This window comes from Teleopsis dalmanni, chromosome 1, assembly GCF_002237135.1.
Source record: "Teleopsis dalmanni isolate 2A chromosome 1, ASM223713v2, whole genome shotgun sequence".
In the NCBI taxonomy this organism is placed as follows: domain Eukaryota; kingdom Metazoa; phylum Arthropoda; class Insecta; order Diptera; family Diopsidae; genus Teleopsis; species Teleopsis dalmanni.
The window spans coordinates 48,615,338-48,725,182 of NC_051846.1; the positions used below are offsets into that span (position 1 = coordinate 48,615,338).

At 28.0% G+C, this 109,845-nt stretch overlaps 1 protein-coding gene across 1 annotated transcript; it reads right to left on the minus strand.

The window, feature by feature from the left end:
- Window positions 1-12,668: 12,668 nt before the first annotated feature.
- On the minus strand, window positions 12,669-89,208 carry LOC119672261 (fringe glycosyltransferase). The gene is made up of 7 exons (XM_038083271.1): window positions 88,550-89,208; window positions 70,228-70,719; window positions 46,936-46,984; window positions 35,341-35,443; window positions 16,683-16,821; window positions 13,252-13,426; window positions 12,669-13,166 (listed from the first exon to the last, which is right to left on the minus strand). Exons 1-7 carry the CDS (start codon window positions 88,703-88,705, stop codon window positions 12,931-12,933), a joined length of 1,350 nt encoding a protein of 449 aa, XP_037939199.1. The 5' UTR covers window positions 88,706-89,208; the 3' UTR covers window positions 12,669-12,930.
- Between the last annotated feature and the right edge of the window lie 20,637 nt (window positions 89,209-109,845).

Genomic DNA, 109,845 nt, shown 5'->3' on the forward strand with positions numbered 1-109,845 from the left:
GCTAGAGCTTATGAGGTCAGAAAACCAGACGAAAATATTATTGATGTTAATTTTTTCTTGCCGAAAGTGACGCGTCTTTATGACAAAAAGAAACTATTTCAAAGTTGGATGGAGTCGAATAACAAAGAAAATACAAGAACAAAAATTTAGTTAATTTATTGCAATTCGTCTGACTATAGAACGCTGTTTCGAATAATGCCACGTACTTATCATCAGTGGTTTTAGGAAATATTCGAATTTCTTTGTAATTATTTTGTACTCGTAGTCCGTATATAATTTGTTTGGACTGCAAGTGTCAGGCTTAGAACTCGTGCCTGTCAGCTTATAAACTACTATTGATTGAGTTGTAATCAAATTGAAGATTGTGTATTTCCTTATGGATTAGTTTGTTAGTTGTCAATTAAACTATTGCCTAATTGTGCTCAAGCTCATTATAATTACGACTTATTGCTGAATACATGGCTGGCTTGCAAAATATTTTCGTCTTCATTCAGGAATGTAAAAATTACTATATTATGGCTCTGCCCATAACATAGTATATAATTTACGAAGCCTGAATTAACAACTTTTGATTTGTTCCAGTAAAATGCTTTTGCTTTCAATCGTTACAATTGCAATAATAGGTTTATTATTTAATTGTAAAATAACTAAAATGTCATATTATTAATGAAAATCCCTCCGTATTTCATTGATAGCTTTATCTTAAAGTCAAAAAATGCAACGACAAAAAATATTATTATTAATGTAAAGGATGTAATATTTCATGGCAAACAACAAGTGCCAGCCTTCATATTTCTTTTTCTCAACAGTCTTCATCCTCCCAGTTGAGAACAGCCGAGATAAGAATTCCAGTTTTCAGCTATTGATCACGTTTCCGACTGACTGCGAAATGCACTTCTGCTGCTGCTGCTGTTTTTATTTATTGATGACAATCACGTAAACGCAATGGCACTGGCAACGAATTGTCGCTTTTGTTGCCGCTGCTTCATTGCCAAAATAAAAGTAACTTTAATCGTAAAATATGCGGAAATTTTTGCAAATTTTATTTATATTTTATTCTTTAATTTTTAAGTTAACTCACAATTAAAAAATAAACACGAAGCCCTGTGACGATATTCTGAACTCAACTGTGAGTTTCTTGAATGCGAAGTTGTAAATTTGGATTTCGTTGCGTTTCTGAATTAATTGCTCCTGAGTTCGTGACATGCAACATTGATTTGGCTTGTGTGGGCAGTTAAAAAACTATTTTACCTAATGGCAATTTGAGGCATTAAAGGCACAATACACATAAAAAATATTGCAATCTGAAATATGCATCGACAGTGGGCGGAGTTGCATTAATTCAGATTGCTGCATATAACTGTTGAGAATAATGTTTTATGCATTTAGTAATATGTTAGTATAAAATAAAATATTTAAAACTAAATTATATACTTATTTTAACGCTTCCAATATTTAAATATTCGGTCTAAAAATTTCTAGAATTACAAATATAATGAAAACATTTTTTTGAAATTGGTACAAATATGCTTCTTTATTCGACCGTATCAATATTATTTCGAAGAAGATCCCTTGACAAGTAGCGAAGGTAATGTTTACCCACTAAAATGATATGTAGTATTCAGTTTAACGAAAACTCTATTATTTAATCATGATTCTAACATATGAGTACATCTAATTGTTTTATACTAACAAAATTATTTTCGATGGCTATATTTAATAAACATTACCAGGAGATGTAAAGCAATTTATTCCATTGGGCTGACTAAATTCGTAAATATTCTCTGGTGAAAGATTTTATTTATTTAACTCAATTATAATAACTCAATTCTATTAGGCAGTTAGTCATATATTTCTGAAAAATTTTGTTAATTCGACCTAATTTATTATATAAATATTTTTTAAAACACGCATTTTGACTAAATTAATGTACAGTAAATTAGATTGATCTATGGTAGACAAACGAGAAAGAGGAGCTTTCTGAAAATCCTGAAATGTCTGTAACATGAAATTGTATTAATTATATTTGTAAAATCGTTCTATAAATGTAGAATATTTTTAATATGATTTTTAGGAATTAGGAATTACTTTCATAATTGAAGCTAATTTTTTTCAGAAAGTTTTTTTAACCAAAAATTACTTACAACAACAGTTTTATTTTTTATTTGTAAAATATTTATTTTTATTATTCTTAATTAGTTGAATTTTTGGCTGACACTACAGCTGTTTCGAATATTACCAAGTACCCATCATCAGTGGTCTTGAACATATTTCTTACATTAAATTATTCGTGAATAATTTTTGGAGACTGCAAGTACCAAGAATTGAACTCGTACCCTGCCAAATTTGAAGTTCAGAGCTAGTATTTATTAGTCAACTGACCCAAATCCATAATTTAACATACTTGTATTTTTGAACTTGGAATTTTGTTAATTTGCCAAGAAATTTATTAACAAAATCAATTGCTGTGTTATTTTGGAACGAAATCATAAACCAGCTGTAGAATAATTGAATTAATAATCATATTTGTTTTTTTAATTGTTTAATTTCAGTACTATTCTTTTATAGAGGCATTATTTATTGTACGATTTTTTTTTCTTTCTTGTGCATAGAACCTAATCTAGGAACCTAATATGCAGAAAGTCATGTTAATGTTACTTTACGAATTTTTCATATTTTATATTTTTAATTCTTTATTAAATTGATTTTAACGTTTAATATTCTTCTTAATGAATAATTCAAGACCTCCTCTATGGTCGCTTTTTTTATTTCCTTGAATTGTTTACTATACAACTTTCTTTCGGTTACTTCTACAAAAGTATTCATAACAATAAACGTTTAACTACTATAGCTTTCATTATAATATTTATCTATTTTATATATTTAAGTGAATCAGTAAATATTTAAGTAAATATATTAAAAATTAAACGAACAAGTCAATTCATTTAGTTATCAATTTTATTTAAACATAATATTTAACTTCTACTTCATTATAAAATAATTGAAAAGGTCACTAATGTATTTTAGACCAAAATGGAATATATAAAAGCATTTAATTGATTAATTTATTTATTTATTTATTTAATATATATATATCATATACATACATATATAGAACAATTTTGACACTTTTCGAAAAAGCCAGTAATCAAGTAATTGAAAAGCCATAAATGGTAAAAATGCCAGTCAAGACAAATATAATATCTTTATTATAAAATTTGAAACGAAAGACAACATCAAGAGAAGAATTTAACAGAATACGCGCGAAAAACGTTTTCATTCCAATTGGAATTATGAGTCAATGTTAACTACTACTAGAGAGAAACTACAACAGACATACGCACAGGTGGAGAGTATTTGTTTTTTCCAGTCTTTTAATGTTCTCGCCGATTATCTAGATACTTTTGAGTTTTAAATTTAAAATTTCTCTCCAATAATTTATTGCTCTTAAATAACTCAATTTTTTATGTTATTTACCCAAATATTTTCTATTATGATAAATAACAATACCGAATTGTAAAGAAACATTGACGATTGTTTACGATTTTTAAAAATTAACATTGCGCTGTCTCAAAAATTTTTAAGATTAACTATTGATAGTTATTAAACTGGTAATACTTATTAATCAAATTTTGAATTTAATTTTAAATTAATTAATTTTTTAAGTTTAACTACTGTTCACATAAAGTTATCATAACTTTACCATACCCAAACATAGGTTAATATAACTTTAATTTTTTTTTGTCGAATGTGACGCGTCTTATGATAAAAAGAAACTAGAACGATTCGAACACTAATGAAGAAACAATAACAAATATTTGATTAATTTATTGGAATTTGCTGACTATACAACGCTGTTTCAAGTATTACCAAATAATCATCATCAGTGATTATAGTTTATAGTCCGTATATAATTTGTTGGACTGAAAGTGCCAAGCTTAGAACTCATGCCTGTCAAATAAGTAACGATGACTCATCGTATTTTTTCACAGCTAAACAATCGAACTGCTACTATATAACCAAATTTAAATTAAGTAATACCTTAATTTGCAGAAATTATATTAATAAAGAAAAATGTTATTTTAAGAACTTTTAATGAACCACTTCACTTACTTTACAATTATAAGTTTACCCATAAAGACATTGCTTATATTTTATCTAACAATTGGAGTATTTATAATAAAAACATATATCTAAATCAATAGTTTATTTACTAACTAAACATATAGAATATATATCTAAGATGTGTGAATTAATTTCCGATTCTTAATCAATTTCCATTTAAAAAAGTAATTACAACAATTCTATATATCTATCAAAATTGTTACAGGACATCTTGTTGTGTGAGGTTTGAAGACCAGCAAAAAATTTGTATACTTTGCGACGCTCAATAAATTTCTTCACCGTTTCCAATTGAAACCTAATGCCATCCAGTTGGGTGTCTTTAGTCTGCTTCTGTGGTCTTTTTTGTTCTTGCAAGGTAGTTGTCTCATTCACCGGACTCTACATAATATTTTTTTATCACTATTTCTGTTTCGATATAGATCACATACAGTTCACGATTACAAGGTTTAGAATTTTCTTTTAGGCTTAATTTTTATATTTAATTTCTACAAATAAATTTATTAATTTGTTCTCACGTATGTGATCAACAATTCTCAGTATAATCCTCTCGAATGTAGTTATTAGGTCAAAGAGCATATTTTTAAACCTTTGATTCTCAAAATCCATACTTGAAAATTGCACTAACTCAAACACTTATACTATGTACAACCCTGAATTATAGTAGGACATGCTTTTTTACAATTTAAGGTAGTTCTGTCACAAACGATGTCACATGTAGTTACTCCTAATGTATTTGTAATATATTAATGTAATATATTAATGTATTTCACCAATTTTTATTTTATTTTTTTTTGAATAGGGGGAAAGATTATTGTAAAACTGATTTAAATCTTCCGTCAATGTTCTTACTTCTGCTTCTCTGATATGTCGTGTAAAATTTATCAATTTTTTTCCTAAGGAATAGGATTCCAAGAAGTTTTGCACTAACTTTTAAATAGTTGCATCTCAAACTCTATAAAGGACAGACAGTTTAATTTGCTTCCGTTTTAAAAATAATTGATTAGATCGATTACATTTCAGTAATAGTTTCAACAAATAAAAATATTTTTTATTTTTTTTTTTGCAATAAAAGGTACTAAAAAAACCTTTTATTGAAAAAAAAGTTTTTAAAATATATGCCAATAGTTCATATATTTAATTTTTGATTTAGCTTTATAATTAAATTTTACCTAAAAACATGAATTTTCTCGATAAAAAAATTTTTAAATTTTAAACATTTAATTTGTGGTACACCTCACATAATGCATATACGTACAAAATTCCCTCTAAATAAAATTTTTAAATATTTTCAAAATGATTTGATAAGTAAAATATTTAAATTTTTCATTTCTAATTCGGATTTATCACATAAAAGTTTAAAATTTCACTATGGTATTATTTAAAAGTGTTTTTAAACAACTAATTATTCGCGCTATTTATATAAAATGTGCATGCATAAAATTACCATAAAATGAAATTCTATAAAATATATTCCAAAAATATTTATTTTTTATTTCTGACTAGGATTTATCATTAAATTTTAGTAAAAAGCAAAATTTTTAGTATGCTTAATTTTAGAAATATTTTAAACTAAATAATTATGTACCTGCAATATGTACAATATGTGCAATATGGACTTATCATTCCTCTATCAATTTTCGTCAATTTAATCAAAGAAAAGGCAAACTATTTTATATATCATATTAGTTATTTCTCATTATTGTATATAAAATGTATAAAATAATATATATACAAATATGTGTCTTATATATGAAAAGATTTAAACTAAGTGCTTTAATTTATGAATAAACTTGAGTGTACAAATTTAGCTTCCAGAGCATCTGTATAAAGAGCTATAGCTTTCACAAGTGGTTTCATTTTTTTTTAAATATTTTTATAAAGTGGTTTTCGAAAAGTAATGAATCACAACAACAAAAATTCATTTCTATATTATTTTAATTAATTAAATTTTCAGCTGACCATACAGCTGTTTCGAGTATTGCCAAATACACATCATCAGTGGTCTTCGAAATAATTCTTGAATTTAGTTATTCGTAAATAATTTTTTTTGAGACTACATCGAAGTCGTGTCCTGCCAAATTTGAAGCTCAGAGTCAGCACAACTTATTCAATTGACCCAAACCATAAAATAAGCAGCTAACATTTGTTACGAAGATATTCTAAATAGAAATTTAATTTAGAAACCCTGAAAAACTACAATCTTATGTACTTTAAGTCTTGTATTTATTAATTATTTCGTTATTTATAAATAAATGATGAAACCTTTAAATACTTACAATACATATTTTTTGATATCTATTTCTCTTTAGAATTGTCTCTATATTTTTTTTTTTTTTGATAGGCATAAATCTTCATATTACTAATAATACTGTAATATGTTTGTCGTAAAAATGTTTAACCTAACAAAAATAATTCAATACATATATATACTATATACAATTCAGATTTTTTTTTTTTTAATGTAAGTTTTCTGTAATTTCAGCATTATTTAAAATGATGAAATTTGAAATAATTTTTAATATTATTGTAAAATTTCATTATCATCACACCGTTCATAATACTTCCGCTCTACGCTTATATATTTTTAGACAATTATTAGTTTATGTTGTCACAATATCATACCAATGTCATGAAATACTATATGATAACAAAAAAAAGTATTTTAAAGATCATAAAAAATTACAACAAATCAATCAAGTGACATTAGCTAACGAATTTGTATTGACAAATTTCCATTGTTCTCACGTGAACAGATGCAGCATTTACGGTCAGTAAAACGCAAACACAAAATTCAGTAGAAAAATGTGGAAACGTATTTAACGCATTTGTTTTCATTCATCATTAAACCAATACAAAAGAGTGATGAAAGAGCGTTTGTGCGTGGATTATCGAAAGATATCTAGATGCGTACTATGAAGCCGAAAACGTGCCTCAACGCTGGCCAACATTGAGGCACAGCAACAAACGAACATGAAAAACGAAAAGAGTTTAAAAATGTATTTAATTTTATTCATTTCAGCTTTAACCACAAAAGTGTTACTCCCTCGAACGCCGAGGCTAAAATGAAAATAACACAAAAAATAATAACAAAAATGAAAATAATGAATACACACGGCATAAAGGCACAAATTCCAGTGGCATTTGCGGTGTAGCTTTGAGGGAGTTACTGGCCCAAAGGCCAAGTAGTGTACGCCAATCGGTACGCCTGAAGCCAAATATGTTTTGGTGAAGCAATTAAACCGATTTAATTTGTGGTTGCGTGAATGTGTGAAATAAGTTATTAAAAAATAAAATTCTCTTTTATTCCATACACTTTTTATTCTACGATAAACACACAATGTTCCTAATGATATCGTTAAGTGAAAACCTCAGCACTATGAACATTTTATTATTACTTTGAAGCAATTAAGTGTTTTTTTCCTTATGATTGATAAGTACAATACATAATTACTATAATTGATTTTACAACAGTTGTTGGTGTTGTTTTTATTGTTCTGAATAACTTCATAAACAAACCGTAAAATTCGACTTACTAAGATTTCAATATAAACCATACTTTTAATGTTAATATTACAATGTACATTTGTATAAAATTCCAAGTGATCCACTTTCTCAACATACTAGTGGTCAGTTTTATCATGCAAACTAACGGATCGATTTCACACTAAATTGTCATTAATGATAAGGAACATCTAAGAGTTACTTATCAAAGAGCTGATATAAGATACAAACAACAAAATTTGCAAGCAAAATCAAATCGAAATCTTGAGAATTTGGTGGTCTAAAAGTTTAACAAAAATGATATAACATTTATCAACGACTATGAGTAAACGGCTATATACATCTAACAATTTGACTGTACCCAACAATGGTTGACAATAGAGAAATATTTAATTTTATACTAAAACAGCTCGTAGATCAGAATTTTAACCATTCATTATAATCACGGTTGCCACTTATGGTACTTAAGTACCAAAATTGGTACTTAAGTACCAAAATTGGTACTTTTTTTTTCGTTTGGTACTCATATTCAAAAAATGGTACATTTTTGACGACCCAACTTTATTGTGGATATTTCCAATTCATTTTTTTTATAAATGCAACTTTGCACTATTTTATATTTTATTCATTTATAACACTATGAAAAACACAGAACGAAAATACAAAAAAGTCCAAAAAAACTAGGGACTTTTTTTACAGAAATGGTGCCTTTTCAAACCAATTTTGGTACAGGAAAAAATTTTCAAGTGGCAACCGTGATTATAATAAAATAAACATATTTTAACATAATTCAAACAAAAAGCATTTGATCTAGTATCTACCCCTAAATTAGTGATGGTATGTGGCCAGAAAACATGTAAAATCAGCCTCTTTAAAACTGATCGCTTTTACTTAAATCCGTCCTTGTGTGAGCCTTCATTCTAGCGGCTACATTTTCTTCTAAACATTTTATTCGATATATATTTAAAGTTATATCAAATAGTTCGCTTAATAAAAACTACATAAAACAATTTTAAACACTCTGCTTTTATACCATCTATAAAGATCTATACCGTTGAACTATGGGTTGAAATTTGACTTTAGTGCATATTAAAAGTAATATATTAAACCCAGGCAATCTTCAAAAATAAAGACACCATTTTTATATACGACTAAGGATATATTTATATATCCTTGTTACAAACAAGCGTAGTAAGAATTATAAATTTTGTTAATTACTTATTTTTACTTCTTAATAATACGAATCATCATTTTACTTTGCTTTTATTATTTCAATCGTCTTACAAATGTTAATTAAGTCAATAAAGTTTTTAGTGCAGTTAGATTAGATGCATACAAGAAGCGATGTCTTTATCTGCACATAATCTTTGTGTTTGATGTATTAATCTCAAGACCAGCGTTACACGAATAAGTGCTGATTCTATTAATGTTATTTTGAAGATCGGTGTATCTGTGGCTTTATAAACTTTGGTTATCAGCATATTCAACATCTTCGAGTTGAATGAACGTGTAACTTAGCTCAGAGTTACTCAATATCTATGGATATTGATATTGCCTAGGTCAGAATATAGTAGAAGAAGGAAATATTAAAAAATAAGGACTTATTTAAAATATTTGCTGTTTGCGTAGCCAGTACCATTTACATGGACATGATAGGTGCATTTCTGACAAACTTGCAAATTAGTGAACGGAGAGATAAGTGAAACCAAATCGGAATAAATTTTCATCACCTTTATGAAAATTTTCACATATCGGCATAAAGAAGCGACTTTTTCAAACTTTTTTGAATTAACGAATCAATCCCAGTAGATGTCTGATCTAAAAATGATATTTTGGGGGTGTCATTTACAGAACAAAAAAACAACTTCAATTTCAAGCTACTTTCAAGGTTTTTAAGAATATTTTCAAACTATTTTCAATAACATATTACTGTTTTTTTTATTATTATTTATTAATATACATAATATATATAATATACATAATATGACATATATGCATGTATATATATATGTATATACATGTATAATCACTAATATTATATATATTACATCTGTTTTTTCTCTCCCCTGATTACTGGGATAAAGTTTTCACAATGCTGTGAAAATCTTCTCCATTCATTTCTAAGAGGTGGTTTAGTGGGTTCAAGTCTCACTCACTGATATTATTATGAAAATGTCGATGTATTTTACTCTATCCTGAAAGTGTAATATAATTTCGTATTAAATATTTTCTTTTTTTTCGTAAATGCTTCACCTTTAGTACAACCAATGTATTTATGTATTTAATAAAATGATTCAAAATTAATATGACACTCAACTGACAAACTCTTTAAATTTCATTTTTTTTTTCGCATTTGAAATTTCAATTTTAATTCAAGTCTCATTCAAAATCTGAACTTCCATTGTCATTTCAAATATTTTTTTTCGACTTCAGACCCTTAAGTTTTATTTGCTGATTACCTCCTTCTGTCAACTGTCAACTTGCACACTGCTACCTTTCATACGCATTTTAACACGAATGAGTTTAATTCAAGATTTCAAAAAAAAATCTGAAGTTTTGAAAGTGTTAAAAATGAAAGTAAGACAAATTTTTTGACAGTTTTATGGAATCGAGTTTGACTTATATTTAAGAAGAACATGACACCTCACTGTTACTACAAACTTAAATTTTGGATAAAATCTAAAATAATCGAAATGCTTATAAATGGCAAAACTTTCAAATTAATTTGTTTGAATTTAATTTATTTTTTTAAACTAAAATATCTTTCTTAACGCATTTAGTATAACATTTGATTTCGTACAATTTTCGCTAATTAATGATATTAAATCCAATTACAATACCTATTTTTAGAAAGCTTTTTGTCCGCATATGGATGAAATAATAATATAATAAATGATTAAAAATTAAAATAATTTGCAAAGGTGGTCTATCGTCTCTTAATTGTAAGTTAAATATTATAAATATCGTTTATCGTACACTATAAAATGAATCGAACACTTCAAATGTTTGGAAATAGTAGAACTATTTAAACAGTAAATCCTTTTTTAAGTTTCACTTTATTTTTGTTATGTTTGATAAAAATCCGGTTCAGGTCCAGTGTCCCAGTACCATATCATGTTCGAACATATTTGAGTAGCTCGCTCTGCTCATGCCAAACGCTTAAACACAGGCACACTCGAATATTAAAATGCTTGAAGATCCGAACCTGAATAAGTTTAAGATCTATCTAAACATTCCAAAATTTTTAAATCATGTGACAATTATCAGAGAATAAAACACTGACTATAACGTATTTCTTTAATATTATAATATTATTAACATTCAATATTTTAAGTTAAGTTTTGGTCAATAAGTCTATCGGAAAGGAATAAATGGGTAATCTTCAAACCTATTCTGGCTAATTAATTTGGCCACCCTAGCATCGGCATAACGGCTTGCAAAAAAGACGATCAGCGTTGAATAAATTACTTAATATCTGTCCAGCAAATACAATATTACCATATGTATTAGTACGAACACGAAACAATGCAAGTTAAAAGTTAGTCAAAGTATGTAGACTAGAAACTAAAGAGAAATAACAAAATATTTTTATATGTTGTCTGAGAATCACTTTGAGAATATAATAGGATTTAAAGTAACAAAGAAATGTGGTCACATGTAAACTAATAAATTTTTATGGTTCAATTATTTACTATGTAAATTGTATGACAACATCCCTTATGCTACTTTGACATAGATCTCTCAGGGTACTAGATGACCCTTTGCGCCACTGGCTTCCAAGGAATCAAAGTAATGCTGATTTTTTGTGCTTCTAACCGACCCTAATCCTGTCCTCTCTCAATATGACGTTAAAATGTTTTCCTGACCAGTTATAATGAAAAAAGACGATTTGAAATGAAACTGAAAAATTTATTATCAAGTTAAGATCAGTATAACCAAGTAGAAATAGTTGGAAATAGTTGGCAAATACTATAAGATTATGATAGAAGTGTCGTGTAACGAAGGTTGACAAACAATGCTTTAGCATTTATTTTTCCATTTCTTGGATATTCACATAATTATATTATATGTGTTAATTTTTCTTAATTATCTCTCTCTTTCTCTGTCTCTCTTTTTATATTTCGCCTTCTTTCTCCTCTTTATCGATCATTTAATTTTTTTTTTTCTATTATTACTTTCTCTTACCTTTCAGTAAATTAGTTAATTTAGTTTAATAGTAAATATTACAATAGCCGTAATTTTTTCTTTCAGGGTTGTAGAAAAACAACATTAAGTGTGGTTGAAGCAGATTGGCATCACTTTTAAAATATGTCAAAAATTTTTTTGTTATGTTGTGTAAAATATGAAATATAAATATTGCAAACAAAAAATTAATTAATATAAATAAAAGACAATATAATTAATAATAAACGAGCAAGAGTAAGCAGTTTTTATCTTATTCTTTTGAAATTTTGCAACATATTTCCAGTCACAATAGATTGATTTTTGTATTTGACTGCACTAAAACTTAAGACGCAACATTTTTTGTTACTAAAACCTAACTCTGACTCACATGTTTTCCTTTGTAAGTTGCAAGTATTCTTTTGCTACTCTGAAAGAAAAAATTTTGGCTAATATACATAAAATAAATTACAACCCTGTTTAAACATTAATCGAAAAAAATAAATAAAAACATCGAAAAATAATTATTTTTTAACAATTTTATTCAATTTAATTTATGCAAATTTTAAGACTACAACAATTTTTTATACAATCACACTACAACTTAATGATATCAATAAATGGTTTAAGTGTATTAATTATTTTATTAGGAATATTTTAAATATTTTACAATTAAATTCTCCTTAAGAGACTAGAAATACATATATAAAAGATTTTTTATATAAAATATACTTAAAGGAAGCACATTTTAAATACAATAAACGGAAGTGGTTAATATGGAAGCTCATTATATGTATAAAAATTGCAAAAAATGTATTGTATATAATTTAAACAATTTATTAAAACACAGGACAGAAGTATTTTTTTTAATTTAAAGGCAAGCATAAAATTTAAGATACAATAATAAGGGACATTTATTTACTTTTAGGATTTATGTTTCGCTAATATTTACAATAGTATAATTTTTAACTAAAATTACATCACAGTTTTGAGATTTTATTAGTTTTCAACTAAATCAACAACATTTTGAGTTTTTTTGCTGCTACAACAATAATTTACTTAATTCTTGCAACCATTTGCATATTAAACTACGATCAATTTTTGACTAACAACAAATTGATTTTAAGCATTTAGTTTAAGGGATCATCTTGGTGGACAGAAACTAAAATATGGAAACAATTGACAGTGCAATGAATAAAATCGTTTTGGATCTGTTTTTAAATCAAATCCATCAACTTTAATGACATTCCATTGATTTTTCATATGTGCATAACTGAAAGAAACTTGATCTTGAAATGTTTCTGGACGTATAAACTCCATAGGTTCCAAATGTGAATGGAAATTATCGACGACAGTTAATGGCACCTTCAATAAATGTTCTGCAAGAAAAGAATTGAATAAGAAATGTAATTATTTTTAATTATCACTATCTCTAATGAATTGTAGCTGTGTAAAGTAACGTACCAATTATGAAACCCATTGTCACGTCATCTGGAAACCGTATTTTGTCCCCAATACTAATAAATTTACCACCACCAGCAATTGGTAGCATCTTAAGAGTTAGAGCACGACTTAGGCAAAAGCCAGCACCGCCTGTTGCAAACCAAAAGGTTATCTTCTTGTTGGTCGATTGGTTCTTCTGGAAAAATAAAAAATAAATAAAACAGGAATAAAAAATAAAATAAAAATAAAATAAAGTTATAAAATTTTAAATAACTAAAGTTTAAAAAGATTAATTGAGCATTAAAATTAACAAAATATAAAGAAACTCATTAAACCGTAAGGTAATTTTATATCCTTTCTTTTTTTTCACTACGTGTAACCTAAAACCTATAAAAATAAATATTGCAATTTTAAGTAATTAGCAATCATTTTATTTTTATTTTTTGTATTTTAAGCTTAAAAAGAAATGAAAATAAATTTTTTTTAATATTAAGTTAAAGGCTCTTAATGATTATAACTGGGAAATGCAGCTGGTCTCATGTTACGGATGCACATAAGAAATACGTTTAAATATATTTTAAAATTTACAAACTTCTTTGACTTGATTGCCGACTTTTTTATGCAAAAAACGTATTTTTACTATATTTTACACCAAATCTCATAATATATAAAATCCGTTACAAGCATTATTTCTGCTGTCTCTAAATGCAAAATTCCAATACATTTATTAAATCTATCGTGTTCATTCATTTATTTATTCATCTATTATAGTTAACTATCTAATTTTCACGAAACAGATATCTATGAAATACCGCTTTTCGGAAACTATAGTCGGTCTTTAAGCTCTTTAAATAGATCATATCAATAATTAATGTGTCAGGCTCAGCGTTAAGTCTTTGGTGTAAATTTGTAAGATTAATGTTTGCGCAGAAATCAGTCGGTATTTTGAAAGAATAAATATTTTATTTGAAATTTAATATATTTTTTATTCAATGAAGTTTTTATGTTTGTACACGTGTTAGAAGAGTAGCAACTACTAAATTATTAACACAGCTCAGCTGTGATCAGATACCATTTACTATCGAGTTAAAAAGAAGTGTTTATAAATGCAATAAATTCAAAAGTGAATGCAGTAGTTTTATTAACTTCAAAAAATCTTACTATAGATACAAATCTTTTTAACTGTATTGCAGAGTCTTGACTGTATATCGATTTCATTTTTCACTTCAATAAATCACATAAATTTGATGATGGCTATAGTTTTTTGTGGTTATTGTCATAATTAATATTTTAATAGTTACATAAAAATAATAATATTTTAATTGGTAATAACTGTTTAATAACATAAGGAAATTGTAAGTCAAGACATCAAAAATTTACACTGAAATGTAACTTTTTGAAATGCATAAAATTTAATGCATTTTAGTTTTGAATTTATTGCAGAAAATAAACTAATATGATGTGCAACAAATTTACTAATAATAGACTAGAATTATGGAATTTACCTATTGTGCTCGTTACAATCTATTCATATATTTATAAAAGAAGTACTATATTATAGGTTTATTTGATCGTTAAATAATATTTGAATCTATATTTTTCTAATAAAATAAATTTTAATTTTTTTCTAACAAAGAAAAAAAGACTTTTAAACTTTATTGAATAATTTGAGTTTAAAATATTTACCCAATGCTCAACTTAAGTTAAATATAAATAAAATTACAACTTCCAGTGTATGAACGAAGTACTATTAAATAATAAATATTTTTAGTATTGTAGTCGAAATATTTTAAAATTTTTTGTGAATAGTATCTACAATCTTACTATGAAAAATTAACACATCAGCATTTGAATGCGAAGTTGAAGAAATAAAGATAGTATACTTTACCAGAACTTTACAAGATCAAAACTTCAACTCCGGAGATAAAAAAAAAAATTAAAATAAACAAAAAAACAATATGTATTACAATTATACTAGAAAAGAAGCTCATTACGTTCTGCATCAAATTATGCTATAGATTGGCTGCTACATGTTCCCATAACAAAGGTTATAGCAAAGCAATTACTCACAAAAGCCACAAAAAGGCTTGTGGCTACAGGACAATGGAGTGATTGTCGCCCATCCATTTACTACAAAGCAAAATTTACAGTTCCAAACTAACCGCTAAATTTGACACTTATAATAAGCAAATTCTAAAACTATAACACATAGCATGGAAGAATAATTTCATCTCCTATCAATATGAGAATATGAGAATACTCTATATGATACTCTATATTTACTCTATATGAGAATAGAGTAAAAGCATACATAAAATTAATTTGATCCAGTTGGAATAAAAGACGGGTAAATCAAATACAAAAAATAAGTACAGCATTTGTATCTGTACTCACAGGAGTAATATCGAAACTCTATATAGTATAATATGATATTATACGAAAAAATTAAGTTTGATACCATTATATTTAAGTCATAGTTGAGATTGTGTACAAATAGATTGAAATGTTAACAAAAATTTATATTTAAAAATAATATATATTCTAATGTAGGAATGCTTTCGGCAGATGATAAATAAATAAGTTGGCGAAAAAACACATAAATCAATAAAAATCCTGAGTACATCGATCAATACCTACATCCATATAACTGAAACTAAGCTATTTAAAACGTCGCATATGTCGCTTTTGAACATTTATCAAAAGTTACTGTTATGAATATATTAATATATCATGCGCGATATCAATAATCGCAGGATAACATTATAACATAATAATGTCGGTAGATACTTTTTCCTTAACAAAATTAATAAATTGTCAAAATTAAACAAAAAAATCGTTGCTCCCAGCTATATATAAAAGGGAAGGAAGTCCACGATAGGTCAACAACAGACCTAACTGTATCAACGATAGTCTGCAGACATATGTTATAACCTAAGATATTAATAACTTCTAACATATCCGTAATATAATTAAAAAGTTGTCAAAATTTATTAAAAAATAATTGTTTCTTTCCTTATACAAGAGGAAGGGAAGTCCACAATAGGTCAGCAACAGGGCTGCAGACATATTACCTAAGCTATTACACACTTCTAATATACCCCGCTATAAAAATGCTAATATTCTCAACGGTTTACTGTATACTAAAGTGCTAAATGTTAATAATTTAAATTTTAATTATAATTATCTTTAGTGTGTAAAAATTGATTCTTTGATTTGCATTTGACAAAGTACAAGTCAACTTCATAGTACTTGGAGTTTAAAAAATTGTTGAACAACAATCAAATTCAAGCATAAATCAAAGATCAATAACATTATTGATGGGTATTTGGTAATACACGAAACATTTCTTTGGTCCCTCAAAACTTCAATTAATTAAAGAACTAACATTTAAAATAAAAACTGCTTTATTATTTATATAAATTATTTTCTTTATAAACTTTATTAAGACTTACGCTATCAAAGTGAATTTCCAGTGGCGACGAAATACTAGGTTTGCCCAAATACCAGTCCACTGATGGACTGTATTCGTCCAATAGCTTAACAAGGCGTGGTACGTTAACATAATTGTCATCATCGAAGTGACAAAACCATCTGTAAAAAATAAATAAAAAAAAAATTAATTATTTTGTTAATGAAGAAAAAAATGTTTAACGAATAAATCTTATAAGACTTAGTTTAGAGAAGTTTGTCTGTGGCGGGCTAATAAATCAATTTTAAAGAAAAAATGAACAAATATTTTTATTATTTTTATTTAAAGCATAAATATGAAAAACGTACAAAGTTATTTTTAAAAATTTTGAAGAGAATTAAATTTAAGCTTATGAGCATCTTTTTCGAAACTAAATCTCAAGCGCAAAGTTAATCATTAATAACTTTTGCGGTTTTAAATAATTTTTGTTTCTCCTTTTTTGTCTTAAATTTATTTTCGCTTATGCTGCACGCTTCATTTAACCGACAAATCCGATTAGGGACAAAATTTTTGCAACATTTACTTAAAAGGAATTAAGGACTCGAAATTAGCAAAAAAACAAAAAAACTGGGAAGAAATTGAAGAAACACAGAATTCATCTTTTACGAGCTTAGCTCATAACATGAGCATAGTCAAGAAGTTAAACTTTTCATGTCAACTTAAAAATTTTAAATTTATTAAAAAACAACAACAAACGACAACAAATATAAACGAAACATCTGAACAACAAAGGGAAGCCGTAAGCCTTAATGTACCAATTTTGATAAAGGTGCGCTTAATCGCTGAAAAATATGTTTTCCAGTACTAACGCAATTTTGTAGTTCATGTGGCATTTATGTACCAAAATTTGTTAAAAAAAAGATTTCTTAATTTTTTCAAAGTAATTTGAGAGTTCTACTTCTCAGAAACTTTATTCTTTTCACATTTTTTATTATGATATTTTCTGTTTTATATTTTTTTAACCAGTTCAGAAATTTATGTTGCCACACACTAGTATCGCACTGGTAATTTGCATAACTATTACCATAAGTGACACTTCCGCTGTAGCTCCACATTTTTCAGTGGATCATTTTTATGCGGTTTTGCCATATCACATTTAAAACTTAATGAACTTATCAGTCAGTGAAAGAGCATTACGAGTACTCCACCGTCGACTTCACTGCGCATGCATATGTATATATTGTACTATAAATTAAAATCATAGAAATTTTGATTTGTTCGACAGTGGCGGTGAATGTCTGCAGAAAATTATAGTCAACAATAATGATGGATGGTTATGTTTGCATACCCATATTATAGTAACCGGAAAACGTCAACATATAATAGTTTAAGACGACAAGCACAAAAAAGTAAGAATGCTATAAAAACAGAGCAATTCCACAAAAAGTGCTACTAATTACGCTTAAGTACAGTAGCAAAAACAGTTAATCGCGAAAAAGCAAGCACATTAATCTGGAAGGCATGTGGGCATTACAGCACAGTGTTGCCACATGTCCATCATTTGCCTCAGGCATATTCGTATGCATAGCCATTCACTAAAAGTACGGATAAGATACATAGCTTTTTTTTCGAGCTTATCCAAAGCGGATGCTGTAATTTAAATTTGCACTTGCTTTGATTTAAATTAATGCAAAAATACTGCAGTAGCAGTAATAGTGGCAGCTTAAAATGTTGCACGAAAAAATGTTGTCCATGGTGGTTACTTACACTGTAATTGTCAGCTTAATGCTGCAGTAATTACTTCAGACTGATCTGGTCTGAAGTGGCATGCAGGAAGCGTTTTTTTTTTTTTTTGTATGAAGTGGACGGTGAACGACAACCAAATCAGTGACGGCTAGCTGCATTAGCTTAAATTGGAAAAGACAGTAGAAAGTGGCAATTAATAACTAACAGTACTTACTTGATTTCTTCATAATTGCCAATTAAATAATAGAGTTGAAAGGAAGTTTGTTGCTACATTTTTATTGCCCAAATGCTTGGTTTATACTAATACTTTGAGTTAAAATGTGTATTAAAGTAATCAATTTTAAAAATTTATACTAAACTTTCGAATTTATTACAAATAGGTGATAAAAAAATATCTAATTTTAAAATTTACATTCTATAAAAGCTTTCTCTTCTGTAGATGCTTAGGGCCTGGGAGACTATTAACAAATGATTTCTTAATAGTGATCAATAATTTATCTGAAATGAATTATATTAATGAATTATCTGAATAATCTTATTCTAAAAGAAGTTCCGATATACAATAACCATTAATATACTAATAACTGCTATTAATGCTTGCTGCTATTAAAACTAAATATTTATATGTTTAAGCTAGACTGAACGCAGGGACCCACTTATAGAAACATTTCTAATACATTATAATTTTTAATACTAACTGAAAAAAAAACTTTTTGAAATTAATAACTAAAATTCAAGACGGTAAACTAAAATTTTAAAACTAAAAAATTTTTCATTAAAACCTGTTATTTGTGAGTAAATATTTTTCAAACTATAATAGTGTTTCACTTCGTTATTCGCTCTCAAATTTATTTACATAGGTTTTATATCACTCACACTTTCAGATCTTAAAAATTTTATTTTATTTTATGTTTTATTTAAAAACAAATAAAAATTAAATAATAAGATTAGAAAAAGCATCCTTTTTTCTTTAATATTCAGAGCGCATTATACCGACTCACAACTTCCACAAACATATGATTATCGTAATTATTTAACATCAAGGATGTGTCCGAGTTTGACTGATTTGATATAAAATTAAGGCAAATTATAAATTGTGTCGATAACGACCTCCTCATATCACACCTTTTTTTAAAGGTTTTAAAGTTTTAAATATTTAAATTTTTTGAAAGAGATGTCAATTTATACATTTATTAATCGCGAAACTCAAATAATATGACAATGCATTCCATAGTGGTGTAAAATATAAAATCAAAAATCAAAACTAAAGAAATTGAAGTCTTAAGATTTCTTAATTTATTAAAATTTAAGACTAGGATACAGTTAAGATATTTTGAACAACTATTCAACGCTTTTCAATGATACAGGTTAAAATTTAAAACCAAGTTTTTTATAGTAGGTCCCCGGACATGCAGAACACAAAGGCAATGAAAGAGAGAACTGTCACCTCGACAAACAAGGGCCTGAACATTAATTAATTAAACCTAAACTATTTTGTATTCGCAGAGAACTCAGATACCGGAAAGAATGTCAGTTCAAAAACCACCGGATAAATTTCAAAGATAAAAGAAAGAATTTATCACCTCATCTGACAGTCTTTAACAGACTCTTTGCACAGAGTCTAGCAGAGAGGATATCCTTAACAAATAGAATAACATTAACAGAGAGTATACTAAAATTGTCTTTAGTTTTTTGATACGTCACTAGAGACCAGAAACGATCTTAATAAATAGGCTTTTCAAAAACCTGTATTTGACGCTATTCTGAAATGATGAAACATCTGTATATATTCTCTGTGAATATCATAAACTATGCAGAAGCAGACTTATCCAACTGTGAAATAAATTTGTACTGCTCATAACATATGGAATAATACAACACCATCAAAGGTGTGCGCACGTTTATTAAAAGTCTAACGGACGGCTAAAAGTACTAGTTTAAGTATTATTGAACTTACTAACTGATTTCTGTGTAAACTAAATCACTTAAGTAATTATAATAATGTTATTATATTAAAAATAAAAAACCTCTATATCGTGTATTGAAAACTTTTTCTACATATTATGTCAAAGAGACCTATCGATGCTTTGGCTTTTGATCATGTGCAGAAATCGTTAATCTATCATTGTTAAAAGCCAAACCAATAACACACTAAGGAGTTAAAAGCCCATTTGGTAGGACTATGGGTTATGTTAGAGAGCCTCATCTTTATAGAATTTTAATCCTTAAGAAAATTGGTTTTAAATTGCAGCCACATTCATTCTTATGTAATGTATCATACACACTCATACGATCATATTTATGCAAGTTTTTATTCCTTTTTTATTTGTTTACTATCTGCAAAATATATAACAAAGTCATCTGTTTTTTTATTTTAATCAGTTATCGCATTTACCGAAAAAAATTTCATTTTTTTTAAAATATTCATCAATTTATATGAATTAATTTTCAGTCATTTTTAACATACAAATGTAAATAAATAACTAGTTAATTAGTAATACATAATTAATTAAATAATAAAATACACTATTGCACTTATCATAAAACCGCCACAAAAGCAGCTTTAACGCCACTTATGATATAAAATATGCAAAATCGGCAATAAAAACGTTGTTATTACTGTCGACCTAATATCACCAATCGAAGCGTCATCATCATTTAAGATGTAAAATAAATACTTAAGCTGTGTTAACCAATATGGCACCACAAACTGTACGTTTGGATTATGCAAAGCCATTGGTAGTTACCAGCAAACTTCACCACTTGGGGTTTTCATATGCCGCACCAAGGCATGCAGCAAATGCATTAGCGCGCAATTTGCTCTATCGACGACTATTAGCAACCGCCGAAGTGGTTAACTGTTTGTTGTTTTAAATGAGTTAAGCAAACAAATTTCCGAATTCGATACTTGTGCGATTCTAGCTTGAGACTATTCTCAGCCAATGCGAACCATAAGTCCCAGGAATTAAAAAATACATTTTTTAATTGAATGTAAAAAATTAATTTTACTTTTTATTAAAGGATCTCATGCTTGAACGATATATTCGTACGAATATGCATATTTATTTTTATAGAAATATGATGTCAGAAATTAGTTAGAATAAATATATTTAATTTCATTAAATATTCATAAACTTATGGGTTTTTTTATTATACATAATATTTATTACGAAATGTAGACTGTGCGTATTGCTCCGTCAAAAATCAAATATAACTTCAAATGATATACCTATATCGAAATATTTTTATAATGTATTGGTTAATGTGCTTCTTACAAAAGTCTTTCGAACTTTTTCCTATCGAACTTTTTCCTTTTTCCAATAGTATCCAATACCACCCAACTAATCATTTCAAGTCTAATCAACGTTACTTCGAAAAAATAATACATTTTAATCAGTTGTTTGTACGGTTAGAGCCTTACATATTGACGCTAAATAAAAGTATTTAAGTTTATGTTCCCATCTTTTATATAGAGATTAATTAGCACAAATAACATATCATGAAAACTTATTCAGCAGCTATTCAAATATTGACCTTAAATGAAAATTATTGGGTGTATTATTTTCAGCAATTCTTTCTTATAAAAAGTACTTGGCTTAAATAATTTAACTATATTCGACTTTTTTTATAAAGATCGCATTTTATAAATACTATGTGATTCAATTCAGCAGTTTAAGGAAAAATTAGATTTGAACAATATTTTTTTATATGGTGCACACCATAAATATTGGCTCTAAGTAAGAATGTTATAGTCTATATTGGGGCTCTTCAAGTAAAGAATTGAGAAAAAGAATATCATTTCAATTGATTCAGCGGTTGAAGAGCTAACAAACAACTAAATTATTTATTTATAATATTTTAAATCTTTTATTATATGAATTTTTGAGTCCACAGAACAAAGAAAAATATTATAGTTCTAGCTTTTAAAAGCCATTTATTCAAACCTAACCTGGGTCAAATCAATCTCAGTAGGTATTCACATACATAAGAAATGAATATTTAAGTTTTTACTTTGCTTCAACTAAATACAATCTACATAGAAGAAAAACTAATCTAAAAAATTTTCAAAAGTTTTCCATTTATTATCTTTTCAATTTAAATAACATCAGCAGAGCGTAGAAAAAAGTTTTTTATACATTTTAAGTGTTTTATTTTTCAGAATTGTAGATTGTGCGTCATTTCTTTTCACTGCAATTGTAATTCATCATAGCTTAAAATCTAACAAATGTATATACTGTACATTTACTTAAAAGAAAAATGCAAATATTGCCAATTATTTTAAAGCATTTCCTTGCACTTTATCTTCTGCATTAAAGCGAAATTTGAATACAAGCCACCAACGTTGCTTTTTTATCTCAGATTAATAGATCAAATTTAAAACGAATAAAAGGAAGAGCGGTGAAGTATCTACAACGTTGGTGGCTCTGTTTTAGGTTGCAAAACTTAACTAAATAAACAGCAAAGTTTTAAATTAAACTTCAGTTTTAGCTGTAAGCAAAAAGTTTATTTATATCACAAATGTTGCTTATGCTGCAGTGTTCAGCAAAAAATGCTGATGCAGTTTCTTGCACGCTGGCCATTTTTTACCCGAGTTCAATAGCAAAGTCATAAACAAATTAAACGGAAATTACTAACGAAACCAAAAAATAATTCAAAAAAAAAAACATAATAAACGCAATAAAAAATGTTTACTTTGTGCTTTAATATTTTCATTCATATACTTAAATGATTTTTAAGCTTAAACTAAATTCTTTATAGAGTTTTTAAATGCTAAGTAGCGTTCCGTCAGCGCCCAACAGCAAAACTATATCACATTTGTAATTATGATGTGATTTCGTTTTGTTTATTCTTTTTTCACTAATAAAATAATACCTACGTATTACAACCAAGTGCTAACTTAGAGGCTATCTTGAAGTATCTGAATAACAATGAGTGACTGCTCTTAATAAAACATGTTTTACAATTATGACTTGGGAAGGAACTGCTTTTCAAAACATGTTGCAAATTAAAATACAAAGAAAAAAATTAAATAAAATAACTTCAAATAAATATATTAAAGCGTAAGCACATAAAAATCTTGTTGCAACATTTTTAGTTAATGTGCTACAACTACTACGATCCATAAGAACGGCTTTTAACTCGAAATGGGTACAGTGGCGGACCAGCCCACTTTCAGTAGCTTAATAAAAATTATTTTTTTTTTTTTGTAGAAATCTTTTGTATAACATAATAAAATGTGTGATTGACGTAAATGTATCTGTTGTGCCACTTAATGTGATGTTACATGTACACATATATATATTTATTTTTTGTGTGGTTTATATAGTATTTAAGAATGACCACAATGAAATTGTAAGTTAAATATGACTTTGAGTTAGTAAAAATATCAAAAAAAATCACTTTAACAGCACACAATAGTATAAAATAACAAAACACTTTAATATGAGTAACAGCATTTCAAACATTTTGACAGCTACAGATAAAATCTGCACACAATTAGTAACTGCAACGTCAGTTACTCTTCGTAACTCTTAAAAGGTTTTTGTATAAAAATCAATATCACCAGCAATAAAAATATACAAAAAATCAATTGGAAATAAAAAATATTGCATTTATGCAATAACGAACTTATGTTGGCTATCTAAAATCTCTATCAAGTGCATTAAATAAATTTTTATGTATTATATATATATATATATAAGTTTAAAGTAAAAATATTAATAAAGTTATTGCTTCTTAAAAAGGCAGTGCTAATAATTACTGCAGTTTTAAAGCAAATACAAATGTACAAAATTTATAGTAAATTTAATTAGTAAATTAACGAGATTTAAAAATGAACTAAAAACTTCGTTCAACCTCGTTTACTAAAGTAATTAAGATAGACATAAAAATCACAACATTATTAAGTGATCGTACTTATGGATATCTTTATGTTTAAAATAAATGGATTTGACTAAGTAACACTAATAACAATAAGTTAATTTATATTGTGTTGAAATTGAATCCAACTTACTTCACCTCACAGTCAATTGTAAGATCTTTAAAAAAAAAATAAATGGTGATCAATTTTCATTGCAATTTTTCTTTAGAAATGAGCTACTTTTTTCGCTTAGTAAATTTGTCAATAAACAAAAGTGTTTAATTTGGGGCAGTGAAAATTTACAAGTAATTGTCGAAAAATCAATGCATCATGCTAAAGTCACTATATATTACGGCATTAGATCTAGAGTTGAAAAAGGCACTTCGTTTTTTGAAAGTTATATTAGGTTTATACAAACTAACAATTTAGATAGTAGTCATAGTCCGACTTTTTTTTTCATTATCAACTTTTTTTGCGCGAAGGTTTTAAAGATTTTAATGTGGTATCGTATATACATATGTATGTGGTTTCAACAGGACGGTGCTTTAAACCAACCAATACGTAAGTAGTGGGTTCAAAAACTTTCTCAGCAAATAATTTAATTTTTCTATATATATAAAATATAAATATGTGAATATAGGCTGATACTTATACTGATATATATTTGACACCTAGATAATGGATTTGTAAACACTGAGTTACGCAATAGTTCATGTGGTCAATCTTCAAAGTGTTGATGTTTCAAAAACATATATCCACAAAATTATAGCCGACTATTAGCAACTGTTTGCCGACAAGTCATGAAATATAACCTCAAAATTACGTGATATTTCAAGACAGGACTGTCCACACCAAATGCAATCGTGGACCAATACAAATTTCTATATAGATTGGTGGGTAGCAGAAACAAATACATACTTATAATTGTTATTATAAATACATTATAACTTTATAAATACGGTTATAATGTTAAATTTAGTTTAATTAATTTATCAATTTAAATTAATTTATTTGGTATATCATAAAAATAAAATAATGTGGTTTCACCATACACCAGTAGAAATTTTCTGTAATTGTAGTAGATTAAAAACATGTCGCGGGTTGCACAAACATTAGCCGCGGAGAGCCCGCCTCTAAGATGTTCAGTAAAAGAAATTTGATAGATTTTGTATGGTATTTTACAACTAAATGTAATGTTTAAACAATATATTGAAATAAAGTAAAAATACATGTGACACATGTGAGTTTTATTTAGATTTACTTTTGGTACAACAAAATAGATGACTCTGTATAAAAAAGTTTTTTATAAAAAAATCTCTGTATAAACATTTTCAATGTTAAAATATTTGTCAAATTTGATTTGAAAAAAATTCTATTAAAGTTTATATTCTTTACAATTGCATACATAAATACAAATAACTTTACTGTTCTTAAAAATAATACTTAGACAATATCTCTAATATTCTAAGCTTGTATTCGGAATTAAATTTTTTTCATATTTTATTATTTATTTGTCTTTAAAATTCATCGAACCAAAATTCGAGCTTTTGACGTCTGACATATGCATTTATCATGACCAGTAAATCTTACATACTTTGTTGATCTTTAGTGTTGAACATTTGTTAAAAATTACTGTACATTTATTATCCGAAAAATTTAATATTGTACACGTTTCATTGATAACTGACAAACTACGTCATCAATTTTTGAGTTAAGAAATTTTGAAATCCACGTTAATTTGTTACAGAACCATAAGAATTTGTTTAACTCGAGCACGTTTCTCTTTAAAAAATTATCTGCACAATTTGTGACAACCAAAAAAGTTTAAATGAGCAGAAAAAAAAAACCAAATAAAACAAAATGAAAAAAAAAATAAAAAGAGAATCAAAGAGAATTAACAAAAAATAAAAAAAAATAAGTTAAAATAAAATAAAATAAAATGTTGTCAAAAATAAATAATATAAAATAAGGATAAAAAGAACAAAATAATATATAATATAACAAATTAATTAAAATATAAAACTAAATAAAACGTATAAGATACAAAAAACAATAACAAATAAAACCAAATAATTTAACAAAAAATAAGCGAAAATAAAACAATATAAAATAAAATAGAATATAGAAAATAAAAAGAAAATAAAAAAAAATTATAATAAAATGAACTAAAATAAAAAAAAAAAATTAAATAAGATTATTGTAAGATAAAAAATTAAATTAATATTAAACAAAATTATTTTAAAAATATTATAAAATTCATATTATATAGGTCGTAATGACAATTCATTATTATTTAAAATTAATATAAAAATTAAATAAAATTAATACAAAAATATATTAAATGCAATACAATAAAATACATTCTTATAAAATGATATTACATAATTTGAAAAAAACAGAAATAAATTGAAATTAATATAAAATAAAACCAAAATTTTTTAATAAAATAAATTTAATATGTAAATAAAATAAAAATAATAAGAAAATAAAATAAAATAATTATAAAAATAATATTATTCCAAAGTAAAATAATATTATATACAATAAAAAAATGAAATTGAAATTAAAATAACAAAATTAGAATAAAAACAAAATTAGAATGAAGCAGACGCTTCAATATAAACACCGGTTTCTAGGATTAGTGCGGATATATATAGAAAGCCATACCAACATCTATATTATTGAATACAGTAGTCAGATTTATGAATCCACTAAATGAAAAATATGTGATTATAGGTACTAGACAACTTCCTAATAGAGCTTAAACCCTTAACAAATTTTATCCGGGATGTGTAAATTCGTATCAATTAACAGGAACATTTTTAAAATTTTTTTTTTATACTTTTCAATACGTTTTCTTATTTAAGACACTATTACTCTTTTTGAAGAGTCTTGATGTTGTTCAAAATTTTATTTTTGCTTTCATTTATTTTATTTATACATAACATTTCATTACCATGAGAAAATATTATATTTGTATAGTTTTCTTATATATTTATCAACTGAACTAATATAAAATATTCACATATTCACATCACTTGCTCTGTGACTCTGTCACCACATCTTCATTTTATAACAATCCCATGAGAGATAAAAATAACTAAAATTTTCATTCATAAAACTTAGCAAAAAATTTTCCCATTGTCACCCAAGTATTAGCAACAATTCATTTACAACACAAGACTTTATATAAAACTCGCACATGTAGACACTCTGAGGCGTAACCCCTTTCCAAAAATGAAACACTCAGCTATGAAAACAATTTCCTAAGACTTTAGCAACTTAAGAGGCTGCGACACAATTTTTCTCATCAATTGAATAATTGGAGTCTTTTTCCACACTTACTACGCAAATCTGATTTTGTTGAAATTGTGGTGCAACAAGTGAGAAATACATGATATTGATGCCATGCAACAGTTGGGATAATCCAGAATGCAACGGATGTTATATATTAATATGTAATAAGAATTTCCCTTAATTTAAATGCGGCATTCTAGGCGACAAAAAAAGTACGAGTATATAAAATTTTAATTTCCCATCTAAGCATTGACATCACCACTGCAGAGTTATTGTGAAGATACAATTTCATTAGTCACCCTTACTCAAATGATACATACAATATTAGCTATTTGTTTTGAAAAACGATACTCCCATAATGCAGTATATTTATCTATGCTATAAATGCTGTATATGTTGTATATATTTATTTTAAACAAAAAAAAAAAACCAAAATTGATTTTAATTATTGTTGTTACAACGTGATAAATGTGTAACAATTGAGATTGTGTTCAGTTTTGATAAAACTGTGAGACAAAATCAACAATTTTAATTGCATTTGCTAGCAATTAAACAAGACACATGTGGCAACCTTAACTGGTTAATTTATATATCTATATAGATGGCTGAGAATATTTGCTTATGTAAGACACATAATTTTGTTTTTAATTACTTTATGGCAAATAGTACATATTAATTAAGAAATGTGATACCTATAATAATTTTCGATTTTTTGATTTTTAATATTCATATTATCATTTAGTATCTTAAAGTATTCGTTAAAAAGATCCATTGTCATCCACGTTTAGTGTTTATTAAATTTCAAATAAAATACGAATTGACGAGGGGACCAAAATGTATGGAAATTGAGGTTTATCAACCTCAACCTCCGATTTTCCACAAATGTTCTAAATCTGATTTAAATAATATTTTCGTTAGCTTATTTTTTGTGTTAAAATAATTAATGAAATTAACACTTAAAAATAAAAATAAAAAAAACGATTAATTAATTCAATTATTCTACAGCTGATTTATGATTTCGTTCTAATATAAACTCAGTAAGTGAATTTTCTAATAATGCTTTCACAGCATTAACAAAATTAACAAAAAACTTTAGAAAAATGTGCGAACGGCTTTGGGTTAATTGGTTAAGAAGCCCTGACTCTGAGCTTCAAATTTGGCAGGACACAAGTTCAATTCCTGGTACTTTCAGTTTCAAAAACTTAGTTATGAATAATTAAATATATAAAAATTTTTTATTTATTCACTGATGAAGGGTATTTAACAATACTCGAAACAGCTGTATGGTCAGTCAAAAATTCAATTAGTTGTAGTTCATTGCTGTTTGAAAAACCTCTTTTTAAAATAATTAATAAATTTATCTTTCTAACTATGCTTTTGTTTTGTATGTCAATCTATGAATGCTGGCATTAATTTTTTGGTACTAATAAGTATATCCATCAATAGGAATCTAATTTTACTACATAAAAATTTTAAATGAAATTCTAAAACTCATAAAAATAAATTTTTACTGCATTATTCACAATAAATTTATTTAATTTATAAAATTATACGAAATAATAGTGAAAATGATTATTACAAAACTTTTCATATCGCAATATGAATAAAAATTTTAAATTTATCTTTATTCGGACCATTAGTTACTGTGATTGTTATTGTTGTGGCAGCTGCTAGAAAAGCATCTTTATAAACTGCATTTAGCACAAATTTTTATCTCAGTAAATGCATCTGTAACAATTAATTTAATGCAATGCAAAGCAAAAATTTTTGTTGTCAGTGTAATGAACAGTGTAATTTTAACTCATTCCAATTAATTTTTCAAACAAACTACAGTAATAAAATATGAGCTCGGAATAAATTAAAATTTGTGCTGAAGCGCATCAGTTTTAAATAAAACGCAAAAATACAGTGGGGCAAATTGATGAGGAAAAAATCTTAATATTATATTTTTCTAACATTTACATATATTTGATATAATAAATATTAAGTATATATGTATATATTTATATTGTATATATTTATATGTAGTGTTAATACACACGAAAACCTCACGATCAATTTTAATGAAATTTTTTTAATTTATATATATATATTTTTTTTGGACTTTATATTTTTATTTAAAACGAGGCACGACGATAGCAAAGTTGCCGACTCTACTATCCAGAAGCTAAAAGTTGCTCAAAATCAGGCTCTCCGAAGACTCTTCAAAGCTATATGCGAAAACCGATACGCTGCCCTACTTAGCACTATCCAAACTCAGAATAATCACTACCCGCACGGGATGGTACGCAGAGCTTAGATCAGTCATTGAATAACCATGAAGCTTATGAGGAATACACAAAGTAGTCAGCGAGATGGGTGGGACTCTGCAAAAACCCCCCAGCTATCAAAGAGTAAAAGTGCACAGATGCACTAACTCGGAAAAAGCTTAATATAAAAATTAACAAGTTCAATATTTGCACCATCTTCGATGGTCACCTTTAGGAACTGCTAAAACTTTTGGGATACATTTCGATGTGAGAAATATTGGAATATATTAAAACGAGATGGGAGTGGAAGTGTTGTCTAAAAACAGTAAACATGCTTTTAAGGGTCAGAAAAAAATGTGTTTCTAAAATATTTAAATCAAAATCAGAATGAGAATAATTAAAGAGATTAATAGGATTGATTGTTACTAACATTTTGAATATTTCAAAAAAAAAAAAATGATACCAAGTCTATGAACAGACTAAATATAACAGCGGAACAACAAATGAGCTGTACTTGATTTTACTGTTAGTTTTGATAAATTGAGTTAATTTAAGTAGTAAAGTTGTAGCAGATATGAAACCAGTGCTGCCATTAGATCAAGAAAAAACCATAATGCGTTGCTTAAATTTAGCAACAGTAAAACGTATGAATAACAAAAATTAAACTGCGAGAAAATATCAAAAAAGTCTTCTCTGTAGTTAGAAACTCTGTACATACTTCAAAGCTTTTAAAAAAAATATTCCTCCCACAATTAAATATTTATCTGTAAGTCTGTTAAATAGATTTATATTGTGTCATGTACATGTACACTTTGAAGATATTTGAGGCTCAACCCGATCGCTTCATATTGAGTACTGTATGTTATAGTAAATTTATTAAAGGGTGTATTTAATGGAGTATTTACCATACCATATTGTCATGAATTTTATTTAAGTAATGAAATGTTATAATATTATAAAACCGATGTCAAAAAATATTAGGCACAACAAAATGGATAATCAACAGATGTTTCGAATACTGACAAACATCTATCATCAGAGTTATGTGTTTTAGAATTTATTGTCAGGTTCAAAATTTATTAAGCAATTTCGAAAAAGTCATTTTTAACATTTCTTTTCTCAATAAATATTGTTACATGCAATTTATTGTTACATGCAATTTATTGTAAATTCATAATTTAAACAGCCGCAATAATTGCTCATTCATTATTTTAGAAATAAATTAAATTTATGTTAATTTATCTTCTTGTATAAAGAACGCCTTTTCGTTACATATATAAATACATATTTTTTGTTCGTATATACGAGTATTGTAGCTTGAACTTGTTCTTCGAAAAGTACTACAGCATTACAAGCAGCCACAACTCACCAATAATTACAAGTTTCGAGCACGTTAATTAACCTTCTTTAATAAAAATTTTTATAACTCATTTTTCAGTATTTTCTGTAATATTTTTGCTATATTTTTGTAGTTCTCTTACACACCAGCTTCTTCCACTCCAACCAGTTCCCTTGTTGGGGTCGAGCAAGGCCTGGCGCACGTCGCTGCATTTTTCCAATCTGACAATTTTTACGAGTTCTACGGGTGCATAAGAGTACATGCATCTACCTTCTGGCGGTAGTCAAACAACTGATTCGATTCCATAACTTTGATTTTTATTACCACACAGTCAACCGAGTGGCTAACAATCCGACTATGGTGGTTTGACGTGCAAATACTCCACACATCAGCTTACTGCAACCAATTCCGTCCAGCAGTTCCGCACTTCTACACTTCTTTGGTGATATTAGAGCACAGTCAAGACGATTGTCAATGCATTGTGCAGTGTTCGCTTTAACGCTCAATTGCATGTTCACTGCATATAATGACAGTTCGAGTCTGAGGCTCTGAAATTGAAACTGAACTCACTTAATAAGCAAAAACTTGTTCCAATGCTCTGAATCATCACAAGTTGGATTTTAGCCGTACGAACACATTTGTTAGCTAAGATATGGCAGATTGGTCATAATTTTCGCTGCTCGTCTAGCTGCTGCCAGCATTAAAAGTAAAAATATCTATGCGTGTCAGTGCAGTAATAATTATAATTTTATGTTATTTTGCAATGTTAGCAGTACGTACATTTTTCCTCACATTTTTTTTCATTTGCCTTACAATTTATTAGCCTTTATCGATAAAGTTATTTGCTGTAAGTTTTATATTTGCTTGGAAGTTTTTATGATCTTAAAGAAATTGTGAAGTTGCTGGGTGTTGAAATTGTAACGCATGCAGCTGCATTAACAGTGATAGGATTTAGTATTTTATTTCATTTTAGTGTTATTTCTATTCCAACGTGATGGTCATTAATTTCATAATTTGTAGTTTTGAAAGTAAATTTAGATATTTGCAATTTAAATGCTATTTAATGTCTTTTTTGCTAGTGCTTTTAAGTAAATTACTCTCAAGTAGAGCAGTGATTATTATTGCTAACATAAAGTTCATTTTAAATACACATGAGTACATAAAATCTAAACAATTTTTTCATCAAGTTTCAATTAATGGAAACACAGACTGCTTTTAGGACTGAATTATATAAATCCTATCAACTATTTTTGTAACTATCGAAATATTTTATAGATTTGTTAAAACCTATAATTATCTATATATATATAGATATATATATATCTATATGTTATAAGAAAATCTAGTTTCTCTCATAAGAGTTTTTTTTTAGGTTTTAAGTTTAGGTTTAAGTTGTATATATTAAGTTTTAATACAGTAACCTTAATATGTTAAAATAATAAAAAAAAAACTAAATATCAAAAGCAACTTTAATTTTAATGAGTTTAGTTCGTTATTATTAAATAAATTACTCAAAATAAGACTCATAAATAAAGTTTTTATTTACAGTGATAAAATTGGAAGTAAAACTGATATTTTTTTAAATGAAGAGAAATGACACACACGTATCTCTTCAGAAAATCAATATTATACAATAAAAACAAGATGCGTTTAAATATCTAACTAACAAAGTCATATTTAGCATAATATAACCCATAACTGTTTTACTTTATTCTAGAACTGAATATATTATAAAATCAACAATCAATATGCATCAATCGTGACATGACAAAAATTAAAACATTTACTTTAACATAAAAAAATTTTCTTATTATGACTAATAAATAATAAGCTATAAATACACCCAGACCTAAGAGATCTATTGTGCGCCTAAAAGCCCAACTAAAACAATTTTAGATTTTTATAACTCTCGTAATAGCTGCAGGCTTGATTTTACCTATTTAATTTGGGACTAAGATCCCTTCAAAGGTAGTCAAGTAGACGCCTTGCCGCCACTGAGCACTGGGCAAAATATATAACAAATATGTCAGAGGTTAACTGTAAATATACAGAACTCTATATCTAAATTGGTGTTTAAATGGAGTATATTTATGTTAGTATCTTTTTTGTTTTTTGCAAGAACTCATGCACTCACACAAATTTGCGGAACATTGACTCATTCTATAATAATTATGTTCACAACTTAGTTTCTGATGGAAAAATATTCAACAAAATCTCTAATGTCATGACCACAAAAATAATAACAAAGACAAAGAACTGATGCCTGCTATTATATATAAAGAAAAACCGCTACACAGTAAGATAAAACTGAGGCTGTTGGCAAATTAACTCTTCAACTTTGACAACTTTCACTTTTAGAAAGTTCCAAGAAATTATTTCTGTCGGAGTTGGAAAAGAGTTGTCTGTATTTAGAGAAAGACGAAAAAGCGACGACTTCCTTTAAATGATATGAAGTCCAGAGTCCCCGTCTGATATTAAGAATTATACAGTACATCTTATTACGAAAACCTACATAACTTCCTATTTGGTAAAGTTTAGTACTGAGCACAAAAGAGCTTTGTGGTCAACTGTGCTACTAGACCCCTAAAACCCTATTGTATTATATATTCTGTTATCGCTGACGTTTAATAAAAGCGTTAATGTTATGTTAATGTCTTGTTTTTGTTTTAAATTTTCAAAAGATTACTAATATTTTTAAAATTTATTTACACTAATATAATTCAGCAAAAAAAAATTAATTTATCACAATACAACAATTAAACACTAATTTAACTTTTACTTTTTATTTAAGTTACTTAATTGTTTCGTATTCAATTAACGGACTTTCAAGTTGCAACTGCTAACAATTTATATAAAATTAGGTGATTCATGCGTCTTAGCTTTATTAGGTACATCGTGTGGGTGCGAATAATGTTATAATGTCACCTACAGTAATTGAAGCTTTTATTATTTTCAGAATTCAATTAGAAGGGGGAACCACATAAGTGTGTGTAACAAGTCAAATGACGTAAATGGCAAGTAAAACTCCGTTCACTTTACACACACTTGAAATAATAAACTTACAATTTTCATTACAACTTTTCAATTAAATAAACACGTGTTTCTTAGATAAAATTGCCACTACTCAGCAATTAAATTCAATTGAACAAAAGAACTTTTCAACTACTCCACCCAAGACGAAACAAATATAGTAAGTTGCTCTTTAAATGCTTCTAGATTTTCGTAAAATTGTCGAATAATTCCACAGAATTGTTTTCAAAGTGGACGAATGGTTTGTCCTACTTCGGTTGATTGCTTCTATTTCTAAGATTGTATTTACGTTCACCAGGAAAAAGTTTGAAACCTTTCATTTGTAGCGGTTTAAAATTTTTATTTTAGTTCCAAGGTAGTTGAATATGAGAAATTTTTCACAATAGTTGAATATGAGAAATTTTTCACAATAGTTGAATTAAACTACAGCAAATACATAAAATGAAAAAAGAAAGGGATAAGGTTTTATAGTTGATATTAATGAGAAACAATTTAATAAGAATTTAAGTGATTGAAGTTTCATTAAAATCGCAAACAGAATCTATTGCTTTACATATGATTACGTTAAATACTTAATTAAAAATTTTCTAAAATTTAATTTTTAATTGCAATGAAATTCCTTCCGACAACTGTATGTGTTCTAAATTACAAATAAATCCTACATGCATTCGAAACTGGTGTCTTATGTTGGTACATTGTTAGCCACAAAGGCATTTGTATACTTAAATATCAAGTTACCATTGGCCTAAGTCCTAAAGTCAGTATGACAGATTTTGCTAGCAAAGATTAAAATATGAAAAAATATCTCATTTGTGTCCTTTTGTGGTCTACTTAAGTTTTTTCTTGCAATTATTATCTTTTTCATTTGCTTCGTCTAGTACAGAATAACTTGAAATGAAAAAATGAAACCTGCAAATGCTTCAGTTTAAGTAAGGAGAACAATAAGTTGACTTTAAGTCCAATAAAAACCACAGTAGTTATGAATGCTGCACTCTATGTGGTCTGTTAGTTAATAAAAGTGCACTTCAACAAAATCTAGTACCAGCAAAGGCACTGATATCGCAAAAATATGCACTGTACTTTATTTAAGAAAAATTATTTGAAAAATTATGAAACAAATTACTCACTACTAAATCTAGATTAAGTAATACAAATAAATATATAAAAAATTTTAACTTACTTTTTCCCGCTCTCTAAAAACACATCCAATTCAGCTGACATTTTGCAACACAAAGCCTTGCGAAAATGTCCCTGAGAGCAATTTGTGTTTATAAGATGACCCTCTGCAAGTAAAGAAAAGAAAGCAAATAAATTATAATAAATTCAAATTATAAATTTGATAAATTTTACTCAAAAATTACAAACAACCTTATAAGTAATCTATAAATATCTATTCCAAGTATTAAATGACTTTACTCATAATTTTATATTTCTTACAATATATAATTTATTTTTTATACAATCGCTAACTTGTAACAATGTTTATACTATTTTGAAATATTATTACATTCTATTTATATGATAAATAATCACATATAATAAAATCCTTTTTTTTACGAATTTTACTCATATGCAACCATAATCTATTTCTTCACTTAAGAAGCCACCAAAATACGCATTAAATGCTATCTGTGCTGAGTAAACATAATCGAGGTACAAAAGTAGCACCTTAATTGGATAAACATTTTTAGAATATTTAAAATTACTTTTTGGCATATTTAACAAGAGAAGCAAATCAAAGAAACCTAAACGGACAAAGATGCAAGGGCAAGTAAAGAAGTCAGGCTTTAATGGTTTAAGGTTTTAAGTCACTGACCACAACAACGAGCCAAAGGAATAACACATTTTTCAAAATCCAACGCGCGTTTAACTAAAATTCACTTGCAATGTTGTGGTCCTAATCAAAATTCCTTTAGTCATACCAATTTGATTATTTTTTTTCTCAATTTACTTTAGTTTTCTGAAACGTTCGGTGTGGTTTCACATAAAAAAAATACGAATATGTCCAGTTATTGGCCACTGTACATATTTCAAAGTTCGGTAAACGTTGCATAAGCCGTTGAAATTTCTGCTCTTATCCTTTTCTTGGACCTTATGTTTTGTCTTCAATTCAATTTTAAAAAAATGTTTCCTCATTAGTTTTAGTTTACAAGCTCATTAATCAAAATTGCCAATTTGTGAAGAGAAAAAGAAGTTTCTATGAACAAGCAATTTGCGGCACTTTTTACTAATGAAGGAAAGAACCAAACGGATGGTAGAAAGAAGATATGTTTTCTACGTAATTATGTTAATTACAACAAAAATATTTTATAATATTTCGTTTTTGTCATTAGTTACTTAAATTATTCAATTTTGATCCTTTAACTTTAAAATATTAGTATTAGAATTAATATATTATCGTTGCTGTCTATAGTAGCCGTATTTTTTTCGTACAGAGTAGCAAAAAAAGACTCGCAACTTACGAAAGAAAACGTGTAAAGCAACAACAATGCTTTTAAAATCTTCAGAGTTAGGTTTTACTCGCAAAAATTCTTACATCTTAAGTTTTAGTGCAAACATATTTCAAAATCAATTTATTGTGAATGTTCACATTTAATAATAAATTTAAATACATAAATAATAAATTAATTTAAATATATAATACAAAAATTATTTAATAATTAATATTAATTATTAATTATTTAAATTAATTAATTTTTAGTAACTACAATTTTTATATTTCATATGTTAAAAAAAACATTTAACATATTTTAAAAGTGATGTCAATTTATTTCAACAAGACTTGATGCTGCTTTTAAACGAATCTGAAAGAAAATTAATAATCACGAGTAACATAAAAACGGTTTCTGATAATATAAATAATTTTACATATAAGTAGTCGAATTATCTAATATCTATTTTATTATTACAACAACAAAAATAGGAAATATGGGTTCTGTGGTATTTTTGACACCGAAATGACAGACAAACATGATGAAAAAAGAACAGTTTTGTTGTTTGCAAGCCCAGAGATTCATTCTGTAATTTAGAAAAAGGTAATTATTTCGAAGAAAATTAAGAGATATAGATTACCGTACTGAGCCAATTTATCAGGGTGATCACAATCAATACCGCGGACCATTAAGCTAATCCAGAATTATATACAACTAAATACAAATAACTTAAGAATGGTTATAGCGGACTGTACGTTAAATAGTCACTTATAAAAAACTTTGAATGTGTGGATCTTTGTAGCTATGTTGAATTTAAAGGGAAAAAAATCGGAACGTACAACACATGCTGAGAGGTTGCCCGACACTGATGAATAAATTAGGAAAATATTTGGAGTTGTGGACCTTTTAAGTTATGGAGCATTGAGAAAAATACTCTGAATTATTGCAAGTTGAACAATAGATCTTCAACGACGTAGGGTGAAATATCCTAACTTAATAATAATAACAAAGCAATTTGTTCGAATTATATTTTTATTATAATTTGCTAAATTTATTAAATTTTAATATATTTAAAAAATTATATACATATATATTTTTTTAAATAATCAGCAGTAACTCTAGTCCGGGTAATTCTGTAATTTTAAAACCCAATAACATAATAACAGCCAAATGAAACATTAACTGTTACTTTACAATTAGAAACCAAATTATGATGACATTTGGTAGTTCTTTTTTTTCTGATATTGACAATTCAAAACAAGAACTTTTATTCTGTGTTTAAAAAACACAATATACAACCTTACGAAGACAACCTTACGATGTTGAAAAGAACTCATTTAATAGCTTTTAAATATTGGAAAGTTTGAGGCGTAGCAAATCGAACAATTTTAACCCATTCATTTTAAATTGGCATGGACATCTAAATATATGTTTAAATTATTTCAAATTTTAAAGTAATTAAAATCCATTCCATTTTTCTACAGGAAGTCATACATTACTAAAAGTACTACTTTCATAAAGTACTCGTAGATACAAATAAATCAAAATGAAAGGAAAAAGTGATTTTGTTTTCAGTCAAAACAGGTACCATATAAAACATTTTGCAGATTAAAAATACGTCCAACAGAGTTTGCTGTTTTGTGCCTGAGAAAATTATATTACTGGAAACTAAAAAAAAATATCTTAATAAAATATTTTACTTAAAACAAGAATTCTATATATTGACATAATTGAATCTACTAAGTAAATTTTTTGCATAAATTGGCAGTATTAATAATAACATAGTTAATAGTTCTACTAACTAACTTAAAGTTAATTAACATTAATTAGTAATTTTATTTAAGTTTTATTGCAAGACGTCTATAAAAATTTTAAATACTAATAAATCAATTAATATTGTATATTTCAACTCAACTTTGAACTAGTTTTGAAAATGGAAAGTAATCTGAATATAATAATTATTTTATTGAGTTGAAAACATGTTTTTCCATATCACCACATATTAAACCACATTTAATATATACATACATATAATTATACTTTGATATATAGATAACCATTTATATTTACATTATAATTTATGGTATCTCACGATTTCATTTATTGCTGCACCTAAAATATCCAGATTTGAACTATTTTTATGTTTTTGTTTTTCTTACTACCAACGCCTTCTATTTGGTTAAGCTTTACTTATTAATACCAGTTTAAACATATTGTTGGTAAATAATTTTTTTATTATAAAGACTATGTATGCATATTTCTTTAAAATTGAATTTTTATTTTAAACTTAAAATTTTTAATTGAACTTACTACGCAAATTCAATGTTAAGATATAAAAATAATCAGAGCAAGTTCTGAAGCTTACGACTTTTGAACACAGAACAAGTCAAGTGTAAGTAAATTCAACACAATTTAATAATGATATAAATTTATATTAGTTACAAACTTTTATTAAGTTTTAATTTACAACTTGCATATGCTAAAACTATTCAAACGTATTTCACTGTATATCGACGTACTCAGATTAGTAACTATGATCTGGTTACCTTGAACATTAATAAATACAGTTTTTTTTACAATTCAATTATTTAAAATTATGTACTATAAATTTTGTTTGTATTATTACAGGTACTAGAATAAGATAACTTTGTATATTATCTTGCCACAATTATTTGTCTATAATAAAATTCCACTAATTTGCATGTAAATAAATCTTACAAAAATAAATGCGTCATTCTAAAAAGCTGAATATTACACTTAATTGTGGTACATAAATTCATATATATAATACAATATATTCTAATATCGAAAATCGTAATTAACTTTAATAAGTTCTGATATAAATTTAGAGTAAAACTTTGAATTTAGAAATAAATAAATAATATAATATAAAAAAAATATTTATAAAAATTTGTCGGAATCACTTACTAAAGTAGACAAATATAGAACTTTGATATAGTAGAATTGTGCGAACATCGCACTACACACTCTTTAAACAAATAAGATAAATGTTTGTGTTAAACAGATATGCTGAGCTTAAAAATATATTTTTATAATTTCAACTGAACGACTCAATATTCTATAAGGGTGGGATACATTTCACAGTCGATTACCTAAATGAATAGAAATTTTTCAATAAAAGTGGTTTAGAGGCGTTTAGTCTTTGATAATGTCCTTACAACAAAATTGTCTAACTTATAGATATATATTTAAAAAAGACACAATTGAAAAAAAAACAACAATACTAGCAACACACTACACATCTATTGTAACAACATTGCAATAAATAGTAAATTCATTCTAAAATAACAAAGTTGCGTTATTAAGCTGGATTGATATGATAAAATAACTTCCTTTTCTACATACTTACACGCAGTCAGTGCTCAATATAATTTAGATTATATAATAAATACCGCAGTTTAACATTGAATTTTAAACGTTATATATATTTGACGATACGATATGATATAAAGAATTTCAACCGCCTCTCACTAATAAATCGGTACAGCGTTACAGCTGTAAAGGTACTACAATAGAATAATCTACTATAGCTTAAAACTGTAGTCTCAAAATATATCTCTGACTCTTAATATTTAATTTTGTTTTTTAACGAACTTTTTTTCAATTCCAATCGGCGTTGAAGCCCTAATAATTCGATATTATTACAGTAAGCGTTCAATTGAACGAACCACCTATTCCCTAAATCATAAAGGTCGTTAAATTAAGATTGGATAAAACAAATACAGGTTTTAGTAGATTAGTTCATTTTGTTTCAGTTATTTTTAAAATAATATTTTTTTTTTAACTAAATATATATAAATATATTTCTTATAATATATTATTTATATTAATTTCTTATTAATATAGTTTCTTCATATATGTAAGTCTTATAAAATCAAATTTTTGGTCCAATACGTTTTTTTTGCACTAGATTATTATTGGGCTTATTTGTAAGGTATTTCCGGTATTATTTTAGAGATGGACTTTCTTTCATATATTTTCGTAATGTTCTTCTGCATTAGTCAGCAAGTCTTTAACTATTTTATATAATAAATGATTAGTCAATGACAAAGGCTTATCAATTATTTATTTGCACATTGGATAATTCGTTATACTGATTTTTAATTCATTAATTCGTAATTTTTCAATGCTATGACAATTATTTAACATATTAAAATCCATTTTTAAAATGTTTTGTTTAAGGAAAACTCATCACTATTTCTGTGTTATTGTTTTCTATGCTGAAAACAATTCAGTTTTTTTTAAATTTTGTTTCACTTTTCAATATTTCGCGTCTGATGTACGCTACAACTATTTGTCTCCAACACTTTCCAAATACAATATAAGTTAAATTAATTTTACTTAACATTAAAATCTAAACTGTAAACTTAACAAACTGTTAAACTCAATATTGTTAACACTACATAACAGTAGCTTAACCGAGATTCTGGAACAGACCAGAGAAGTAGGCACATAATATAACTTTTCACTGCTCTTAAGTTAAAATAGGCTTTGAACGACGGATTAATTTTGTTAAGAATATTCATTCACTGTCCAAAAGTATTAAAATGCCCTAAATCGCATTAAGGAATGAAATAATTTAATGACAACTCAAACAATAAAGCAGCTACAACAACAATTTCGACCACAAAACTGAATTTTTAAAGTCACATAAAAGGGAATTAAATGTTTTCCAAAATCCGTAAATTCCACAAATGAGCAACAATGATTGATGTCAGTTCATTAAAAATGCGGTAAATAAAAACAAACAGAAACCAAAATGAAGCCAAAAACAAACTCAATGTTGAAGCCACCGGTTCCACGGATACACTCACCTATCTACCTAGCCACCAACCAAGGTGTGATGCTAATCGAACTTTTTCGTAAATATAAAAAAAATGTATTATTTATTTGTTTGTTTCCATGATTCGATTAAATGCGATTTATCTAGGTAAAATAGGTTGCCCGATGCTCGCGTCTTAGCTCTACGAATTGGTATTTAACAGGCAACATTTATTGATGAATGACGTTTTTATTAAGTAACGAAATCATTTACCCAAATTAGTTAAATTGTTTCTTTGAAAATCAAGAAAAAAGTTTCATTAAAAAGTAATAAAAGCTTTGGAAAAGGTAACAGATCAAATCATTTAGATTTGCATTTTATAGAGTTTAAGTTAATTAACAGATTTAAATATAACAGACAATTTAAATTGTTTCTACATAACAGACCCTTTCGTATGAAGTAACATAAATCTTTTTCGTAGCCCTTGATTCCAATATCTTTTGTTTTATATTGTTTAAATTTTTTAAAATTATGTGTAACATAAGTACAACACGTAAGATATACGATTTTAGTAGTGAAAACAAAAGTGTTTTAGTTAGTTGCATGTGGGGAAAAATTCAGCAAAAAGCAATTTGAAATCAAAGTTTATATTGAAACTCAATTTTCATAAAAATCCACTTAAAACTGTCAAAACTGATTGATAGTGACCAGACATTAATTTCAAACAAAGGCCAGAGAACAAGGCCTATAGACTGTGTCTCTTCTGCTTGTTCTTGTTTTTCTTTTCAGTCTGCAAAAGAACTACTTGTGAAGAAACTTTGCTATCTTGTTTCTATGCTCCAGTATAAATAAACGTGCGAATATGTTAATGCATTTTTTATTCCTTTATTTATTTTTTTTTATTTATTGCTGTTTTCAGTATTTTGCAAACAATGTGTTAACGAACGCCTTCAAGCAAGCGTACTTGAACTTGCAATACAGTGGCACAAATATAAAAACTTCCAAATAAATTTAAATAATTAAGAAACATTGTGGTGGATTTTTTAAAGGATTTAAAAATTAACTTATAGTCACGAAAACTACAAAAAAATACTTTTTTTTCCAGAATTTTTAATAATATGTAGTAAAAAGATAAATTATTATAAATTATATTAAAATTAATTGCTAAATACTACGCTCTAAAAGAGAACCCAAATAAACTTCGAAAAGTTGACCATATTTATATAAGAAGTATATATATGAAATAAATTTGAGAAAAATCAAAATATATGAGAATAATGTAATAAATGCTCAAAGCTCTCACAGTCTCGACTGTGAGAAATTTGTCATTTACTTGCTTATGTAAATCACAGATTTATATAACCAAGCCTACAGAGAGTCTTTAAATTGTCGACCACCGGACTTAGTGTTTTTACACATTTTAGTAGATACACACAACAAAACGAATAAATGAGCTCTAAACAATTTTATAGTGAACCAAAATCAGACGTAGGTATGTATTATTATTTATTATATAATATATACATAATAATAATATTTTATCCAACATGCTCTTACTAACAGTAATCATCCACCAAGAATATGGTGAAAATAAAAATAATTTTAAGCAAAAAGTAATGCTATTATAAAAATTACAGTTCATCTTAAATTGATATACTTATCTTGAATGACATTATTAGACAATCAAGCTGCTTTAGAGTTTTAAAGATCAGAATAACATAACCATGGTCTATTTTTGGCTATTTTTTGAACGTGAATGCAATAAGTTTTTTCTCTACAGACCGAATAAGCTAACCAGACAATACTTTTTAGAAACACATTCAACATATTTAAACGATCTGCGCATCATACAATATTTTTGAATTCTTCCTATAAAGAACAATTAAATGCAAATTAGAATGCTCAATAATATGTGAGTAATTGATCAGATAGTTTAGTTGTTCAGCCTTAAATAGTTAAACATCTAACGTTATGATTATAATCTTCGTTAAAATATTGGATTTCTGAATTTCCACTTTAATATCAGCTGAAACGAAAAAAGTTGTTTCACATCTGCTTTGTCACTGTTGAGCGCATGCAAAACATTCATGCCATTAAATACTTTCTCATAAAATCATTATTATATCATTAGATGTATTATATTGTTGATGTATCTTTTATATAAATTATTCTGTTTCAATTGAATATTAACTTTCCAAAACTCCTGTTTTTAGTAATTTACTTATGACACACAATTTACTATTTTGCACTATCCACTTAAATTAGTTTTGTATACAAGAAACTCCTATGGAACTCAAGAAAACTTCATTATTGTTGTTCTTTTATACCTAATTTTTGCATTTACACTCAACTGAAGTGAATACTCTTTATTTAAAAGTGGAATAAGAAAAAAAAAATATAATCAACAACGGCAGCATTGATGATACTAACAGGAGTATAGATTTATGGCATCTTATAGTATCATATAGTATATCAAAGGGTATATCTAGTGACAAAAACTGACGGATGCTTTTATATATTTTATATTACCAAACATTATAGCCCACTTATAATTGGTAAATTGATTTTCAGTTGTATTATATAAATAAATATGGAAAACCTTTCTATATAGATTTTCAGTATTATAAACAATCCTTGACGTGTATTTTTTTTTACTGCTTGAATTGCTTATTTCGACTTCTGTACTTTAATTAAAATTTTAAATGAAATGCATATAAGTTTAGTGAAAAAATCGTAAACAAAGGGATTTTCAATATATGTATTCTCTGGATATTGTTTTGTTTGTTTGGGTTTACTGAAACAACTTTGCAATTCAATTAAAAATGCGGGCAAACCAAGGAAACTTTGTTGTACTTTTTGTTTTACGAGAACCACTACTGAAGCGAGAACTACAGCAACTACAGCAACAAAAACAATATCGTCAAGAGCAAAGTATGGTTAAAGGAAAGGATTGAAAATTGTGCGCATGCGTATATGCCTCAGAGGGTAACGTTTAACAGACAAAACTGTTAAAAAAGGATTTTGAAAATTTTTATGCTTTTATGGTTATTTTTTTTAAAAGTATAATAATAATAAAACGCACTGATAAACACGCACAAACATATGAAAACTAAATTGAACTACTGACTGAAGAACAGACCGACAAATCGACATACAAGTAGTATATAAGTGGGACTGTGAGACAAAAGTTTAGACGAACACATGAGAGGAGCACAAAAACTGGCATACGAACAGCTAAAAGTGGCTGCAGCAGCACTACATACAAGACAGACAGTGGCCAGAATTAGGCGGTCAAGTGGGCGGAGTAGATTGATGTGAAACTAAATTGGGTTTTTATCGTTAGCTCAGGTTCACGTATGTTTGCCGTGTGCTGCTGGTTCCTTGATTCATTTTTTTTTCATTTCGGCATATAATGACGCTAAATTTTAGAAAGCAATCAGCGCTTTTTTTTACATATTTTGTGTTTTTAGAGAAGCCAAAAACTCTAAGTGAAGAAAAAATGTATGAAAACAGATAAAAATGCTATATTTTGGCGCTGGCAATCATTGATGTACAAGTAAACGGACAGCCCAGACAATGAAATGCAAAATACAAAAGATTTCTGACTAAAATGAACAATAAAGTATATAAAGGTTTTGAAGTTTTAGATTACTTTGATTTATGATTGAAATTTATGGATTTGCAATGGCGGCAAAATCAAATTGAAATACGAGTACGAGTACATGCGGCAAACAAACCGTATAAGTTTAGGTAGTGCAAAAGAATCTAAATATAATGAAGAATGAATTCATTTTGATATTTAAATTTGAGTAATTTGTTTTTTAAGTAAAAAAAAAGAATTCTTATGATTATAGCTCAGTCTAAAAAAATGTTTAAATTGAGATTAATCATTGACTTCTATATTAACATATATTCTATATGTTAAATATTTATATAATTTTTGTGTGATTTCTTTAAAATTGATGTTGAACTAATTATTGAATTTTCAGACATTTTTAAATGAATGTGGAACACAAGTAGTATTCTCTCCTAAGAATTCTTGAAAAATAATGTCAACTAGTAACATTGCTGTTAATGAAGTATTTCAACTTCAAAAAAAAAAACTTTGCAAACTAGTTTAGAAAATTTATCATTAACTTATTTATATAAAATTGCTAACTTAAATTATATACTTTTTTATTGTCTGCACTTTCGTCATATGACTAATTTGGTAGATGGACTATGAAAATGTGAGTATTATAGTAAATTTCCAATAGAATTTTTGACAAATAACGATTCAGTATTATGAACTTCCACAATTAATATGATTGGGATACTGAAAACCCACACATCAAAAAATAGAAATCTACTCAACATAGATTTAACATAAATTTAGCTTGATTTATTATAGCACAGTTGAGCATCTAATCATTCTAGGCTGGATGTGAAAAAATTGATAGGCAATCATTTCCCTTATCGCTGATTAGAAGGAATAGACCACCTCACTGGCCAGCGGTGTAACCGGATATCGTACCTTAGAACTTGTTTGTGTCTGGCAAAGTGAAGGATTTACTTTAGTTGACCGACATAACATCTGTTAAAGATTTGAAAGTAAGATAGAGTCAGTTGCAGTACAAGTAAGTCGAAAATTGCATACCAAATTTTCTTAGTCAATTGCATTTTACAAAGACGGCTTTATTCCAACCAGTAAATTTTGATTAATTGATTCATTAATTATTATACTTACAAAAGTTATAATAATAACTTCAGTCAACGTTGCCGGTGCGAAATAAAGAAAATAAATAAAAAATATTTTATTATTTTCTTATTCATTTATTTATAAAATTAATCAGTAGTGCACTTCACAGATCAATAACAAGGCACATGATAAATGAGAAATTCTTTAGAAGAAAAATTTATATTATAATGTTTAAAAAATGAATAAAAAAATTAACAAAAATTTTGTCAATAATATAGTTTTTCGCAGAAATGATTGAAAATTTTGAAAAAGTCAATTGTTATCTCCTGTGTTCTCTATATCGACCCTAGTTAAAAACAAGGTAAAGGATTAAAACATACTTAATAAAATAGTTATTAGAGTGGTATTTATAAGATAATTAATATTGTAAACATAATCATTTATATGGTTGCATATTTTTTAGAGGTACACTTTCCTTTAATACCCTGTACCTCTGATATACTGAATATTCACCTCTTATACAATTTTTTTCGTTTCTTGAACTACAAAATTATCTCTCGCACTTATATCATATAAGTTGAACACATCCATATATAAAAATACAAATTAATGTATGCACAAATATTACTGGTGTAAATTGGACAACTTTGACATTCTTTTACAAATAAGCTTGAGAGTAATATCAACAATTTGGGCCACACTTTTAATATTATAGCCCGAAATCAATTTATAATCCTACATATTATAATCCCTATTTATTACTCGTCACCTCTCAAAATTAAGTTTCGTATTTATTTTTGAAATAATGAAAATGATTCGAATGTAGAATTAAATAATAATAAAACAAAATATAATAAACTGTTTCACTTGTTTATAACTTACTTGTTTTTTCTTGGTAGTAATAATCATCTGTGTCAGTAAAGAACCAAGTCTAAAAATAAAAGAAAAGTAAAAACAATTATTATTATTTTCATAAACGCAAAATTGTTATTATAATATATTTAAACTTTTTATTTCAATTCCTCTACTTGTACATATTCTTAATTAATCTTAATCAAAATACTCCCCTATATTTCGTCGTCTCATTTAAGTAAACTCTTCCCAATCCAAAACTCAAACAAATCATGAGAAAGTCTTAAGTCCATGTTAATTTAAATATTTGTACCTAAGGTAAAAATCACTCACTTGTACATGAATAGACAATTAAATATTTCTTACAAGAATATTCATTCAATCAGATAAGAAAATTCCCACACAAACCAGCAGAAGAACAAGAACTCAGCCAACTTCTTACAAGAAATCTTTCGAGCATTAATGCTTCGCTGATTTTGAACCTACCATAATTGTTTCAAATATTCATATAATTTTATTACCAACTTAAATTCAAATTTAAACAAACATGCAAACATAAAACCACCGTCTTAACTTATTTACTAGATTTAATTAAAACGGAAGCGCAGAACTAGCAAACCAGCAAGCCAGCACTGTGAACTGTGAACATCTTCAATAGCCGACTGTCAACTGCCATCGTTTCCATACTTGTATCTAAAATTTTTGATTTGCATCTTGTAAGGCGAAATATACTGGCGCACAAAATGTTAACTGGCCGTCATTTAATTTATTAGAAAATGTGTCAAAAATGAAAAGAAAACGGTAACGCTTCTGGCAAATTTATTCGCTTTTTATTGACAAAATTATTTTACAACTCAATTGATTGCTTTTACAATACTCGAAAGTCAATGTACGTTGTATACATCAATAGCGAGACCTGAAAATCGCAGACAGACATGCTCATTTAGTATTCAATACTCTTAAGTATGTATATTTGAAGCTTAACCACACAGACTACGAGACTACAAGTACGACGAAATCTTCACGCCACGCTCCATGCAATCCGGAATAGCACCAAAATAACAAGAAGTAAAAAGCGGGCTATGTTGTGTCTTTAATAATTTTTCTATGTCAATGGAGTGAACTTCTTGTTGCTGCTGTTGCCGTTGGTTTTGTAAATATTATTAGTGCTCTTATTATGTGTTGTTGTTGTTGTTGTTGTTGTTGTTGTAACATTAAAGAGTTTTGGTAGCAGAACACGATTTAAGTCATCGAATGTCAAAATTTCAGTTAAAATAGTTTTTTTTTATTTTATATTTATTTGAGTATCTGCACCTTCAGAACGTTGTAGTCCGTTGTGGACTTTCCGACTTTGTTTGTTGTCTCGTTGTTGTTTGCAATCTTTTCGTATTCTCGTAAAGCCCAAGGCTAAAAAGTGGTAACACTTTAAGTGGCTAACAACAGAATACTTATGCCGTTTATTATTGTTTTCTTAACTGATCTTTTTTGACAAACAAGTGAGCTTTTAAGAAATCATTTAAAATTACTTAAAGTGTGCATAATTGGTTTTTTCATTTTAGTTAAATTTTAAACACCAAATTACAATAATCAGGAACTAATTTCTAAATAATGAGTTAACAGTGTAGAGAAGGATATTAAATAATGTATGTAACAGTTACATCTAGAGAAAAACATCCTATCCTATTCTAAGTTCTGCAATTGCATTTACAATAATTCCTTTAAATTTAATTACTGTTTAATTGTCTAGAAAAGTAACATATTAGCAATAACATCTCATTTTATTAAACACAAAAGGTTTAAATATTTCTATATAATATAAAACCTCAACTAATTTGAAGAACCGATTTAAATCGCTTATATTTCAGATAATTTACAAAAACCCTCTTTGTAGAAGTTTGGTTCTTTCGATATGGTAAATTTTTAGACAAATTTCATGATTATTCTATCATGTTTCATGGACTATGTTTTATGGTATTCTAAAGAAATGACATCTGATGGACACGGCGGATACGTTAATTCTTTCCAAACATGATCCGTTAAGTTTATATTACATCTATTTGATTGCACATTTATAAAATTTTTTTATAATACTAAAATGGACTAAAATGGAATTTAAAAGATAATTTCATCTGCAAAGCTTTTTGATATTTTTTAACATCACTTCTAGAGTGGATCATACAACTTTCCGACAATTCTAATTAAGTACACATTATACATATTCGAAAACTGTTATAAACGCACTAAAGTGAATTATTTACTAGAAAGTGCAAATTGTATTTCAAAGACAGCCCACTTAAACAAAAAAAACCGATACTGGAAACTTGTGGACATGGCGTCAACACGATAAAACATTTTTCAGTTTTTCTTTATTTTTTTCTTGGTTAACACAGCTGCAAAGCTATTAAAGTCGAGTCATAAAAGGTAAAAAATGTTTTCGTTAAAGGAGAAACATCAAATTTGGCTAAGAGGCGTACTACGTGCGCCAAAGTCAAACCGCACCCCAGGTGCAACATTAAAAGAAAAAAATATATAAAAAAATTTACGAGTTCAATGAAATTTTTTAGTCAGATTTGCATTGTGGCACTTTTAAATTAGACAAAAAGTGCATATAAAATCGGAATGTGCAGTTTGCAGTTCACTTTTCTGCATTACGGCATTTTGGGGTCTTTAAAACAGTTATTTAACATTTTAAACAACGCGCACGTTGCACAAAGTATCTGCCAAGCAAAACTAAACAAAAACTTATATTACCAAAGTTTTGCTTTGATTGGAATGAATTTAGTCGGTTAATGTATCTATTGTTTTTAGTAAGTTGCAATTGTTTTCAAACTTGTATGTAACCGTACTTTTTTTAAGTTTTGTATTTTTATTTTAGTTTGTTGTTTTGCATTTTTGTTCTTATCAATTTTTCCATTCAAAAATAAAGAAAACATAACGCCATCAAGAATCGTTTGTTGACCAAGCGTATAAATATACCTAATCTAAGGTACCAGTACTTGTACCTTTTCTTGGCAGAATTGGTCGTAACAAATTTTTAAATAAATTTCAACAACGCGACAAAATCCCCAAAAGTCACTATTTACTTTGCCTGGTCGATGGGTCGTCGGTGGTGGTGCAATTTATTTCAATTGTTTAAGCCGCAAACATAATTCACTCCTAGTTTGCTGCATTTGACTCGTAGGTTAAAAATTTGTTAACTTGTTGTCGTAAATTTTACGTATACCCAAGCCAAGGTAAAACCGAAAAATAAAAATATAAAAATAAAATTCAGCTTAAATGTTCAAATTGTTTTGGTTTGGCCAACATTGCTGGTAACTTATACGACCAAAGGCAAAGACTGCAGTTACAATAAGTGCAGCCTGAATGCAGTATTTGAATGTATCGACTTCTTTTATTTTTTTCATGTGGTCACAACAATTTCCGTTAACTATTTTCCAAATCTTCGTCGAGCTTGTTATGTTGATTTTATATATTTTTTTGCTTTTTTCTAGCATTTTATTTTTAATTTTTTTTTTTGATTTTTTTTTTTGTAATTGCAGTTTTTATAGTTACTAGTTGCTCTTATCTTTCTACCCAACTGCACTGTCAATTAATATTTATATGATTTACACTCTTACGTTACAGGCAACTAATCCACTAGGTAACATGGTATATACGTATTCACTTGGCTTTATGTGATTTATCGGTCCATTCGATGCGGTTCATGTAATAATTTTAGGTGTGCCGATCTGTCGTTTCGTACTAATTTTGAGTGAAATTTTGAAATCACGCTTTATCACTCAAAGAGTAGCAGTAGTAAAAATAATTTTAAGCAAATTAGTAATTTGCCTATGGACACATAGATACATTGAATATTGTGGCCATTTAAATAATAAGTGTAAAATTTTTTTTATGATTTACTACTATTAAATAATTTTCATATAGTTTACGAAGAAAATCAGATTCGGTTTTTAGTATTTATAAATGGTAATATTTTAAAATTTAATGCACATATAATTATAAATCTATATGAATTTTATTGCTATTGAAACCGCATAATTTGAAATGACCATAAAATAATACATTAAGTATTAATAATAATTGATGTGTATTATGGAAAACACTTAAATCAGATACATTTTTTTTATTTCATTCCAATTTCAATTTTTTATCTCATCATGTTTTTATTACTTTACTCTATGTTTTATTTCATATTTTATCTACTTTCTAATACTTTAAATATTTATACGTAGATTTTCAACAAGATTTTTTTCTTAATAATTTTCTTTTTCTTCTATTTTTACAAATTGGTTGGCACTTTTATTAGTTTACTTTCTCTTCGTTTATTTCATGCAACTAACTATCTCTTTGGCTACTGTTAATTCAAATCTACATAAATATATAAGTCAATTTAAATACTTTGTAAGTCGGCTGGTACCTGTATATGATAACTGTTCATTTGAATACTTATTGCATGCGTAAGCCAGTTGTCATCTGTATATTTCCTTGCTATTTATTAAAAATATATATATCAACTAAGTTGAACATTGACTACATGAGTAAGCGAATTAAAATGGCTTACATTGAAATTGATTTTAGTTGAATTGTATTTCCTGAAACCATAAAAATGTCTGAAATTAATTAAATTTTGAAATATGGACACATTCAATTTTTGTTTTATTAAAATCAAAATTCCAGGAGTTCAATCCCTAGTACTTGCAGTCTCAAACAATTATTTACGTATACAAAAAATAATCTCAAGACAACTGATGATGAGTACTTGGCAATACTCGAAATAGGTAAATGGTCATTAAGAATTGCAAATCTTATATACAAAAACTTTTCAATTATCGAAAATGTTTTCGAAATAGTTTTCGAACTTTAGAGTTTCAAACTCTGTTTTTTCTTACGAAATTTTTGAATAATAAATTTTGGAGTGTAACTGGATCTTTTCCCGCTTGACTGAGCTACTATAAGTTCATACTCGTAGAGCTTATCATGACATCGAGAGCGACATTCATCATTAAACATTGAAGTAAATAAAATTATTGCATTCTGTTTTAATGAGTTTGCTGTTCAATAACTCATAAAGATCATTTCTCATTAGTTGTCAATGTCTATAATTTTGGAGTATATAATAAGGCGGAACGACTTATACGATGTTTTTTTACAAGTTGTAAACTAGTATTGACATGAGATCTTTTACTTATCCAATATTATAGTAAATAAATTTATCTGGAGGCAATTAAAATAAATTTTTTTATTTTAATTTAATTTATTTAAAAAAAAATTTAAATTTTTGTATCCTTATTTCAAAAAACAATAATTTTTTTTTTGTATTTTTTTATATTTGTGTACGGGATAAAGTTACCATTTTGTACCCTAAAGATGACTATAGACTATAGTCAAAATATTATTTAATATTGATCAATTTGCCGGTACTAAAATAAAAAAGAATTGTTTCATTAATACTTCAAAGTATACTTAAATTATTATATTTAAAAATAAATACTCAGTTTATATTAAATTGATTTCTATCAAGAATATATTTCGTCGCGTACCAATTACTCTTAATATTTAAAAATTTCATTAATCATAACCACCAAAAAGGAAGTTCCAAGTATTAACAAACAGAAAGAAATACTGGCTTAAATTCACGACCCACAAATTTGCACAAAGCCCGTATATTTTATAGAAGCCCGAGCAAATGTGAATGCTTTCAGCACGAGCACAATGAAAAATAATTGACTAAATGGAACCAATTTAACCATTTTAGCTTTAAAAAAAAAGCGATTTGCGCGGCTGAAATTTAAATTCCACAGAGACTCAATTAAAAATTAAACAAAACGAACGAAACGTAGAATAAATTTTGGTTTTATATGTGCATCAATTGGGGTTTTAGGTTGACAATGAACAAAAAACACATAAATAAATAAAATGACGTAAGCACACTTCAACGCATTCAATTGCAAACTTAGATGCCAGTTCGTGAGCTTAGATACTTTTGCAAAAAATATTCGTACGAATACTCGGACCAAGACTGCTGATGCATGTGCGAGGTGACACATGTTGCATATTGCATCACTTACGCCGATGCGCACAATTAAGACTCTATTGAAAATGTGCATGCTGAGGGCATGTCAGCTCCCTTTTAATCAAAGATATGTGAAGCCACTGTGGCAAAAACGTTGACGAATCAAGCGGACCGCACAACGCTTGTGCGTTACAGATATAATGCGATATGTTGCAGATACGAGAAGATACAAACGACAACGTTGTCGCTTGATCACTTAAGTAAATTTATTAAAAATTATTTTGACGTTTTTTATTCATTTCAGTTTTTATTTCGCAATTTGTTGTGTCAGTTGCCGCTCTCCACTGTCACATGAACTTATTGTGTTTTAATTATGGCCGCGCGCAAGGCACTTTAAACTCTTCCATTGAATTCAACTCGATTCAATTGAATTTGCAACGAATTGCGAATGCAATATGCTGCATAAAGTTTTCTTTTACAATCCACTACACTTTTTAGTTGGAACATTAAGTTCATTACAAAAGCTCTATTCGTTTGCTATATACATACGAGTATATTTAATAACTCTTTGGATGCAGTTATTTTAATAATGTTTAGAACTAAACAGTGTTTATACGCAACAGTATTATTCAGACTTCATAACCGCAAATAGTACCTCTTGCATAATCGGTGTATGCCTATATTTTTTCACTGAAATATGTTTAATTCACATTGGTTTATCTATGTGTGGAAATGTATGTCGTCTTTATGGCTTTGTTGCGGTTGCTTTGTCAGTTCATTGTTAAGTTGGTTGGATTTTACTTTACTTTTAAAGTTTAGCACTGTTGACATTTCAGTGGGACAACCATGTTGTCGCCTTGTGGCTTTGCTACGTTTATGCTATTGTATATGTCCGAACCCTTTCGCACCGCTCATTCCTCTTTGATACTTAAAATGCAATTCTATATACAGACGTATGCTGCACAATATATCATCTGATACGCCATCTTTACTTTTCATCCTCCTTTGACGCAGTGTGTATTGCAGTATTTTGCAGCGTTTCCATCCGGACCAGTCCGGACACACTGCATCCATTGTTTTTATCATTTTTGCAGCGCACAGAAAACAATGCAAAACAGTAAAAAACTTGCAAAAATAAAAATTAAGTCAGTTCATTTTTAGTTTATGCGTTTTGTTGCCCTCGAACTACGAATGAAACATTAAAAAAGGGTAATAAAAAATAAAACAATCCAGAGGCACCAAAATCCCAAAAGGCATTTTCAATTTCAATTTCCTGTAATTTTAGGTGCATATAACTTCAATTTAAATAAATTTATTTTTTTAGCATGTGTAAGCCATCAAACCTAAATATTATTAAAATTTACTTGCCTAAAAGGAAATAAAGTTTGAGGACATACATAAATTTAAAGAGGAAAATCTTTGAGATCAACATCGAACAGATTAACATTGAGAATGTCAGATTACACATACTTATAGATTTATAGGCATCTATTTTAGGAAATTGATTGGATATTTTATTTGTATCAATGTATAGCATAGCAAAACCGTATGAAAGTATATACTATCCAAAATTGGTAAATTGTTATGTAATTAAAATATCTAATTGAAAGCTTCATACGAGTATAATTGACAAATTGAAAACTAAATTGGTTTCAAAATTTGAAAAGTAAAGCGTAGAAAAGTTTCTCAATAGAACTGATCAATCTTATTTCTTCCAGAAACTGCATACGAGTATTACAAATCCCTACAAACAGATCTGCCATCTTAATATATAATGTTACCTCAACAGTTTTATGAATTTGAACTAAAAAAAATTCTCAAAATTCATAAATAAACCACTTACCCACAAATTGTGGGTAACTCTTTCATCACTAGAGAGTGATTGCTTTAAGTAACAATAGGGCTATAGTATTTATATCGGCTAATTATCAGAAAAATCATTTAAAAATTCAATCTCTAGAAATTTCAAAATTTAGTACAGTAGTACTAAATGTAAGTAAAATTTAAAAAACATGTACAAAATTATTAAGTATTTAATTTAACGTGTTATGACTGTACTGCCTCTTTTACTAAATATAACCTATTGTATTTGCAACTTCGAACAAACAAGTCGAGTATGGTCTTGTGTCAGTTGGCTTACGAACGCTGACTCTAAGCTTCAAATTTGGCAGGACACTAGTTCGATTTCTGGTACTTGCAGTCTCAAAAAATTATGTGCGCATAATTATATATAAGAAATAATTCCAACAACAGTTAAGGTATTATGCAGTACAGCTATATGATTAGCCAAAAAGTTAATTAATTAAAATACTAGTTCATTACTATTCGAACCCTCTATAAATAAAAATAAAAATATTGACTGCAGTTAATTACTTCTAACATTAAATGCAAATACAATATGTTATATACAAATAAAATATAAGTACTAAATACAAGTACAAATCACAATTAATAAATTCAAATAATAGACACGATTACTAAGTATAAGTACTGCATTCTAGTACTAAATTAAAATATTAAAAATAAATACTATATACAACTAAAAAATGAAACTACTAAGTACATGTACCGTATACAAGTACTAAAAACAAGTACTAAATTAAAATACTAAACACAATTACCAAATACAAAATAAAAGTACTAAATACAAATACTGTACTTAACTACGACAAGTACACTTATCAGTTATTTAATACCACAAATACGTTTTTCTTGAGATTGGTTTATAAACTTGTATTAACCCGGTTGGTGAAATCAGACTACTTAGCTTATGACTTATTTATTTTTTATTAATTGTTGAAAACTAACTATGTACAATATTCATTAGAACATGATAGTTGGATTTGCAATCTAGATTTTTATGACGAGGTGTATGGTAGTAAAATGGTGCCTACAGCCGATATACACATGCATATATATGAATATATTATATTTATTAAATTAATTCATTAATAAGTTAATTATTGTTATAATTATATAATATAACACAAGTTTACAAAAATCAAAATACAGAACAAAATTAAAAAGATACAGAAATTAAAATAAAACAATTTTCGAGAGTATTGAACTTAGTTACTATATATCCAAATCCAACATTCTCGAAAAAATTTTGGGATCTATTTATTATCAACTGAACTACAAAGTTCTCAAGCACATTCCAGTTAGGTTTCTCTCTAAAAAATATAAAAATAAAAACATAAATCGCAAATAAATAAAAATACTTTTGGATAAATTTAAGGAAAGTGCCTCACTAAATTTATTATTCTGTCAAAAATCTTGTTTGTTTGTTCGAAATGTGAAATTGAATTCAAGGCAAGAGGCTCAAGACTCAAGACTCACGAAATCAACTGACAACACCTTTAACGACTTTTAAATTCGCATTATATTCGCATTACGTCAGATTTTTGTTTATGGCAAATTAAATTTTAATGTCAATTAAAATGTGTTTTTGCTCTGTTTCAATATTTATGAAACCTTTTAAAGGAATATAAATGTCTTGTGAGTGTGAATTATGTACACCTTCAAATTTTTGTTTTTATTACGATACAAAATATTGAAAATACTGACATATTTATATTATTATCACAATTATTTAAATTTTTTCAAATAAAAATTTTATTGGATTTTCATTTTGGATTTTTAAAGTCTGTTAAAAATGATATTGAAAAACTTGAAAAACTCAATATAGTTTTAGAATATATGGACTACAGTGTATAGTTTTTGTTTCATGTGAACAAAAAACAGTTTCTTCGCATCTAAAAGAAGTTTGAAATCTTGAAGTTAATCTAAACTACGATCTGTGTTTATATTAGATTTTGTTAATAGTACTTTCACAGCAAATTAAGAAAAATAAACTCCAGAAAAATGTGCGAACATACCTAAAAGTCAAGTACGGCTTTGGGTTAGTTGGTTAAGGAGCGCTGACTCTGACCTTAACATTTGGCAGGGCAAGAGTTCGATTCCTGGTGCTTGTAGTATGGTAGATATTTGGCAATACTCGAAACAGCTGTATGGTCAGCCAAAAATTCAATTAATTAAAATAATAAGAAAAAAGAACTTTTGTTGTTGTAGTTCACTACTTTTCAAAAACCTCTTTATATTTTTTACTGTAATTTTTTTGTTGAGAATAGAATTGTCTTATTATAAAAAAAAAGTTTATTATATTATAATTCATTTAGCAAATAAAACAATAGAATTTGAAATTGCATGTTCATATCATTGGTATATAAATTCTGTGAATACAATTAAATAACTAAATAATAACTAAAGCAAAAAAGGATTTACTTTATTATCCTTTGCACACATTTGTGGTTTTGAAAGCAAGATTATTAGCTTGCAAGTAATAACCTAGCTGAGCAAAAGTATAATTCCATACTGGTTTTTCATAGCTCAGTACATTTTGGTTGATATTGTGCTTAAGTTATAAATCTCTTTAGCTCATGGCATTTGTATCTACGAGTAAATGTTTATTGTTGTACATCGGCTACATTGCAACTTACAATTGTTTTGCTCATTATCTTGATCAAGCAATCTATGCAAGTTTTGCATAAAAATACATCATAAAATATTGTACAAATAAAATTGAGGTAAGTAAGGGAAAAGTAACTTTTAATGCTGGCCAAGTTTCACAATTGTATTGCCTGCATTTCTACTTTATGAAGTCGAAACAGTAGAAGAAATCCGATAGTTAAACAAATTTTTCGTGTTGTACAAGTTGTGGCTTGCTGCCATCTGCAGAAAGGCAAGTTTGTAAACAGCCGGGCAAGTAAACTTATAACGCATAAGCCCGTTTCCAATTCTCAGTTTCCAATTGTAAGGTAAAGGCTTTTTGCTTTGTTGAAACAATAGCTTTCATAAACAACAACAAAATAAAAAAATATAAACAACAACTAAACTGCTTCAAAGGAGCAAACTGTACAGGAACAGGTGTCGGTAGCAAATACTTCAGTTATGTTGCACAGCTTGCAGCTTCAATGTTTTGGTATCGTTTGCGGTATCTTCATATATTGCCAGCTTTCAGCTATTGTTGTTATTCTTATGGCTGAACTCATTATTGATGTTGCTAGATCTTTTATTAAGATTAAAATTTCTCATTTAAACTTTTAATTTTTCTTATTTATTCCACTTTATTTGCTACATTTTGAAAATTTTAATTAAGTTGTTTTTAGATGCTTAATTGAATCGAAGTTATTGTTTTTCTCTACTTTGTTGTTCAGAACAACACAAGGTTTAGTTGACTTTAATGCTTTTATAAAGCAATTTTACTGAAGCAATACTGGAGTGTGAGTAACTGTAGTTCAAGTTTTAGTTAAATACTTTAAAGCATAATTTTACACTGATTGTTTTAGAAACTAATAAACACTTTTTATTATTAATTTATAAGCTTAATTTGAAATTAATTGATTTTATTAACTTCATCAATTTCACCAACAGATTTGAACTTAAATAAAAATTATATGATATAAAATAATTTAAGAAATATTCATTAGTAAAACAAATCTATACATATTTAGATGTATGGTATATAATTAATAATATAATAAGTGAATTACAATATAAATTTCTTATAGAAAAAAAATAATACATTTACTCCGCTCTCATTGACTACTTTAAGAATGATTAGACTAAAGAAAACCCATATTTAAATGGGTCTCAAAAGAACAGCCCAGTGAAGACCCTTAATATATTTAATATATTTATTTGTTCGTATATAACTTGTAGAGAGCATTTTTGGTGAAACAACAATTTTGCCCGTGAAACAACAATTTTGTATATTTTATTCATTACTATGAAAATATCAGAAGATATATTTTTTTAATTCTTGTTTTCTGCTAATAGATTTGCAATTATTAATATAAATAAAATTTTAAAAAATTATTAATGGAGTGCATATATCAAATAAATTCACAACAAATTTTCAATGCTCTCTGCTGAGCTTTAATATACATAATTTAGTGATTAACACTAATTTTGTATGCATTCGATGGTATTGTAGCGTTTTTATAACAAATAAACTATTTATCTATTCATAAATTTTGAAATACTCTTTTTTAATACGTTGTTAACTGTTTAGCTACCATATATAGTAATTACTTATTATTCTGGATCTTCACATGTTCAACATATTTCTTTAACAGGATTTTTTAATCCTGGAGTTTTATAAAATTCATAGAATATAGTGGGCCCCGCAGTAAGTAACATACTAAATTTTACACATATTTGATTTTCCACTCCAATTAGGTGTTTGTAAGTTGCCCAAATTCAGCTCTAACTTTTTCAACTCTGATATTTATATCAAGGATAGTTTTTCTATACATTGTTATGTGACTACCAATATATTCAGTGAATATCTTCGATTCAATTGTCTATGATTTTTCGTGTGAAAGTTGCTAACAATATTGAAATTAATGCAATTGCTGTTTGAGTTTCTAAATTATTGTTATTCTATAATGGTTTAATTTTTGGAGTATTTTTTCTCAAAATGTAATATTTTCCCATAAAAGAACAGTAATTGATTGTTAAAATATCTTTCTAGCGTCTGCTCTGATACTTATAAAAATATTGTAGTATCACCCGAATGTACACCCGATTCATAAAAAATGATGTAAAAAAATTAATCAATTTTGTTTGAGTTATATTATATATACTCATCATGCTATATTTCTTTATATAGAAAATTGTATATTTTGCCTCATTTTATAGCTACATTTAAAGTAAAACATATTCTTCACTTGAATAATTTAATCATTTCCCAACATATGTTACCAATAAACTTGTTACCCATTAGATGAGTAATTTTTTTTATGAACTTGGAATTTATGATTTTGCTCATAAACAAATAAATTATTCATATTTTTGCTAATAATACTTGCTTTTAATACTACATTAGTCAGAAATAAAATAGTTAAATAACGCTACTGTTTATAGTCGTCATTCAAAATATGTTTTATACTATCAAATAATAAAAGATACAAAAGCTGTTGATGTTTCTACTTTGGAAATTATTTTATGACACCACACACAAACATGAAAATCTTCAAAAACAACAAACAATCTCAAATTAAATAAAAAAAGATAGATTCTTCATATTTATAAGAAGCATAAACTACCTAACTAAAGTACTGTGTATTCTGAAACCCTACAAAACACATAAAAATATTTTATGCTGATAATAATGACACCAACTTCATCATTTCTAGTCTTTTAAAATGAACATAAAAATGTTTTCGGCGAAATTGAAAGGTACCAGAAACTGGTGAACAACCCAAGGGTAAACTAGTGAACTTGCTTAAGAAATATTAAAAATCAAGATAATACTTAGAAAAATATTGTTAGCATATATAGTTTCATTTATTTTAAAACAGATGTGTTTTTAAGTACAAGATATTTTTAAATAAGATTTTATAAAAAAGTATCTGATAATAGTTCATATTAAGCAGTTGTCTTTAGAAGAATATGTTATTTTGAATTTTTGAATTATTATTAATATTAAAATTAAATTAAATATTTTGGTATATTTAATTAAAAAATCATTAAACTGATCTAAAACCTAAATGAGTTTTTAACACCTCAACGCCTTTTGCAACAATTAGTAAATTTATTTTGTAAAACATTATAATTATCGACAACAAGAAAAATAGCAATTATAAAAGAATTTAACACATTTGGGTATCGCTCAAGAACGCTTCGAGCTATTTGAACTCAAACAAAAGATACACACATTTAAGTTGTTAACTCCTACTTTAACCGCGTATAGCTCCTTTCGACCTTTATAATTACGTATGGTGAGCATCTTTCATGCCAAATACATGCGATTATTGTTTTTTTTTTTAACAGTTGAACGGATATAAAGCAGCAAGTTAATAATCGTGTAGAATTGGTTATAGAATGCAAATGGATCACACCCACTCGTGCTACAGTATTTAGTATTTGGCTTTATAATTGATTTCATCTTAGCAGCTGATAATTAAAATAGTAAAAAAGTTTATAAATTATTTTAAAAATATTATTACGTGTACACTATAACAATTAAGTTGATAAATGTACAGCAATTTGTGTGGCTACTTTAATTACCAAATGTGGTTTACTAGTTGTAAGTGTAAATACTGTACTAAACTAGCGTGGCATTAACATTAAAGTATGTAATAAGTACGTTTATATATAAATTCATATACATATATAGCCAAGTTTATAATAAATATTCACTATTAATAGTTATAAACATTTTAATCGAAAGTTTGTGCCTGTGCTATATTTTAACTTACAATTTCTTTTTACCACAATTTCCTCTCTCGCTTATCTTAGCAAATTTAAACGCAACAGTTCAACTCTTTCAACGTACTTTCAATAGAGTCACATCTTTGCAGAAATGGTGAAAATTTATCACAGATACAACACATGCATAGCTGAATGTATCTGTACCTACAACATTGGACTCTGTTACATTGTTGTCACATTAAATCCGACTTTATTTCCTTGTTTATGAAGTGACAGGCAAGCAAGAAAAACTTACTTTTCATTTAATATCCACATGCACACAAATTAAGCGTTGAAAATACTTTTTTATGATACAGAAAGACCCCGTCAACTCATACGCAATCTCTTTGCTCTCCTCTGTCACATATAATACAGACAATACCGCAACGTACTTGTTTGTGGGCTTAACTATAAACTTTTTTACGTGATGAAACAGACTCGCACAGCTCTAAATGGAGGTAGCTGGTTGGATATGCGAATATATGGATATAATATATATGCTAACGGATATGTTTATGCTTGATCCAATAAAAAATAATTATCACAGCTTTTATTTTATAAATCCCGAATGTACATGTTATACCATCTACGCAAATTTTTGACGGAGTTTATGAACAGACTTTTTGGTGCTGCTGTGACTTCTCACAGTGCAAAGAGTGTATATTTTGCTACAAAATAACTGCAATATTAAAATTAATTAAATTTTTGCCATTTAAATTTTGATGTCTGCACTAAAACAGATACATTTTATGACTTTCTTTTCAATTTGGCAACTCTCCGTTTTGGCAGCTTAAATCTTTTGCTCTAAAATGCGAGTAATATCAAATTGCGGTTTTAAAAATATTTTAGCTAAAGTCCAATAAAAAATAAAAATGATTTTGATTTTACCAGCACTGGGGGTTTCGACACGAGGTATCAATTAAGAGTGCAACATTTTAAAGGCATCAAAGTATGAGTGTTGTCAACCTACTTGTCAACTTTGACAAATAAAATGTTTGCACGAAATTGTTAAAAATTTCATGCAAATTTCTTATATACTTTAACAGGATCAGTTTTGTTTGTCAAAGAAAACAATCTATCTACCTTTGGCACGTTTAACATATGACAAAATTTTTAAATCAAAATGCACTTTGCATTTCACTTATATACTGTTGATGATAATTGTTCTTTTAGCATAAAAAATCTTACCACAGAGATTACCTACAGAAATTTAAAGGGACATAATACTTCCGTTTTTTAGTCTTGTTAACTTTAACAGTTTTTATCCATCATTTTATTTTATTTTCTTTTGACTAATTTTCGCTTTTTGGTTTTGTGAATTTGCACGTTTTTGTTTTTAATATCAGTGTGTTAATTTTTTCAGTTTCTTAATGCTGATAGCTGGCACTTTGGCTATTTTGTCTTCCTCTCTTTTATTAGTATCAGCTGGCACTATGACAATTTTAAGTTTTCAGCTTAGTTGAGTAAATTTGAGCTTAGTGGAGCACTGAGTGTGTGCATATGACAAAACAGAATATAATGCTAAAAGATAAATTAGAATTAACAAAATAGAAATATGTTTCATTAAAACATAAAATTATTTACAATTTACAGGGCAGTTTTAATTTCTTATTTAATTATTTTATTTAGTAGCATTAATTAGTATCAATAACTGCATCAGTTTTAATAAATTGAACCAGATGAATTTGTCGGTGAAGCAATAAGAACAAATTGACTGGATTCAAAATTTGAATAACACAATTTAAGTACGATGTTGACTGAAGTGTCTGAGAATGAAATCTGAGTGTCAAATGTGGCAGAGTGAAAATTTCTCTCACGGTCTAAATTCTAAATTTGAATAATAAAACTCAGTTGCGTCACTTACACAGGTGTCTGAGGCCGAAATCTGTGTTTAAAATTTGATATATGGTAGTTAAAATTCTATGTTTGGTCTTAAAATTTGTACCAACAATAAATTTTAAAAAATATCTCCAAAGACTTTTAAAAATGGATATTTCGCAAAAACAAAACAAATGCAGAGTCCACCAAAAAGTTCATTATAATTAAAAATAAAATGTTTTTCTGTTGTAATTTATAAATTGTCTACTTAAAATAAATTTCTTTAGTAATTAATTTTTAGAAATTAATATTCTTGAGAATTTTTTTAATCTTATATGTACTCTCATCTATATGTTGTTAATATTTACTTGACTATTCTCTGAAAGAATATAAAAATGAGTTATGATACTTTAAGTTTTTACTAGTAAGTATTTTCGTCCTTTACATACTATATTGCACATATTTATTTGACCAAATAAAACTACATAATTTTCTTCCTTATCTATGTTTTAGATCCATTTTACTCAAAAGTTTACCCTGATATTCCTTCACATGCAATCATATTAACAGTATTTCAAAGTAATTTCACATAAAAAGAATTGAAATAAAATTCAATTTCCTTAATTTGAAGATCTTAGTTAAAAAGCAATAAATCGAAAAAAATCGTTAAAAAATTTCAAATGAAGTTTTTATTTTATTTTGTTTTGTTTTTCTTTGCATCGTTGAAATACGTCCATAATTTATTAAAACTGCTGCCTACGCTGACATTTGACAGAAATTCACTTACTCGTTAAAGACAATCTGCAACAAATAAATTATTGTCAATGAAAGAACTTTAACGACACAAACACAGACCTCAACTACGACTGCACTGGATTGGAGAGATACTTATTTTATTTTATTTATTTCGACTTCAAGTTATATTCGTCGTTATTTGTTTTAAATTAAATTGTGTTTGCAAGAATTTTGCGCAGATGAAGCCAAGATCAGTCGACTTAGACCAGACCAAACTGAAGAGTGCCAGGGTAAGATTATTGAGCGGTAACAGTTGTGGAAATTTATATATCAATTCAATTGATCAGCAGCAACCAAACCAACCAACCAACCAAGTAAAGTGAACCAACAATAACAACAACATCAAATACAACAAAAATAATATGGGAGTATAAACAAATTTTTTTGTAATTCTTCAATTGTTTGACGTTATGACTGACAAGATAAAAAGTTGTAGGTGAATTGTTGTTACTAAAATACAGAAAAGACAAGCAAAGTAATCTGTACTTCTCAGATCTTGAATTCAATGTACGTACAAGTACTGATTGCTAAGTAAAATTTCTTAGTTGCGCTAAAACTCAACAATATCAGATACATTTTTCCAGCATATCAACTCAATTTGTTTGATATGGGAACACAAACGAGTATTTTTAAATTTTTTATTTTATTTGTGGAGAGCAATGACTAACAAGTAACGTTTAATATTTGATAGATGAGCATATGTGGCAGCAAGATACAAATGCTGTCAAATGTTGCAAAAGTTATTAATCGATTTAAAGTGATTGCTAAACGATCATTGCAAATTGAAGTCAGAATATTCCATATAGAAAAGGGAAATATAGATAAAATAAATATTTGCGCATGTGATTTGATCTTAACATAATTACCATTTTGCATGTACATATTATGCAGCATCATTTAGTATATTTAACTGTAAGTCACGTTCAAATGCAAAATAACGCATCAATTAAACTAACGATATAACTGTAAGTTAAGTTTGACTATTTTTGTTTTCTACTATATAATTTAAAGAAATATTTGACCAGTATATCCGATCAACAATATTTTGTTACATAGTAGGGGTTATATACAAGATTTTCATAACCTAATATTTATTCAACACTTATTTGTTTATATTCATTTTAAAATTAAGATAGTAAAAGTTTGTGTTTATATATAATTTTTGCTATATAGGTATACGAATATATATGCACAAGATATAATCAAAACATAACTAGAGTTTCAAATTGCCAGTTATTTTTTATGTATTGATTGCACTGCCAGTAACGTACATGTGAGTTAACAAATAATCCCTTTGTTTAGAAATTTGTGTAAAATTTAGTTTTAAATATGATCAATTGCAGCGAAACATTCAGAGTTTTTGGTGATAATATTATCTCACAACCGTGAGTGCTTACAAGATTGAAACGATTTGAAGAAAGTCTATTGAAAGATATTGAAAATAACGAAAAATTCATTTTATATTATTTTAATTAATTGAATTTCGAGCTATTTCGAGTATAACCAAATACCCACCATCAGTGGTCTTGGAAATAATTCTTGTATTTAATTAAATGTAAATTATTTTTTAAGACTGTAAGTATTAAGAATTAAGATTCTATTAAAAAAAGGTTTCGATTAAAGTAAGAATGCATTGAAGATGAAATCCTTATTTATCTTCAAATAATTTTAGTAGCAATAAAATGGAATTGCGCAGAATATCTTCAATCAGTGATATCATTGCTGAATTAACATATTTGAAAAAACAAATTCAAATTAATTTAAATTTAAAGCTACAAAATAATTACTATAGCAACAATCAATTACAACGTGCAACATAAATAACAAAGCCATAACAACAATATTTGCAACAAATTGATTTTAATTGAATTGAAATGAAACGAATTTTTTAGTTCAAATCAATTGACGATGATATTTCAAATCGATTGAATTCAATAAAACGTGAACTACAGCAATTTTCTTGTTAAGTCTTAATCATGAATTTACAACGACGAAGTCTCAACTTCAAAGACAGCATCTATTATTATTTTTGGAATGATTGTTGTTTTTGTTGTTTGTGCTGCTGTTACTGCAGTTGTATCTGTTATTGCTGACTGGTATTGTTGCAAGTAATCGAATTTTCTATTGATTTGGTGAGAGTGGACGAAAATAATTGACAGCTGCAAAACACAACAACTGTTTTATTGTGTGATTTTTACGATAACAAGTGTAATAGTACCAATGTTTTCCACAAGCGTCTCAACCGACTCGTCAACCATCTACCAAACCAAGTAATTTCGTTTCTATCTGCAGCTCATAATTCAAACTAGAAGTAGTTAGTCTTACTAGCACAATACATCATTAGACTAAAATAACAAGTTACAGAAATTATAGCACTACAAGGTGTAGCAATAATTTACAAACTCAATAATCATGCTATACCATGGACTGCTCTAGTGTATTTCATAGTAAAAATAAGTCAGCCAGCCAGTGCAGGAAATTATTTGCACCAAACATTGATCTGGCATAATTTGCTGTGAAGCACATTATTTGCTATGGAAAAGTGCTGCATATGCTGGCATTAGAGCAGCTACCAAGTTATGGACAGCGATTGCTCTACACATCAAAAGCTATTCAACAACTTTTCCACGTTGTCATTGATGGAGCAATTTAACTCGTGGCCTTTTAAGGTAAAAATAATGCTGATGCCACGTATCTGCCAGTCAGAAATGTATAAGCTCTGATATATTTTTATGTATTTTTACATTTTCATTTCTATCTTTTTTTTTGTTCAAGTTTGCTAGCAATACAGAGAAAATAATTGCATTTAATCCACAGATTTCTATTCTAATAAATAAGATACTTTGGTAATTTTAGTAGTAATTTTTCATAGATTTTAAATCAGCTAAAATATATGTATATAAAAAAAAATATAATTTAATTTTTATTACTTTTATTATATTAATTAAAAATTATATCCATCTAAAAAATTTATATCCATCTAACCAAAAATGTAAACATCAACAGGACCTTCAATTTGAGGTAAAAATTGCTATTCATTCTGATTGATAAATATTTTTGCTTTATTTGAAACGTGCTTAGAAAATTTTTTCAAAGATTTTAAGAGGTGTTTCATTTGTAAATATTTATATTTATATTTTTCTAAAATACATTTTTATTTTGCCAAAATTGCATTATTGTAAACAAACTCAATACGTGAGTTTGCATAAGGCACATAAATAAGCAATAAATAAGAATAAAAATTTAAAAAATATTTTCAAGCTATACAAATAATTTAAGACAACATTGTTTGACTTCAACGGCACTTCTCCTCACACAAATTAACATACAAAAAGAATCTTAAGGAATCTGTCACACACATTCATGTCCAAAAACACAAAAGGGTTAAGAATTTGAATTTTGTGTTAATAAATATTTTCTCTTAGTTTAGAGATACAGAAGGTGCCACCAACAGAGTTCGTTATTTTGTTTTCAATTTGGATATTTTCTGAGCTCAAATTCAAGTACTACTTCACAAATTTCATCAAACAAGAAAAAGGTAGCAGCTGCTCAATAATTTATACACAAGAGAAAATTTCATCTTAATTAATTACAAGAAGTTAATTAAGTTCTATTTCATGTCGCAACTGACGTTCAAAATCTTTAATCTACTCTTTCTATGTAATCTCATTTGAAGTTATTTGTCCAATCAAATCAAATCAAATCAAATTATATCATTTTGATATTATCCAAAATACTTAAAATAAGTCAATATATCTAATACTTATACGCAGTGGTTTCTCTAGAGTTTTGTGTTATACTGTTGATAAGCAAGAAAGAAAATAATGAATATCTCTAAATTCATACTGGACTATTGGAAAATAGACCACCTAAATAGGAATCTCGCAAAATTCCAACTGTCAAAACTGCAACCACCCAAAAGAAAATAGAACTGTATTGCAACTTCTGTATACAAGTCCAACAACTCAGAGGTACAGAAAAGTAAACAATGAAAAGCCAATCTAAAAGTATTAAACCTCTTTCTTTATAACGAATACTTTGATAATAATCAAACAGATTAAAATTTATATGTAATAATGATAATACTATTTGAATATTTAATATGTATATATATATATTTTTTGCAAAATGAAATTAATTTCATGATTAATTTTAAATTCATTATGTTAGTCCTTCTAATTTCATAATTTCAGTATATTTTTAGAGATATTAATTTTTAAAAATCGATTTAATCATTTGCATTTATTACTTTTGCTGACGTATAATTTAAATATGAATAAAATATATATATAGAAGATTTATAAGACTTTTTAATGTATTTATAATATATTCATATCTAATGCCTTCCCACTTCATTTTATATTAATTAGCATTTTTGTTGTTAGCAAAAACATATATGTAAATTTTTTGTTGAACAAAAAAAAGAATAAATATATTTAAAAAATCTGTTGTTCAACTTTTTGGCAAATACTAGTTTCAAAAAAATATATCTATAAATTAACAAATCTTATAATTTATTATGTCTAAACAATTAATGAAGACATTTTTATGGCTCATTAAAATAGCAATAATACAAAAAGAAATCGATAATCAGATACATTATTAATATACAATACGGATTTTTGATATTAAAAAATTAAGAACGGAGGTGATTATGCAAATTTAGACGAAATCAAAAATATTCAAATCAGAAACCACAAAGTCAAATTAAATTAACTTTTTTTTTGTTTTTATTAAAAATCAACTTTTATGTGGAATTCTGTAAGACCTTCCGATTTAATAAAAACCAATTTAAGTACATGGAATTAAAATTAGTTTTGTATATATCGATATAGGTAATATGTAAAGCGTGTATGAAAATTAAACTTTATTAAACGTAACATTAAAAAATTCAGTATAAATCAAAAAAAGCTTTTAGATACAAATGCTTTTAAAATTATATTCCTTTTATGTCAATTTTATATTGAATACTATTAATTGGTATGATATACGATCTTAACAAAAGCAATTAAATCAGACATTCAAATTGAGTTTATTTGCTCATATATATATATTTAAAGTACTCACTTATTACACTTAAAACATGATTTCTTTCAATTTTTTATTGTTTAAATAAAAGAACGGTACTATACATTATGTTATTAAATACTTCTTTAGATCATCGATTTACATTCTCTTTGTTCATCCTTTTTTGCATTTTTATCATAAATATATTCTTAAATTTTATATTATTTGCTACTTCTCATTTATGGTATTATAAACTTTTGAACTACTCCTACAACCTCTTTTGAGCAAGAGGTTCAAAAACTTGTTTTAGAGTTATAAGGCAAGGGATAAAGCTTTCGGAAAATAAAGTAAGGAGAATATGCACGTTGGTCTCATTTTATCATCAATATCATCAATAAATTATCGACATAAATATTCTAATCCTTAAAAACAAATGTGCAATAAGAACTGCAGTCATACCATAATTTTTTTATGTGTGCTTTCTATTCCTTTGCGAGTTCCACATATTCCTTTGGATATTTCAGGTCATGACAAAATTAGCTAACGATGTATATTATCAGAATACCAGAATAGATATAGGTGCAAGGATCTTGTGTAGGGTATATAATTCAAATATTTAAGCTTTAAGTACGCTCTATAAATCATATTACTTACTATTAAAAATTGTTATTAAATAGCTTTTCTGATAAAGAAACTAATAGGTACTTTCTGTGACTAAGAGACAATATTGGAACTGATGTCGACCAAGCAATTCAACGAAAAATGTCGTACTAACACAATCTTAATCGATATACCATAAGTGGGCAATTAACAAATAAGGTCCACTACACATAAACAAAAATCAGCTAATAAGATATTAGAAGCATACAAAAAAAAATTTTTCGTATCGAATTAGAAGGAATGATAAGATGTGTGAGCTAAACCGTGACGTTAATATGGCTAAGTGAATAAAATATTGACAGCTTATTGATTATATCATGTGAATGAGTGAAAATCCGGGTTGAAAGATTTGTGCTTCTATATAGTCTGGCTGAAAATTCTAGCGACTCAAAAATAATCTGCTCCAATCGGCAGCAACTACCAGTAACAGCGTGCTGCTGATGCTATCATTGGTCGGAGGTAGCGAAAACGAGCAGAGGACTATGGTACATCTGTAAATATCATCTAACATAATGTAATTTTTTAATTATATTAAGTTCATTAATGCAAAATTTAGGTTTTGTTTAACTAAAGTAAATCATTTCATTAGTTAACATTTTTAATTTCCATTGCATGTACATATTCACAATTTCCACTTCTGTTAGCATTTAAAATTTTTATTTTGATTTTTTATTACATAACTTTTATTGAATTTTTGTCTTAAATTTTAATTGCCATAAAATTTCACTTTCCCCACAATTTTAAAATTTTAAAATAAGCATAAAGGTACTGACCTGATCGCGCGCCAATTGAAACCATGTCTTGATAATCAACGCCAAACGTGTATCGTGATAATTTTTCGTTGTCTTGACACTAATGAAAATGTCATCGAGTTCAGTTATCGGTGGTTTCGGTGTTGCCGTAACAGCACGTTGTGATAGATCGTGCAAAAGTTCACCGTTCCGACTACGACGCGCTAAATCGTTTAGCAACGCTGCAGTGGGCCGCTCCGATACTTCGATATCTGAGAAATTAAAACTATGTATATCCTTGCGTATAATGACTGTTGTCTGTTGTGGTGCTGGAGCAGGTGGTACCGATGCTGACAATGAGCGCTGAGTACTTTTTAGTTGCTGTTGAGTTGGCGATGCTTGAAATTGCAACAATTTTAGTTGCGTATTGTGGTGCTTAATTGTGTCCGCTGCTGCACTCGTGTCCACTTCAATATTTTGTTTAGGCTCTATGAGTTGTTGAGGTTCGACTAAAAAATGCTGTGATGCCGGCAACTGCAACAAAATTTGTATATGAATGTATAGAATTTAAAAAAATGTTCACATGTGAATTATATTTGTATATATAATTAATTTCTTAATGCTACTTGTTTATAATTTCAAACATAAAAACCCTTTTTATTTAACTGTCATACTTAACGCCTCCACTGCAACTCTTTTTTGATACTTAAAACTGACATACACACGTATACACAGATACAGATACAAGCAGACGTTTTGAAACAAGATCGTTCTTAATGATTAAAGATATGAATAAATGCTGACTATGCTTCATCATTGCTGTAGTTTACATGGTGATGATGTTATTACGCTGCTGCTTTAGAGCCAGCGAATGTGAATCGCTGTACATTGATAACATTGCATATTTCTACAGAAAACTTGGCAATCTCGGCCAGAAATGCGTGCCATGTAGGTACAAAACACATTCTTGTTACGGGTAAATTGATAAAAATCTTTAAAAGTAGCGCTGACGTGTTTTTATGTTTGTTCTTTTGTACTTTTGTTGAACACTTAAAAAGTACTTTAACAAAAACATCATACAACATCATACAACATCTAAACGAACAAAATGAACAAAGAAATAGTCCTCTTTTTGGTAAAATAAAGTAAATGTTTACTTAACGCCAACAGCATAATTTTTTCATTACAAACAAACAAAGTACGCTTGATTAATTTCAACTGATAACAGGTTCATTTGCTCTGTTCCTCTTCAAGATATTTTGATTTTCCTCAACTTTAAGGCTATGTTGTGATATTTGATAAATGCGCGCATGCGCAATGCAATTAACTTAATCAAATAAAATATCTGCTTTCTACAATTTAACTCATATCTCTCTCTCTTAATTTGATGAAACTTTCTTTTAGCTGCTGAATACATTTTAAGCATTCATTAAAATTTTTATTTGATTAATTTTTAAATTTAAGTACTTTATTTTAATTATTTGCTGAGAAATCTTTTAATTTTAGTGCACCCATAAAGGTTTTTGTAATAGATCAAAATTTAATTAATATTAATTTACTTAAAAGCAATCAAATTAAACTAGTTTTAGATCAGTGGTTAATTAAAACGTAATAGTGAAGCTAAATAAAATTAAAATATACAAACAGAAAAATTAAAAAAAACATGTGCACATTGACGATACCTGAACCGAATAGTTCCAATTTTAGTATATACAATAATAGTAACTATTATTATTATAGCGGGCATTGCTATAGCTATTTTAATAGCTGTTATTGTAGCAGTTTATACCGAAAATTAAAGAAAAATAATTAGATAACAAATATAATATTTATGAATCTAGATTAGGTAAGTTTTTTTTTTTATTTATGATAGAGTTCAATATTGTAATACAAAAATTTTTAACATGTACAAATAATTTTAAAAACATTGAGCAAAGAATTTAATTAACTATATTTAACTATAACAAAGTCAGTGTTTTCAAATAGATTGGTACAAAAATTGAGATCGAATGGTTCCAATAAAACTGAAGTGTTTAAATTTAAATAGATCAATAAGAATATCGCTAAATATTTAAAATATATTCAGCAACCAAAAGAAAGTTTAATCAAATTAATAATTAAATTAAATATTAATATAAAATACAGATATTAAATGTATTCGATTTTGCTTCCAATTTTATATTATATTATATTATTATTCAGTATGTTATTATTCAATACTATTCAGAATAATAGAATACTGGTTTGTATTATTGTGCACTATAATTTTTTATTCATGTTAAAATACCAACTGAAATACATACTTATTTTTTAGCAAAAGTTTATTTCATTGCTTTATAAGAATCCATATCTTATAAATTAATTTTTTTTTTATTTTAAGTTTAAAAATGCTTAACGCATCGTCACAATAGTATTAAGCCCGGTTTGCATGGGCTAAAAACAATCCCGCCCTGAAACTTTATCGGGTATACTTTTGGGTAGGGTCCCCGTTTAAGCTATTCATTAAAATGTTTTTATGGTTTATGTTTAAGGCCTCACTTAGGTTATTTGTTTCTTTCTTTGTCGAAATTATTCATATTTGGTTCGGTATGCTGAAGCAACTCTCAGAGCTGCTTTTCGTTGTACTGATGATAATGTCTTACGGTTTTGTTCTAATTTTAGCGAATTAGCCTATATTTCGCTTAAGTATAGTAAGACAGACTTGGCTGTTGACATTAATAACCATCAGCCTACTCAACGATGCCGTAGCCTGTGCTGGTCTTATTTAATAATAAAAATCTTAAATTCAGTGGTAGCTAATTAATATATAAAATTACTTTAACATAATATAAATTTTATATATGATATATATATGGATTTCAAGCCGTATAACGACCGCAGGCCACGTATAAGATGGCCCTACAACGTGACCGAGGACATCAGAAAAACGGGTATTCAAAATTTGAGGTCTAAAACAAAATTCAAAGCAGAAAGGAGAAAGGAGAAAGCTGGTTGATGTAGCTAAAGCTCACCCCGAGCTGTAACGCTGATGATGAATATAAACTTGAAATTTATTTTCGCATGTGAGAGAAATTTTATAAGTCAAGATATTTGAGTGTTAGTGTTACCGGGGGGAAAAACAACCATTTACAAAAATAGCTGCGCTATCAGTTCAAAGAGGAGTTAAAATAATTTATATATATATCAATTCACAGAAGATAGACATGTGTTTAACATTGTCAATCTTTAACATTGATTGTTGCAGGAATCTAATAACTTCTTTTTACATACAAATGTATGTTAAGACTGAAAGAATTAATTAATATGTAACCTAACTAACTTTTAAAAGGTAAAAGCAATATTTATTTTTTTTATTTTTGCTATTCGTTAACATTAATTGCATTCAATAGAATGGTCAACGAACCTTAAATTTTTTTCTTGATATTTCATTCGTAAAAGAAAGTAACGGTTTCATATAATAAATTTCAACAATTACAGAAATATTATATATATTTTTAAAATTTGTTTAAATTTAATTAGCAACCTATAAGATATTTTAAGTTTAATTAATTTCAACTTCAACATATATACTGGCTGTACTTTTTGCTGTGTTTTTCTAAAGATTCTGCCCTCGTAGTGCAACAATAGTGCAGGCAATCTTTTCGTAGTTGGAATAAAATTATATGTTGTGCTTTTACCAATGCTGAAATTGTGATCAACGCTCTTATATTTATCACAAATAATAGCCTTTGCAATGGGTAAAGCTGAGCTTTAAGATCATTAAGCGCATAGATTTGAAGTATCAAGTCAAGTCAATTTCAAGGCACTAGAAAGCATTAAATTGCAAAATGAACAGATTCCCCGGCTAAACTCGTACGTTATTCTCATAACTGGAAGCAATATCATGTGCTGGCAATATTTTATGTGCATTTGGAACTGATGCAAAACCACCTGCAGGTGCACAACTAGAACAAAATGCAGCACCATTTAACAACAACAGCAACTGTAATAACAACAACTGCATAAGGTGAACTTGCAGTTTGTTGCACAATAATAAGAACATAAGGAAAAAAATTATATATGCAATTTCTGGAATCAGAAGAAAATAACACAAATCTAAAGCTAAAAAATATAAAAAAAATTGTTACAATAAAAAATTTAAAATAAAAAATAAAAATTCAGACAAAAACGTTGAAGCAAGCAATATGTAAGTTTGCAGAGTGAAGTGCTTACATTGCCATTGCAGGTTTGAAATAATGAAAACAGCAGGAAATATTGGAAAATTTGTGGAGCTCAGCTTTGTTGCATTTGTCCGTTCAACGGACTTAATGCTGATTATACCGATACTTGTTCTTAATACAATGTTTAAGTGATGTTGCAAAGGCAGTTCTTTCCGTAATATTTTAATAATATTTTTCGCTTTTCGTTCACCTGTTGCACTGCCGTCTTTTTTAAAACTAAACGCGTGCGCTCCAAACTCCTTGGTAACGCCGATGAATGCATTTTTGCAGTTATTTTGCAAGACTTCGAGTTAATAATTTTTGCGCACAATTTGACTGCAGCACATTTAAGTCAAGTCAATTTGTGGGCTGAAAAATTAATTTAGTCTGCCGAAGAAGCTGTTGATGACCTGTTTGCGTTTAATACATTCAATCCGTTCCCGTAATTTAATAGTTTCAATTTTGCAAAGCAAAAGGAGTGGGAAATATTTATTATAGAAAATAAATAATTATAGTTATTACAGTTAAATGAGAATCTGTATATGACCGGATAGGTTGCACCTGACAGCAAAGTGGTTAGATCAATTTTATTTAATTATTTTTAAAATAAGATAAAATATTCTTTGCATGTTAATTTTAAAAAAAATGTATGGAAATCAGTCGATGATTATAACTATTACAAAGAATAGTTAAAGTAGCTTTATTTTATACATATTTGAAGTTAATCAGTATGCTAATATAGCAATAATGTACGATTTGCATGCCTATATAGGCAACAGATCGATAATGCAATATACATCGAAGATTAAAACTTGTTTAAATTTTACTTTATATACAAAGGAACTCATATTATTCAAAAGATACAGTGTTTCTTATATAAATCCATAAGTTGTTATTAAGCACTAATATAAAACCAAAATAATGACAACTTATGAGATAAAATAAAAGACTGCTATCATAAAAGGCATCTAAATTTCTTTCGACTAAGAGATTTAAAATGATTTACAGCGTAGTCTATGAAAATGGTTTTTGTAACTCAGAGAGGAAACAATTAATAATATTATTATTAATATTATAAAATTATTATATAAATTTTTATTTAAATAGATAATCTGCGACCATCTAGTAGTCAGGTAGTCATCTAGTAGTAATGTGCAAAATTGACTGATAAATAAAATATTTCATTAGTAGTGGTTCTAATGGTCAAAAAGTTCGAACCGCTCAACTATACCCAAATTCGAGAATTTAGAACGAATACTTCAAATGTTGGTGAAACTAGAGCATTTTAAGCTGATCGGGCGACTTTTTTGTTCAATTTTTCATTTTACTTTTTACACCAAAAAGCGTAAAAAGAATCAACATTTTTTTGACGCATTGAATGAAACATAATAGATTCTATAAAAAATACCATATATATCAAATATATTCTCGTTCAAAATAATTGATTTAGACTTAAATATAGCTAGTATATAAACCCGCAATTAAGAACATTTTATTTACAAAAAACCTTTTTATTTTTCAGAGTAATCGCTTTTAATTAATCATACTGATTAGTATTATTAAATTATAATATTATTATATTATTATTATAGTATTATTATTATTTGCATTATATATGTGTTTTTACTTTTTATATTAGATATACATTATCATATAAATGAGATCACATTATATGCAGATTTAAGATCCTGTATAGAGCATATCAATGCTTCGACAAAGACAAAACAAACATCTCTACTTTATATGGGTACTTCCCAAATCGTTCAAATCTTCATTTATAACAATACTTTGTCAATACCTTAGCTCTCTTTCAAATTTGTGTTAATTTGATAAAGTTTTCTACTAATAAGACAACAACTCTGTTCTTCCATCCATTAAATATCCAACTAATTTGTTTCATAATTCCTTTGTTGTTTATAAGAAGTAATTTGAGCTGCTATACATTTCTAGTAACCAAGGCTACAAAAGGCTACAATAAAAAAAAAAAAGACCTTGTATATGTTTGTGCGACCAGGTTGCACATCAGTACGGTTGGCTTATCCAGCTGCAGCTTTAAGTCCCCTTCGATATGTTTCCAACCACAGATGCAACTTAAGCTCTCATTGATTATATTAATGGAAAATCGATCATATTACTCTTAGGTAAATACAAACAGCAGAGAATTAAGAAAAATAAATAACAGCAGAAATCTTCACTAAAGCAACATGTAAAGATAAAAGAATATGAAGAAGACAGGATTGAAAACTAAACAACAGCTGCAAGAAGCTCAGATTCTTGTTTAAATAAGAACTCATTGTGCAATGCTCACAAGCAGCCGAAAGACAGAAGAACACTTGTGAGACCCGTTAAAGTGTGCTAATACCCAATAAAAGCAGCTATAAAAATTTTCGAAGAAAAAGTGTCTTCATCTTTTCTTCGCCGACCCATTATCAGTTAGCTTAAAATGTAAATGCGGATTTAAATTCTAATTAATCACAAAAATTGTAGCTTTTTATATCAAGTTTATAAGGAACAATACAATAATCATTTTATGCGCTGCGCTTTCATTTGCACCACCTAATGCAGGTTAAGATTTTGTATCTTTTAGATATTTGAAATGTTTTTGAAAATGATTAGTTGCCACTGGATGCAAGTTGGGTCAACAAAAAGATTTATTAAAATTATGAAAAATTCTATTTATACACAATTCGCTGTGGTTAATTAAAAACTGTACAAAATTATCATAACAACAAAGACGGTGGCTTCTGCTACTTATAAGAAATGAAAGTAGATACAAGATAAAAGATGTAGAAAACGAGTTGCTTGATATGTTTTTATAATTTTTCATGAACTATGTATGCATAACGTAAGTTTTATATTTTAGGTCAATATTTTTCATTTAAAGCTAATACAGCCACTTAAGTTTTATAGAAAAATATTTAAGTTAAACTGTTAACACTTAAGTGAAAAGAAAAATTTTAAAAATTAAAAGCTTGCTTTATCATGTAGGTGATTGCCTACTTGGTAGCCGCAGTCTTAAACTGAAAGTCTCTTTTATGAATTTTGAAGAAGAGTGGAGACAATATGAGAAAGAAATGAAACACGTCTTCTACAACTGTTTAGCTCAAACCAAAAGCAAAACATACTACTTAAACTTTAAATCTCTCACAGAAGTGTCCAGCGCTAAGGTTAAATGCATCCTGTAATTTATTAGAAACTCAAAAGAGTTCTACAACTAATAATGAAAGTTCTGAGTTAAGTTGTGGTATCATAATGTACTTGTAGAGTCAATAGGCTGATTGAATTAAATACAACAGAAATCTTACCAGGATTTTCAGTCGATCAAGATTATATTGTAAGCCTTTGATGTGTCAGATCAATAATCTTGCAATTCTTGGAAGGGAAAAGTTAGGAGCTTGTAATATTTTCTATCACAATTCAATAACGGCAAAATATGTTTTATTAAATCCATATACAAAAAATATTGCCATTAAAAATAGAATTGTTTATCTTAACTTACCTTAATACTTATTTAATCCTTTATTAGTTGTCTAATTAAATAAGTTTGTACATAAATTAGAGTCTTTTCAAAATACAAACGAAATCTGTCTGGTATATAATAACAGTTCTATTATCTACAAATAATATATTCTGTATATAAATAATGAATTACAACATGCTAAAGGGGGAACTTTAAAAATAATACTCTCTAACTCTCAATGTTGGTAAGTTAGGTTATGAAGTATTAGTTCAAGCAAAAATACTGTTTATCCGCGTTATATCCGTATATAAAATATAGAACTCAGAAAAATTGTTAATAGGATGTTACTATAACATATATTACTTTAAAAGCAAGTTTGTTCCTTTTTTTTGTATATATGTATCTTATATATAGTTTTGTAAAATATAAGATTATTAGAGATAAAATATATATTAAATTGAATATAATTGGGTTTAAAATAAATTGTTGATTTGTTCGCAATTTTTCATAGTTGTTATTTACACTGTTACTTAATTAAGATGTATATCGTCTCCTCAAATAAATATAAAATACAAAATTATTTTTATTAAATTTTACATTTCTTATCTGTTTAATAAATCTGAACTACAAGAAGAAAATTTAATGTTATATGGAATTAACTTTCTGAATAAAAAAATAACAGACATAATTTATAATATGCCCAATTGAGCAAAATCATTAAAGTCAGAACACATTTGACAACATTAACACGTTGCATTTCTCGGTATTTAAGGTTATTTAAATTATTCTCCTTTTCTTTTAATGCATATGCAAATATATCAAAATAGAAGTTAATTTAAATCAACAGTCTGTAAAAAGATACAAAACAAACAGACAGACATTCCACATGCACATATTGCGCAACCTTCAAGTGCAGCAGACCAATAAGAAATTCTGCCTTCCCAGCTACCACTTGACTTTGGCAGTTTTTTTCACAAATTCTTGAATTTTGTCAACAAAATCTTGGTTCAACAAATGTAAAACTGAGTAAACTACTTGTGTGCAACGAGTAACTCTTAAGACTACTTTTTCAAATTTAAATAACGTGCATTTGGAGTGGTCCAAGACCACCATGGAATCAAAACTAACCAAGTTTACTTAATTAAGTACGAGTATTTTCCGAAAAGAAGATACCACATTCATTCAACGTCACTAGTCTATAGAAAAAAAATTTTATCAAAGTTGTTAATCGTTAATGAAATTGTTAAGGGTGCCTAAACGATGTCTTAAATGTTTCGCTGCAGTAAAGATAGAAAGTTCACCAAACAGACAGACGGTCAAACGGACAGACAGTTTGACGATAAGATATTGCTAAGAATGGAAAAAAAGACTATAAGATGATGAAGGAAGAGACAAACTCATAGAACAGTGCACTGCTTCAAGAGCATAAAATGAGTTCATAATGAAGCAGCAGGAGTTATTGCACGTTTAAATTGTTGATAATTTTTATAAAAAAAAAATAATTGAAATAAAAATTTTTAATGATTTTTTGCTCAATGGTATAAGAATTGTTGAAAAAAAAACAATGTATAATTTATTGCTTAAAAGCAAAAAGATTTATTTACCGCAAGAAACAACATTTTTTCTAATTAAACTACACAAAAATCATAAGCAAAAATATCATTAATCTTTTTGTGTAAAAGATAAATAAGAGGCGAACAATTTAACACAGTTGAAATTTAACAAACCATAATAACAAATTTTTGGGAAATCTACTCTATTAAGTGAATTAAGATTTTGATAAATAGCGCCCATTTCACGCATGTCTAACACTTTTCAAATAAATGAAATGTATTTAAGCCTTTGATTGAGAGCATTTAAAAATTAATCAATTAAAATATTTTACTTCTTTTCTTACTTCTAATGAATTTCCTATAAAAAATACTACAGGTTGGTTGTACAGGTTGAGTCTTGATCGAAGCCAAGAAGATCAAAAATTCGTTTAGTTGTGCGCTGAAGAACACACATTTTAATGAAGCAAACCGGTTGAATTGTGGTTTCAATTTAAATAAATTAAAGTAACAAAAAAAAAATTATCAACAACATTCCGAATATTCTTGAAGTCATTTTAAGATTTTATGAAAATTGACTAATTTATTGTGACGACAATTAGACAAGATCTATATTTAAAAATAAATCAAAATTATTACTTCGCTAAATATTATAGTACGATACACCTCAAGAATAGGTCTATAATTTCTACTGCCAATCCCTACTGCGGAAGCTATGGTTATGAGAAAGCAGAAAATACTATCAAACATTTTCTATGTTGGTATATAGCGAAAATCAAAAAAAAATTGATTATACGAGGTGGTTACTATCAGTGAGAAGTACGTTTTTTTAACAAGATTCCACAATTAATATATAATATTGATAAAATAGTTGAACCGCTACCACATATGTCAGCATTAATCAAAAATTCAATATTGGAAGGATTGATTGAGCCACATTTTAATATTAAATAGTTCGCTATGTTCATTAAGAACTAATGAAAACCGTTAATTACACGTACTTACACGTAGGTTATCTATATGGTTGTTCGAAAAATAGTTTTGATTTTTTTTTTTGGAAATGAAATATGTCTTTTGTCTTTTGAATTATATATAATCCATTCTAATATAATACTTTTTGCCATCTTACTAGCAATAGCCTGATTTTACCGAATCTTTTTGATTGGCAAAGAACTGATTCAGATGATTTTTGACTTACTCATTTAAGGCATAAGTTTTACAATCTAAAATTTTTTGTAAAAATTGGTATAGATAATAATCAAAAGGTGTCTGATCCAAAGAATATAATAACTGGGCAGTATACCACACTTTAATAAATTAATATGAAAATACAAGTTAATAAGAAAATATTTCGCTATTATATTTAGTGCTTCACAGTTATACAACTATAGTTATGCAAATAGTTATCTTAATTCAATGAAACCATCATTATCAATATATATTCGAAATATGTATATATATGAAGAAGTATCTTTATGTATTGAGAAATAAAATTTTATATTTAACGTACTAATTTTCGTATGAAGCACGTTTTTCATTATCAAACTACAATGGCGAAATAATCTTAAAATTTCGCATACTTCAGCACTGGCTGCAGTAAAAAAGGTCTTAATATCGGCCCACTCGTAAATTGTCACCCAAAATGTGACTTCTTTATCTTGTAGGTTGCATGTTTCACGGTCACCTACTCACTAGTCACAATTGTATACGAGTGAACTCCGCGAATACCGATGCAAAATTGTTTATCCTAAAAGTGCATACAGCTAAAGTGCCTTCAGCTTGCAGCCTTCGTCTTGCATAGGCGACAATTGCAATCACAGGCAGCGATCACGTTTTTGACGCCTGCGTACTTGTGCATTGATTTCGACTGCATTTGCGTTGCATGCAGTAAACAGAGATTGCAGCAAATAGGTACGTTGCAGAGTATTTTATTTATTGATGAATATCACGTAATTCAGCATGAAGGCGCATTAAAGCACATAAAGGTTTTACCACATTTGCAATTGCCATAAACATAAAGTATTTGCGAATGTTTACATTTGTTTTTGTTTGTATGCAAAATTTAAAATTTTAATTTTTTTTCATTTTCAATAAAGGCAGTAAAGGCTTTTTAGTTTTTAGTAGTAGTAGTTTATATATTTTATTTTTAAGCTGCAAGAAAATATCCTACATGCATTCACAATTTGTTGCAAGTTGTGAATTTGACAGGAGGAACTGCGTAAAGAAGAATTAATTGTAACCAACTTCGTGACATGCAACATTGATTTGATTTGTGTAGGCACCATGCATTATTGTCATCGAATGAATAATACAAAGTACATAAACTAACCAGATTGTATAAGAAATATATAAAATGAAGTTATCACATCACTTCAATATATATGTATATCTTTTTTTTATAATGAAATTTGAATAAGTCACAATTAAAATGACTATGACGATGTTTGTTTTCATAATAAATATGAACGGAAATTTTAAAATCCAACAAAAAGATTAAAGAATCCTAGCAATGTTTAACCAATGTCAATACAATACATTAATTATATTAATAAAAACATGTTATGGACTTATTAAATCGGATTAGTTACACCCAAGACTGACTTATTTTTGAACTCTTAAATATATTTATAAAAAGATCGAATGACAAAATATAAAATATATAAAACAAATGATCCGAAATTAAACTGATTGATTGATTCAAATTGATTCTTTGTGATTATGAATGGATTTAATACTGCAGTAAAAACTTTCTTACGGTACACCTTTGTTAAACTTCCCTCTTACCTAAAATTTTTTCAAAAGTGCACTTTTTCTTTCCTCATTACTTAACACAACTAATTCCTAATGCCTCGTTCTCACTATGTCACTATGTCAAATATTGTCAGTATAATGTCATTTAAAATGGCATAATGAAAAAAAGGCTTAATGTACAAACAAAAGTACACTAAAAATCAATGTTCCATTAAGAAATTGGCTTGCGGACAATATATTTTAAACAATATATTTACAGACAATATATTATTATTATAAGATACAGATATTATTATTTTAAAATATTTTTTACTATATTAAATTTATATCAAATATGAACTAAACTCGTTCAGTTTTCTCACGCGTGAAGTCTGTTTTTAAATATGCTCAAATATACATATTAAAATTAAAGGAAATGAAAAAGTCAATCAAGTTCTTGACATCATATAGTGTAATAATTAAGCCATACCTATATTAAAAATATCAAATTATATATAACTTACACTACTAAATAAAATTCATACAATTTCTCTCACAAATGCAGCCGTTATGAAACTTAATTTAAATTTAAATGCATACATTAAAATAAACAAAATTCAAAATGACAATTAACAGCACCAAAATTTAATATAAATAAATATTGCTACCTAAAAATACCCTTCGGGACAATGGTGGAAACTATCTCCATTCATTCCTTATAGATGGTTTTAGTGGTCGAAGCTTTTTCAATATTAAAAGCAAACAATTAAAAAATATTAAAAAACAAAAGTGCTACTTATAGCACTATAAACAAGGGATTAATATTAAAACAAATTTCTGTACAAAATTTTTCCACAATATTAGTGTTAATGTTAAAAGTATTAAGTGAAGGAAATGATGCTTACTATTGTTAAATGTACCACCTATTTTACACTCCAGTTCCCATACTTTATCAAGTATAAGTTGCAGTTAAAGTGCAAAAATAAAAAAAAACCCAGCTTAAGAAGTAATTAAGAAATGTGAAACAATGAAATAAAATTAAACTTTAAATAAAATATATTTATTATTTAAAGGCTATTATCGTAAACTGTTTATTTAAGAAAGTTTTTATAAGTAAAGTTATTGAAAACTTTATATAAAAAACTAATAAATAAAAATAAATGCAAATACTATGTAAACAGTTTTTTATTTTTAAAAGTTAACGATAAAAGCCTTTTAATAATAAGTAAGTAATAAAAATAAGTACACTCTAAACCAACAAATAAAGTAGTTGAAGTAATATACCATAGTTTAGAATATTATTGATAATGCATTATTAATAATAAAATAGAATACTAAGTAATGTAATTAATATAATAAATAACAAAAATTTTATTCTTACATTGGAAGAATTAAAAAATGATTGTTAAATTTTTTAAAAAATTATTTTAAATACTAATAATAGTCATCGGTCTCTTATTTAATGTTATTGATTAATTTAAACCAGGATTAAGTTCGTTGAGGCTTTAATCTATAATAAAAATTGCTTAAGCTCCGTTAAAATTAATTAATGGTAACAATAATCTTATAAATATTATTAAATAATTAAAAGCTTATAAAGTGCTTTTAAATATTTCTTGAAGAAATATTGATATCAATTATAATGTCAACGTAATTATTCTTAAATTCGTATTCGTAAAAAAGTTTGCAAAATATATAATTTCCTAGATTAAATAATTGTATAATTTAATAATAATGATTAAATATATTAAAGTTAAAGTTTATTTTTTAATGATTAATAGTTTTGAATAAATACTTAAAATTTAATCAATTAAAAATTTAATAATTATGATACAATTTCATGAATAAAAAATTAATTATGAATAATTAAAAGTTAATAGTCAGTAATTATTTTTAAGCTTGCTCTTGAAAAAGCTTATTTCATTTTATTTTTTTTTTTTTGCATATTTGAAGTCACCTTTTGATTAATTTAAGCCGATTTTTTTCATTTGTGTTTTAATTACAATAAAGTATTGTATTTAAATAAAACTCATACAAACAAAATATGATTTTTGTTAGTATTTTTATGCTTTAAATCATTTTATTTCAAGCTTAAAAGCATCAAAACCGATTTTTTTTTCATTTGGTACACAAAGTGTGCAAAATTTTAATATTATATGGATAAACTAACAGTTATTATAATAATTAATTAAAAGTTGCAATAGGATCTTCTATACATAATTTAATTTATTTTAATTAATGAATTTTATTTAACTTTATAGAATAAAGTATTAGAAATATATATAAAGAAGGTGTTTGCATTAAAATGCTTACAAACAATAAAACAATAAAATTAATCTGTTAAATATAGATATTTCATTTTCAAGCTTTGCACAAGCTAATATAACTCTATTAAATCCACTCACTTAAGTAATAAATTTAATTGTAAAATTATTCAAAAGTATTAGTTCAGAAATACGGTAAATAGCTCAGAAATAATGATATACCAATCTATTTATCAATATAGCAGTACCTATAAGCTTGTAACCAATTAGTTTTAAAAAGTAATATTAAACAAATATGAGTTATTTATATTATTCTAGAAATATTAATAAAACATGTTTTTGACTCTAATTCACAGCAAACTTCAATTTAAATTAGATCCCAATGGATTGATATCATAAACTTATTATACAGAATGAAACTATTCGAGACTAACATAAGAACTTAAATAATGTCGTATAATGTTAAAGTCAGAAGTTTTCGGCAGTTATTATATTTACCAGACATTTCTTCTTTTTACTGGCAAAAGTTTTGCTGATGAATCTAATTGCAGCTAATTGGAGATATAATTATTTCTGCAACATTAATAAATAAGTCCTTATGTTGGACTGAGCCTAAAAATATTGGTAGCTTATCAGATAGGACGACTTTAACTGTGTTATTTTTAACAGATCAGCTAAGCCAATAGAAGAAAATTCTGGAGTCCATATAACCGTCGAATATGAGGACTTCGTCAATGAAACACATTCTCATCTTTATGCGAAAAGCCAATAATCACCTTTGGAATAAAAATGAGAATGTGTTTCATTGACGATTTTCTAATATTCGACAGTTATATGAGCTCTAGAATTTTCAATAATCAATAAATCATCTAAAGCCAAAAAATCGAAATTTATATCATACTTGATATATCATTGTATTCCATTTGTTATAATATATTTTGCTTTCAATACAAACAATTCTCTTTGGTTAGGTCAATAAATTAATAAATTGATAATTTAAATGTACTTATCATAAAAGTTATAAATAATAAATTTGCTCCATTTTATGACTAAAAGAATTTAAAGTCATTTTTGTTGTCAACTTGCAATTTCAAGAAAATAAATCTCCTTGTTTAAATGCAGCTGCATAATCTGCTCCAGTTTAATTTAAAGATAAATTATAAATTTACTGAGAATAAAACCATACATACAAATAAAAATAAAAAATAACCTGCAGAACAGCAAATAAATACAATGACTTATTTTCATATGCAGGCATATCACTTACTATATGAATGCTATCCCATAGAGCTAGACGTAAATTAATAGGGTTTGATCAAAATAAATAAACAAATAATTTTTCAACATTAAAATGGCATTTAATTTTTTGATATTTTAATTTCACAAAAAATGCTAATAAATTACTAATAAAAATTTATAAAAATAAAATGAATTCATTAATATCAATTTTCAATGGTACCCTGTATTATGACACGTTCTGGTGCTTGAATGACAGTTTCAAGTGATACAAAGATGCCGGCAACTTTACTAGTAAATAAACTAACTACACTTAAGTAAATGATTAACAATATAATTTTTTGAAGTAGAATAATTGGAAGTTTGCCAGGCAGGCACTGGGCATATGCGCGCACTGATTCATGAGCCCAGATAGTTTGGGCGGTGGTGTGACTTGTGCCTCATTCAGTAGAAATGAAGTCAACCCAATAACAATGAAATTGAGTTGTTGAAATTAAATTGCAAACGTGCGTTAAGGCAAACGGAAAACTGTTTACTTGCACAAATTTATTATTTGTTTTGTAATAAAATATTCAGAGAAATGTTTAAATAGTTCATTGAGCTCACTTACAATATTTTATGGAAGTTTGCTTTTTGTGTTACTCAACATAAAGATAATTTTTTTTAATAAACATTATTATTTTTTTAATTTTTTTAACAATAATTTTTATTATGTATTCTATGTTGAGTCAGTTAAAAAAATTTTAAATAAATTGTTTAAAATTGCTACTTCAAATAAAAACGGGAAGTATGGAATTTAAGTTAATCCTCCAAATTTTATTAAATCAGTAGTATAAATATATTTCTGAATTTATATATTTTAATACATATGTAAATGCTAATATCTTCTTTTTAACTAGTATTGCTTATTTTATAATGAATATTCTTCATATTTAACTTCACATGTTTTTGTTGATTTATAAACGAATATTTGGTCAAACCAAATATTCGTTTATTTGTCAAATTTATTCATCGTAATGACCTAAAATATCAAATTCTTAAATAAAGAACAAACAATAAAAAGGGATCCTTTTATCGACTTAAAACTATGGCTACAAACACCTTATCATCATCATATTTTGCGCCCAAGTGCGTGCGACAATTGGTGCATCAGCAAGTTTTACTTCAATGACTATTTAATTGGATGCAATCGCTTTAAGATAGCTTTAAGCACAGAATAAAAACTTGATAAAAATTTAAACAAATGACAGAACTCAATGTAGGAACATTATGCTCAATTACCTCCACCTAAAGTTTAAGCTAGGAAGCATCAAGAAATATGTAAAGATTTCAACAACATGGAACCTAACTCGGTTTCACTGTTGAGGTCAGAATATCAATCAAAAAATAATATATTTACCACCAAAACTTCCACGTCCTGGTTTAACAAAACTGCTCTATAAAAAGATTATTTTGATCAACTCGAAAAATGAGAAAGTATTTCTTTTAGTAACAGACGTTATTAATATTATTTGAAGAGGTAAAGATATACATAATAGATTTATTGTGTTATCCCGGAAGATATATTACAATAAATTAAGTCAAACAAATTAAGAATAAATCTAACACAAAATCTTGATTCGAGACCTCATCTTGTTTTCCTATCAATGTATTGACTGATTATAATCTCAAAATTTTGAAATTTATAAACACAATTCTATTAATTAATTATATTATGTTAATTAATTAAATTAATAAATGTTATAGAAATTTTCAGTCCTTTATTCTCCAATTCTTACATGGGTCACTAATTCGTTTATTCTAAGGTGGGTATTTTTTTTTTCTTTTTGCTTTTTTAATGCTGTTATGTAGCATTTCGAAGCCTTTTATTTTGTGGTTTTTTATCTAAATTGAGCATTAACTGCATAAATATAAAGCGACTTACTTCCTAATTGATATGAATTACTTCGTATTTAATATTATTCGATTATTTAATTTGACAAATTTCGTCTCTATTACTTCCTGTTCTATTAGAAGGTTGGTTTTTGAATAGGACCCAAAAAACGCTGTAGGTGTTTCCATTAATCACTCACTTGTGTCTTACATTTTTAGTTGTTACTGTATTGATTATTGCTTTAAAATTTTTAAACAATTTTAAAAACGAATCATTCAACTTGTATCTGTTATAATTCGACAACTTAAAGAATTTCTTAATTGAACTATGTCTTAATACCTAGATTTAGGACATCCCAAATATAGAATTGTTTCTTGCCTTTCAATCCCAAGCAATGATAATGTCACAATTTAAGATTCGTTTCGAAATTTAATATAAATTCAGCATAAAGTAAAACAGAATTCCATAAATTAAATTCCATACAACGAAAGCACAAAGAAAAATCTTAGAACTCAGCAGTTCTGGCTCATATGTTCCAGTCGGCACGAAAAAAAGTACATGAAGCTTAATCACACATAATGGAGTGCCGACGGCAGAACTCACGTACACAAATCGCGCAGACGCAACAATCCAAACCAAACAAATCTTAAATTTATTAAATTTTTTTTTGGTTTTATAAGATATTCGGAACCACACAATCACTAGCGTCCCAGTCGCAGTTCATGGTAAAGATATAAAAATTTATAAAAACAAAAAATTATATATAATTTATATCGCATACAATACATGATAAATTTGTCTTTATCTGATGCAACGCATAAAACGAAGTGTGACATGAATTAAAATACAACAAATAACTGAGAGAGGCAAATAAAAGCTATATATATTTGCACTTGGATTTATCATGTGACATTCCTACAAGATATCGCACACACCCACTCACACCTTTGTTGACTTAAAACTCAACTCCACGGCCAGCAGTGCTCTGATTTAATTTTATATGAAGTTGTGCATAAAACTTGTACCAGAAAGTTGTAGTCTTGATAACTTACTTGCATGCCAGGATATCCATAGACACTCTGGTATAGCACCAGTGTGGTGTAAATTATAGCCACGGCGAGTATCATTGCTTGCAATAGGCGCTTATAACGTTGAGGCAATGACAGTAAAATTGTGCTCATTATTTTAGACCAAAACTTTTTTGGCATGAAAGTCCGCAAAGGTCTCGGTTGTAGCAATTGCAATTTGTTGTTAAATCCAGTAACGCTAATAGCTTCATTTGGATTAAAATTGTATTTCAATAAGATATTTTTGCCACTTCAAACTGTGCAGTAATAAAATTTAGTACACCAAATAACACTTAATCGAATTTATTATACGAGTATGTGACGCAAGATAATATCTTTATTAAATTTAATTACAAGTCTGACAAAAACTTTCACTTAAACGAGAAATTTCCTCTTCTCTTTTAATAATGTTTAAAAAAATTAATTTGTAATTATTAACACTTTAATTATATATAATTTAATTTTTTATCACATCAGTATGTATCTCTGATTTATAGTTTAATTATGCAAAAACTTCACTTTATACAAACGAACAATTTTTATGAAATCAAAGCGAAATTTTTGTTTATTCTTTAAAAAATCTTAAAAGAAACGCGCGCTTGCGTATCCGTCAACCGTCGTTCGGCATAAGTTCATCGCGACTGATCATATTTTGTATCTCAAAGATACTCTTCAGTTCAGCTTGCTAGCGCACACATTTTACGAAAATGCTTAACAAAACAAAAAACCTGTAAAAATTATTTTCAACAAGTTGCTTGAGAGCGGTACAATTTTGCTCCAATTGGATTCGGGCTACCGGCTACAAGCGCCAGAACGAAAGAGATATATAAATTGAGCATTGGAAGGCCCGGCTCGCCTTGAGTACATTTTATTGAAAAGCAACTGCAGTTTTCCAATCAGAGCAAATATACAGCTGCACAATTTGTTTTTATTTTTGTACTCGCATATTGACAGTTTAGCTAAGAGTATCTTTAGATACTTTTTGTATTTGTATCTATGCTTGCTCTTCGCTGTCGCTCTGGTATATTTCATTAGTGCCGTGTATTGTGTATAACACATCGCGACTTTATTTTTTTTATACGCTGATTTGTGAGTTCAGGTTCAGCATGCGCCTGTAGCCTAAGGATTTCCTTGTATTCAGGTTTTTTTTTTTTTGAGTTTGCAGTTTATTTTTCGTACTCCTATTTTATGCCTTTGCATTCTTACAAATAATAAGAATTTCTCTATTGTTTTATTCGCCTTTTGCTTATCAATATATAGCCATACAGTGGGACAATACCATTATGTATTCTAACAAATGTAAAGTTTGCTATATATTTCATTTAGATAAATTTATGTTATTAGTTAATTTATTATATAGTTAAGACTACAAAAAATAAATTTTTCACTTATAAATCGTATTTATTAAAAATCTTATTTTTTGAATCTTATATATTAAACAAAATTTTATTAAAAAATACGATAGGTATTTGGCAATACTCGAAACAGCTGTATGATCAGCCAAAAACTCAATTAATTAAAATAATATAAAAACTAAAATTTTTGTTGTAGTTTACTACTGTTCGAAAAAACCTCTTTATGATATATAATAAGTTTCTACTAAAATATAATAGTCACTTTCGTCTGGAAAATTTGACGTTAAATTACAACTTATATTCATTAAAATATACTGATAAAATGAAATTTAAAATAAAACGAAATCCGTACCAGATATAAAAATAATTTTCTCTGTTTTAAAGACTCAAGACTTGTTTATTTAGAAATGATTCCATATAAGTGACCGGCTCTATTTTTTAAAACTTCAATTTTAAAACAAAAATGCGTACCAAATTTTTCATATAAATCTGCGCCTACTTCACCAATAAAACGAATAACATCAGTTTTAAAGTCATATAAAACTGTGATTTACTGAAGTAAGTCATTGATTTAACATAACCTGAAAGAAAAAATTCTAATGATGTTATATCGCCAGATTTTGGTAACCAAATGTAAGTTGATATAAACATTTCTGAAGAGTACTAGTTCATTAAACTTTTCTCTCAACGCAATAATTATATCACGGGATGTACACATACCTATAGCATGTTGGACCATAGCCTTATCCTTTAACGATAATTGCAATGTAATTTTCATTTAAGAAAACTACGAATGCCGTCCACACATCTTCAAAACATAAATCACATCTAATTGTAAATTTTTATTTATATAAACATGTTTAATGAACACCGTATGAGGTTCCTTTGCTCTAAAGGTCCAACTTCCATTTATTTACGATATCACATAATCAGATATAATGTTTATCTCTAACCAGATATGCTTTCATAAAATAACAAATATATCTTATCTATTTTTATTCAGATAATAGATATTTACATATTAATATCTATATATTTAATATATATAAGTTTCCACATATTCTTAATGATCCAGTAATTAAAATTTTTGTATCAAGCAAAGTTCATACGTCCTAAAACGTGAATCTTTATGAAGATCCACATGATGCCATAAAAAAGTTCAATTTCTTAAAAATTTCATTCGTTTGATTCTATTCAATTCACACTTCAATGCATAACATCGATATTTTTGAAGCGATGTTTTTGACCGTTTGATAGTAAATTTCGCCCACTGTACATCTAGAAGCGATGGAAAAAAATTTGCATTTAAAGTTTTCAAATATAAAACCAGCCCAAGATTTCAAACCTTTCACTTTATTTCGTTATTAATTCAATTTTCTACATTAATTTTATTTATTTTTATACATTATTTTAATATATCTAAGGTTTCTAATTTAGTTAACTTTAATTACAATACAAAGCATAACAAATAATATTAATTTTTTTTTGTATTTAATCTTTGATAATACAAAAACAAACTACTGTTAATTTATATATATAAATTTTTATAATCCCTGTGTATCTGAACAAAGCTTTATTCGGGTTTTAAAACTTGGGTATATTCTTACTTTATTTGTAGTTTATCCACATTGACCATTTTACAACTTTAATATGTATACAACAAAAAATTGAGGTAGACACCACTTAATACACATTGTAGGCCCATTAGTATAGTTACCATAGTTAATTGAATTAAGGATCTGTAGTTAAAGTTATACCGATTTTAAACTAGAAGACCACTTTGTTATTTTATGTACTGCCTACAGTAACAGAGTAGATAAGTGAAATTTTTCTCTGGCTCTTTTGAGTCACATATATGACATTTGTGATAGAAAGAATCCATAATCGGTTGACATTTGTATCGACTGCACAGTGTTCTATTAGCATATCAAATATTTTGGGCAATTGAAAGCGAATAAGATTAATCAATTATGCTGTTTTTGGCATATGTCTCCAGAACTACTGAAATTGATGCTTTTGCAAGTTTAACCAGTTTAACGGCCTTATAAAAATCAAAGAAATAATACAGGTCCTAAAATGATTTATATATGAGAGTATTAAAATAGTAGTTAAAATTATCTCTTATATATTAAAATTCAGAATCACGTATTTAGTGTGGCATTTGTTAGTAACAAGAAATTAAATTAATATCTATTGAAGTAGTTACTGTACTAATAGCTGTCTCTATGAACAGATTTATGAGGGAATTAAAAATTACATTGAAATACACAGCATAATATAAACTTAAATAAAAAAACATTACATGGAATAAAAAAATTTAACACACATGTTAAAGTTAAAGATCCAAACATATATGTCAAAATGATTGCTCCCTAATAAAGTATTTGTAAATAGTAAACATTAATTAAATCTTCACCTCAGCTTATACAATTTAGCAATATAAAAATCAGTACGAAAACTAGACAACCTGTTTTACCTACCCAATTAATCAGACTATTGATTTTCGCCATATATTTCTTCAAGAGAAATCTACTGATGTTTTTAGAATTCAGAATAGGATAACAATTTTATTATAAAAAAAAATTAAATTAAAAAATTTAATACAGTCATTGATATTCAATTTTATAAACCAGTTTTCCATGCCCATTCAAGATTCATTCAGGGCACATTATTATTTATGATCTATGAATGAGGTCAGGTGGCTTCATAACTCCATCAGTTTATAGTCGAAAAACTTAACCAAGTGATTTTCAGCGATTCTTGGGTCGTCGAATTTTTTACCATTAAGAAAGTTGTGCTGGGACTGAAAAAAATGGTAGTCAGACGGTGTAAAATTCGAGCTTTACAATGGATGCATCACAACTTATCAAGTGAAAACGAGCAAGCCTATCTCGTGTCCTGCGTTCGCTCACAACACCCGCATTGTAAACCACACAAATTTTTCGGTATGTTTTTGGAGTAGTTCTATTTTTTCTATAGTAATAATGTGATGCTAACGTATTTCTTCAGATAGTCCATGGCAACTTTCACAACTATCTTAAAAAAAAAAAAAATTTGAAGTATGATATTTTTAACACCGTTAAACATAATTGATTTAGTATTGCCAGACATATGTTTACCAATACCATCTAGTGACAAAAAGCCCTGGATACTCTTCAATATCATCAGAAGACTAATGAAATTCTCTATTCAAATTATTGTAAAAAGCAGCGAACATGTGTCAATATGTAATGATACAATACTTTAACAACACATCTAGTTTTAATTACTTCCTTGACGTCTTCAAATCTCTTGAAAATATCTGCAATACACAAGTTTATTTTTAACTATTAAAAAAGATGGTTCACATTATTACTTTCAAAAATAGTTGAACAATATGTTGAATTGATTTGTATCGTTTGTTTTGACGAATGAAACTAAATTCTTAATATAAACAATTACTTTCAATAAAGAGGTTTTTATCGAACAGTAGTGAAATTCCAACAACAACAATTTTTTTATTATTCTTTATTAATTGAATTTTTGGCTAGCAAGATCGAAATAGCTTTATGGTTGCCAAAAACTCAATTAATTAAAAATAATAACACTACTGTTCGATAAAAAAAATAATAATATAATAAAATCCTATGATATAAATAAATAAATGTTTTTTAGTAAACCTTTGAAAACATTTTCAAACATCAATCCAATTAAGAAAAGAAAAGTGCTAAAAAAACTCTATCGTCTAGAATAAAAGGTAAAGGTGACTATTTGGTGACTATCACTGGTCTATACGTTATATTAAATCTCATATCATGTTGCTGATGAAAATATGCATATTTCCATAGAACTATCAATTACCATGTCTTCATATAAAATTTTATTTTATAATCAAGCAGTTCTTATTTACCTTTTCGTTACCGAAAACTTTCATTGTTTACTATAAAACCGAGGAAAAGTCCCTTTGCATCGATGCAATCGATTACACTAACGATAACATTAACCAACATTGTTTGTCCTTTATTGCTGCCGTTGATGTTTACTGTTGCTGTAAGACATAAAAAAGCCAAGAGCATAAACAAGAGCAGCAGCAACATCCCCAGCAACAATAGCATTGCCATTAAATGTTGTTCACTGTCAGCCTACGTGTCAGCAATGTTACTTTTTCTTTTTTCCAATATCTGCCTGGAACACTTTAATAATGTCGCCATTGTCGTTACTTGTTGTCTGTTGGCCGTTACTGTTGATATGGAGGCAGCAATATGACGCTGTTGTTGTTATGTTGCTCATGCGCTCATATTTTTTGAAAGACTTTTTGCTTTATTTCCTTTTTTTTGCTTTGCTGTCATATTTGCCATGTTTACTGCATTAAAGCATGCATCCTGAGTGCCATGCCATGCCATTCCATGCCATCTACGCAATCACAACCTACTCACTCAAGTGTGCCATGCTTTAGGTGCATGCATACACTCACATACCAATAATCCTATGGACATAATCAGGAACTCGGCATCTTTTGCTTTTGAATGCCTTTCACAGCGCTAAAGTTTTTTCGATTGTTCTCAATTTCACAATTTTTAATATATTATTTTGTTTAAATGATCGGTTTTGTTTTATAATAAATTTTTAAATTTTGGGTTAATATTTTTTAGTAAATATCGTTTTTAACGTTTTATTTAATATGGGTTTTTAACTTTCATTGTTCACGAGCTGTGAGTTAAAAAAAGTAACTAAACCTTGTTAACTTATCATTGAAAAGTTGTTTTAGGTAACCGATATACACTTGGTGAAAACTAGAAGGTCGATCATATAACAAATGAGTACTTTGTTCACATTGTCATTATATCGATAACGATCAGTTTTAACAATTAATTTTGTAAATAGATCTGTAAAAATTATATATTTAAGGTATATATTATATATCTTACTTCATTTTAGATAACTTTTCTTTGAATTTAAAATAAAATTCGCCTTTCACTTTTTTAAAAAAGATATTTGTCTTTACTCAATTAATTAACACCAAAAAAGAGAAGTTCACTAAGTTCTACGATAACTGAAATCAAAAATTCAAATAGATATTATGTATAATAATATTAAAATAAATTTCATAGTAATTTAAAAATAAATCAATAAAATAAAGGCAATTAACACAATAGTATAATAGCCATGACTAATATGCAGATTCACTTAGGTCCACTACACTTAAATCCTACTTACTTAATTCTTACCTATTTAAATTGCATCTTTGTTAACTTGATTAAAATTGTAATCTACCAATCCTAGTTTTTAAAGAGTCTGTCAGCTGTATTTCTACTTAATCGATTAAATACCTCACCGAAATGGGCGTTTGCGCTACTGGCTTGCTAAATAAACATATACATATAGTACTATGGTAGCTAAACTGTCTGAAACTCTGAAAAGTCTAATGCGCCTATAAGCAAGCGATAATCTATAATATCATAATTTATTCTACAATATCTGCAACGCAGCGACATTATACATTTAACATATTTCAGTTATATGATTTTTACACGAATTTATTTGTTTTGCATTTCTTTAGATTTTTATATGTTACAATGACACCCTTAAAATTTTATGAGCTCGAGCTACGATAATCTCTTTGAGACTTTACAATACTTCACTTTCTCATCTACACCATTTAAATTAATGGAGATTAAATTTTCAGGCAAACGACTAAATAGCCATAGCTGCAAGCTTTATATGTATAATATACTTGTTATAAATTTCTTTGTAAATTAAATTATATATAGTAGTAACTAGGAATATTTAGATACCTAAATCTAACTTGGCACTTTACCTTATAAATCTAAATATCCTTGGATACATTAGACGAATTGCCTTGATTGAAACCAATTTTCATAACTCTTTTCACATAAATTAATCAATTTTAAACCAATATATGTACAAATTATTTCGTCTCTTAAAAGATCATCGACACACTAAATCATCCTTAAATTGGAACATTATTAATAAAAAGCTTATTAAAAAGTCATTTTTAAAACAATTCAAGAAGTTCAAAATTACTATGACAATACCTTAATGCTACTTAAAAAACCAAATGCGTTTAAACCGAACTGCCCGAAATTGCAATGCACCACCATAATCTGGACATCATTACTGAAATCCAGAAGTACTAAAATATTATTATTTTGTGTTCGTTATTCGAAATAAATAAATAGCATTAAATTTTTATTTATATTAAAAAGAATTCAAAAATGTTTATGAATACGAACTTTTAACTTGTGGAATTCATCTAGTGTGGTCTCAAGCAAAATTTTTTACCAATCTTCAAAAACCTAATTAGTTGTCCAGGGCAAATAATATTATATACATATATTAAGTATCATTCCTGAGTATTATATGTCTAGGGTCAATAATTTTATATACAAAAATGACATGCTTTTCGTAAGTGTTGTATATCCAATTTAAATAAAATGTCTTTATAAAAATCTTAGATCTTCGGGGAGGTATGCAGATCTAAGGTCAAGTATTGCTTAATCTAATAAAGTGATGAACAATAATCCAGTCAAGGCGTAAGGAGGGGTTTTGAAGATAGCTCAAGCTAATAAAGAGTAAAAGTACTCAACTGCACTGCATAAATAGCTTCAACATAATATAGGCAAAGAATAAAACACTCCTATAAATCTATTTCTCTTAAACTAATGTTCAAAGTTCATTTCACAGAACTCTACACGTCTAAAACTAAAAGAATAGAATGGAATGAAAAAATAAAAAAAAACACAATAAAAAAATGATTAATAAAAAAAAAAAGGTTAATAACTAAAAAATTAGTTTACGAACTAGCGAATAGTCTATTATACTGACGGACATAACAACTTTTTCATTTATAAGAAAGTTATAATAATTATAATGGACAATAACATTTTTCCTGCATTCTAAAATCAAATCACTATATTACTATGTATCTTCTTTTTAAATCGGAATTACTTTTTCCCGTTAATATTCTTTGGTTACTCCCTTCCTATCGGCAAAATATTATATTGAATTTACACCAACTTACAATTCGCTTCCTACATACTTTTCCTCCTTCCCTTTTTTATTATTTTAGTTTTTAATTGAATTTTGTGTAGAATAAATTTAAACATTAATCTTTGAGATAAATTTTAATTAAACCATTACAATTTATACAAGTACAGTACAAGTCGGTTTTGAAAGTCCTCGATACCTGGCTTAGTAATAGCTTTACTATGATGGCAATAGCCAAATAGTTCAACAACGCCACGTTTGCCACGCTTCACAGCATATTACAATAACAGCAACAACGAAGACAACGACAACAATAACAACAATAACAACAACATCAGCAATATTCGCAAGAAGTCAGTGCACTTATCCTACGCTTCAATCTTCAAGCTTAACACAAAAGCGCTGCTTAAAATAAAGTCAAACAATCTAGGCTCCAATTTTTCTCCATTATTATTTATTTACTTGTTTGTTTCTTTTTTGCACTGTGTGTATTGTTCGTACTGTTTGTGCTCTGCATTGAACCAGAAATTGCACAGCAACTTTAAAAACTTATTAAATAATGCAACATACTCATAGATGCAATGCAATTGGAGCTCAGCTTACCCTGCGGTTAGGCGTGTCTCGGGCGACGCGCGTTCAGGCGCATGTACATATATTTTTCACTCCACCGAACTAACCACAAAAAATAAGTAAATTAAACAAAAGTACTGGAAAAAATTATATCCCCGGTAGCTATATAGAAACTTGGCTAATACGTTTTACAGGCCATAAGCGGCGCGCACACACACACACCCTCGTCATCGACAAACATTAAAGCATAGCTTGAAAGTGCACCTTTTAAGCCTGTCCATGACTGCAATGAGCATGTGCGCGCACTCAATTCAATTCCATGCAAAACTATTTAAATAATAACCCAGCTGAAAGTATAGCAGCAACCGCAGCAGAAACGAAAACTATAGACAACTGCAACTGCAGATTTACGTTAAATCGCAGAGCTATAGCTGATGCTGATGCCGATGCCGATGCTGAAGCCCACCACCGCCCAGAAGGTGAATTATTCTAATCTTTATAAAAAGCTATAATAAAGCAAAATTGTGGACACCGCCAGCATTTGTAATTTCGTTTCGTTTGAATTAAGTAAGAGCAGTGATGGCGTTTACGGTGACGGGTGCGGGATCGCTGACGGTGTTGTTAGACAAGCAATGAATAGATAAAGACCACTTCATGCAGATTAAACAATGCTAAGGAAAAGTTAAATAGAGCAGCTGCAATTTCAATGACGCCCAAATGCGCAGTACTCCATGGTGAGCTAGCAACAGCAGCTTAAATTGGTTATGAGTAAATTTGCTAGCAGTGTTAGCAGTGTACACTCATAAAAGGTTTAAGGGGGAGCCGGCAAAGAAGTTGTGCCTTTCCGTATAAATAATTGCTTTGTATCGGCAATATTATTTTATGCGCACACGCCAGCGCAGTTTCCAAGTACATACTTTCAGATAAGCGCTTTTACATCTTATAAAGACAAATATTGCATCTAGCGGACATTTGCAGAACTAGTTCTTTCCTGTACGCTGGACTTTTAGCCCACTGCCTAAGCAGCATAAGCAGCATTTGCAGCATATGCAGCATTTGCAAATGGAATGATTTGATTACATTCGCATGCATAGCAATTTTTAAACCAGTTTGCCAGATACATATCAGTTCAAAATGTTTTATATCATTTGATTCATTTCTTAGTCTGCATTTATATTATCGCATTTTTCTCTATTTTCGGCTTGAGTGCAGCTTGTTACAACTTGCATATTTATTTTAATATTTGTACAAATTCATCACACCGCATAGACAGGCCTGAAAGAATACGGCTTGTCAGTGTTGCTCGCGATTGATGTCCAAGATGCACACATTTGACATTAAGCAGCTTCAGATTAATATCAGGGAATCACTCATTGTCGATTTATGCGGCTTTGCACGCTGCCAGTGTCGCTGTTCTGCCATTCTCTGCCCAATATTTGTTACAACTCTTTAGGCCACAATTCGGGCTGCTGCGCTTATTTGTCTTACTTATAAGTTCAGGTATGTGAGAGCATCTCTAATCCCGTCGTTCCACGAAAACTACTTAATTTTAAGCTTCACCTTAATGATGTACATAAACGTAAATGCTTTTTAATCTCTTTCAATAACATAAAAGGTAGATAAGAAAATGTTGACTGCACAAATGAAGCATAATTATGGCATACATTTCTTGAGCCAAGCTTTGAAATTGCCAATTTAATTCAAGTATTTAATGCGGAAATCAAAATATGACGAATGGTGGAACAATCTTTATATAATTCAAAACAGACCAACAAAACAGATACACATTTTAATCTGAAACATTTATTTTACTGTTACTTTATAAGAAAGCCTATATAATTAGACAATAAGTGTTTTATAAACGTGTGAGATCGAAACAAAAACAAAAAATGAAAGAGAAGAGAAAAGAATAAAAAAAAAAATAAAATAACGATAAAAATAATTCTAAGTATTACGAGAAGTCGATGGACTAAACTTTGAACAAGAATCAAACGACGAATTTAATTTCTTTAAAAAAGAAACACTACAACTAAATTGAAAGAATCCTTGAAAGAACTATTTGAATTTTCCGAAAAACTCTAATAATCCTATCAAATGGTCTTAATGATCTTGAATTAAAAAATGTTGAGTTATCGATAGTAAAATAGTCGATCTGGCTCATCATGATAATTTGTATTTAACAACTTATAGATTTAGAAATGTCTAATAATCTTTGAAAGATCTATTCAAATATACAACACCATTAATAAATTTATATATTAGTACTGAATTAATTTTTTTCACGGAAGAATTTACACAATATTAAAATGGCAATGTTTTAGAAATATCATCCATCTGAATAACATCATAGGTTTTGTCAAAGGTTCTAAATACTTTTAACCCTTTTAACAGGCCTAAGTGTATCTTTTGAGATCGTCGGTATAATTTAACCTAACCTGACCTAGAAATTACATTGTTCGTTATAAACAATTTTCACCAAAATTTATATTGAATGTTACTAAATTGTAAGAGGAAGAGCATTATGTTCCATTGTGCTAGATTGGCCAAAGCTTAAATCTGTACGCATTAGCATTTTATTTATTCTGAATACTACTTGGTACGAGCTTCTAGCTTCTAGGTTTTGCTAATGAGCTGTGGTTACGCAGTCTTTAATCGCAAGTGATAAAAAATTTATACAGGAGTATATGACAAGGATATATTTGAATATTATGATTTATTTAAATTTGGCCTTAAATCCATTGGTTAGATTTCTCTACAATTGGTTGATTAGGATGACCGCAAATGACTAGAATCGTATACAAAAGGCAATATGTCTGATCGCATTTAACCTAAAAAATGCCAGCACTATCCTTGTCATCGACAATACAAGTTAGCGCGCAACCATACGATTGTATCCATAGATAATTACTTGGCATCCGCTCGGTAATGAACTCATAATACGTACAGCGAGTCCCATCCCCACGACATCAGAATTGGGTTATACAGATTCTTTAAGTATTATATGTATAAATATACAGCACATGTTACATAATGATAACATCTAGCGAACATGCAAAAAAACTTCGAATATGGGAATGCTTAATTTATGAAGCGAACCTAATACCTAAAATGTTAGGCATTAGTTTTTGTTCTTCGTACTACCATGGGACCCACAAACAATTATTTTTTTTGTTAATCAATCCGTTAAGTAGCAATTGATTTTAAAATTAAGTGAAAGCTTGCGTCCCCATAAACCCCGTAAACAAAGGAAATAAATATAAACAAGCAATGTTTATCAAGTCAAGAGATGTGACCCCTTAATAGTGAGATAGTAAATTTGTTAGAAATTGTTGAGAGGTATTAATTTTTATTCTCATTTGTTGTTTTTTTTATTTACCTGGCTGGAGTTCTAAGTTGGAGAAATCCGTATTGATATTTTGTATTTTCAGGCCTACAATATAGGTGTCAGTTGCATAGACCAGTAGTATTAAGTTTTTAGTAAATGAAGTTTTTCCAATTTTTGGAAAAAATTCAAAATACTATCACAGTAATCACTGTAAATTAGAGCTGCTTAAAGTGAAACGTTGTTTGGTATAGTACTATTTAAAATGACGATAAAAGTACCTGTCAAATGTTAGTTCTATGTGAATCTAAATTAAACTTTTGTAGCATTTTTCTTACATATTAATATCATTGGGCTATCATAAGAAAAATATGATGTTTAATAAAATAAGAGATCTTGTGATTAATTTAAATTTTTGTTGATAAATTCGTAGTTAATTTAGTTAATGCTGTTGCTAATACGGTTATTGCTATTCATAAGCCACTTACTAGCCCATTGTGATATCGCTTACACTAAGATTTCCTTCACTGTCCTTTAATTTGTGAACCTTCTTAAATTTCTTAATGTATTTTTACTCATTAGAGAAAGCATTACTTCTTAGAAAGGCTGCTTATTTATGTACTATATATTATCTATCTATTATTTTATATACAACATAATTATCCATAATACATATATATGTATTTCGTTTATTCCACATTTGCCTATGTATATTTTATATATTTAAATTTTCCTAGCATATATGTTTTATATGTGTTATACTTCAAGATCCTACTTTTAAACTAGTGCTTTCGAACCGGTGGTCTGTGAGATGGTTAAAAATGGTCCGTGAATCAAATTTAACAGGTACTGATGATTAGCTTGTAGTCTGTCCACTAACATTTCCAAGTATTTCCAAGTAATTATATACATATACATTTTACAACCTATATAATGTATCTATGCACTTATTTAATTCATTATACATTATACCAGAGATTCATAAGGCACATTAAAATAATCGTACTGTTTATTATTCTTAAACTTTGTGTTCCCTATTAAAATAAATATACCACAGTGGTCCTTGGTCAAAAAAAGATTTGGAACCACTGCATTAGACTATTGATGTTATAACTCTTTATCAGCATGCGGAAGGTAATAGCTTATTTTGATATGCATTAAAAATAAAGAATAATTGTTTTTAATATATCTTTAAACATTTATTACTTACTTACAAATATTCATATTTTATTATAAAAGAAAAAAAACACATGTACATTAATATAGTAATATTTTAAATAAATGATTTATATTAAAAGATTAATGTTCTACTCTATTAAAGTAAATTCCTTCATTAAATACAGGCACACAGTTTATAAACTAAACTGTGTATAATTATTTTACTCATTAATATTTTTTCTTCTTTTTTTAATAAAAAATTGATTGACCAAAAAATTATTTGGAATGTAAAATCCAAATTATTTGCCTCACATCTCAAACTCCAACTCCACATTCGCAGCTCGCCGTTCAGTATGTGCACCCAATAAAAGGAGAAATGAAGGCAATTCTGGGTTATGCGATCGCGCTAAATAACGATAGCGATCAATAACTGTCAACACAGCAGCAGGACGGTTTGTTCTGTTATTCAGTTTTGATTGTGTACCCCTTGCATTTGTACGTAAAATATTGAGGTTTGAACGGTTTTGAACGCTGGACCACCTGGAGACTTTTGTAGCTAATTGCAAGTACACAGCACGAAATCCGCTTAAAATCATTTGTTGACCAGCAACCAAACAAAAAAGTAAATATTGTATCTTAAAAGAAAGAAGTTGCCTCATGAGGTGATGATTTCATGATGATTGAGCAACTACAAGTTTCCACTAATAATAATTGTTCATTTTTCTACTTTTAATCATTTTATGTTGGTAATTTAAATCGTGAAAATTTACTAAATACACCATAAAATCTCCATAAAATCTGCTGTAGCATTGATTTAGTTTATTGAACTTCGATTAAAATTGGAATCTTTCTATTATGTTGGTAAGTCGCCGTTTACAATCAAGCAGACAAAAATTTACAATTAATCGGATTTGAATTCTTTACAATAAATTTGAAAGTAATGAACAAATTACTTAACGAATGCCGAACTTTATTGTAACTAATTTTTGTTGTTTGTTGAAAGGTAAAATACGTATGATTTCGAAATAGTATTAAAAAGTCCAAAAAAAAAAATAATTTTAATACTTTCAAAATTTTAACAAATTTGTAAATTTTTACAATAAAATTTGATTTTCATGTTTCTAAAGATTTAGTGAAACTACTAATTACTATTTAATTGTGAGAAAATCGTATTTAACGAAAAAAACAAATATTTATGCACAACTAAGCAAGTCTCTAAACTTGAATAAAATTTCATTATCAGTATTTGGTCTCTAAAAAAATAGCATCACACAATTTCGATTGCAAGCCTATATGATCTAGTCGGGCATCCACAGATTTAATGGATTCTGACTTGCGGATTTCATCCAGCATAGGTAAGCTTCACCTAACGTATATCAAATGATTAGAAAAGTTATATAATGATTAGAAATATAAATCCTTTTTAGATACACAATATATATTTTTTAGATTTAATATTTAAGGTAAACAAAATGTTGCTATTGTTGTTGTTTGAGTTAGTGCTATTGCGCACTTTTACTCTTTTGTGGCTAGGGGTTTATACCTGCCCCACACTAATCATTATCATTTACTTATCTTCTAACTGATGATGATGTTGTTGAGTTAAACTGAAACCTCACTTTAAATTCATACAAAACATATTTTTAATTTTTTTTTCTTTGAGGTGTATAGAAATGACTACTCTATAACTTTATTTAAGCACATAATAAAACCTTTCCTATGCAGTATAAAAAGCTGATATATCAATGATCAATAATCAATATTCATCTGAATACTTGAATGAAATATTGAAATCTGAGGTTTTTTTACATTCCCGTCATACAAGATCTTGAACTGTACAAAAACATATACAACACACTGTATAAACATAGGTTAAAATTTGAGAATCATTAGAGTATGCCATCATATAGATTATAATTCTGTAGGACTAGCCTCCACCGTGTCCAGGTATTGTCATCAGGCAATACACTGAGGGAATGGGTCGATAACCATAAAAATGGTTATGGAGCCTCCTAATCCAGATCGAAGCCAGTCAATCACAAAGAGGGTGACCCTTGATTTCATATTATATCATGCAGTAACGACATTCTACCTTCTCCGACAGACTCATTGAATTCTTTTGACCGGTAACCTGCCAGCAGTCTCAGCTCTGCTCTACTACACTGAAAACTGCACTGATATTTATCTTTATGTAATTATTTTTAAATATGTTTTGGACTTGAAGCCTACACTCTCGTACATAGTGTACACTGAAAATACCGAAATTATATTTAAAAGGTTTATAACCGACATTGCTTTATAGACAAGTACGCATAGAGTCTTGGTGGACGTACCTTGCGGCCTTTATCAATAGGAAAAGAAGGTATTAGAACTTCAGCTCTTGGAAGACCACAAAGAATTATAATAAACTGTTATCGGAATCTTGACAAAATTCTCAAAGAAAATACGGGTTCGTTAATTTAAGTAATTTCGATAACTCTTGAATCAGGAATACGCATATCGCAGAAACCCTCTGTATATAATAAAACTTAATCAGTAGGGGGAAATACATTTGATTCAAGAAAACTGCAGTACCGCAACGGATCCACAAGTAGCCTATATGTAGTCTACCTATTCGAAGGACTTATTTGGCAACACTGTAACTTTCACAAGAAAGGTGACTAATGACTTCTTCTTTGTTCCATTAACTCACAGTGGAGCAAAGGGTCTTCAAATGACTAATGGCGAAAGAATGCCTTATGATAGCATGTGCTTAAAATGTTAGTCAAGAAAATATTTACTATAAAGCAGTATAAATCAATCAAACGTACTAAATATCTGGCTGGATCGCTGAATAACAGAAGCCGATTGTTCGTGAATACGATATTTTGCAACTCCGATGAAGCTGGCGCTCCACCTCATACAGCTTTTGCCACAATTGAATTTTTACAACCTTTATATTAAGGGGTACTTGATATCGAAACATGATGATTTGGATGAGTCTCGCCACTCGACGCATTTATCATTGCCAAAATTGAAAAGCAATTTATTTTAAATATTTAAAAATTCATACATACTCGTGTATGTTCTGACAACCACTAAATATTAGTTGTAACTTAAGATCAAAATAAGTGATGCTGAAACGAATCTTCTAGTAACCAAAACACTTAACTTACCATTCTAAGCATCAGTTTTAGAATTTATGTAACCTAAATCTTTGTTTTGTATCTCCTATGCGATAAATACTTTAATCCTGTTATTTTTAAAAGATTTTCCGATACTTCTTTATACTTAGAAGGTTGATCTAAAAATTCATCTAAACGTAATTCTAAATAATCTCTGGTTTTTGACTTTTTGTTAAAGTGGGCTTACAAAGCTAATTATTTTTTCAATCGAGAATTTTACCAAAATTAGTTGAGTTTTTATTCAGATCTTGTGAATTGAATTATGTTTATTTTGAAAATTTTAAAAATCAAATATTTTTATGAAATCAGTTCAATTACTCATATATTTGGGAAATAAATATTTTCTCAGAACACAATTATTTCAACTGTTTCCAAATAAATAAAAACTTTAAATTGTTAACTTCTTTTACAAATATTTCAGCTAATTTCTTTTGTTATCTTCGAAAAGTCTATCATTTACCGAACTAATTAACGCTAATTTTTATAGCCTTTTACCAAATACTCTTGAAATCAGACAAAAGTAAATAATAAAGAAGATAAAAATACGAACAAATAATATCGATGGAATTGTTTGTGAAATCTGTGTTGATATTTATCTCACACATAATAAAAAACTTGTTTACTTTGGTGCGTAGTGCAACCGAAAGCAGTTAATTCCATGAAAATTGAGTTCAACTTTAATTTATCAAAAGATGCTCAACTTAAATGAATGCCGCCGATTGTTATATACGAGCATTAAGTGCAGAACCAAGCAACCAATAAGAGTTGTCAGCTACTACAGATACTCACCAATTCCAACACGCACTCGAAACGCGCACTTGAACACAACACCGAATTGCCATTGCCATTGCCATTACCAACGCTATCACCATTGAGGCCAACACTTGGGAACATACGTTTTGTGGTACCTGAACTCGGTGGCACAATCGCACCGGCCGACATTGTCATTATCACATTTAAGAGATATTCATTCGTATATGTGTGTAAATACATGGTAGGCCATGATTGGACCGTGTGCCACATATAGTTTATGTTTGGAGAGCGCACAGAAGAACAATATAAGTAAATCAACTAGATATGCTGTGGCATTGGTACAAGGTAACTGCAGTTCCCAAGTAGGAATTTCGGCTAAACTTCAATTCAATTTTAATTTAGGTGCCTTATGCTTTGCTCCCATTTTTCTCATTTTTTCTCCAACTGGTATATCGCACATTTCTACAAATTAATTGACAAAACAACACTTGGGAATTTTGATTGGATCAGAAAGTTCAGAAGCAGAATTCCGAACAAAGCATGCCAAGCTTTTGACGTATATGTGCGTCTGTTTGTAGCTTACCAATTTTTGCCAATGCCAAAGAAGGCATATCGTATGAGCGAACCCTTTTATGGTTGCAGACGACGGAGCACCACAATCTCCTGCCGACATATAAGCCCTTGGCAATGTTTGCTTAACATTCGCCATACCAAATATACAATGCGCAAATTTAGCTACTCGACCTACCCAGGCAACTTTGGAGTTAGACTTTAACAATATCTGCTTTAGGCTTGAGCCAATAAATTTTTAAACGGAAACTCTTGTAATAAATAAGCGGCCACTGCAGTAACTGCAATTGCATCGGCGGTCAAGTTTGCGTCTGCGTCTGTAAAATGAATCATTGAAAATTTAGTGTTTGGCATTGCTTATTTCTTTTTCTTTGTTTCTACTAAATGCTTGGTCCATTTAGCCCAGAGTCCATCTGCCCTTTTTTGCGGCAGCAAATTCAGAGCTGTCGTTCACCACTTAAAGCCACAGTTGTTGTACGTATTTCGTTCCAGAATTGTAGCCCTCATGAAATTGTGGACACTTCTTGTAAGTCTTTGCGTTGCGTCCAATTTCAATGTACCGCGGAACCGAGCACGCATGTTCAGTTTGCTCTGGACTCGAATGAGCAACAAATGTAAGTGAAGTAAAACACGCCATAGCAAATTAACCATTAGCAACGAATGTAATTCAATTTTTGCAGTTTTGTATCTTTTTTTTCTTATTCTATGAAGACTCTTAGATAGCAAAGACAGTGTTCATGAGTCAATGTTTTGCAAATTGTCTTTGTCGTGCGGAAATTAAAATGCAACAGACACGTTAATGTTACTATAATTAAACAAATAAAAATAAAATGTAATGCTTTAAACAATTCCTGAATAGTAAACACATTTGTCACGATTTTATTACGAGTCAACCAGTCCACAGTCAACAGTCGACAGTCGACATAAAGGAAATGTTATGTTGTATATCGCGCAGACTCTGCTTGACATGCGGCATTGTCCATCCAAACTTTGAATAATTGCACGAATGTGTAACAGTAACGCGCAGACTTCAAAGCCGCTATGGACTTTCAGAACTGCATATTTATTCAAATCAGACTAACCGACCGGCACACCAATCGAGGAAAAAGCATAATTTGGGTTAAAGGTGCTCAAAAAAAATATTCAATTTGTATTTCTTTAAAAAAATAAGAAAACAAAAAGAAAGTAATTTCAACTAAGAATACTCTTTATAGTATATAAACAATTAAAAGTTAAAAACTAACTTAAATGTATAATACATGAGATATGATCAATAGATCACAAGAATTTTTTATTACTCTAATCAAGATTTGACTGTTACTGAATTTTCACCCTTTTAATATACAGAGTTCCCCTTTGATATTATGCAGTGCTACTATCCTCTACTAGTTTCTAATTAGAGGGACAATGCTGGAACATTATTTTAGGTATAGTCTTTAGCTCGGTCTGTAATCATAACATTATACATTAAGACTGAAAAGTTTTCGGAAATTCTCATTTAAAATTCGCGCGCTGTATATTTTTCGATATTTTAAGTTTATGTAGTTTGGCAGCACTGTCCTTAATTACTATGACAAAAATGAGCGCGATCTGTCAGACAGTTCGTTTACGGCAGCTGTTGAAACCAGTTCACCTCAGTAGTGCGTTGCGAAATGTCTTCGACGGTCGTACGACCGTCCTGAAAGGCTTTGTACCACTCATAAACTTGAGTTTTCGATAAAACTGATTCCCCATAAGCCTTTTGTAGCATTCGCAACGATTCTGCACACGAAATTTCGTTCGAAACACAAAATTTGATGCAAACTCTTTGTTCAATATTTTTTTCCATTGTTTTTTTCGCAACGCCCTACTGAGGGGAACTGGTTTCAACAGCTGCCGTAAACGAACTGTCTGACAGATCGCGCTCATTTTTGGCATAGTAATTAAGGTAATTGCTGCCAAACTACATAAACTTAAAATATCGAAAAATATACAGCGCGCGAATTTTAAATGAGAATTTCCGAAAACTTTTCGGTCTTAATGTATGTTTATTCTTCAGGAAAAGCATTACCCTTTTAGTATCTTTTTAAGTTTAGTATACATAATAAAAAACTAGAAAAAAGTCGGAAAGTTGTATATCTGGGTAGTAGGTATTAGCATTACAGTGAAATTATTTTTTGCACCAGTTGTTTGAAATGCATCAACTTTCAAAAAATCTAATACGCCATTTTTATTTTAGCCAAAACATTCGTAGAAATCATATTGCATGCTCCACATAATATTCCTACGAGTACTTATTTAACAACCTCTCTAATGGTAACTCTTCCCATCATTAAGCAGCATCAATAATAAACAATACAATAATAATACAATAAGCAGTACTTCAATAATAAACTCGTAATTGTGATATAGAATCATCGTCAGAGACCTTCTTTAAGGGTTTGATTGTTTCGCCACGTGCGTGACAAAAAATTCTACACTAACCCTCTGTTCTAAACGAAAAATGGCGAAAAATTGTGATATATGTCTAACTTATACGTATGCCAAACACAAATTAAGCATTATAACTACCAGATATTTAACACCACATTACTGACAATTCAACCAATTAACGAAACATGCTCGACTCATTAAATAAGAACCTCAATTTTAATCCAAAACTCTCGTCGCATTTTGATCACAGTCTGTATATTATAACTCTTTGTATATATGAAAATCTAAGCAAATAAAAAGAAGCTTGGTTGAACAATTTTGTAACGTATTAAGGAAACATTTTTCAATATATGACACCACACCAAAAGTAAACTTATATTTTTTTTAATTGGTAGTATGATGACTTTTTAGGAGAAGTAGATGTCGAACTCGAACAAAAGTCTGTAGAATTTCTTCGTCGGTTCAATGAATTTGTAAACTTTGTTCACCAAAAAAAATTAACCGAAATGAAAACGTGAAGGATAAGCAAACGCTTTGTAAAAATCTGACAATGGTCTTTCGGAACTTCTTATTCAATTAAAAAGAAATGTCTTAAAATTGTCTGAAAGAAATGTCTGAAATATCTAAATCATCACAGGACACAACACATATGGATCAGTGTGAATATCATCATGTATTCAAGTGAATAGAAAGTCGACAACTATTATTTTATTTGTTATTGCCTAGCATTTGCAAAAACTATATTGATATTGTTGGTCTATGATGTCTTGAGCATGAATGATGTTCATACTCCCTCTATTCAGATCTTTTAGGTATTTAATAAGGCAGGAAAAATAAATCATTGGAAAAATCGAGTACTATAATTCTGGAACGAATAATGTTATTATCTGTACATACTTTAAAATAGATACTTAAAAAATATTGTTTGTTAAAGCCAATGTAGAATAAACAGTATAGAATAAAGTACTAAAGCGTTTTTCTCTTCCAGTA

What these genes read in the sequence shown, in the direction of transcription:
- LOC119672261 (XM_038083271.1), bottom strand. Translation starts at nt 88,705, where the DNA reads ATGCCAAAAAAGTTTTGGTCTAAAATAATGAGCACAATTTTACTGTCA. An exon ending in ATGGATATCCTGGCATGCAA is followed by an intron (nt 70,720 to 88,549) that starts GTAAGTTATCAA and finishes ATTTTGTTGCAG; the next exon opens with TTGCCGGCATCACAGCATTT. An exon ending in TTACTACCAAGAAAAAACAA is followed by an intron (nt 35,444 to 46,935) that starts GTAAGTTATAAA and finishes CTTTACTTGCAG; the next exon opens with AGGGTCATCTTATAAACACA.